This window comes from Ammospiza caudacuta, chromosome 2, assembly GCF_027887145.1.
Source record: "Ammospiza caudacuta isolate bAmmCau1 chromosome 2, bAmmCau1.pri, whole genome shotgun sequence".
NCBI lineage: Eukaryota > Metazoa > Chordata > Aves > Passeriformes > Passerellidae > Ammospiza > Ammospiza caudacuta.
Window position 1 is genome coordinate 48,484,489 of NC_080594.1, and position 114,955 is coordinate 48,599,443.

General features: G+C 39.5%; 1 protein-coding gene across 1 annotated transcript; it reads left to right on the forward strand.

The window, feature by feature from the left end:
* The first annotated feature begins 842 nt into the window (after positions 1-842).
* On the forward strand, positions 843-88,994 carry ZMYM2 (zinc finger MYM-type containing 2). The gene is made up of 26 exons (XM_058824279.1): positions 843-954; positions 17,686-17,747; positions 20,013-20,133; positions 21,254-21,755; positions 22,023-22,116; positions 26,455-26,740; positions 29,520-29,685; positions 30,466-30,678; positions 44,401-44,551; positions 45,298-45,413; positions 51,081-51,197; positions 51,770-51,920; positions 61,705-61,877; positions 67,884-68,049; positions 68,915-68,949; positions 70,692-70,821; positions 70,993-71,108; positions 71,809-71,980; positions 73,491-73,592; positions 75,432-75,526; positions 76,517-76,685; positions 77,592-77,743; positions 81,651-81,765; positions 82,860-83,111; positions 83,482-83,602; positions 86,200-88,994. Exons 4-26 carry the CDS (start codon positions 21,264-21,266, stop codon positions 86,390-86,392), a joined length of 3,777 nt encoding a protein of 1,258 aa, XP_058680262.1. The 5' UTR covers positions 843-954; positions 17,686-17,747; positions 20,013-20,133; positions 21,254-21,263; the 3' UTR covers positions 86,393-88,994.
* Positions 88,995-114,955: the final 25,961 nt, after the last annotated feature.

Sequence of the window (114,955 nt, forward strand, 5' to 3'; positions counted from 1 at the left end):
TTCGAATTGGTACCAAGCTCCCCGCAGCGGCTTCCGACAAAATGGAGGACGCCACCACCACTGCCACCACCAGCACCACCACCACTACCATCTCCTCCAGGAGCCATGTCGGCGGCTGATATGGCGCCCTCCCCCGCGGCGGGCGGGGGCAGCAAGGCGTCCTCGGCTGAGGAGGCGCTGCTCGGCGGGGCAGGTTGCGGGGACGCGGGTCAGGCGCCGTCCCTAGGAGACGTGAACTCTCCCTTTTCCCTCTGGGTAATGGGTTCCATTACCCATGCTCTGTCCACCATGGAAATGGCCCCAGGTTCAAAACCCTATTGAGGGGAAGGAAGGAGCAGAGTGGGACCCTTCGGATAAGCGCTGCCAGCCCCTTGGCTCGGCGGCAGGGGACGGAGCGGGAGAGGCGAGCCCGCGCCCCACGGTCGGAGCGGTGGCGCCGGCAGGGACCGAGCGCACGGCCGGGACGGCCAGCGCACCCTGCTCGCGGCCGGCGGGGCGCAGCTGGCTCGGCGGCACCGAGAACTTCTGCAAGTTGCCGCTGTCAAAGAGCGGCGCGGGGAGCGACAACGCAACCCTGGGGCACGGGTAACGAGCCGGTCGGTGGGCAACGATCCGGGTTCCTCAAACCTGATGGATCAAAGTGGGAAGAACCCCAAGCATGGCCAGGAGGAAGATTGGCAGTTTATAGGGTCAACCGGCTGCGGGCGGCTCTGATGGATGGGCGGCGCACCCACTCGGCTAGCCCAGCACCAGAGCCCGCCCTCTGGGAAAGCCAATGCCGGGGCAGGGAGGCGGATCTCCCCGAGCTCCCTTGGCCCGGTTCCTCCTCCCCTTTGCCAGCAGCTGCGCTTCGCCCGGGACTGGACCGAGTTAGAGTTGAAGCGCCGGAGGAGTAGCGCAGAGTGCGTGCGTCCCCCGCGGGGGGGTTCGTGCCCGCAGGCGGTGGGGAGCCGGGTAAGGCGGGGGCGCGGGGCGCTGCGCCTCACTGGGGCGGGCTGGCGGGGGGCTGGCGGCGCTCAGCGGCCCCCAGGGCGGGGATGGGAGAGCAGCCGCCGTGCCTCCCAGCTACACGGCCGAAGTACCCCGCGGTGTCGCTGCCGCGCCGCCACCTCTGGCGGCAGGGGCGCGGGCGGCACCGGGGGCAGTCCCGCGCTTAACCATCGCGCCACGGAGGGGGGCGGTGGGGAAAAATGGGGGGCGCCCGGGGGCAGCCCTGAAGGGGGGGGCAGGGGTATTTGGGGGAAGGGCCGGGTCTGCTCTAGCGCCTCCTATTTTAACTCCCTCCCTTCCCCGCCGGGCCCTCGGCTGTTGTTCTGCCCCGGTGCCTCCCCCACCCACCACCCTCACAGCCCCCCCCCGCGGGTACCTCCCTCCCCTCCTCTCCCCTCCCCTGCCCGGCGCTCCGCGGCTCCCCTCCCGTATTGTTCGGCTGGGTCCCTCTAATGGCGGACAGGAGGCGGTAGTGCTGCTGGCCGACTGCAGGGGGGCAAACCCGAGACCAGGGGCAACTGCCGCGCCAGCGGGCAGGGAGCGCGGGCGCTCGCCCGGCGCCGGGGCCGTGCCGCTGAGGGCCCCGCGGCCCCTCCGGGCGCCGGTTCAGGGCTGATAGGGCAAGTTCGCAGGTAATACTCGCTGTTCCCCGCCGTGGGTGCCACCGCTGCCCTGTCCCCCACACTCGCGGTGAAAGCCCCCAGTCTGGTGGCGCCCTGGAAGGGCTCCTTGTCCCTCCTTCTTTCAGCGGGGACAAGCTGCGTGGGTGTGCCGTGAGGTGTACCCCACCGCCCTCGGCGAGGGCAGTGGATTTATTTGTTTGTTTATTTATTTATTTGAAATATTGCGATTAAAGGGAAGTGGTGAGTGATGCAGGCAGTACCTGCCCTGGCCAGGCGATGGAAACGCTCCTTGGGGGCGCTGCCTGATCCTCGCTGCCCCGTGTTAACCCCGTGTCTTTCCCTTAGGCTCCAGCCCAGTTTGGTGCAGCCTTGGCAGCGACCAACAAGGCGAGGGAGCTCCATTGTGAGTGCTATTTGTGTATCTGTTTCTGCCTTGGTTAGACCTGCTTCCAGCGGGCTTCAACCATTCCCCCCGCCCCGTATTCTCCGGGGGTAGGGGTGAAATGAGGTCCCTCCAGGGCTGGGTGGGGAAATTCCTGGGATCAGTAGCTGCTGCCCTGGGGCGAAGCCCCAGTAATGGCTGTGAGGCGGCTCCTCCTCGCGGAGTGGGCGCTGCTGCTGCAGACACCGCTCCTGCAATACCAACTCCGGCAGGCAGAGACGGGCTGCTGCCGCTGCTCACGTTACCCGGCGCGGGAGGGAGGAGGAGGAGGAGGGCATATTTCGAGTGCCCTCTAGAGTTCTGGAGCGTGTATGAAAATCCGTGACAAGACACCTTCAGCCATCTTGAATTTTCTCCCCCCCCCCCCCCATTGCTCGAATCACGTGTCCCCCGTATCATCTCGAAGCTAAGAAGAGGTATGGGAGGTTTAATATCACCCAGCAGTTTGCGATGGAGAAGCGCGCTCCATCGTCTCTTTGTGCATTCACATGGTTCTCTACACCCGTAGATTTGTTTGGGTGGTTTTGTTGAGTTCCTTGGCTGGACTTCTGAGCAATCCGCTTTGTCCCTTCCCCAGGAAGCTAGAGGACACTGGGGAAACCCACAGGTTCCCAACAGCGAGCATTTTTGGTGTTTTGTTTGTGTGGGATTTTCAGAGCAGATTTTCATCTCTGTTGGGTGCTAGGTTGGCTTAAGGAGAGGCTTGTTGCCAATCCCTGTGGGTACGGCTGGGGCGTAACTTGACTCTATTTTCTGCCCTTGTCAATACTGGGGCTGTTTTTGAGCTGCGTGGGGGATTCCGGGATCGCCAGGTAGCGCAGGGAAGGAGCGGGCGAGGCTGCGGGCGCCCGGGAGAGGCTCGGAGCTGCCGCGGCGGGCCCGGGCGCGGTGCGCGGCCTGCGCCGCCAGAGGCGCCGGCGGGCGGCGCGGCCGCTCCACTGGGAACGTGCAGCCCGAGAACAAAACAAAAAGGCAGCGCCTCTCTCGCCTTCTGGGTCTCTCGCTTGGGTGCAGCACGGATTCAGGTGCTGCGGTCTTCCCCACCACTCGTATCTTGAATTTTTTTCCCACTCTCTGTTTCTGTCCCTTGCTGCTTTACGTGGTAGATTTTCCAGATTTGCAGAGCTTGCAACTTTCTTTGTCACTTTTTTGGTGGCTATACAAAGAATGAGTGGTTCGCTGCAAACCTCACTGCTTAGGATGAGGCCATCGGATCTGTATGTATTCTGGGCATCTAAAATTACGGACCACATCAAAGACTTGTAAGAGTTTACATGGCATGTTATCTTTAATAAAGTCGTCTGTTCCAACCCTTGACTTGCTACAGCAGTTAAACATTTTGAATTGTAATTTTTTAACTTACCATATCTTGAATGCAAGACTACCATCTAACTTTACTTCTCATTCATTCATTATGCATTCCAGTCTAACAGCTGTTCTGTTTATTTCTGATGATCCTTCATGTCAAAAAAAGTTAATTATAGGAGCAATCAAGGCAAATGATGCTTTGGAAGGAGGGAGACTCTTCTGTACTGATGCTAGTTTGACAAAAATTATTGCAGCTTTGTGTGGCTGCTTATGAGAAGATGAGAATACTGCCAAGAACGGCCATATAGCTAAGATGTGTTGCACAAAAGCATCCTGGTAGGTGGCACATTGTCCTCCTCCAGCTGTGAGGATGGTGGTGCAGCCTTCTTATGGCATGTGATAGCACCATGCTGTTCTGGGAGGGAATGTATGTGGTGCTTACTGCTGCAAGGTCATCTCTAGCAACCAAACTCATCAGCCATGTTATTTGGTGGTTAAACTAAGTAACTTGTTTTAATAGAAGTCTCTTAATTAGAGCAATAAATTCACCTTATTATCTACTAAATTGGCTTTACATTGTTGTTATTAATCCTCTTTGACTTCAAATATATGATTGCATTCTACTGTTGCTTACCCTGTAATAACATACTAAGAGGGATTTGCATCAGCAAGAATGTCAAAGTGGCAGTGGAAAAATGAAAGTAAGTTTCTCTGTCTTTTGTAGAGCTTGTTCAAGTATGTACAGAGGGATGTGGTACAAAGCTGGTACAATGTCTTCCAGATTTTTGCTGGGGTTGTTTGGTTTGGGTTTTGGTTTTTTTGGTCCTGCAGAAGCATGAATCGCCTTGTGGTGTTTGAGAAGTTTTCATTTTGGTTTTGAGGACTAAGTACAGAATTATTGAAGTTCTGTCACACTGTTTGAGTTTGCACTCAATTGATGTACCCTGCAACAAAAGCAGTATGGGGGGTTCTGTTAAAAACTTGTATCAAGAATTGTTGCTAATGGAAAATTCACTGTTCACGGAGAAATGTTTATTTTTCCATCACAATTAACAATGAACTCAACCAATTTGTGGAAATGGATTGGAATTTGAAGTTCACAAGAGTTCAAAAGACTGCTCAGGTGTCCAGTGTGAGAAGTTTGAGGTAATACTTGCCTCATGAGGGCCTTAAAAGCCCCCTGTGTTGCAGTGGAGTTCTGTGTCCGCTGCAATTGTGTTCAACTCTAGAGCTGGAAGTGTTTTCTTTTCAACTTCTTAACTTGGTTTCAGTGGTTTAATCTTAGTAGTTGAATGCTCTTGTGGCTAAGTGCATTGCTTGCTTACACGTTAAAGTTCAGATGAAGCTTTGCTTGTATTCCATATTTATACCTTGCCCTATGTGCTGCTGGCTTTTCTGGCTGGCAGTACATGCCAACTTGATGTATGAATAATTTACTCAGTTTAGATGCTACTATTTACCTTCTTCATTTTGTACCAAGATTTGCAAGTTTGTCAGATAGTGTTTTGTACTTCTAAGAGAAATTTTTGGTAGCAGGAAGAAGTTGAGACTTCTGGAATTCAGTTGCATGTAATGACCTCTTCAGCTGGGACTTTCACTATATTGATTTTATATCATAGTTTTTCAGCTGCTCAGTGAATTATCCCAGCTCTCCTGTGTTGCCCGTGTTGTGTGTATTGGTGTAAATGCACTTTATTAGGACTATTCATCCTGCCACCTATTTTGGGAGAGAAGTGCTGATTCATGTGTGAATGTTCTCAGGTGTTTCTGTGGTTTCTAATGCACAGTCAAGCTTTGCATCTTTGCTGTCATATGAATCTCCATCCCTTACCCCCTGCTCAGATGGTTAAGCAGCATTCATTGCTGCTGTGGTTGGCTCCATTGAATACAATCCTGTGTGTGCCCAGGTGGCCCAGAGGGCCGATGGCATCCTGGCCTGGCTCAGCCAGGTGTGGCCAGCAGGAGCAGGGCAGGGACCGTCCCCCTGTACCCAGCACTGCTGAGGCCACAGCTCCAATCCTGTGCTCAGTTCTGGGCCCCTCAGTGCCAGAGAGACATTGAGGGGCTGGAGCGTGTCCAGGGAAGGGCAGCGGAGCTGGGGAAGGGTCTGGAGCACAAGTGCTGTGAGGGGCAGCTGGGGGAGCTGGGGGTGTTCAGCCTGGAGAAAAGGAGGCTCAGGGGGCCCTCAGCACTCTCTGCAGCTGCCTGACAGGAGCGTGCAGCCAGGTGGGGTCAGCCTGTTTTTCCTGGTTACAAGTGACAGGATAAGATGGCCTCAAGTTGCACCAGGGGAGGTTTAGATTAGATGTTGGGAATTTTTTTTTCATTGGAAGGGTTGTCAGGCATAGAAGCGTGCTGCCCAAGAAAGTGACGGATGGAGTTGCCATCCCTGAAAGAAATTAGAAAATGTGTAAGTGTGAAACGTAGGGACATTGTTTAGTGGTGAACATGGTGATGCCAGTTTAATGGTTGGACTTGATCTTAAGTGTGTCTTCCAGCCTAAATTATTCTATGATTTCAATGCCACTTATTTATACTTAAATGATTTTGACAGTTGAAAACTTTTCTTTTCCATGAACTTCAAGAAGTTATGAATTTTATATGTATTCTGTGGAACTCAGTGCCACCAGAGTTCAGTAAGACACACACACACACACACAGAGTTTGATTATATGTGTGTGTGTAAGAGAACATCAGTAGTTATAGTAGATGAGATCAGTGACTGTCCTTTATGGACAGGGTCCACTGAGGGTTTCTTATCCCTTTACCTGCACTATCTCTTGGACTAGACATGTCAATGATGAAAGTTATTTTCTTGCTCTGGTTTGCTATCAAAAGAAAGTGATTTCAGTCAATGGTTATAATACAGATTTTATTAGTCCACATAAGTAAAATCTACGGAGATTGGTAATTTTGTGTTCTAGTGACAAGATTGCCACCAACATATTTTTTCAAATTGCTCTTGATTCAGAGGGCATTTGTACTTCATAAGTTTGTTGTCAAGCTTAAATGCTTAATTTTTGTCCGTGTTTCCTAAATTTTTTGGGATTAGCTTTACCGTAACTTCTTTCTCTGCCCCTTTCTCACCATCAGCTATTGAGAGAATGATCTTGTAGGGATAGCAGGGACTCATCACAGAGGTGAGGTGCAGAAGCAAGTGTTCAGTGATCTTAGAGTAGCTGCAATACTGGTTTGAAACACTTAGGTGTTGTCAGTGCTCTAGCCAGGCATACTGAGTGTCAGTAGCACAAGAGGATTTTTTAAGTTTGTCTGAGATGAGACTACTTAATGGTGTTTGCTGTTGTGCAAAACTATGTGTTTGGGTCTCTAAAAAATATAAGGTATAATATGTTACTTCTTTGTTTAAAAGGTTTATGAACTTTATTGTACAGCTTCGTTAACCCTTACAAGACTATCAGAATCCTTCAGTTAGCATCACTGTAGATTCCAAAGGCTGTAATAGCAACATTTGTGTCCCTAGTGCTGCACAGAAGTCTGTTCAGGCATAGTCCCTGCTCATCAGCTTTACCCCCAACACATGCTAAGCAGGATGTCATCTCAGTTCCACCTTTCCCCCCATGGGAATAGCCATGTATTCTTGGGCACATGCTTCCACATGGGCACTGATGGGGACAAAAGCTGCTTAGATATTTGAACCAGAGCTACTGATGTAACTTCTGCTGGCCAGATCATTAGGAGAGATGAGTGGCATTATGGAAGTTTGTGTTGTGTTGGTTTCTACATTTAGTTTCCTCTAATCAGTGTTGAAGAAGATAGAAAATCATGCACATAGAATTTTATGGGTTATGACAAATTTTACTTATTGAGGGCTGCTTACCACCCACAGTCAGTCCAAGGAACTTTTGGACTGACTGAGCTGCAAGCATGGAAATCTTTGTTTTCCTCCTGCAGGCTTTTGTTGGAAATGTACTGGCATCTTACCTTTCTTTAGGCTCTTCTGTGCAATGCAACCATACTGACCGTTTAAAAAGTTAATTCATTTGAGTTAACTCATAATGTAATTGTGCTTTTTTTTCTTTTACTTTTTGTTTTCCTCTCTCCTTGAAAGTAGCCTTGGTGAAAACCTTACTTCTTTTTGCAGTTCCTTTTCCTTAGGTCTGTGTAAGATCATTCCAGCTTGGTATTTACTCCTAGTACTACATCAGATTTCTCTAAAAGACATTTTGTTCATCTAATTCATAAACTCAGCTGTCATGCCTTTATGGATGACCTTCAAGTCGCTCTCTCTTCCAGACTTGCTGCCCTCTAAACTAGCTAAATCTCTGCGTGTGCTTTTGACTTCTCTTTGTGGATGTCTGACCTTTAGCTGGGGCTGCTATTGCAAAGGAAACCTCTCTGTGCTGTTGCTTGTAGACAGCAGTGTCATGAGATCTTTGGGTCTAGCCCTGGTTTTAGACATAGCACACACTCTTCTAACAGAGACTGTAGATTTCTCCCACGTATTAAGTGGTGTCTTAGCAGTTCATCAGCAATTAGGTGTTTGTTATTTAGTTGTGTTAAAAAATCACATGAGTACAAGATCATGCCTTTGACCTCTGTATCGTGTGGTAACAATTTTTCTTAACAGATGTGATAAAAATGATCCTGCTCTGTTGATAGGGACTCAGAATCCTGTACCAGAGTGCTTTCCTGGACTTCTCTTTTGACTATGCAGTCTTTTTGCCTTTTGCATTTTATGGTGGTAAAACCAAGGGGTTTTACAAAATTACATTTAATCTCATGTTGGGATTTGACTGTGAAGGGTACTGTCTGTTTTTTGTTGTTAATGAGGTTGTAAGAGCTGTTTAGGAAGTGACATCATGGGCAGTTAAACAATTTCATTCATTCTCCTGAGATGCTCCTCATGCTTGGAGAAGTTCTGCATGTGCACCCTTTCAAGCAAGCCAGTTGCAACCTGTTAATGCAAAAGAACCTGACTTTAGGAAATAAAGCCTACTGAAAACAAACCCCAACCACCACCTTTCCTGTCACCCTGGGACTCAAACACACCATCCTTAGAACAAGAACTAATCATAACCATTGTTTATGGTGGCGCTGTTTCCTTGTATTCTCATTTTTGTCTCTCTCCATCTGTTGCCCCTTATGTTTAGATTGTTTGCTCTTTGAACAGTTTTACTCTGTTTGCACAGTGGCTAGCATGATGTGGTCTACAGCTTCGGCTCCTGGGAGTCTGTGATAACAGTTGTGATCTATGGGTGTGGTATTGGTGTCTTTTTTTCTTTTTGTGTGTGTGTATGGAGAAGGGAAGAAGACCTAGTGTTCTCTTTTACCTGAGATAATGCCATCGTTTTGTTTGAGCAACAATTAATTGCTAATATACCAATCTATAAATGTTTAAGAATTCTTATTAAGCTGGCAGAATTTACCAGACATCTTTTGAGTTTATAACTAGTGCTTGCACACGTGCGTATTTGGGATTTTGTTTATTATAATAATTATTATTAGTAGCAGTAGTTTTTCTTGTAAGGATGGTTATGTTTTTTGGAAAAAAAAAAAGTAAATTCAGGAAATGTTTTGTTCTCATAGGTGATGCCTCATTAAGGAAGCCAAATAGTATCTAGAGGGGCCAAGCAAGAAGTCCTTTTTAATCCATGTAATAAAAAAAGAAATCACAATTTGGAAATGAAGGAAAATGGAGAGCACAACAAAGGTGATTTGTTTTTTGCCAGAAGCAAAAGTTGAAAGTTGGATATTTGCCATTGTCACTGTGTTTGACCATTGTTATGTATACTTCTATCCAAAGAATTGGCAAATAGAAATACTGAGGTGGTCTGACTAATACTGTGTATGGTACAGTACTGATCTGAACTAAATTCAACTAAATTTAAATTACTAAAAAATACTTTTTTTAGTAATTTAAAAGAACCATAACACAAGAAGATACACAAGAAATGTTTGGAGAACATACACAAGAATTACTTAAGAAGATCTGTTCCTCAATAAAAGAGAATAGATTACAGTGTGACTTAATCCTGCTCTAGCAAAGATGGTGCACCCAGTAACATGGTAGATAATTGGGTGTGCTTCCTTCATCTCCCTTTCCATCTCCAGTGTTAAAGGCTGAATTTCTGAGTGTCAGTTATTGCCTAAGCAGTACAAAATCCAACAGGGAACAGTGTGTAGCCTTTCAGCAGGAACAAGAACTAGAAGGTGGAATAGCTTATTGAGGCATCACTTCCTTCTTAGGCAAAAGTTCATACAGGATTTGAAAAGCTCCCTGCTAGGAAAGTTAATAGTTTTTGGATTTTTTTTTAAGGCTCAGATTATACTTCCAGTTGCATATGTGGACTCAAAAGACGAAATACTCGCTTAAGACAAATACTATTTTGTATATTTTTCATGGGTTTAAATTGAATGTAAATATCCTTGGTTGTATGACCATTTAAACCAAACTAACTTAGGTTTGTCATTGTCCTTTCCTGTTTGTACCAACATCAGCCTTTTCTGGCTTTTTTGATTGTTTTATGTTTTTAATTTTGGGAGTCATTTTAGGTCCATGAATCATCACAATGAGATTTGGGGGTGAGCAGCTGTGTAAGTGTAGAATATTTGCTCTGATTTTTTTTGTTTCCACTTTCTACCATCTTAGCTCCCATGATGGACTGGCTGTTAGAATCCTTAAACAGCTAGGGAGAAAGGGGAAAGGAATAGGAATTCAAAACCACAGTAGTCCCGTCCAGGACTGGATGTGGTTTGTAGTTGTGGAACCGTGGCCTTAACAAATACTGTGTGCATCTTACTTAAAAATAAGACTACCTTTTACACTTCAGAACAGTTGGATAACCTGGAGTCTTGATTGCATAATGTAACTTGCAGCCAGCCAGCCAGTGCAGCTGTGAAAACCTATCATACTTGCCTTGCTGACCAGATCTATTCTTGCCTTGGTATCTCTTTCCTGTCAACCTTACCTCATATGGAGCTTGAGCTGTTTTGTGGCTGGTTTTTTAGTTTGATTTTCTCCCACTTCTTTTTCTATCTCATTTTGTTTGTGGTGATAAGTTTTTCTTTCCTTTGTTACACTGTAGCTTCATTGTCTGTTTACTTGGTCTTAGTCTACATGGGTTTCCCTCTTACATATAGCATATTAACTTACTCTTTTAAATTCAGTTTTCTTTGTTCTGAATTACTTGATGCATTGAATACTAATCACTGCAAGTAAATTGTGTTGAAGAAGCTTGTCCATACCAGGCCCAAAATACTAGGTTGTTAGCCAATACTTGATTATTTCTCAGGGATGAAAAATCTGTTTGAGGCTATTAGCTAATGTTATTTATGCTAAAGGCAAAGAAAATGGTCTGTCTGCAAACTTGTTCATTTGCAGACTGTGGCATGACAGTTGTTCCTCTTTCTAAGCATATGCAAAAATAAAGTATTTTAGAAGCATTAGTCAAAAAGATTTGTGCAGTAAGACACTGAGAAGTGGTGGGCCATTAGGCATGGTGGATACTAGTTACCCATACAGAGCTACTTGTTCATGGATTATACATTATATGAGTGTAGACTGAATGCTAGTTTAAAATAAAAATTAAAAAGTCACAACCAATTAAGAAGAAGTACTAATGAAGTATAGTGTTAAAAGTTCATATTGTTAGTTAAAATTGTCTGCATTTCCAGAATGTTTGGGAATACTACAATCTGGGCACTAATAGGATAGAAGACAGCTTTGGCTAGTCCTGGTGAACAGCAAATTAAACATGAATAGTGCACCCTAGCAGGATGAATGTAAACAGCATGCTGGACTGAAATCAGCAAGGTGGTAGCCAGCAGTTTAAAGAAAGTGATAGTTCTGCAGTGTCTTATACTGGGAGAACCCATCTACAGTGTTTAGTCTGGTTTTGGTTAGACTCTGTCCTAATGAAGACAGGGATGTTCTGGAGTAAGCCCGGTGTAAGACCAGGGTGATAGAACACATAACAAAAGAAAAGCTGAGAAAGAGAGGTGTGTTCAGTCCAAAGAGAAGGCTGAAGGGACAGGTTATTGCTGTTTTCAACTAATTAGTGGGAAAATAGAAGACAAAGCCAAGCTCTTCTCTGAGAAGAGCTTTTGATAGAATGGCAGGTATTAGGCATGAGTAACAACAGGGGTAACAGTTGTGCATAGCTAAGATAATCAAACATTGGGAAATTCTTGCACTTGAGATTTCTGTTTTTTGTCTCTAGTTACTTGTTCACATTTGGTTGGTTTATATATGATTGGCTGTACGTCCAATTTTTTGTGACTTGACAAATATGAAAGATTGTGTGCCATTTGTGCATACCAGGCTTTTTTTTTAAATGCTAGCAAAAGCTAGGGACTTCATAGATTTGAATTCTCAGTTACTCTTGGCTGCACATGGAGCAATGAAAATTAAGGCATGTTTTTGCAATGTGTGCTGTGAGCCACTGACACCAATGGCCTGTGTTCTATTGCTCAGACCTGACATCTAATTAAATTTACTGTTCCTGAGTCTGTTTCTGATCTAGTCATTCAGTATTTGTTTTTCCTATTAAGTGTTGCATTTTTTTAAAGCTAAGATCCATCAAATGACAAGTTGACTCTTTTCATGCTGTATTAATGCCACTTTATTTCTCAGGATTTTACATGTCCTTTTCCTGTGTTCCTATCTCTGGCATAGTGTTTCTCTATTGTTTCTGTATTCCCTTTCCATTTAGCCATCTTTCAAGTCTGTTGCTGTGGTCTAGTGTTGCTTATTTTCTGGAAATAGACACACATTTGGATAGAAGTAATAGATAAGCATTTATTGCAGATCCTTTGTTTTTCTGTCTTGTTTTACCTTTCTGTTCTATTTATAATAAAGGACATCCTTAAGCAGCATCTTGCTGCAGGAGTATTAGATAAAATTTACTGTCTACCACATTGCACATAATGGTTTTTAAGGGTAGAAATGGTGCTGTGCTCTTGCTGATCAGTGTGTTTCCAAGATTAAACAGCCATGAAATACATAGAAAGTGTGCAGATGAGGAGACCCATGTCAGTGTGGCTGCCCTAAAACACTGTTGGTCAACTGTCTGATTTTGATTTGCTATGAATACCTATGCCAAGTCCTGCTCATTCTCTGAGTAGCCTTGAGAATTAGTGGTGCTTGTTTTGGATACCCCTTCATAGAATTAAGTTTGAGGTTGACTCTGCATTTTATTCTGTTTGTGCATGCAAGGAAGCATTTCTTAGCATTCACTGAGTAGGAAGAACTCAAGGAAGAAGCTGTGTTAAGCAAAATTATTCAAATATTCCTGGAAGCATCAGTTGGAAAACAGATGTCAGCATTCACATTGAACAGTGGTGGCTGCAGTTCAGTTAAGATGCTCAGAAGATATCACAGTTTGCATGCTTTTGGTAAGCTTTAGCTGTGTGTAAATAGTTAGTCTTGTGAATAAAACTAAAATTTACTGACTTGCTTCAAAATATTTCACTAAGTGGATCTTGCCCTTTTACTGTTCTTAGTTACTGTCTCTAATGGATTACAGGTCTTTTAGGTCTTGCTTTTTTGTTGAATTCTCTGAAATCTCCGTGACAAACACATTTTGAGTCTTACATCATGACTTTTAGTAAGCTAATTTCTTCAATTCATACAAAAAAATCTGAGAAAATAATTAAATTTGAAGCAGCTCCAAACCCACTGGAAAATAAATTCTGAAGTAGTGTCTCAAAACTGAAGTAATGAGATATACCAGGCTTTTGTAATGATGGTACTCAGATGAACAGGTAAATTAGATTTGTGAACCTAAACTTAGTATCCTGTTCTGAAAGCTTTTACCCATGTTCTGTAACACCAGCAATATAAATGGGCTTGTGTTAAATATTATTCAGACATTTTCATGAGCTTGTATAGTAATTTAAGACCCTTATTTTACTTTGATGTTGTGAATATTTGCACTTGAGGTTAGCCCAAAATATGCAAGTATTCCTGTTGAACTCATTACCATGATTTATGTGTGAAACTGGCAGATGAAATAGTTGAGTCATTGTGGCATTAATGTAATGTCTGAGGCTTGCTGAAAGCCTTGCTTGCTTAAGATACACAACTCAGAGTGGCCAGTGGATATACATGTTGTAAAATTCAGCCTGACCTGTTGTAATATTCAGCCTGTCACTGCTTGCTGTGTTGTCAGTGGGCACATGCATTGGATTGCTTTATGTAGTTGCTGTCAGGGTAGAGCATTTCTGTCTGTGGCCATCAGCTTGTCGTGACTGTCCTGTCTGCTGAAATGATCTCTCTGCTGAAGTTCAGAGCTGTGGCACCAACCTTGATGTGTTCAGGCACAGCTGTAGTGTTCTTGCTCAGAAATTTTTCATTTGGGGAACTGATCTGGCTGGAAAGGATTCCAGCAGGAAAGTCTCTTTTGTCTGGTAATGTGTGTAGTTGCAGAAACAGCTGTGCCACATGATAGCATAGCAATGAGGCTGAGGCTGTGGACCTGGTAACTAGGCAGACCTTCAGAAGTGTTAAAACTTTTGTTAGAGGTGTAAAAGTTAACAGTAAATCAGAGCTACCATGTATCCAAGGCATATCTGAACATAAAAAGCTGATGGCTGAATACCCCTGAGGAAGGATACAAGGAGGAAAAAACCCACAAACCAAAACAGCCTATGTGGTTGCCTGTGGTAAGAGTTTTATATCTGCTGGCTCAGAAGGACCCTGCAACTGCTTTATATCTACCTTGGACTTGTATTCACATAGGTAGGAGTCTCTCCTACAGTATACATCATTTACTATGCCCAAATTGAGACTGCAGTAGTAGCATGCAGATTTAGCTTAAAGCTGGCTTAAATTACAGCCCTTTAAAAGTTTTTGGCTACTTGGGTTTTTCTAGCACTTTTCACTTCTTATATGTGGATATAGTTGGGTTACTAGTTTGCTTCAATTGCAGTGAAAAAGTGCTTCTTTTAGGTGATTTTAATTAGTTTACTTTGGTTTTGGGGTGAACTGTGGCATATTCAGCCAGCCACTGGGTTGATGGTTCATACCCCAAGAAAGCTGTGGTACATGGGTTGCATCTGGCTGTGTAGGGAGTGAGTGTTCCTGAGCTGTAGCAAAACATTAAGCTGGAGAGCTTCTTGATAGCTGCTTTGTAGATGGTCTGTACCGAGCTTGTGATCATCAGACAAAAGGAAAGTCAAGTGATAAGTGATTTTCTGTAATAAGGAGAGGGACTTCAGAAACTAGCAGAATTAAGGAATTAATTGATATTATGATCAAATGAATGTCAGGGTCAGGAAGTGACCATTAGAACTGGATAGCCTCACAGAACATCAGGACATGTTCAGTAAGGCTCAAACATTATCGCAAAATGTTGAAACCCATCCCTCTGAAGTCAGCTTCAGAGCCATGAGCTGAAATTTAGGTTTTTTGGGGTAAATGGATAGAGTTTCCGTGAGGCTAGTGATACTTCTTTTGTATGTAAGATTATTGTTACTCTCCTATGTTAGGGTAATTGCTGTACTAGGCAAATAGACAGTTGGGTAACTTGTTTGCAACAGGGATGTATAGGACTAGAAGCTTTTCAGTTAAAGGCTGATTTTTCTGCAGGTGTATTCTGGTTTTCAGCTGGCTGGCCAAAAGTTTTGTAGTTTCCTTTGAATCACTGTGTTTTAAGTCATCAGTGCATTTATTTCATGTTTGCCCAATCCCTGTTTGCATTTCTGACCTCTGTAGCCTTCTACAGTATTGACTCTCCCAATTGGCAAAATGTGTTCATGCACAATAGATTATTAAAGCTTCTTAATGATTTATTTGGCACCTTTTTGTTCTTTCAAAACACTGGGCAGCTCTTATCATCTGTATTTTTTTCTTATTCTTTCAGATTTAGGATCTTCCTTGAGTTTTCATTTCAAAGAGAAGTATTTTTCATGAGTATAAATTGTTCATGTAACTCATCTGTTTCTCCCTTTCTCTGAAAAGTGAGTGATCTGAACATCTCATGATAAGCAAGATGCTGGTGAAGTATGTTTGTTCTGTAGTAACAAATGTGCTCTTTGTTTTATTTGATTCTTTTTTCCCCCTCTTTGGTTGTTGATGATTGAGTAGCTTTGATTTGAAAGAGTGAGAAGGTTGCAACTGGGATCTCAAATTATGTGTATTCTTTCCCCCTGTTCATTACCTTGCATTTATCACTGCTGATTTTTCCTGCCACAGTGCTTTACAATCAGTTTGTGTTTTCAGCTGCTGTGAATAAGTTTGTATGATTAGGAAGCACTCATTTTGGGAGTCACTATCTCTTGGCTGACTTACATAGGTTGATCTGTGTCTTTTATTTTGGAACCCCTGTGGTAACTTGGGGTTGTCTTTATTGTGGTAACAATGAACAACACGTGATATTTTTCTCTTTAAATAATTGCAAATCCCCCCGAGAATATCTTCTCAAAATCTTTATTGTAGATAATTTCCACAGCAGTCTTCACTAAGTACAGTGTTTGGGTGCCTTTTGGAAGACTTCAGTGGGATATCCCTGTTTAATCAGGGTTGGTCAAAAAGTATGTGAAGCCTTCAATAGATTTTGGCAGTAGTCCTGTGAGACATTACCTTTTCATTTCAAAATTTGTATTACTCTCCTCCCCTATGTTTGTTTTTTTTTTTTTTTGTGTATTTATTCGGTTGTAATTTCTATCAGTTAATTTAGTGATAGAGATAGGACTGTAGTCTGAGTAATTGTTCTGCCTTCTGCTTAAGTAATTGGTTGCAGATACTGAAATAAAAAATTGCTGACTGCCTTTAGAAATCTTAAGTGACTTCCACATGACCCTGGTGATTTGTTCTAAAATCCTCCTCTGTTAGCACTTTGATGCAACATTTTTCCTCTGACCTGACCCGTAGAAAGAGAGCTTAGATATGATCTTCCGTGATCTTTTCCTTACTGAACATCAGTGCAAAGAATTTATTCTGTGTTTTCTGGATCAGGCTTCATGGATACTCTTTTACTTCAGGAAAATTTTACGGATGGTAAAATTGACAAGAATTGGGATTTTAGACAAACTGTTGCTCTGACATAGGTCTGTAGCCTGTTTCTAACCAAAAGGTGTATGAAATTTATATAAAACATCCCCCCAGTAAAATTGCAGCACTTTTTTAGGTTAGAGTCTTCCTGATAGTAGTCTCTATTGGGTTTTTGGAGTCTTTTTGGGCTGGTTGTATGCATAATACAGTGAGTTTTTTAAATGACCTTTGTGCTTGCAAGCTTTTTGTTCTAGCTGCTCCATTTCTTCTCCTCCCACCGAGGTTGTTCTTTCTGAAGCCAGATGTTGAGGTAATGAGGTTTTTTGTATTTGTTTTTATTCCCCTGGGAATTGAGATATGCTCTTCTGGGGTGCTGTCTGGATAATCACACCTTGAACGATGTTGCGTGGCCCAGAGTTAAACTAAGATTTGCTTTTTCTTCAGAGAGTTCTCTAGGTGGTTGAAGTTGACTGAGTTGTAAAAATTTTTCCCATCATTCGGTGGTGGGCTGACTTTACTTCCCCCCTGCCCTAGTTTGCACAGCAGTAGTTAAAAGTAGCTAAAACAGTAGTTAAGTAGTTAGGGTGAGTAATTATCTCACCATAGTGAGATAATGGCAATGAGAGTACTTTGCAGTCTCATGCTCATTATCTCACCTGTGGTGTCACTGTTGAGTGGAAGCGATTGGTAGCATACCATTAATGGGCTGTTTCTTCTGCTTGGGGTGTGGAATTTAAAAGTAGCCCAGTACCTCCTTAGGTAAATAATTTAGTTATGATACTGTGCTTTCCTAGCAGAAAGTAGTAATCTTTTGCTGAGGCAGATAATTCCCTTTCTTTTTGTTCCAGTATTTGTTTCTTAGGATACTGTCTCCTAAATTTTGTTTATCTGTTCATGTCTGAAGATGTCTCAGTTATGCATTATTTCCAAAGTAGTCTTTCAAGTTTTCTTTTTTGTTTTTAGGGTTATAGCATTGATAGGGAAACGTGTACATGGTGCTCCTACTTTGGATGTCTGTTTTGGTGGAACTGCAGTTTTAGCCAGATTTCAGTGACTCCTCTTGATTTTTGTGTTTTTGCGCTGAGGGTGCATAACTGTGACTTTGATCTTCTGTCACCTTCATTCCATGTGTTATTAATGGCATTTGGTAAAGGCATTTAAATTCCAGTTTCTGCTTTTGTTAAAGCAGAGTTGATGGGTTTTTTTGAGGTACTGGTACACCTCACCTGGGTTTCTGCAATTCATGATAACTTTAACTCTCTTATCATTCATCAGTGGAGTTGACCCTACAAGTATTACTTAAGTGTTTTAAGAGCTGTTGTAGTTGTTATCATTCTGAAGAAGTGCCTACATTTTGTCTCTTCTTGCAGAAATTAAGCCTCGAACAAAGCAATGGGATCGTAATTGATTTCAGCGTGAAGACTTTTAATAGGTGAGTGATGTAGCTTAAATTAAGAGGGACACACAAGGCCTGGTTCAAGGCTGTTGAATATTGGTAGTGCTTCTGTTTCTGTCCAGATGTGATTTTGGTGTCTATGTACCACCACAAAGCCTTGAGCTTGTTCTTCAGCAGTATTGAACATGTATTTTCTGCAAACTAAGTTTCGCTGTTTTGTGGGTTGTTTTCTTGTTGGTTGGTTGGGATTTTTTGTTTGAGGCATTTGTTCATTGGGTTTTTTATGAATTATTTGGTTTTGTTGTTGTTGAGTTGGGGTTTTGTTTTGTTAGTTGGTTGGGGTTTTTTCTGTTTCAGTTTAGTTTTTTCCCCCTAAATCTCAACAATTTGCCCGGTGATCAGTCTAACAAATCTCATGGGTTTCTAATAATTGTATTTCTATTGTAAAGCATCTTTTGCTGTTGCCTGTTTTGAGGTATGAGTTTTTTCCTGGTTTTCCATTCTAAACATTTTTTTTTTAAGTCACTTTTTTTTGGGGTAGTTTTTCATTTAGAAGTACTGACTGTGACATTGCGTACGTGGTTTTTATGTTTCTCCTTGTTGTTTCTACTTGGAGAAAACAAGCTATCTCATTTTGCACATTTTATGGGTAATTTTGTTGTTGGGAGGTGGGAGTTATTTGCAGGGAAATATATGCAGATTTTGCTTATGACTTTGCACTAGTAGTTAAACACAAATTTTTATTTTTTTAATACTTAGCAGTACAACTCATTAAAACCTAGGAGCTTTGTGGAGAAAGTAAATAGATTTAGGCAAAAAGATACGTGTTTTGAGTCTTAACTTTGCATGTACTGTAATACAGCCCAAGTCTGTCTTTCTGCTAAGGATTTGTGAAAATAGGAATCACAAAGGTTTTGAGTCAAGCCTAGGGTGTAGTCTTGGCATAGTCTCATTTTTTCCCTGCTCACATCTGTTCGAGTATGTTTGAAACTTTATTAGAAGCTTTATGTGCTTGTGGTGCTTTTGTCCTTGTAGAAAAAGAAAATATATAGAATAAACCTGTGAAAGTTTAAAAATTAAATTAATTCTTTTCAGCAAAATCTGAGATGCAGAAAAAGCTAACTTTGAGTTATTCAGCCCTAGAGGAAAAAGTAAAAGTGAAAGAGAATATTGGATTAAATTAATTTTCAGTGTAACTGACTGATTTCCAGGGATGCATATGCCAACTACATTGATAATACAATTTTCTTGGTAAGAAACCTTCTTTCATTCCAATTCAGTGTTCCCTTTATTGTGGTTCAAATGCTGTTACATAATGGCATTTGTCTGTGAGGCTGACATATGAAGGAATTTAAAGGTGGTCGCCTGCCTCTCCTCTAGGATTAATCTGGTTCACAGCTTTACTGCTTGGCCCTGGTCCTGCCCTCCCTGCTCCTGCTCAATTGATGGTCAGCAGGGCTTGAGTAGTGCAAATGTGTAGAAGAATATTTGAGCTTTATTCCTCTGGGCATTTTTACTGTTGGGGGTTTTAAGAGCTGTCCTCAAACAGTAGATAACTACTAACAAGTTGATGCTCTCTAATGTAAAAATGCTGCCAAGTCTGGAAAACCTAATGACTCTTACAAAACCTGAAGAATAAATAGATGCTTGAACTTTGAACATTTTCAGTCTCTTGTGAGTGATCACATGTGTTAATACAGGCGATGGATGCCTGAATCTGTTCTAAGTATCACTGCAGTGCATATATACAAGTTGAAAAATAATGGCAGTGTAAGGTTTATATTGCATTGTAGGCCTGATTTTTATGTCCCGTAGTTTTCCTTTTATATTTTAATTTTAGCTTAGTGTATTCTGCTACAGGCCGCAAGGAGGTTGACGCAATAAAAATGAAGGAAGTGTAACTGCCAAGATGTTTTTTCTCAGTTGCTTAGTTTACTTGAATAATTTATTTCCTTAGTATTCTATTACAGGTATACTTCTTAATTCTAATGTTTGATTACTTGGTTGCAGTTATGTATGTCTGTCTCTTACCAAACATTGCATATTTTTCCCCTCTATAAAGCCTTCTGGATGTGTAATGTGACAGAGTAGAAGATCTCAGAGTACTGTTGCTGCTTTATTCGCAGCAGGGATTGAATAGACTCACATTCTCTCTTAGTGGAGGATAATGGTGCTAAAGTCAGGTTTGAACTTAAACTGTAAATTTAGAAGAAAGTTGGTGTAAGGAACATAGCTGGCAGATGATGCTTGAGATGAGGAAATAGTTTTGGGTAGCTAATGTTTGTTTTAACCCTGTTTCAGACCACAGTACTTTTGTGAAAGGCACCAAGTTGGTACAAGAGCAGTTTCTCCACAGGAAAGAAAATAAAAGTGCTTGGAGCAACTTATTAAGGTAAACAGATTGCAGTGGATTTCTGGATGGGTAAGTATAGATGAGCAGGATATTTCTACTTCTTGTATTTACCTTCCTGTAATAAAGGTTTTATAAAAAAGCACAGATAGCTGCTTCTGACCTTCCACACAAACTCAGTGATGTCACAGATCAGTGTTTACGCCAAGACATACCCAAATTATAATTATGTCTGTATTTTTCTTGTAGTAGTGTATCAAGATCAGTTTAAGTTACTAATCTTTAGTGCAGATGTCTTTCAGAGCCATCTTAGGTCTTTTAGCTTTGATTATATCCAGGTTGACTTTTATATTTTTTTAATTCATGGTTGAATTGACATTTATGCAGAACAGATTCCCCAAACTGAACAATTACTAAAAGCAAAGAGAGCTCCCCAGGCAAAGTAGCTGTAGGGAAGTAGCCTGAATAAACACTGCTTGCTCTGAAAAAGAAATAAGACAAAGTCACTGAAAGTTGCAGGAGCATGAGGTAATAAGTCAGGACTTCAAATGAGCTGCCAGTCTGTAGTGGCTACAAATGAGAGGTTGCTGTCCACTTTCTGCTGCTCAATAATGTATCTATTTTTGTCACATGCAAGGGTTTCCTATATATCTCTTCCTTACTTCTTTGTTCCAGTCATCTTGTGGCTACCTAAGGAGCTTTCACAGTGTGGGGTTGGGGGAAAATCAGTTGAATGTCAAAGTTGTTAACGTTCCTAATAGGGCCAAAATTTAATAGGAATTCACTTTATCTTTCTGTGTGCCTAAATCTTGACCTTGCTTTGCCATCTAGCAAATGCAGTGCTAGAGTATAATTGCTTGCATACATGGGGTGGGAAAGGGACTGTGAGATTGGGATCATTTAATAAATGGCACTGAAAATTCTGTTTCCTGTGTGTAAAAGTATTGATAAAACATTTTGATGTGTAGCAATTGCATATTTTTTGCTAGTATAGTATTAGAAAGTAATTGGATGTTAAGACATTCAAAAAGGAGCATAGAAAAACTAAATTTTCCTTCATATTATCTCAGGAAGAAAATAAAATCTGGAACTATTAATTCAGTAGTTATTTTTAAGAATTGTTACTGGAAAGTAGTATCTTACTCTGAAGTTGGATGTGTTCTTTTCTTGCTTTATGTTTTTCTTCAAACAGCAGATCTGGAATGGACACGGGTCCTCTGGGAGGATTAGACTTGTCTGAAAATACTCCTAGTCTGCTAGGGAATACCACCATGGCAGCAGGTCTTGCAAATGTAGGAAATACATTTGGAGGGCCACCAAGTTCTTTAGTTTCTAGACCTAATAAATTCCAAAACTCGCCTATAGAAGATGATGATGATGTAGTTTTTATCGAGCCTATACAACCTCCGCAAAATTCTACGTCACTGGTAGCAGACCAAAGGAACGCTGCATTTACATCATCTAAAAATGAAGAACTTAAAGGAAATGATTGCAAAATGCTTCCTTCTCCAAAAGACTTAAGTTCTCGAAAGGGGAGTATAAGTGAGACTATTATTATTGACGATGAAGAAGATATTGAAACAAATCAAGGACAAGAGAAGAATGCTTCCAGTTTTAATGAACGAAGACTTCCAGAGTGTAAAAATAGAACCAACGAAATGGAATTCTCACCTTCCAGTTTTTCAAGAAGTAAGGTAAATTCAGGGATAGGTAATAGTGGTATAACCACAGAACCAGACTCAGAAATTCAGATTGCTAATGTCACTACATTAGAAACAGGTGCTATGAGATCTGTCAGTGTCAGTCATTTAGAAAATGATGGTGACGGGCGTGACATGAACCTAATGATTACACATGTAACGTCACTGCACAATGCCAGCTTGGGAGATGTATCTAACGGACTGCAGTCAGATAATTTTGGTGTTAATTTGCAAACATACACCCCATCTTTGACTTCACAGACCAAGACTGGTGTAGGACCTTTCAATCCTGGTAGAATGAACGTGGCTGGAGATGTATTTCAAAATGGAGAATCTGTGACTCATCATAATCCTGGTAAGTTGCAATTTTGAATTTTTCCTTAAAGGCTGAAAATAAGTTGTGAAATAAAATGATTATAGAAGTTTTGATTTAAGTGTTTTTGGCAGTGACACTGCTTAGTCTTTTAGCTTAATATGTATGAAAGATCTTGATTCCCTTCATGCCCGTCACTACCTTATCTGTGACTAGAATAAAATATGCTCAGTGGCATAATACATTAGGAAACATGCCTTCACCAAAAGGATTAAGTAATGGAACAGGCTGCCCAAGAAAGTGTTTTCAAACCCTGGAGATACTTAAAAGGGGTGTAGATGTGGCACTCAGGGACACAGTTTAGTGGGAGTGCTGGGTTAATGGTTGGATTTGATGATCTTGGGCATCTTCTCCAACCTAAATGAATCTGTGATTATATGTGGTTTGGAAGATTTCTTCTGGATCAGTGTTAATCTATTTTCCTTGAGTAGGTACCTCTTCTGTATATGAAGCAGTAGGTGTATAACAGAGACACTTGTGTCCTACACATTAATTTAGAGTCTGATGTCCCCAGTAGGCATTGGCGTGCCTATGATAGAATGGGTTGGATTGGAATGGACATTTAAAGATCAGCTCATCCAACCACCCTGCCGTGGCAGGGACATCTTTCCTTGCTCAAAGGAAGGGTTGCTCAAAGCCCCATCCAACCTGGCCTGGAGCACTCACAGATGAGGCATCCATAGCTTCTCTGGATAACCTGTTCCTGTGTCTTGCCACCTTTATTGTAAAAGAATTGTCAGTTCTGTCTCATGACCAATATAAACGTATTCTCTTTCAATTTAAAGGTACTGCCTCTTGTCCTGTTACTCCAGTTCTTGTTAACAAATCTCAGTGCATCTTTTTCTGTAACCCCGCTTTATATGTTGAAAGACTGCAGTATGGTCTCCCCAGCCTTCTCTTCAGACAGAGCAACTCCCAACTCTTTGCTTTTCTTCACAGGAGAGGTGTTCAAGCATTCTGTCACTTCTTGTAACCCTCTTCTGTGCTTGCTTTAACAGGCCCATTTCTGTCTTGTACAGGGGACCTCAGAGCTAGATGCAGTATTTTGCAGGTGGGCTCTCAGCAGAGCAGAGGGACAGAATCACCACAGACAGGATATGAGTGACTTTTTGGTCTGTAAGCACAGGTTGCTGGTTTATGTCTAGTTTTATATCTACTGGTCCCCCACAGTCCTCCTCCACAGGGCTGCCCTCAATCCATTCAGCCCCCAGTTTGTATTGGTATTGAAGATTGCCCTGGCTGACCTTGCACTTGGCCTTGTTGGGCTTGGAGTTTTCCATGGGCTCATTCATCCAGGCTGTCCAGATCCCTCTGGATGGCATACTGTCCCTTCTGGCTTATCAATTGCACCACCCAGCTTGGTGTTCACAGCAAACCTGCCGAGAGTCTGCTTAATCTCACTGTCTGTGTTGTTGAAAAAAAAAACTAAATAATATCAGTCCCAGTACAGACCTTTGGAGGGCACCACTTGTTACTGGTTCCCACTTGGACATTGAGCCATGAACTGTAATTCTTGGGGTGCAGCCATCCAGCTAATTCTTTATCCATGAGATATGTCTCCAATTCAGCAGCAAGAACCTTGTGGGGGGACCATATCTAAGGTCTTGGGAGAGGTCCAGGTAGATGAAGTCCATGTAGATGTGCTTTGGAGTGGAGCTTTTGTTTCTCTCAATGGAATCTAGTTTTTGTGCTTCAGAAAGGCTCCAGAGAAAGAGCCAACACCTTAACAAATTGAAGATGCAGTTTACAATTGCCCTGATGTGAACCAGGTGTTAATCCAACTGTGTGTAGCTCATTGTGTTTCAAAAGATGTATACCTGTGTAAAACTGCAGTACTGTCTTCTTTCCCACCTCTGCCCCAAGATGTGGGAAAGAATTCTTTTCAGCTTTAAAAAAAAAAAAAATTTTTGCCAGATGACTCTGTAATAAATTGGTACGAATGACAGGAAAGGATAATTTTATAGCGCTTTAGAGCAGGAATGAGTAAGAAGGAAGGAGACCAACCTGAAAAGCCATAGCAGTAACATGTGGTTGAACATGGCACTGTATAGTGACATAAACTTGGCCATTACAGAATTGCAGGTAGGTGCTTGAAGGATGAAGACATAAGGCAGTGAGGTATGAAAACTCACCTCGAATTAACTAAGGAAGTGTGATACACCTCAGTTCAAGGACATGAAAATTGGATTTTTCAGATCCTTTATAGAGAACTTTAAACAAAGGAGGTAGAATGGCTGAGAAGTGAGATGTGAAGAAAAGGCATAATATAAAATGGGTATCTATGAAGCTGGAATATGGAAAAAGTAAAAGAAAAAAAGTCAAGGTCTTCTGATGCTTTTCTTATATGTTTATGGAAGGAAAATTGCAACAAAATATCAAGGGAGGCTATCTGAGGCCTTAAGAAAATAAGGAATAATTGAAATAACCTTAAAGAGATGTTATTACCTACTTTAATTAGGTATTAGTCGTGCTGAATGTTTCAAACTAGAATGAGTGGCAAACTCAAGTTTTCATGACTGGCAGTTGAGCACTACTGTAGCTCTATTGCACATGCTGTGTATTCCTGGTAAGAGAGGCAATGTGCTTTCACTTGAAATCTAAAACAAAAGAATGTTTTGAGGTATTAAGGTGCTGCCAGGATAATAGTATATTTAAAGTAGTAGAAGTACAGAAAAGTTTAAAGAGGGCACTTAATTTTAATTCTAAGCGCTCTGGTAGCTTGTCTTAGTTTGTCAGTAAGGATATTCATGCCTTCAAAGGTAAACACCTTTAACACTTTTAAGACAAATGTGTTTTGTTTTGTGTCCTTTTCCCTTCACCTTTTCCTTCCAGCTCTTCTGTTTACTCTCAAGCACTACAACAGGTAAATTTCTAGATTGTCTTAAATGGCTGAGTAGTAGGACATTCTTGACAGCTAAAAAAGTCACACCTGAAAATGCTCTTTTACCTTCTAAGGAATGTATGTTGTTTCTTGTCCTAACAAGTGTTCTTGGAACTTTGTCCCTAAATGGATTTTAAAGCTATGCATCAGAATATGTTGTTAATAGAATGCTTTGGGGAAAGAAAGAAATGCAGAGAACAGGAGGAAAGGGTTCCCTTTATTTAATAAACAATTATGGACCAAAATAATGTCTCTTAAGGTGTGGGCAGTTGCTTTAGTCTGTAGGTTAATGTTTACATTATTTGAAGTCATAGAATTTAAAATGATGTGTCTTACGTTTGGGTATTAGTTGTATTAACACTCCAGAAATACTCTCAATCACTCCAGTAAAACATTCAAGGCTAGGTAAGTCCCAAGGGCTGGCACAGTGTTTGGTATAACTGGCACACTATTGAAAATTTGTGCAAATGGTTTTTATCATGCAAAATTGTTTTTTTCAGTTTTAATTCAGTCTTCAGAAGGTAAACATTTCTAAATTCTGATGATAATCACTTTAAATGAAAGCTCAAATTCCAGAGAAAAGCCTAGGAATGGCAGTTTGTTGGGGGATTTCTTTTCCCCCCCAGAGCTGTATCTTCTGCTGCAGACCAAGATACGGAGCATGTAATTTAACATATGATCTTCATAGATGTATTTCTTTCAGAAAAATGTCTTGCTTACATTCTTGTTATAGGAGTTACTTATGCTACAAAAGATTGGGCAAAGATAACTTTGTTCCATGGTAGTTTATTTTCAAAAAAATACAGAGTAAACACTAGTGGAGTCTGAAACATGGGGGCATGGATCTGTGTACTGCCAGAACTTAAAATACTATTTTCTAGGTTCACTGATTTCTGCTGAGGAAGTTGTTTCTCTCATGACTTTGGATGTTCACTGCTATACAGTATAGTTCTCTGGCTGCAGGCTGGACTAGGAGCCAGTTCTAGGGTGTATCATGGAGGCTGGACACATTATGCTTGTTAAAGCTTTAGAACAAAATAACTAATGAAAATTTTGGATCTAAATTTGCAGAGTTTGTCTCCAAACATTGGTTTAGAAATTCTGTGTTGTCTGTGGGTCTCTTTTTTTTAATTGCAGTTTTTTTGTGTGAAGATAAGATTGCCAGCTTGCAGACCCAGTGCAAGTGAATTGAAATGTGCAAAACCTGTCACTAGATGTAGGATGGGAGCATCCTGAAATTTGTTCATGTTCTGAAGCTTTGTAGAAATGGAGAGTGGTACCATCAAACAGGGTTTTTTACATTAAGCCTGAAATTAAAATGTCTTCTGTGGTCATTCCCACAGAAAAATGATTTTATGATGATACATCTGTGAATACTATTCTGTACATGCATGTGTGTCTGTTGATTTACTTTTATGTTTGGGTTTTTTGTCTTGAAGATTCTTGGATATCCCAGTCAGCTTCCTTTCCTAGGAATCAGAAGCAACCAGGTGTGGATTCCTTGTCACCTGTAGCATCCCTTCCTAAGCAAATTTTCCAGCCTTCTCCCCAGCAACAGCCTTCTAAGCAGGTTAAAGTCACGTGTGCGAACTGCAAAAAGCCTTTACAGAAGGGACAGACTGCCTATCAGCGGAAAGGATCAGCTCACCTTTTCTGCTCCACTACCTGCCTCTCTTCATTTTCACACAAACCCACTCCAAAGAAACTTTGTGTCATGTGCAGAAAGTGAGTTTTTTATTTTGTTTCACTCTAGCACCTACATTCGGTACTTTTAAGATACTTACATGTGCATGAGAATGCCTCCATTAATGATATAAAATCTGATTATGTAAATGCTTTATATAGTGTTGCTTTAGTGTCTGGAAATGTTGAATTCTCTGTGTCTAACAAAATAATACAAGCTTTTGAATTCAGAGTATGGGACATTATTTTATCGAAAGCCAAGACACTAAAAATAAATGATTTTTTTTTTTTTTAAAGGTAAGGTGTCCAAGTTGTGCCATACTTTGTGACAAGATATACTTCATATATGAGGTCCTTTCTGAAAAAAGTGGACCATGTGTTGTGTAGAATGCACTCATTTTGATAGATGAAGATGTAAAATCAAGAGACTTTAAAAGGATGACAAAGTCATACTTGCAAGAAGCTGGAAGCAACTTGGGAGTTCTTCCACTCTTGGTCATAGGGGGATAGTGAAAGCCTTAGGTTTTCCCCGTAAGTGGGGCAACTGGCAATTTTGTAGCTGAAGATACCTTAAGTGGGTGGTGTAGAGGGAGTCAAAAGCATAGCTAGAAGTGGCTTATTTTAAATTACTGGGTAGATTTGACTTGCAGTTTTTCCTAATTTGCCAGACTTGAAACTGCCAAAGAGAAGCCTTCTGTAATTGTGTTGTTGTAGTGTTAAGTGTATAGACTGGCTGTACTCTTACTTTCAGTGTACTGTTTAATGAGCTTTTTGCACTTTTTCATATTCTCAGTCTGGTACATGCTGCAGTGACACTGGTTAAAGGATGAATTTTTGCTGAACTAAAGAAGGCTTGCAATAAAGATTGCCTTTGCTAGTGTGTGCTCCTGAGAGCTCAATCACAGATTTAAACTAGTAAAAAAATCTTTTACATTACTGTCCAGTGTGCTGGATTAATGGCTACTATTGGGATGCAAGCTATTGGTCTTTTTTTCTCCTTGGCACTCAGTAAAAATAAGCTACAGAAAACATTGATATCCTGCATACTCATACTGTGGTACCCTGAAAGCCTAGAAAATGTAAGATATTCTAGGTTTTTAAAAAAAATCTATGTTAAAAGCTCAAATTCTCTGAACCCTTCCCTCTACAGGGCTAGTTAAAAATAATGCTTCTTTCTATTGGCTTGTTATGTGTTTATGCACTAATATTTTTTTTCAGACATAATCTAGTGACTGCCATATTCTGCTAGTTGCATGATCTGTAAAGATGAAGATTAGACAAATCTTCTCTGTCTGAAATCACAGCTAAACCCATGCTCCTTTGCCACTTTGGAGATAATTAAGCTGTGTATTGCAAGAGGCTATGTACAAAACTGCCCTAATGGAAAGGGCTTTTTTGAATGATGAGGAAAGTGCCTTATTTCTAGCTTTTGAGATTAAAGAAAATCTTTCTGAAGTCACCTTTGACAGTTTTTGAAGTGATGTTAGTCTTAGTATGTGCACTAAATTGTTCCTCTGTGGCACTGTTCCTCTTTATAACCCAAGAGGAAAAGTCAAAATTCTTAGGTATTTTATTATAAATCCCTTTTCTTTTTATTATAAATCCCTTTTCATACATAAATAGCAAGCTCCACAGGGCAGAAGCTCTGCCTTTATTTTGCAGAACAGGAATGATGGCACTCCCTGACACAAATCTTGATTCTCCAAAGGGTAAGCCAAACTCTGCTGACTTCCCCTTGATGGAAGAAGGCAAGCTTGCAAGTGTTGGTATCAGGGCTGTACAAGTGAATTTTCAAGGAAGTATCTAGGGAAACATACCTTTTCCCTGTTTTCCCAGTAGTTTTTACTCATCTTGGTTTTAAAACTTATAGGTATGAGTGTGTGGGGCATATGTTTTCCAACTGGTGATCCAGATGGGCACGATAATTGTTCTTATATTTCTACCCAGTAGCATTTCCTATATGTCAATAATAGATTTTAGATTTTTGTGGGTTTTTTACTTAGAAGGCAAAGGAGGAGGCTTTTATTTCCTCTCCTTACTTCTTGTAATATATGGTGTGTATTAGCTTGGGACAGTGAAAGTCTGTCTGGTTAGAACAAGGTTTGTTCAATTTCAAATTACTTTTATTGGTGGTTGGTTTTCTGGTTTAAGGTGTTAAATTGGCAGAATTCCATGGAGAGCTGCATGAACTGCTCAGATGCTTTGGAACTTTTTAAAGGAATGATGGAATTAACTTTTGTAAATTTTGAATGATAGAACTTCTAGGCACATTTGTGGTAGAGTTCTGAGCTTTTTGGTTGTTTATAAGTTTAAAAATATGAAAAAACAACTTTCTTCCTCTCATCCTGTCCTGAGATTAATACCGAAAATACCTACAAACAAAATTTCCTGCTTTTTATTATAAATCTGAATTTTTTGTATGAAACTTACATACAGCTTTTTTGTAAAAGGAAAAGCCATTGTAAAATGGCTAGCTCAAATTTGCTGTGTTAGTTTTTTGGAAAACACTGAGTTTGCCATAACTACATCTAATGGTGCATTGATACTACTTAGTTCTGGAATAATTTAATGGGAAAAAATAACTCAAAGCTAAAGAAAAACATAGAGGTTTACACAGTATAGACTTAGTTACAATAGTTGTAAAAATATCATCAAACTTGGTATTCATTTTGTGGCTAGCAACTGTACACTAAAGAAACTGTTTTGAAATGTAAACCTTGAAAGGAAGAATGACTCTTACAACATGTGAAGTGTTCCTGTTTATAGAAGTAAAAACATAAGCACTTTTATTTTTATTTATTTATTTATTTATTTATTTCAGAGATATAACAACAATGAAAGGTACTATTGTTGCTCAAGTAGATTCAAGTGAGTCTTTCCAGGAGTTTTGCAGTACATCATGTTTGTCCTTCTATGAAGATAAGCAGAATCCCTCAAAAGGAGCCTTGAATAAATCAAGATGCACGATATGTGGTAAACTAACTGAGGTCTGGTTGACTGTTTTTTGTCTTTCTCAATAATGACATATTAATACCTTATATTCTGAAATATGAATACTGAAATTAAGAAAATGTAAAATCTTGAGGATTTTGAGATACTAAAATACACAGGTTTAATATTCACAAAGAGCAGCTGAAGGAAGAAAGTATTCCAAGAACTTGATATTTGTTTGAGAAACTTGAACTGCCTTTTGCTGATAATGTGTTCTGTTAGGCATAGAATCTTGTAATTATAACCCAGATCTCTAACATAAAAGAATTGCTGATGGGAAAATGTAATGATCCACTGTATTACCTATTTTTTTTTCTGTATGTTTTGAAAGGTAATGCAGATGGTTTTAGACATCTGTAGAATATGTGTAATTTTAAATTCTCATGAATATATGTATTTATTCTTGATGCCTTCTTGATTAGTGAGCTCAGCATAGTTCAGGCTACTGCTTTACACAGAATAATGTCTGGCCAATCCTCATATGCCAGGTTTTTCCATTTTATAAAACTTGCATTAATTGGCCTGCTCTCATATGCAATTTCCAGACCCATCCCTCTGGTCTTTCCTTCTAGGCTAAAGCATAGATGAGTCTGAGTGTTTTCCTAGTACGTTGGAGACAACAGAAACATCTCTTTCTGTTTGTGTATTTCATGGTCATTTCAAGGTTTTAAGCAGTGAGATGGTTATTTAAATGTAAGACTTCTAGCCAGTCTCTTAGTTTCAGGCAACTTTGTGCTTGTCTAGTGATAGAAAACTTTTTTGTTTTTATTTTTTAGATTCGTCACGAAGTTAGCTTTAAAAATATGACTCATAAGCTGTGCAGTGACCATTGCTTCAATAGATACAGGATGGCAAATGGTTTGATAATGAATTGCTGTGAGCATTGTGGGGAGTACTTGCCCAGTAAAGGAGCTGGAAACAATGTCCTTACTATTGATGGTCAGCAGAAAAGATTCTGCTGTCAGAACTGCGTTGGTGAATACAAGCAGGTAATGACTTCTTTACCTATAAATTAAAGTTAAATAAGCATTAATTGTTCTTAAGTTTATCCTGGTACTAATAGCATGGGTTTACTTCTCCTAAGAAGACATAAATAACAAAGACTTACGGAAATGAAATTGATGCCAGTGAGAAGAAACTATCTGCAGTGGACCTTGTACTACTATATCTTTTTGATGGTGCTGTAATAGTGATACATATTTGTTCTTAATGAAAGTACAATTGAAATTAAATTTTGTTAATAATTTCAGGTTTCTTCTGTTGGTGGTATATGAAGTATATTAATAGCAAGCACACTGCACAGGCTTTACTGGTCCTTAAGTTATGGTTTTTTTAATATAAAAGCTCACTTGGATGCAGTATTGAAACATTAAAAAATTATTCAGAGCATAACAGATTGGTCATTGCTCTGAGAAGACTCTAACTGGTTACAGTTAGGCTGTGTACTTGCAGTATGTCTCATCTCCATTGTACAGCACAGGATTCAGAAAATTATTGTCGTCCTTCCATGTGTCAAATTTTATGCTTTCATTTTATTTATTTGGTTTGTTTTTCATTTATTTTTAAGACTGTTAAGATAGCAGTAATTGTGTTTAAATATAATGCCAAATCAAGAAGTCTGATGCTGATGTCTTATATTTTGCAGAGCCAGCTTAGCTCTGAGCTGCTGCTAATGCTGGCTAGAAGGTTTAAATGTTAATCACAGTATTTATAGTATAATAAGATAGCTCTGAAATATTAAATATTTCAGCGGAGGAAATAGAATATGGGGATTTTGGGGATGTTATTTTTTGGGTTCTTCTGATTGGTATGTTCTGCTTTGGGGTTACAGGGGAAGTGTTCTGACAGGGCTCTTTTGCTAGAAAATTTATGTTTCTGATTTTGAAATGCACACTTGAATATGTGAGTGGCCACTGTGCTGCACATTGCTCAGGGCTCATTCTTCATCTCTTCCCATTTTTAAGAAACCAGTGGTCCAAGAGAAGAGGCATTGCAGTGCTGTGTTGTAAAGTTCATTAATGTTGCATCACGTGTGCTTGTATTTTCTCACTGAACACTGAGCTCTGGTGCTTTTGGGGATGGCTTTTCCTATGTATGTGCTGTATTGAGAAGAGCAAAGCTGGAAATGTGTGAACAGCCTCATTGGAAACATAACATAAGCATTATTTTTTTGCCACAGCTGTACCAAAAGGGACAGGATAGGTTTGCAAGCTACTAAAAACATAGGCATGCCCAGGAGCCATGGAAAGACTTGAAGAAACATTGAATACTGTCTCTTGAAGAAACAAAAATGCAGGAGATTAACTTTGAACGTGAAACATTCCCCCACAACCAGTATAACTTACACTGCACATGGAATTATGCAATGACCATGGAATTTTGAGGTTAAATGATAAGTTTGTATTTTAATGACAGAATATACTGTATTTGTTCACAAATCCTTGTATTGTGTGTTTAGATATGTATTTGAGAATGAGAACAATATGGGTAGCAGGTTGTATGTTCTAGTTTAATTTGGGGAGGAGGAGTAGTTCCAAGTAGGGGTACCAAGGATCTTCACAAGTAGTGTCAAGTTGGTGCATTATTGTGAGAACCTTTAAAGTTGAGACTCGTTGTTTTGGTTCGTTCACTTCTGACAGCAGATTTTATGCAAGCAAGTTCTTAATTCCTTTATCAAAAGAAGGGGTACTGTACAACTATAATAGGCTGTGAGAACGTTAATTTGAGTGCTCGTGTGCGATTTTTTTGGAATGGTGATTAAGTGTAATTCTTAACTGGTAGATTTCAAATATTCATGGAGTGTGAGGAGTTTGGAGTATTATTAAGAGAAGCTCTTATGGGAAAATCCCGTATGACCAGCTAGGTGCCTTTCTGTTATGAAGTAACTACACCAGTGGATAAGGGAAGGACTACAGATATTGTTTATCTGGACTTTTGTAAAGCCTTTGACATGGTTCCCCACAATATTCTTTTCTCCAGCTTTGAGAGTGATGGATTCAACTGGACTGACAGGTGGACTGTTAGGTGGACTAGGAATTGGTTGGATGGTTGCATCCAGAGGGTAGTGGTCAATGATTCAGAGTCCTGCTAAATGCTGGTGACAAGTGGTGTCCCTCAGAGGTCCATATTTGGACAGGTGTTATTTCATTAAGGAGTGGACAAAGGCACCAAGCGCATCTCCAGCAAGTTTGCAAATGACACCGAGCTGAGGGTGCAGTGACGCACCTGAATGACAGGATGCCATCCAGAGGGACTGGACAAGCTTGAAGTGAGTCCGTGGGAATCTCAGCCAAAGGCTTCACAGAAGTCCAGATAAAGCACAAAGACCAAGTACAAGGTGCTGCACCTGGGTTGGGACATCCCCCAGCGTCAACACAGGCTGGGGGTGAACAGAGGGAGAGCAGCCCTGCTGAGAAGGACCTGGGGGTGCTGGAGGATGAGAGGCTGGCCATGAGCTGTCAGTGTGCTCCCACAGCCCAGAGAGCCAAACGTGTCCTGGGCTGCATCCAGTGGTGGGCAGCAGGGCCAGGGAGGGGATTCTGCCCCTCTGCTCTGCTCAGAGCCCACTGCAGGGCTGCAGCAGCTCTGGGGCACCAGCACAGGGAGGACAGGGACCTGCTGGAGTACAGAAGGACACTGGGATGATCGGTGGGAGGGAGAGCCTCTCCTGTGAGGAAGAACTGAGGGAGTTGGAGTTGTTCAGTCTGGAAAAGAGAAGGCTTCAGGGTGACCTAATGGTGAGCTTCCAGTAACTGAAGGGAACTTAGAGGAATGATGGAACAAGACTATTTACAATAGCACATAGTGATGGCATAAGGGGAAATGGGTTTAGATTTAAAGAGAGGAGGTTTAGATTAGATATTAGGGAAAAAATTTTTTACTGTAAATATAGTGAGGCACTGGAACAGGTTGCCCAGGGAAACTGGATGTTCTATCCTTGGGAGTATCCAAGGCCAGGTGGAATGGGGCCCTGAGCAGCCTGGTCCAGTGGAAGGTGTCCCTGACTGTGGCAGAGGGGATTGGAACTGGATGATCTTCCAACCCCCCCTAGACCATTCTGTTGTTCTATGAGTATATGAAAGTCAAACTATACAAGTGGAAGTTCTAGTATTTGCTGTAGGTGTCTGAAGTTGCTCAGGACACAAATACTTGAGAATATTTAGTTGATATAATATTTAGGTTTGAAGTTTGTTTAGGTTTTTTTTTTTTGCTAAGTATGTTTAAGGAGTTTTTTTTTTAAGAAAAGTTTAAAAAAGACTGGAAAATGTCACTGACAACCCACTGGGCTGCAACTGGTAAATTATGGGTTGTTTCATTCAGTTATAACAGTGTTTCCTTAGAAATTAAGTAGACCTTGCTTTAAAGGAGAAGTGCTGGAGGACAGATTTTGGGAGAGTCATTATTACATACTGAAATAAACTTCATGAAAGAAATAATACAGAATAAGTTAATGTCATTTGATTTCAGCACTGTGTTGTATTATTGTGTGTCACATAAAAGTTCTAGCAAATGTTTTCTTACAAACAGCTGTACAATAAATAGGTCTTACTGGTATGAGCTTTGTATTAAGCAGTTTATATTGTAAATGTCATACACCTATCAATATTGCTATATATTTGTAGTAGTAATAAATGAAAACTCCTTATTACTTGTACCTATCTATATACTTAATCACAATTTAAAAAAATAAATATTACACTGATTTGAATACATAATTTTTCAATAACTCATCATGGACTTCTTTTTCTTCTTTTCTTGGAATGAAAAAATTAAACTTGTGGGCAATAAAAATTATAATGGCTTTCAGAATGACAAGTAATTGGATTACTGCAGGTAATCCATCTGCTGCAAAGTGTGTCTTTCCTCTGCTTTAGGCTGTTCCTGGCAGTAAGAAAAAATGTTATTCCTGGGATGGAGTAGGATTTTTCTCAAATGTCCTAAGTCACCTTCCAAGGTGATGGATGCGCTTATCTTCCTATGTACCAGTTTCAGAACCTGGTTTAAAAATGATACATACATAATCTTTAATATTGCATTATGAGTCTTGATTTTCTGAGAGGTCATTGTTGTTTTTTCTTTCCTAAAATTTAAAGTAATTGCAGATCTTGGGTGTCTTTTTAAAAGTTATGAAATGCAAATAATAATTTCTAAAATTATTTTAAAATAATAAATTGGCATAACTAATGCTCACTGTAGTTTCATGCAAGAGCAAGTTAATTTCTCTGTGCTACAAAAGCCATATGTGAAGGCAGCTAAGTGCAAGTCAAAAAAGATAAAACAATGATAAAATAATTTCTCAAAAAAAAGGTGTGACAATCTAGATAAATTTGAAAACAAAGCTCTCATTGGAAGTATTTAAATTTTTTAAAACCTGAAGATGACAACTACTGCTAGATTGTACACTCTGACTGTTGCATTGAGTTTCAGACTCTTCACATGTAGAGGATCAAGAGGAACTTTAATAATGACCCTAAACAAAATGGAAAAAAAACCCAAACAAATCACACTAGAACAGAATGAAATTATATCTGAACAGGAACTCACTAAAATGGTCTATTATTGTGCAGATACTGAAGTACCTTATTTCTTTGAGCAGATATTTTCTATAGTTAAAATGAAAGTATAGGATTTATAAAATAACTGTAATGATTTATTTGAAAATGATGTGTGTGGTAAATTGGAAGTGACCTCAAGTACAGCTGTCATAAAGGTGTTAACCTCAGGCAGCACATACCCAGGTTGCTTCAGTATTTTTGTTTCTGCTCCTATTGCGTGTTTTCTGTCTCCACAAAATTAGTTAACCTCCTTTCCAAAGTAATTCCCATGTTTGTGTCCTGGTTTGCTGGATTTTGGTACAGGCTTGACAGCCTTGTTTTAAGAAACAAGACTGTTTCTGTAAATTTATAATTTAGCTTGTGCAGACAACCATGCCTTTTAATCTTGAGCTTTCCAACTAAGCTAGAGCAATGTCTGTGTTTGCTTTTAAAAATATTTTGCGTCCTTGCCTGATCAGTCCATGGTGCTCTTGATTCTACCAAGAAAGTATTTAATGCCTTCCTAGTTAAAAATGTTCATTTACCTTGTCTACTTTGCTTCTGTAACTAAAATTCTTCTTAGAATGTGACCTGGAATTTGCTTGCTTTGGGGGCTTCTTAAAGTGATGGTCTTTATCCATTGCCAAAAAGGAGCGGGAGGAGGGTAAGGTGGGTGGGAAAGCAGCTTTAGCTATTTCTTCATAGGCTTTTTGATAGCTCTGGACTGAAGTGAGGCTTAATGAATGTTAGCCAAATGAGAGTTTTTCTAGTTGGAGAGGATGCTTGCAGTGCCTTTTCATTTAGTGAAAAAATCTTTCGTTACTGCATAAAAGTGCATTTGGTTACTTCTTGATTAGATGAAGACATACTACTGAACATGCTTCAGGAATAACAAGGCTATGCCGTGCCCCTAAGCTATTCACTTACAAGCAATAGAAAAAAAACACCCTAGGCAGTTATGCTGCCTTGTTCAGTTTCAGCTCCTTGCCAAGGAACTGCTTTTGTGAAACTCTTTAAACTCATTTGTCTATTTTATCTCTTTGCAGGGTTTTAAGAGCCTTCCCTGTATACAATAATATGCATGTCAGTTCTGCAGCTAACAATTAATTGCTTGCATAGAGTTTCTACTTAGCCTCATAAAGTGTCTTGTTATCTACTGGTATAAATGCTGTGATAGAATGTCCTGCCACTTAAGACTTCAGTGAAGCATCTAGGGTTTTCAACTTTGTCCTGTCCCCTGCAGCGTCGAGGTTTTTTTTCTGTGCTTCTTTGCTGTTAAGACAGTGTCCTTCCTGTCTTCCTTTTTATCTTGATAGTACAATGAACTACAAAATCTACCACTTCCTGTTGTTTTTACTGTTTTATAAACTCTCATTTCCAAGTGTCTGTTTCAAGAGTAAGTACTCTTGACAGAGTCAGTAATTGTTAGAGTTGAACAGCCCACTTACCTTGAAATGTTAGAAATACTGACTTTTTTTTTTTAAATTTTGGTCACTCTTAGAGAAGTTCTGTGGTTTCAGCCAAATCAAACTGGTGTAATAGTGGAGTTTCTTCATCATATAGTAAACCACTTCTTTTAGGTTCAGGTAATACTCAGTTTGGTATTAAGTAATCTCTGATCATACTGTTGTCTCATACTGTGCACACTTCTACAAATGGAGATAGCTAGATGCTGTTTATCCCATCTAACATGGTTAAAAGACCAAAATCTTTATCAACCAAGGAATAATAATTTCTTCTTTCTTCCTGCTTAGTGATATGGGGAGCTTTTTTGAGACCTGTTGGTATTTATGACCCCAGGTGTCTTGCATCTCTGATGCAAACTGACTATTAGAAACTATCCTGTTCTGCCTTTTCTTTTACTGTTTATTCACTCCTGCTTTCTGGGACCATTTATTTTGCCATTTTTTCTTTAAAAGTCTTGTCTTCCAGCTGTAGAATTTGCTGCTGTTCAGTAAAAATTGTGGTACCAGATTCCTTAGACATCTGAATATAGTTCATCATAACTGTTGAGAATACTATTATGTAGCTGTTTTAGAGGATAAAAATAGATGGGTGCATCAGAAATGTTAAAATGGCTTTATAGTTCTGAAGAAGGCTACATAGGCTGTCAAATGTGAGCTGTGATTTGAGTGGCAGCACAGGAGCTTCCTGCAAAGAGGAAGCAAGGAAGTTGCCTGACTAGGTATCATAGTTATGGTGGATATAACCACATCCATGCACTGGTGTACCTGGGGTAATTACCTGGGTGGGGTTGGGGGAAAGAGAGAAAAGGCAGGACAGAAGCAGCTGAAACATTCAGTTAATGTAGAAGTAACTTGCTTTTTGAGGCAGGTGTTTTCAGCTCTGCCTTTCTCAGAGACACGAAGACAAGTGTCTTGAGTGTGGGAACAAAACCAGCAAAAAGAGCACTGGCAGTTGGGGATGCCAGGGAAAATACTGGACAAGTTATCGATGGTTTTGCAGAGTTCAGCTGATGGAATGTAAACATAACTCACTTGGTGTTCAAGGCCCACAAAAGCAATTGCTTCATCTTTTCCTCTGAGGACTTGGGCACATGCTTTTAAGGAAGAGTTTACACTTGTTACTCTTGGGGGAGGGATGATTTGGATGCAATATTTTATGAGAAAATAAATTATACAATGTCTTCTTTCTTTGCTGGTACAGATTCTACTGATATCTGGTTCTTTTCTTGGACATGCATGTTGTCTCAGGTTCCATCAGACCATCCTTTCAAATGAATCTGAAGTAGTTTAGCTGCTGTTTTCTCAATGACCTTTCTGAGGGATCTCAGTTATCATAAAATTCCATGTAGCAAATGCATCTGCTTTTCTACTTGTATAAAATGCTGTTTTCTTTCTCCTTTTCTGTTTGAATACAGGCATACTAAGTTTCTGTCCTGGAATCTCTTGGTGTTTTTCTTCATTCTAATCCAAACCTCTTATTCTACTACCAGGGAGGTTTGCCTGGATTGAGAAGTATTTAACAATGTGTTTTTCCATGGAGTTTTGACTACAAAGAATTTTCTTTAACTGGAAGCAAATCTTAGGGCTGCTACATAGCATTGTGGCAATCAGCTGCTGTTCTGGTATTTTCTGGCCCTTGCATAGGAGAAGCTGTAGCAAGAATGCTCTCTTACACCTTGGCATATCCTTCATCATGCTCTCTTAGCCTTGTCACGGCAGACAAAGCAGATGATACTGCTTTTTTTTCAGTCAAGAATAAAAGTGTCTAGCACAGATGCCTAGATTCAAGGCAGTAGTAGCTTTATTGAAGTACTGTTGCAGCCAGAAGGTTGAAGAACAGAGACTCGTTAGTCCCAGTTGCAAGCAGAAATGAGGCTTCTAATATGCTGTGAACTTATGGTATTGGTCTGACATTTATTTTGGAGCTTGATCTTTATTCTTTGTATGGTACATGCAGCAAGAGCTCTAGACTTCAGCTTACATGATCCTTTTCAGTAAGATGTAAAGGAAGGTCAAGATTCCTTCTAAAATCATAGTTGCTGATAGTAGCAAGAATAAAAATTCCTCAGAAACCTTTTAAGTGAATTTTTTTCCCAGGAATTAGTATTTTTGTTGAAGCAGTTCTTTCTGTTCTGGAATATGCCACATTCATCTGCTTTGTCTTGCATTTGGATAGCTGCTTCTGTAGCTGCCCATTTGAGTTGAACACTGTACTAGTGAATGGAAAAATATATCTACAACTCATGACTTGCAAGAGTTTTCATATCACATTGTTTAATGTCTGGTATCTCTCATGAGATACCTATAATGAAATAGACCTTCTGGAATTAAGTCTCTAAGGATATATGAACAAGTCATGAAAGAATGAGTGAGTTTAGAATCAAATACAATGAGAAGAATTTTCAGACTTCTTCATCAGCCATAGACTTTATGCTTTGGAAGAGGTCAAACATGCAATAGGATCTAGTGAAAATTAGGTCATCTCAATGCAGAAACTAGGTGTAGTAGTGAAGGAGAGATGTAGTCAGACTACTGTGCATCAGGCTTTCCCTCAGAGGGCACTGTGCCTTTATTAGCTTGAAATTTTGCTTCTGGATTGGCTTTGTTTATTTATACTTAGTATCTTAGATACAGTTTTTCTTACTAATTTGAATGTGTTTTAACTTCAGTTTTTCTTGAAATCACAGTCCTCAAATGTGCATGTTTTCATAGGATGCTGTAGATAGATGTGAACTTGCAGTGCTTGATACTTTCTCTTGCAGATTGGTTTTGTGTTAATTTCACCGTTGAAGGAAACTTGAAACTGAAGCTAGTTTGAATTTGCAGGTTTTGTCAAGAGGCAGGAGCACAAAATGAAGCTAATGCTTGATCTGAAATGAAAGCTAATTGCCCAGAAAGCAGCTTTGGAGAAAAAGACTTGGGCATCCCAGTGGAGAAGCTGAACTGGGGTTAGGAGTGTGCCCTTGCAGGAAAGATGACCAGCTGGGTCCTGGGTTGTCTCATAAAATGCCTGACCTCTGGAGGTCATCTTGTCCACCCCCAGCTCAAACAGGGTCACCTGGAGCAGCTCCTCGAGGAACACATCCATTTAAGTTTTTTAGTGTCACCAAGGATATTTGCAAGAGTACAGCCAGCAGGACAGGGGAGGTGATCTTTGTGGGCCACCCCTCTGTCCTTCTGCTCTTGAGACTTCATCTAGGGCACAGTGGGCAGTTTTGGGTTTGACAGAATGAAAGGCATTGGCATGCTGGTGGGAGTTCAGTGGAGGGCTACCAAGATGCTTGGATGGCTGGAGAACCTGACTTAGTAGGACAGGCTCAGGAGAGGTTGCTTTGTTCAAGCCTGAGAAGCATAAAGGGGGATGAGTTATCTAATGGGAGGAGACAGAGGAAGACAAAGTTGAACTCTTAACAAGAGACACAACTTGAAAACAAGGGGAAACTTACTTAGATAAAGAAAAAGGCGGTTTGTTTTTGTTTTTTGTTGTGGGTTTTTTTTCAGTTGGTTGGTTGGTTTTTGGCAGTGGGTTTTTTGGTTTGGGAATTTTTTTTTTTGGTGTGTGTTTTGTTTTGTTTTTTCCTCTCCTATAAGGATGGTGAAATCCTCCTGAGGGGTTTTGGGAGTGTTTGTCCTTGCAGATACTCAGATTTGACTGGACAAGATCCTGAGCAAACACTTCTGGACCTGCTTTGAGCAGGAGGCTGCATTTCACCTCAGGAGCTCTCCTCCAGTCTGTATGACTCTGTGATTTTCTTCTTCTGAAACAAAGAAGGAAGCAGTGATTTTTAAAACAAAGCCTCAGGAGTTTTGCCTTATTTGTTCCCTCTTTGCTTAGTTACCAGTGAAGATTTTGGTATTTTGTTCTGGTTTTCCTCTGCCGGTGAAGATCTTTTTCCATCCTGCTGTGAATTATCAACAACATTGATACAATTATAAGTTTTCCTTCATTTCTTTTTTAAACACCCACTTTTCCTTGAGGATAATTAAAATATTAAGTATGCACTGTAGTGAGAACCTGAGAAAGCTGTAATGGTTCTGATTAGGGATTGAAACTCCTGCAGTGATGTAAGTGGGCATAAATGGAAGAGTATGACCAGAGCAGGAACTTAGAATATTTTCCTCTGAGCATTCTCTTGGCTTCTGACTCTCTAAGGTCAGGGCATCCCTTGAACTTCATGTGATGTTCCTGTATGCTATTTTTGGCAAATCTCTTTAGTTAGTGCTTGTCCAGTCTCCTTGTGAACGCATACAAACAATTCTTGCATCCATGACACTCTTTGGAAAGGGGTTCTGCTGATCTGCTATTTGTCACATGAAGAAATGTCTCCTGTTTATTTTCAAATTTCTGTTGATATTCATGTGATTTTTTTTGTAGTTTTTAATACTGGAAAATACACTGAGCAGTTGATCCACATAATACCATTTTTGGTTCTGTCATTATTCTCCTGAGCTATCTTGTTTCCAGGCCAAAAATCCTTACCTCATAAGAATGCTCTTTGACCCTCTGTATTTCCTCTCCTTAATTTTAGTGTATCTTCTCTTTGTTTATGGCAGCTAGAATGATGCTTTGAGAGAAAGGATTTGCAAATGTTACTTTATCTGCAGAATGAAAATACTGCAGATTCTTAGAGATGAAAGAGATTATGTTGGGAAGAATTTGAGGGTAGAAATGTAAGTTAGCTGAGAAATTTGATAGTCTCATCTGGAAATTTCACACTTATGAACAGAATAAAAATTCTTTGTTTGCATTATGGGTTTTCAAAAACATTAGAGATACAGTGAGGCTCTCTGTTGATATTGTCATTGGAGGAAGTTGTTGGGTTAGACTCTTAAAAAAATAATGTTTGAGACACATGTATAGCACTGATTGAATACTTTCAGGTATGCATTAATCTTTCTTTAATAATAGTGTGGTATTCCCTGGGTTTTTAAAAATTATTTTAATGTTTGAACTTGGAAGTTTAGGGAGTGCTGGAAAGATAATAAAAATGCAAGAAAAATGTTTTGCTTGAGGGAGATGATGATTACAACGTTTTGGGAGCAATACATTTAAAGAAGGGTTGGACTTTCTAGTTTTCTTTTTTTCCACCATGCCCTGTCTTCTTCACTTGTGTAACAATATGTTTAAATTTCTAATAATGTAGAAATGCCCAAATATTCTTTTTAGTTGTTACTACAAGAATAAAATGATAGCTATGTTATTACAGTTTTGCTCTTACCCACAGAATCTTCTGCATAGTTGACATGTTTTTTGGGAATTCTTAGTCTTTGTAGTCTTGATAAACTAGATCTAGGTTTTCTAGGTTATTACTAGATAGAAATACATTTTTTTCTTGCTTTTAAATCTAAAGAGATGGGGTGAAGTCAGTAAACAACTCCTGTATTTAGAAGATGTATGAAATTTGGAAGTGATTGACCTGCTGTTGCACTGTTTTTCTATGCATGATCCTTTTTTTGATATGACATAAATGAGGAGGTATTTGAGATGATAGTTAGCAAAAGCTATTTCTGCTTTCCAGGAATTTTTGTTGAAACGCGTATTTTACTGACACAATGAATTTTTTTCTGATTATGCTCTGATCAGTTTACTATAAATTCATTTATTAAAACTTATACTTTTGTCTTGCTGTCTCTTGAAATCACTGTAGCCTCTGTTGGATTTCTCTTTTGGAGACAGGACTTGTGAAAGCTTCATTTGCCTGTGTGTTGTTTTCTGATCATATTGCTGAATGCTCTTAGTTATTTGCCAGCATATTTGCATCAATGCTTCTAGATTTACATTTGGGGTTAATCTGTGGCTCTTAAGGATATTTGTGCAAGCAGATTTTTTTGTGGTGGTTGTTCATTAATCATGTTCCAAGGAATCCTTTCTAAGTTGTAGCCTCCTCCTGTATTACTAGCAATATAACTCAGTGGTTTCTGGATGCCCTGCTTTTGTTTATTAGCCTGCCAGAGGAGCTGAATGTATAGCAGCAGAAGAGTTCCAGCTCACAGAACAATATAACTGCTACATTTTGGTCTTGCTACTAAGTGTGAATTTTGCCAATTTTAGGAAGATAATGATGTCCTGAGTAACTTGTTTAAAGGCAAGTGGAAAAAAATTACAATAGGAAGGAAGTATCCTAGAGTTGTATTTTATACCTTCTTCTAGGTAGGAGTTTGGTATGACAGGTACTCCTTTCTGGAGGAAACCCCCAGCAAAGGTTTCATCAAAACAGCATGTGGAAATTGTGAAGTTGTGTGGAAATTTTACTGGACTCTGCAAGGTGCTACATTTGATTTTGTGTCACAGGCACATGTGGATTTGCATGTTTTTGTGTGGATGCTCTTAGAATAGGAAAGATGACATTATAAACCCAAAAATTTCATCTCTAGTTTTCTGTAAGATTGGATTTAACTGGTTTACTGGTTTTCAAATTTAACTACTGAAAAATAGGAAGAGCAAAGATATCTTCTGAAGCTTCTCTCACTTGAACAAAGGGGAGCACCTATGAAACATGCTTTGTCTTTCCTTCTCCTTTCCATCCTTGAGAATAGGGAAAGAGGGAGAGAGAGTGCTAAAATAATTTCTTTGGAAGGGAAGAGATCTTAAGTGCTTAAGTGACAATTTTCTAATACTTAGTAAGGTGAGAGTCTGTCTAGTAGGCGGCCCATCATGTTTGGTGAGGAATTTACTCCATCACTGTCAAAACCATGATACTATTTCTATGGGCAGAGAAGGGGTCTAGATATTTTTCCTGAAACCTGCTTTATCATGCTTGAGATATTTGCCTAACACTGGCATATGTAATACATGTAGCACATCAGAATTATTGATTTTGTATGTTGACTGTGTCATTGGTATTCCTGCTCTGTGGAGCTTTTTCTGTGCTTTTTATAGAATGTTTGTTCTGTTCTGTGGAAAACTGCTGATGAACTGACTGCTGTGTTGAGAGATGTCAAAATCGAGTCTGTTATCAGGTTTATGGAGTCACACTTGAGCGTAGAACCTCTGCAGTGTGTTCCTCCTGCTTGGAGGATTGTGGATAGAATTTTTTCCTCCCCAGAGTTTGTTTATTCTTCATATTCATAACTTTGCTGTGCAGGTGACTGCACAATGGAGCAGTTTGCCCAGGGAAGTTATGGAGTCTCCCTCACTGGAGGTATTCATGAACCATCTGGGATGCAATCCTGTGCCATGTGCTCTGGGAAGACCCTGCTTGAACAGGGAGGTTGGACCAAAAGGAGTCTTTTTCTAAGCTTACCCATTCCATGAATGACATTAGCCATGCCAGATTCCTGTTACTTTCCTTACAAGCACTGTCCCATCAACAAGGAGAGAGGAATAGAGTTCTTTGAAACTCTTCAATTCAGCATGACTTGTTGCACACTCTTTCCACAGTTCAGTTTGCAGATGGTGAGATTTGCAATGGAATTGGGATGTTTTGGTTGGTTTGAGTTTTTTGAAGGGTGTGTGTGTATGTGTGTGTCTTTACACAGAAGGTTATTTTTAGCTAGCTTTTGCCCAGGAGTAAAAGACACAACCTGAGTGCTGAATGCTCTTGAGGGGATGGATGATCAGGAGAGTTAATATAGGAGGGATCTGATGAGAGAGCAGATGACAGAAATAAAACTTATCATTTGTTTTGATTTTTGGTTTTAGACTAAAATTTAAGTTAAAAGCCAGCATAGTTTTAACTAATGCATTGTTTTGCTTTGTTTTATGTTTTAGAAATGTGGCCAATTAACATCTTGTACTGGCTGCAGAGCTCAGTGCAGGTTTTTTGACATGACTCAGTGCATAGGACCTAATGGATATATGGAGCCATACTGCTCAGCTGTATGCATGAACACACACAAATCAAAATATGCAAAATCACAAAGTAAGTGAAAAGGATGATGGGTTTTCATCACTGCTAAGAGTAGACTTTTTTTAAATTTGAACACTGGGGGTGGGTGCATTTGTTTTACAGTTATAGTCTCTGCAGATGTGACTTTATAGTTTTTAACTTCATTTAAAAAAACCCAAAACATCTTCTGTTGAACACCAGTAAATGAACCCATGAGGATTTATTTTCCTCACTGGGCTTTTTTTTGTGATGTTGGAAAGAATTTTCAACTGTCCTAAGGCTTCCTGTGAAAAAAATGCTGAAGCATAATGTGCTCTGCTGTGTCACAGGATGGTAGTGCAGGTTTTTGGCATGTGAATTCATATTCTCTGAATTCTCATATTAATCCCACCTGGATTTTTTTCAGTCAAGCAAGAGATGGATAAGAAGGGAGATAGTTATAATGCATATAGATATTCTCTAGGTAAAGTTTTTGATCCAGTAAATAATTCAAAACATGTTTTCTTCAGTATGCAAAGCAGATCTCAACTTGAAGTTGAAAATGCTCCAGTGAATTTTACGGAGGAAGGTGTTTTCATATTTAGTACTGATCTTTAGTGAAAGAATTTATCCAAACTTCTGTAATTTTTTTTTGCTTTGTGTGACTTGTAGAAACTGACTGGAAAACAGACTTTAATCTTAGTTTTCTGCATTGAAAAGCCAAAAAGGGCTCACCTGTAATACCTTTTTTTCCTTTTATTTTGTGTTTATTTTGTTTGTAAACTGCGTTTTTCTTTTAGGTATGGAAATTATTTGCCACTTTTGTAAGCGAAACTCATTACCTCAATATCAAGCCACAATGCCTGATGGAAAACTGTACAACTTTTGCAGTTCCAGTTGTGTAGCTAAATTTCAGGTTAGCTGTTGTGTTAAATCTTTTCCCCCCTAAATATTTGTGTGCCTGTGTTGGTGTTAAGTATTTGAATATTAAGCTAACTTGCTTGTGTATACATGCTTGAGAGTTACAATTAACATTGCAGGTGCTCCTGGCTCATAACATTTTCTTTGATCAAAGGGCTGTTTCATAATAACACTAGCTGCTGTCTTAAGCTTATAAAAACTTACCAATTTCTGCTTTATATTGTTAGAAAGCACAAAGCTGTATCACTGCTCATCTTCCTTTTTCCACCTTAGCACCTAAGCCTCTTCATAGATGTGAACCTTGCTGTTTTACGTTGACAGTCAACAAATTTAGCTTCTTTTGTACTAAACCCAATAACAAAATTCTCATATTGCATGTAGAACTAACAAAGGTTTGCCATGGAGAAAAATTATTCCTTCTGAAATGGAAGATTAGAGCCTCAACCATTTTATTTATGGACAATACCAGCTGTTTAAATTGTGACCCAAAACTTGGGGGGGGGGGTGTTGCTAGGCTAATGACATGCACTCTGGGTGATGCTGCTCTGCTTGTTGAAAGTGTCGTATTTTCAGCATGAATCAAGGTTAAAGCACAAGTGAAACGTTTCATAGCCATTAATCTCTTGGTGATCAAAGGATATTTTAAAATAATATGTTTCAATTTTTGTATGTAAAAGCATTTTTCCCAGATTTACGCAGGATAATTGATAATTGCTTCCTCATGTGTTGTTGAAGAATTACACCCACACAGGGTTTTCCCATTTGTCATTGAACTTTGCTGTTTTCTGTCAACTGGACAGCAAACTGGTCTTTCAATTGCTTCTTTAATATACCCTGGGTAGGACCTCTGTCATGTAGCCATGTTCTCTTTCCATCATAACCAGTTTAGTAGGTGTCTGTCAATGGAACTCATTAACAGAATCCCTGAGTATTGTTAGTATGTGATGACAGACTGTAATACTCAGTGCAAACTCATCTAACATCTATTTTATTGTATGTGATTTTACAATCAGTTGCATCCCCAAGAACTCTCAGAACAAATCCAGCCAGGGAATGACAAATTCAACCTGGCCCTTCTTGGATTTGCACATAAGTCAGCATTAAGCAACATTATTGAATAGAACTGCCAGATCATGTAATGCTGGCTGTGGGTTCGTGGTCTTACTGAGTCCTTGTGCTCATGCTTCTGCTGCAGTCTCAGTGCTGCACGTAGATCTCCTGTCAGGGTTGTAGTGAAATTTAACTAAAGCAGCCTTGCAGTCTGTGAGTTCTCAGTAAGGACCAAGAATGAGTAGGTTGTTATTTGCTCACAGTTACCACCATTGTCGGATTTTAACTTCTCATAGCTTTTGTATAGTCACTGTGTAAAAAAATAAAATATATTCACAGGAGGCTAGACTTGAATGTATGAGAACAACTTCTTTGTTCTGTTCATTTAGTATTTAGGTGGAAAGGATGGTATACCACAATGTGAGCACTGTTAGTGTTCCCTTGAGGCTTCTCTTGTACCTAAGTGACGCGTATGGTATTGAACTTATTGAGAACTGAAAAAATGAAATTGAAAAAATGGTCAATTTACTATGGTAAAAATACTCCATATTTTTAGTGTTAATGGAGATAACTCTTATTTTAGTTTTCTGCCTTCATATTCATCCCCTTTTCCTGCTTTGCCTGCTCTTCCTAGACTTTTTTCTTTAAGGGTTATCCTTCACAAAACAGAATAATTGCTATCTCAGGCCTGTGTTTCTTCCCTTCTGCAGAGCTTTTAGTCCTTTTGGTTTACAAATGGGTACGTTTGTTTTACAGAATTTCAGGATTGATTACAATTGCGTCTTACAAATAACCTTTTGTTTCTAGCTAGTTGTTCTTTTAATGGATTGAAATATTGGGAAGATTCAGCTGAGCTACATGTTGTACAGTGTATGTCCATATCTGCATTCTCCTTTGAGCAGCCTGTAAGAGCATTTAGTCTTGTAAGAAAGAGTAAAAGAGAGATAACAGCCTGCTTTATGTGTTTTTGTTTGGTAGTTGGTGGTAGAGCAGTGGGACTGAATCTTGTCTTCCACATTCTGTCTTGGAGGTTGTTAATGCAGAGTTAAAGATGGAACTGTTCCCAAGGTGTATTGTTTTAAACCAGTATTGATACTGATACCTTTACTAGGTCAGTTGAAGATCTTGCTGTTAAGGGAAAAATAAACTATTGATTATTTATTGTGAACATGGAGGCAGAGTTAGCAGCTGTGTAAATGTCTGACAGTACAAGCTGTCTGGCAGAACACAAGTCTGTACAAAATTTGTGTTCAAGCTTTAGCTGGTTTGGGCTTTGCTTCCAATTTATGGATGTATTTGGAGAATTGTAGGACCAGTATGGGTAAGAATTACAAGTACAATAGTTTTTAGCAGGTTACTCTCCCTGGTTATTCACTGATGCTCTTTCACCATTGTGATGGTGCCTGGAAGTGTTCTTGGCTATATATGTTGCATGTCTCTTATACATGTGTGTGCACACAGACAAACACTCTTTTAAATTTGTTAATAATAAAAATATGCCTTCCATGGCTAAGCTGGAAGGTCTGTGTGTGCATGAGTGCAGGGGAAGAAGTTTGGTTCCTTCCCTATTTAATTTAGTTCCATTGATTTTGCTTATGGAACAGTCCTAATGAATGACAGCGTGTAGAAGATTTCTCATAAGTGCTTCTCTCATGTGCATTAAGAAAAACTTGATTCTTTCAAAGCTTTGAGGTTTTTTTTCTCAGCTGGAAAAAACACCTAACCTCAGTTTGGCTGCCTACTAGCTCTCCTACATGTACACTTGTGTACAGAAATGTTTCCACAATTTGATTTCATGTTGCTGTGAGCAAGGATAACCTTCTGTCACATAAGCTGCAGGGGCAGGGCAGAAGCTGTGCAGCTGTGGTGGCCTTCTCAGAAGGTCCTGGGCTGTGCCTGCCCAGTGTTCATCATTAAACTGGCAGCTTAGAGCAGTTTGAGCTGGTTGCATTGAAGGCTGAAGAGGGCTTGGCAATGGTTTTTTTGCTTTGCTTGCACTTCTCATGCTTTTGTTATTCAGGGCAGGCTCTCAAAAGAACAAACATAGGTACATAACTTCAAAGATGTCTTTGATACAACACAGCATAGATAAAGCTTTGTGTTCAGGGTGACTGGTGAAAGATTTTAAGGAATTTATAATCTTTTTTTCTTTTATTATTCCTTATGTGTAATTATGCCCCCAAATAATTCCTGAGGGTACTTTAAGTACCTTGTAAGTTAGAAGTAAAGCAAGATGGTGAAAATATTACATGCATGTCATCTTGGCTCAAAATACAATGCAGAAGCAGTCTTTAATTTTAAGCAGAGTAACTGAAACTTTAAAGAGGCATACAAAACAATGTTTTCATTAACTTGATTTAAAAACCATCTTCTGCTTGGTTTATAACTTTCAGCAATATAAATTCAGTTCTTTCCAGATTTTTCCAGAAAAATATTTAGTTAACCAGAGGACCTAATGATAAAAAGAATTGATTTGGGGGGTTTTTTAGATGTAATAATGTTAATGTTATTACTTCTAAATATAACTACTTATAAGTTATTGAACTTATATTTATAGTTATGCATAAGTTTCCTTTAAAACAAATACTAATTTGAAATAGTCTCAGTCTTTGTTATTCTCACTTCTCTAGCTTTTTGTTATTTTTCAATTATCAGCTCCCAAACTTTGTGAGTCTGAGTTTCTACCCCAGTAAACAGTAATGGAAAGAAATAAAAGAAGGTAACTGTGGCATACCTCAGAAAACAACTGAAAACTATGTTTTACTTTTAACTTATAGCCCTCACAATAGGATGTTTGGGTCCCATATTTAAAAATAACTACAAATGTGAAAGATAAGGATTGCTTTTCATTTGATGATCATTTAGTATATTTCATCTTCATTCCTCCGTCTGTCTTCAGTGTTTCTGTACAAGTTGTCACATCTGCTAGTTCTTTGCATCTCCTTCATTCCTGAGCTGGAGATGCTGGGTATTCCTGAGTTCTTTTCATTTCCAATGAGAGTTTCTAGGGCTTCCATAAAGCACAGAGCAGCATGTGTCAAGCATGGTGTTTGCTCTGTGAGGACACCTGCAGAAGCAGAAGTGCACAGATTGGACCTTGCAGTAAACATGCCTTTGTGGCTCTCATGTATGCAAGTCTTCAGTTATTTAGAGCAGCCAAAGTGAAGGAAACCTTGCTGAGCCACAGGGACATTTGCTGGGTATAATGGGAGAAATGTGATAATATTGTGTGTAGGCATCAGAAAAAAGTTGTTGTAGACGTTATATATATAAAAAGTTGTTACAGGCTGATGGACCATTGAGTAAAGGTGTCATCTTTCTGCTGCCTGGTAGTTGGGTCTCAGGTCCTGCCTGTGATTGTGGAATATCCATGACTACTTAATGTCTGCAGACTCTTGACACAGAGTTAATGCATCTGCATAAAATGGTACAGTTTGCACTGCCAGCTAGCACTCAGCAGTAGCAGCCCACATAGATCAGGGTTTATATCAGCAATAAGTCTCAACCTAGTTTTAAATTGTTTTTAGTGTAGGTGAACCCTTACTAACATAAGAGTCTGAAGAAAAGTGTCCTGTAACAGAAATGTTTTGAATTTTCACTGTTACACAGTGGAGAGGTAGTAACAAATCTATCTGAAGAGAATTTGTATTTAAATATAGTTGTTCTGTTGCAAATAGTGTGGGAAAGTTTGTTGAGAAGACAGATGTAAGAAAGTTGTCCTGGATTCAAGTGTCTGTGATTCCTGCTGATTCAGATCTTTGTCTTGAACATCACATCTATAATACACCAATAGTTCTTGCTTATTTAGGGAATTTGCAAAAACACTCTATTCTGTTGGCACATATAAGACATACTGAAAGGTACAGGTACTGTATAATTGAGTTCTTTTATTTACTGATTGCTGCAGAAGTGCACTAAAGAAATATCTCAGTTACAGAATTAAATTCTCATACTTACACATGCATTCTTTAGTATTTTTAAACCCCTGGATTGTTTTGGGGCTGGTTGTGTGAATAATTGCATCTTCCTGCCATGGGATTGAGGCTACTTAGGACTGTTAGCTAGTTTATTCTTAAACTGAGTTGATGTGAGGTTTCTCACTGAAAGCCTTTTACTTTAGTAGTTGTATTTTCAAGTGGTATGCTTACATAAGATGTTGATAATCTGCCTTGGTGAGGTTTGGCTTTGAAAACATTTGTTTGTTGGTCTTGGTCTGTCACCAAAACAATACAAGCTGTGAAATGTTTTTATATGAAAGTATGTTTTGTGATTAACAAAAGCATTCAGTTTGGGGATATTTTTTTGTTTATTTTTACAAAAACTGTGTTAACCCTTAAATAAAAGGCATAAGAAAGGTAAGGTAAAAAAATATGACTTAAAGTAATTATGGTGGAAGTAAGGGTAATGATTCAAAGTTGAGAAATCTGAGATGACATGGGAAAAGGAATTAAGGTAAAGAACCAACTTGCTGTGCTTTTGCCAGAAATGTTCTTGAGTTTATTTATAAACTCCTGAATTCTCAAAACACTGTAAGCTTAATTGAAAAAAACCCACATTTTAAAAGTAACTTGTTTTTCTCAGTGATGTATGTATATATATTTATGTTTTTCAGACGCTCAGTGTTCAGTCTTCAACAAATGGTCAGTTCGTCTCTCCCAGTGATATTCAGTTGAAATGTAATTATTGCAAAAGTTCTTTCTGTTCAAAACCAGAAGTACTGGAATGGGAGGTAAGGGGGATGTTGGTATTATTCTTAGATTGATGATGTGTTTTAAAAGTTTAAACTTAGAACTTTAATACAGCTTTTCTAGCTATTTTATAAAGTATTGAAGTTTCTTTTAAAAAGCTCAGTTAAAATCTACCTGGTTCTGTAGAATATAATTTAATTTCAGTATGGATAAAAGCAGAAGTCTTTGTTCATAAATAGTATCTGTGTAATTTTAAAAAATGTATTTTCTCAGATGAGCTGTAAGTCTGGAATCTGCTTTCATTGTAGATATGAAATACCATTATTACACTTCTTTATGAACTGAGACAAGTATCTAAAGAGGATATGCTGAGATTGTGTGGCATATTTTCTGTTCAGTGTTTTCATGTGAAATTATGAGTATTTGTAGCACTGTCAGCTTAATTGGGATTTCTGAATTTTTAGCATTAGAAGTCACACTCTAATTATGTGTTCGCAATTCAGTTTACTTTGTAAATTGTCTTAATGGCAACTATTATTTCAAGTTGTACTAGTTAGACCTTAAGATTTTATCCATTAACCTTATTCATGATGCTTTGCAACTTTGCATTTAGAACAAAGTGTATCAGTTCTGCAGCAGAGCATGTTCTGATGATTATAAGAAACTGCATTGCATAGTTACATACTGTGAATACTGTCAGGAAGAGAAAACGCTCCATGAAACAGTGAATTTCTCTGGTATCAAAAGACCCTTTTGCAGTGAAGGTATGTATGTGTTTGGTTTTTTCCTGAGGTATTGGTTGTTCTACTGCAGTTTACTTATTTTGTTTATATGTTAAGATTCAAGGTTACAACTCATTCTGTTGTATTTGAGGGTAAACTAGAAGTCTCCTCATTACTGTTATTGAAGTCATTGTAGCTGGTATTATTAATGCAGGTACTTTTTAATTTATCTGAGCTGCCTTTAGAGCTTTTCACCACTTAGTCTAGGTTAAGGGTAGCACTTTTCAGTGTGTGTGTGTTTAACTACATACGCCTTTATGCACATTGCATACATACATATGCACAAAAAATTGCTCATTCTTTTTTTAAAAATGTATGCAGTAGTGCATACACAACATTACCTGCACTGATGAACACCAAGCTTTCTCTTTGATTAGCAGTTTCTAAATTAAGTATAACAGTAGGAGTTCTATGTTGGCTTAGAATGGATACTTAAGCAATAACTTGAATGATGCCTATTGCTGTGTGTTGATTACTGTCACTACAATTTGCTAGACTAATTACTTGGATTTTCAAAAAGAAAACAAAGTAAAAGGGAACTCCATGGGCTTAGGTTTCTTCTAAGTTGCATTAAAGCATGGTTTCAATAGAAAGCAGTAAAACAGATTTTTAACAAGGACCTATCCTTTCCACTTCTGGTGAGCTCTCTTTGATACTGGTATTTAATCATGATCTTAGAAGTTTAACTACAAGTTTGGATGACCTATTATTCACAAATACGGTGAATATGTTTTTCTTTAGTTACAACAACAACACTTACAATGTCATTTGATAAGACCTCTGTGGAAGATTTCTACTTGCAGGCAGATTAAATAGTAGATATGAGAGTTTACTTGTAGGAGGATCCTGTTAAGCTGGAAGGGTTGGAATGCAGGGCTGAAGGCAGTCTTCCCTCCATGCCATTCCCTTACAGCTCAGTACTTTGCAGTCTTTTGTTTCTGAACAATGGAGTGTTTTGTTCTGGACTGGAAAGTGATAGCTGGAGAGTAAAAAACAGACACATGAAGGCCCTGCCTTACAGTGTATCAGTGCATTGCTCAGCAACCTCTAGCTAGGTTTGAAACAATTCCACAGAATACATTCAAACAAGAGCAAGATACTTTTCTGGAGATTAAAATATATGTTTCTATTACTGTCAATATTTATTACTCCTTCAGTTTAAAGCCAGGTGGCTGTCACAATGAAATGAGTAGGATTCATAATGCCACCTATGCCATTACTACTTCTGTATGAGGATGCTTGAAGTAAGTGAGGACTTGTGTTTCCTGTGGGAAAATTTGAGGAAGAAAAGATATCAAAACTCTGTCTCCTGTTTAAATAGAGATACTGAGTGGGAGGAATATGTTGCCAGGTGTATCAGTGCGGGTCTTGAGTTTGCAGGTGCTGGACTTCCAGCTCAAGGGTAAATACCACATTTGTGATGGTGAACGTGCAAAATGTTCCCATAAAGACAAAGTTTATCAGCTTGCTGCTGAACCAATGAGTAATAGAGAGAAGATAGTCAAAAGCACCATTAAGTAGATCATAACTTGAATAAATACAGTGTATACCTGCCAGCTGTAGCTGAGGTCTACTTTGTGATGCATATGACAAAGAGCTGTATGTGTTCCTCTTGCAAATAAACCAATGACCTGGACAGAAATTCTGAAGGAACCATTGACAATTTATTTTGAAAGAAAACCATCAGTTGTCATCAATGGCTGCAGAAACAGTACAATCCAAGAATGAATCATGCTTAGATCTGATGTGGGAGGGACAGGGCCAGGACTTCTGGTGGACTTTTGGAGGTCAAGAAATAGAAGTTCCATCATCAGATGTGATAGATTTTTTCCCCCCTTTTCCAGGCACCTAAACATCACTGGTTTATCTTTAATTTCAAAGTCTTTTTCCAGATAGAGATGTCCAACTGCTTGTAAGGTAACAAAACCAGTACAAGTACCAAATGTTTTTTGGATGTGGAGGCCATTCCAGTTTTGATATTGCACATTGTTCAAGGAACCTCACCAACACAGATTATTTTTTGAGCATGCATGTATTCTTCATCAGAAGACAATGTATCTCAGTTTGAGAAGGAATAGCCGGAGGTACTCAGTCACAGAAGTTGCTGGTGTTTTTGGAAGAAATTGAACCCTCAAGGGAAAATGTGGAGAATTTTCAGGGGAGTGTTTATAAAAGGCTCCTAGATAAATTCAGAAATTAAACACGTGTTGAAATTTCTTCAAGTGTACTTACTTGTTCACCTTTGTGCAGACTGATGGGAAAGCATATATAAGATCAACCACAAATATCCCTTGACTGCTTACAGCTGCCCAGCTGAAGCACTGAAGATGTCATTGCTCCCATTCATCATACCTGAAGGGTTTTTTCACACATGCATATCCATATATATTTACACACAAACCCTGGCACCCACATTAAAATCTCTTGGATCAGTATTTCTGTGTGGTTTTATTCCAGCTCTGTTTCTTTATATGTTTCTCTTGAGACACTTCAAAACCTGTGCAGGAGGTAGCTGAAACCTCCATTATAATAAGGTGTGATTAGAACTGACCTAGGTTTTGTGCTGAAGATGGTTTCCTTCGTGCAGTATAGGATGGTTTTTCTGTTTTTGTCCAAAAATTGGATGCTATGTGGAGAATGAACAACCCTAACAGAGTAGATGAAAGAGCTTAATCTGTTCCACTGGTGCTGAGGCTGTCCTGGTGTTTTGCCACTAGAATGCTGCATTCCGAAATATCTATGTCTAAATTGAATATGTATTATGTATGCTAAAGTAAGAAGTAGCTTGTGGATTTTTATGTATGTGTAGTTGCGGGAGTGACAATTGAGGATAGGCTGTACAAGTTTTTAATCCTGAGGAAATCTTCAAATTACTGTGTTTGGGATATTTTGGGAGGGTTGTTTTTTTTTTTTTTTTTTTTTTGTAATACATATTCCTTCTGAGAGTCTGGGAGAGCAAGTCAGTCTTTGGCAATCCAGCAATGGAACTATTTTATGATGAGTATCACCATAATTTTATTTTATTTGTAGACTTATTTAATTCATCTTTCCAGTAGAACTAAGTGCTATGACTTAACACAGGCATAATAATTTTATAATGCAAATTTTAATAACACTGATTCATATGTGGTTGTCTTCTTCTAGGAGGGAGAAGGTCATTAAGCTGTTGGAGTAGCTCAGTTATCTCATGCTTGGGAATTCCTTTCAGATGGATAATACAGATAAAAGACAGCAATTAGCAACTGTACTATCACCCTGATAGCCTGCTAGTAAATATCTGGGAATTATGGTTTCTACAAATGAAACTCAATGCAGACATTGAGTTTTCTCTGAAAACATCTCTGATGTTTCATTTTAAGAGGTTATCTCTAAGTAGAGATAACCTTTTAAAATACTGTAGAGTCAACAAGTGGAAAAATAAATTTAGGAAATTAAGTAATTTTACCTTCCTCTAGGAAAGGTTCCATTAAAGCACTGTCAATTTTAGAGTGGGATTTTCCCAAGCAGTACTGCACAGTGGACTGTTTGTGAAAGTATACTATTAAATGATAAGCTGATTAATTTTTAGATTTATATGAAAATACTACAGATACTGAGATAGCCTAAACACACAGGTGTGATAAGTTTTGTAGAGGTTCTTACATTCCAGTGTTTCACAATCAGTTAGGATACTACCTGATATTTATAGCAATTCCTGTTGTTACTAGAAACAGGAAAAAATTGTGTAAAAACTGATGTGTGATATGAAGTGTTGCTGAGACTTAGAGTTGCTGGGCTTCTGTGGTGGATGGGCTGAGGAAGAGTTGGTGCAGTGTCCCTGCTGTGCTGAGCTGCTGTGTCCCCCTAGACAAAGGGAGTTGCCATCAACCCTGTATGAATCTCTTCGTTCCTGATGTTTGGTCTCATTATTTTTAAAGTGAGAGCTACAGAAGCTGTTCATACACAGCTTTTTAAATAGTTTACATTAGCAAGTGTCTTTTTTAGAGGCACCAATACTGCTTTTGAAAATAAAATATACGGAATTCGGGCTTGCATATAGAAATTCTTGAACACAGTGTGAAATCACCCTTTTACACACTTTAGGATTTGTGCTTCACAGAGCTCTTATGTCCCTTTCAACAGCTCTTGATGGAGGCCTGCCATGTTGAAATAATTTGATCTTGCTACAGTGCCTAGTTTGGTTTTGCTCATGACCACTTCTGGCAGTGTCTCTCCTGAGATAAATTCTAACCTGAAATGTCATTTTCCTTGTGGCTTTCATTTAAAGCTTTATTTGGTGCTGAGTTGGGATATCCTGGCAAAAAGGGGCAAGTAAAAAGCAGAACACATCTTAAATACTGCAAAATGCGTGATCCGTAAAAATACTCGTTCACAACTGCAGGAGTCATGTTGTTACTGCAGGAGGATATTCCTTTCCTGCAAACTGGGTTAGTGGAAAAGTAGAAGTGAATGTTGGAGGTATTCAGAGATTCCTGGGCCTGAGACACTCTGACATCCTTAGTCTGCTGTGGACAGACGTTAGAATGGGACATTCCTGGCATGTCGTTGAGCCATGGTAGTTGTCTTCAGGGAACTCTGGTGGCACAGAGGCCATGGTTGTGGCCATGACTGTTCAGGCCTTGTCATCTGATTAAGTAGTCTGGTTTTAAATCTTTGAGCCACAGATGAGTGTCCCAAACAAATTTTGTTACTGTAAAAGCTAAAATAATATTTTTTGCTTATAGAAATGAATTAAGGTAAAAGGGACAGCATATTCAATTCCGACAAGTCCCTTAGGAGATATTTAACAGGCTCCTTTGCTACAGAAGCACCAAGTGAAGGCTTTTGGCTATGCTGAAAGAAAGCAAAGTTCTGCACCTATAAACACATGGAAGAGCTGGACAATTGGTTCTTGTGGTATTCCACTTGTGGAAGAGTCTCAGTGTAGATGTAGTTTCCAGTTAGTGCTTCTTGGATGTGTCTCTTCTGAAATTATTGGACAGTTTTAACTTGTTAACCTGGATTTTGATATTTCTTACAGTATTCTTGTAGCTGAGAAATGGAAAGGTATATAACTATGCTTTGGAAGAGATTGTTTATCTTCCATTCTCTTTGTGGAGGGAGAACATTGATAGTGTTAAAGTAATATAATTTAAAATTTCTGTACACATACTGAGTCTTGAAATTTTTGTTTTTCTTTGTGGAGAGATAATTGGTAACATGGTATAGAATATCAAGTGAAATCCTGTGCATTGTTCGACACCAGCGGTTCTTGATAGATTTTAATTTTTCAGTGTTAATTCCACTGTTGTGTCTTTTTTTAAAGAGGTTTGATAGAGTTCTTTGGGCAAAGACAGCATTGAGTGGTGCAGATAAGGGGTGATGCAATTTCATGTGCTGAGATATGAGCACGAGAAGAAGAAAGATGTTTCTTATTAATGTGAAAGAATTATCAACCTGAAAAGATTTAAGAATAAGCAAAACATGAGTAACTGGATTGGAGTAGGAGGGAGGAGAATGGAAGGAGATAGTACCTAATATCAGGAAATAGTAGGATAAACTGAAGTTGTATAAGGTTGGATTGAATAATAATAAAAGGTTCCTGAGGTGAAGACAAGGAAGGAAGGGGTATACACAACTTCTCTTCTCACAGAAGAGGATAGGGTCTACTTTAACAGTAATCCAAGCAGGACCCAGAATTTGGACACATTGCATCTGTTTTCCTAAAAATAATAATGTTTGTTATGAATCCAGAGACAGCAGGTGATAGCAGTGTGGGTATGGAAGAGGTTTTGCACTCAAATCAGTACAGAGGGAGATGGAGCAGAAAAATCTGGAAGGAACATATCTCCAGAAAGCTTCCAAGATGTAGCTTGTGATGCTGAAGGCCTGTTGTTATTCTTCTCTAGAACAGGTAACAATTTGAGTTACTACAAGATGAGAGAAAAACAAGTTTTGAGTGTTACTTGAAGGACAAAGGTAGTTTAGTAAGGGCAGGATTTCAGAGGTAAAAAGAGAATTCTTTTAGGGTGGAACAGTTACTTTTTATAAAATATATTAGTCCCTGTGGTAGAAAGGGATTGGTGTTGAGAACTCAGGATTATTTCTAGTTCAGCATTTCTTTTTACACAGCTACTTGATGTAGAAATATACTGAACTTCCTGTAATTCAGGTAGATGCTGCTGGTAGAGTTAAGACAATGTTCTTAGTAGCTTACTTGCACTGAGTCTGCAGTCAGTCACGTGAAGCAGGGTTTTCTGCTGTGGGCGACACTGCTGGGCTGAACCTGGCAGAAATCTTGGATCTGCCAAGAGAAAGGAGGTTCTCTTAACCTGGAACTTCCCTGTGGTAAAGGTTTTGAGGAACTGCCTGGATGCTTTCTTGTCAGCAATCTTCTCTTGTATGTGTTCAGATAATTTCTTTCTCTACCATTTATGTGGGGGACCAAAATTCAGGGCTCCTATGATATAGCTTTTGTGTTGGGTTTTGCTTGGAAGCCAGAATTCTAATAGTGTAATTAAGGATATGTTAAGTTAGCAGATTCTCACCTACTTGGTTTTTGTTTGCTTCAGATTTTGAGTTGGAGATACTTCTGAAAATGGTCCTTAGTGGTTTTTCTGAGACAGCCAGCTTGTGAGATGGTGTTAGAATTTTAATAAAGACCATAGTTAATGGCTGATGTAGCTTGAGCCAGATAACCTGTGCTTACAATTTCTTTCAGAGTAAGAGCTGTTTTTTCTCCAAGGCACTTTAAAACAGTAGAGGTTTTTATCTGATCACACTGTAATTTGTGGGTCTGGTGTTGTAGCAGAAATCTTGAGGAACTTACCTGAGTAAAGTCAGATCTCTTTGTTCAAAATGTTGGGACTGTCAGCTGTCTGTTTCAGGCAGGCTTATACTCATGAACCCCAAGTCCCCAGGGGAGTTAGGCTGAACAACCTCTTAGGATTTTAGTGTTTGTATTAGAAAGGTCAGACATTCAGTGCTTTTTGTATTGCTCATTCACAGTGTGCTGTAAATCAAAGCCATCTTCACGGTCACATCTACAAGGCCAGCATGGGTATTACTGTTATGTTGATTCAGAATTTCTCTTGTGCAAGAGAAGACCAAATTGTTGGATCTTAGAATCTGTTTTGCCAAAGTCAAATACTTTTATTCATACAAACAGTCTTACTCTTTCAGTCAAAACCGTAGCATTGTAATAAAAACATATATGCTGGACTGCAAACTACCGAGGACCTAAGAAAGGCATTTCGGCTTCTCTTTCTTTGAAGTCACAAGATCCTGAAGCTGAGCCAGTATTTCCCTGGCCCCATAGATTAAGTTACCTATTATAAATACGTAAAAGAGTTTCAGACAAATCTGTAGAATTTTGCTCATGATGTTGCAAAAGAAAGACTTTGTAAAGATTCTCCTTTAGCAAGTTTCAGTGTTCTAAGAATCTACCGTCAACATCCAAACCCAGGCTTTTTGTCTTCTGTAGAGGCCTTCTTCAGCAAGAAGACCTGCAGTCAGTGATCTATAAAAAAACCCCATGTTTTCCAGGCCTTTAGGTCTTAAGGGCTGGAACTTTTTACTTTTGTTTCCCCTTATTTAATGTTCACTGGTAATTTTCCATGAATCCTAGAGATGTGGGAGATGTTTGACTGTAGAGTGGAAAATTTCTTACCTGATAACTTTTAAGAATAAAATAGCTGCATCATCTTCAACTTTACTTCCTGTAGTTCAGCAACCAAGAAAAATGTTTATTTTTTCCATTCCTTTTTGAAAACTATTTAGCCAGATGGACATAGGTTGCCTGGTTGGTAGTAGAAGAGTGTTTCTAAGTCTGTAGTTTTGAAAGTGTGATGCAGCATTGGGTGGCTCTTCTAAGAGACCACTGAAGAGGAGGATACATTGTGGTGCTAAGATATCTCTGGAATTTTAAAGAAGTGGAAAGAATATGATGCTCCATGCAATAATGAGAGATACAGCCAGCAGGAGAAAATACTGGCAAGAAATTTTGCTTTTAATTGGTACTTTTAACTAATAGCTTGCACACACTGTTATGTTTAAGATTGTCATTTCCTTCAAAGCAATGTATTTAAAAGTCCAAATTGTTTGCACTCTAAGGATGGTTTCTGGATATGGCACTTTCCATCTGTGCTAGTAATTTTTTTATTCTGTTTTTGAAGAACTTAAAAGAAAAAACCCAAAGAACAAACAAAAAACCCTAACAAAAACACTTTAAACCAAATTACCTACAGTGTCTCATTTGTACAATATTCTATAAATGTCTTGTTTTGACATTACTAGCAAATTTAATTTGTTAGCAAAGCTTGTTGCATTACAAGTTTAAGTTCCTCAATAACCTTTTGTTTTTGGAAGATTCAGTCTGCTGCATCTTCCATTTGCATTCTTGTGCTTTTAGTGATTTAAAAATAGTATCTCAGTTTCACACATATTAATTCTGCCCTAATAGACAATGGCAGAAGTCACAAAATTGAAATTACTGAATACATTATAGTATTTTTATATTCTGTATGGCAGAGGAAGTACAGCATGTATCTTACATACTGAGTTTCATAACTTTCCACAAGTACAGAAGTCTGCATCTGTTAGATTATATACACACATCCTAGCAGAGTGGACACTTTGAAGGCTTGAGTTCTCACCTTTGATCGTGCTGTGATATTTGGTAGATCATAAAAATAGGTGCAGTTTCTTAGTTAAAGGTCTGTGTAAATGTTATCTTGTCCCTCCAGTGTTCAATATAGGGAGTTACTTCATCTTCTCAGTCTGTTCTCTCCTGTAAAATTGGGACAATTACAGAGGTATGCAGTATATGATTTAGGCATCAGCTGGAATAGGCACTGGATTTGAGGTGATTTAAATACAATATATTCTTAAAATAGCCTATATAATAGCTACAATATTCATCTTTTAATGCATTTAATATGGTAGAATGTCTTTCTAAGTTGCTTGAGGGAGGATCAGATTATGCAAGAATATAGCTGTCATTATTGCAACCTTGAAAGTATGACTGCGTAGTAAATGAAAAAAGCAAAACCAAAAAAAACCACCAAAAGACCCCACCAAAAATCAAACCAACACAAAACAACCAACCAAAACCAAAATAACCAGCATCTCCACCCCACCCCAATGTGGAAAAAAAATTTTAAATATTAATTGCATATAAACTCCTCTCAAATTTCATGTGTAATTTCCTGTCATTGCATAACTCTCACTACTGACCATTTCTTGCTTTATTGTTACATTTTTAAAGAAATCCCTTAGTTCTGAGGTCATCTTTTACATATTAGTGTTCTTAAATATTAATGAGTTATTTTAAGTGGTTTGTTGCATTAATATAAATAAAGGTAGTAATAAAATTTAAGTTGATCCATGAAGATAGGTATTTCTTTCATAGATAGCATTGTCTGGATCTCTAGCATTTTGAGGATGTGTAACTGAGCAATGTAACTCCAAGTCAATATTTTTGCATGGGTCTATATTAAAAGAAAATTATGTATTTTTTTTCCTGACTGTTTATTCAGGGATTTGATAGACAAAAATCAGCATAGGGTTTTGAAAAAGATGAAGGCATCACAGGAAACCATAGAGTTGTGTAGGAAAGGTATTTGGGTAAAAATGTCTTGAAATATAGTCTTACTGTGCAACCTGAATTTGTCTGAAGCCCCAGTTGTTAGCTGCTGTTGTATTGATTTAATTTTCAATATTTAGCTCTTAACTGTGATATCTCTCTGTAAAAGTTACTTTGTTCCTAATGTTTAAAATCTGTTTCCAGGCTGCAAGCTGCTATATAAACAAGACTTTGCAAGACGGTTAGGACTGAGATGTGTTACTTGTAATTACTGCTCACAGCTGTGCAAAAAGGGAGCAACTAAGGAACTTGATGGTGTAGTGAGAGATTTCTGCAGTGAAGAGTGCTGTAAAAAATTTCAGGACTGGTACTACAAGGCAAGTAACTCAGAATTTTTGACGAGAGCTCCACAATTAAAAAAACCAAAAATGCACATGTGAGGATATCTCAAGGACTGTGCAGCAAATATGGCTTACTTCAGCAAAGCATTTGCTATAGAATAAGCAAATGTATTAATCTCAGAATTTCATTTTTTGTAGATCTTAGAGCAGCATTTCTATCATCTGATTTTATTAATTCATTTGGCAAGGAAGTCTTGAGTTACAGAAAATAAATTAGTATGTATATTGTTACTTTACAATTCCAATTTTTTCTCAGTTAATGCCACAATTTTCTTGTCAAAACTTCTTTAATGTGTATTCAGAATGTTGAAAACACTGTTAGTAGCAGCTGGATACCTTGAGTTCACTGACATTAGCAGAGTTTTTCTTGTTCCTGTTTTTGCCTCCTTTTTTGCCTTTTCCCTTCTCCCACAGTTTGAACTGCAGAGGCTTTGATTGTTCAGTATTTCCCAGTGGAAAAGATGCCAAAGGAAAAAGCAAGACCAAATGGATTTCTAATAACAGTTTAAATCAAACAGATAGCATCTATTTCTAAGTCTCTGGAAGCTTAACTGCCTTGTGAAGCATCAGCAAAGACTTCACAATAAGAGTTTTTTTGTTTACATTTTTTGAAAGGAAAAGATGAAATTGGACTGGGTTTAACCTGCGATTAGTGCCATGGATAAAATATTTGATGTCTGGTGTGAACGTCCTGGAAAGCTACACTGATAATTTCAAAACAAGAACTACACTGTGGATGCAATTGCAAAAAAAGACAGTACAAAATTCATCACCTTACCAAAACTCTGCACACTGCCTGGAAGGCAGTAAAAAACTTGAAGTGTTAGAGGGCTAGATACAAGTCCTGTAATTCAAGATGATCTACCTACCATAAAAGAACTGAATATGAAGAAATATCTGATATTTTGGAATGTCTGGTTCCAGAAATGTTACAGCCACACACTGTAAATTCTTTATTTTGAGTAATGTATGTAGGGTCTTATTTGACATTCCTAAAAGAAAACTTCTGAAGACAGCAATGTGTTTCTTTTGTCTCACATGTAAATAGGGTGACAGAGCTTGGCTGCAAAGTTCTTAACTGGAATACTAACGTCATACAGTCATATTTAATCTATCTAGATGCCTTAAAACATGGGGTGTGAGATTTAATTTTTTCCTGTGAAAAAGGTGCCTTCCGGTAGAGAACTTAAATCTTTGGTGTGCTTTAGAAATCTTTTGATGATTCAGCAAAGAATATAGTCTGGAGGTGTGCATACCAAACTACTTTAATGTACCTAAGCTTCTGTGGAAGCTTGTGCTGTGATTCAGCTTTGAGAACCACTTGAAAACTTGGGCTTCACATTATCCTGATTCATGGAATAAGGTAATAACTGGCCCATGAAGTCTGCATAAATGCTATTGGTACTGTGTCACAGCAAAGTTAGATCTGATGTCATAAAAAGGCAATTTAAACAGATTTGCTGGTAACTTTTGATATTTGATAATGTTGATGTGTTAAATACTTCTACTTTTTGAATGTTACACTTGCTAGTGTAACTGGGGTTCCAATTAAGAATTGTTAATTGTAATTTTTTTCAAGTGCTTCTTAAAGCCTTAATGCAATTGAGTTTTGATTAAAAAAGCTTGAGATTTATTACATGGGAAAGACATATAATAGGTTTTGGGAAATTGTGTCTTTTGCTAAAAGTCTCTTTTTTATTTCTTTACATCCTTGCTGATAACTTCTCCCACTTTATGGAAGTTGCTCCAGATACCTTAGATCTGGTAGTGCATTGTTAGCTCAATATTCTTATGTAGCTAAAATAGACAATGATCAAAACATGGGAAGACAGAATAGATAAGGACCATTCTTTGAATTTGTACTTCATTAGCTGTTTTGTCTGTTAGCTTCTTAAAAGAATAGTTACATATGTATGAGCTTTGTCTCATTTTTGCAATGTCCAGTGTTATTTTGGAGTTTCAATGAATGTATACATGAAGAGAATAAGTAGCAATAACTCAGTAATGTTTTAACACCATCATTGTGTTCATTAAACAAGTGTTTGTCTCCATCTTCTTTGTCTACTTTTTTTTATGGACACATCTTTCTCATGTAGTATTATCTGGAAAACATTGTAACCTTTTAAAATAATCAAGTATTGTGGCAGCACTTCCCTGAATGCCAAAATTCTCTTCTCAGAAAGCCCATAGAAGTTAGCAATAGTAGAAACACAACAACTTATGTAGAAGTATTAAAAGTTCATTAGACTTACCTAGGTAAGAGGCATTTAAACCTAATATGAGGCAGTGAAATGTAAAAGAATAGTTTTAGTCCTGATCATTTGTTGGACAACAGCTGCAGTTGGTGCCAAGTTCTGAGGAAATTTCTACTCTTTGGGTTCCATGCACCTCTGAGCCAAGAGGCAAAGTTGTAGGTGTCTTGAGGTTAGGTCCCTAAGTTTTTAGAGCTCCTTCTGTAAAATTACATGCAATGGTTTGGATGTTAATCCAGAAAATGCCTGGGAAACGTCAGTATAATGTTTGATGTTTGATCAAACTGATGTTTGATGACAGTTTCATTTAATTAATTAGAGCATTGAAATTACCTTTAAAAAGAGTATACAGTTCTGAGAACAGCACAGAAATCTGTTTCTTTAAATACACACTGAGAAACATTGGTGACAGGACTGCTGCTGAAGTACTGTCTGGTTCTCCACTGTAGCCTCACAGGTCACGCGAGGCCACAGTGGAGAGTTGATCAGACTCAGCGTGTGCAGTGATGGCTCTGTATTCAGTGGGGGTCAGGTGTCTGCAGCAAAGAGGAAGGAGGAGGTGGGAATTACAGTCTGAGGCAAGGAAAAGTCACTGTGGCTGGTAAGCTCAGCAAAGATTGTCAGCAGTGGTAAAATTTGAAAGTGGAGTTAGCATTAATCGAAACGGTAAAGACAGCAAGACAGCCCTGTGGAATTTCTGTTGTTGGAATTCAGCCATTCTCTAGTTAGACATCTCAGCTTCCAGTAAGTACTCTTTCAGAACAGCTGATCTTCTTTTATATTCACTCTCAGGGAACAGCTTTTGCTTCCTATTTACTGCAATTGAAGCTGGAATAGACAGCTAAGACTAGGTGAAGTTAATAGCAGTCCACACCATTGGAGAACATTAGGAACAGGTGATGGAGGAATTAAAAATGTAAGTAAAAGCCCCATATATGTAAATTTTATTCTTTAACTCAAATTTGGGGCAAATGTTAGTGATTTGTACTAATCACCATGCCCATTTGAACAAGTTGAAGTAATGGGAAAAGAAATGTACCAAAAAGCAGTTAGGAGTGGCAAAGGACTTGTGCCATGCAAACACAGCAAGCAGAGAGGGGCTTTTTGGAACACAGAGATAAGCAGACTTGAGGCAGCTATTTTGGAGATTCACTCAACATTTAGTGCCAGTATCCCAGGTGAAAACAAATGAAAAGAGGAAGGAAGAAAAAATCATAAAATATCCCGAAAATCTTTAATTCATTTTCACGTTCAATAAATGTAGTGGTCAGGGAAGTGGGTGAGCAAACAGCAGGAAACTTCAGTGCATGGAATGGTGTATAAAATTGACTATAAACAGAATTATTGAAACAGTAGAATTCAAGTGTAGTAAATATAGAGATGAGAAGTGAAGCGTCACTATGAAAGAATCCCAGGTTTCCTGAGGAATAGTAATTTCCATGCAGAAGCAAACCGATTTTTTTTTTACCTAAATAATTTAGTAGAAGCCTAGGAGAGACAATAATATACTTTTTCAAAATGAAAAAGGAGACCAGGGGAGGGAGAGAACAGTTGCAGGAATGAGGCAATCACAGAATAGTTGGGTTGGAAGGGACCTTTATGAGGCTGAGTAGTCCCAACACATCTGCAATGAGCAGGGACTTCTTCAATGAGATCAGATTGCTTGGAGTCCCATCCCACCTGACTTTAAAAAAGTTTACCTATCTATAACCTCTCTGGGCAATGTGTTCCAGTGTTTCACCCTCATTCTGAAAAACTTCTTTCTTTTATCTAGTCTAAGTTGACCTTTTTTATATCTAATCTTAAGCTTACCCTCCAATTTTAAACCATTTCTCCCTATCCTATCACAACAGACCCTGCTGTAGGAAGGCTGTAGTTGCTGCATTTGACAAGATTTGACCCCTTTTTCTTTCTTTGAAGGAGAGAAAAGTGAGCAGAAAGTGGTGCTTTGATAGTCAAGCAGCGTGCAGCAGGTCAGAATAGATGGGCTTTTCTGTACGTGAGTCAGCTGTTAATCAGTGTTAGGTGGGTTTGAGATTTAAATTTAGAGTGAATTGTACCTTTTTTTTTCCTACTGGTATTTCAGTCTTTTGGTGGCTTTGGAAGTTGCATCTGCATTAAAGGTGTGAATTCACAGCTTTCTTGAGCTGATTAAATCTACAGTGTTTTGGCAACATTCTATCTACTTCTACATTTTATCTTCTTCCCCACTCCCTTGTAAGAATAAACATAATTGCTCTTTTGTCCCACTGAGGTGATCTGCAAAAGGAACTGTGGATCAGCATCAGTGGAAAGTCCAAGTGATAAATTTAATAAAAATTGAGAGAGAATGGGGATATGCAGTGCTGTAAGGCCTCTGACGTTGTGTGCCCTACACGTGCATAAACACTGCTGCTGCTACCTGCACAGAGAAGAGAAATACCTGCTCTTCCAGGACCACCTAATGCTTAGTGTGAGGTGATCTTGAAGCTGCAGCTTCAAGTGCTCCCAATTTTAGCTGTTTATACTGTTAGAAAAGAGCCTCTCTATGTATCATCTTTAAATAGTTGAAAATTACAACTGAGAGCTTAATTTCTTACACTGCTTAGGGTATGGTATTACACTGTTCAAATACAGAGAAGAAATGAAACATTTAATTATTTTTAAAATTGGAACTAATTGGCCTGTTCATACTTTTTTGGAGCCACAAAAACTACAGATGAATTTTGGTTTTTTTTGTTTTGTTTTGTTTTTTTGAGCCATCAGAGCCTCGTGCATAACTGCAATGTTGTGTATGGTTTTATGTATTAATGTTTTATGTTGCATATATTATAACGTTCCTCTTCCTCTCCTGGCTATATTATTAGGTTGACTTACTTTGGATTCCTGAGCATCTTTAAAGTTTTTAATTTTTTAAGGTCTGCTTTAGGATAGAGGTTGCAGACAATACCAAGGCAAGCTGTAGTGCTTACTGGAAATTGAGGCTGCCACTGTTCAGATAGTAATTTATAGCATGGCAGATGAAATGCAGTAGAATCTATTCTGGAGAAGAACATTGCCTTAGTGATGCCTCATTAAATTAACATGCAAGTTCATGAAGGATATATTACTTAAATGTTTGAGTTTCCAAGTTACATGCTAACTAAATTTTGGGGGAGTCCTCTTTTTTTTTTGAGAGAAAATGTTTATAAATCATAGAGAAACTTGGATGAACTAAAGAATTGGAATTTAAATTGTTGCCAAACTACTAAAGTAATGGAAATATAAAAAAAACATTTCTGCTAATTTGATACCTGGAGAAGTGATTCTTTTGGTGACTTTTAAAAAATTTGATTCTTCTTTAAAACAAACAAAAAAAGCCTGCCAGATCTTGAAAGTAGAAAAAATGGCTTGTGTTTGTCCTCAGTTCAATAGAGTCATTAAGGAGCCTAACACTTTCTGCTTTTGTTTTGCAGAATGCTTCAATGAAATTAATTAAAATTGATGCACACAATTTTTTTTGATGACTCTTTAAAAGTGAGCTTTTTTTTTTTTTACGTAGTGACAAATGACTAAAGCAAAGCAGATTTATTCTGGGTGCTAACCCCAGTAAACAGTTGAAAAGGAAGGGAGCTCAACTGTTGTTCATGAGCAAGACTTAACTGTATGGTGGTACTGAATCCTCAGTACTCTTAAAATGCAGCCTTTCAAAATGTAGCAATAACTTTTTCCCAAGGCCTGTTTAAAAATGTGTAATCTCCTTTGCCTTAAGGCTGTTCGGTGTGACTGTTGTAAGTCGCAAGGAGCCCTGAAGGAGAAGGTGCAGTGGCGCGGCGAGATGAAGCATTTCTGCGATCAGCACTGCCTGCTCCGCTTCTACTGCCAGCAGAACGAGCCCAACCTGGCCACCCAGAAAGGGCCTGAGAACCTGCACTATGGTAGGTGCTGCTTCAGGGCTACACAGGTGCCAAGCCAGAAGCTTCCTTTCAATGAAAAATTGAAAGCTGCATGTGTTATTTATTTGTTGTAATAAATTGCGTTAGGTGTTATTTTTTTCTGTGTTATCATCAGAGCTGTTGTCAGCTGTTATCATTGAGCTGTTCTGGGTTAAGTGTAATTTTAGTGCTGTATCATCGTGGGAAGAGAAAATGTTTTCCTCTTTTGTTGTGCTCCAGTTTATCATTATTTGCTCTGTGGAAACATTTCTCAAAATGCCTTTTGGTCACAGAGAACAGATGCACTAGGAATGAAAAAAAGAAATTAATTAAATGGAATGAAAGGAAAATAAGTGAAATGGAAGTGAAAATACAATGAAAGTATCTAGTTAGGAGGAATGCATTGCTTTTTTTCCCCTTTCTGTTGGCAGTAGGTACTGTGTAAATTTGCTCATGGGCAGGAATACATGTTTGTGTGGTTTAAATGGGAAGTCAGGCAAAGTTCAAATAAACCAGCTTTTAAATTAATGCAATTATACCAGCTCAGCTACTTTGTATAGCCATTTTCATACTTGAATGTTTTGGTGTTTACTTTTCTGAAAGAGGCAGTATTCACATCTGACTAGAGCATTGATTTATCATTTGCCTTTGTGTGAGGCTCAATGCTGGAGTGTTGAGGGAGTTCAGTAGGGAGATGTCCATGAAGGAAAAGTCTTGTGTGCAGTTCTCACCTGCAATACAGTTCTAATGAATTCTCTTGATTTAATGTTATATTGATGCCAGGTGTTATCTTGAGCTGCTTATTGAAATTTGCTTTGATTTTGAAAAAGGGAAAAAAATTTCTAAAAATGTTTCCTTGTACTTTTAGATCAGGGCTGTCAAACTCCCCGGACAAAAATGACAGTAAGTACATAACACACTCTTATATCTAACTCTGTCTCTCTGACTCTCTTTCTCTCTCTCTCTCTTTATGTGTGTATATATATATATATATATACACACAAAACATAATTAGATGTACTTAAAATGTGAGATCCCAGTGAATTAGAGGGATGCTATTAAAAACAAAAAATCAGTGTCTTTGAATGATCCTAAGCTAAATTTATAAAGCTTTTTAGTGTTTTTCACATCTGTAGGTGAAATAAAAATTTCAAATATTCATACTTCCTTTTCAATGTCTTCTGGGAAACTAAGTCAACAACCATGTGTTTTACATCTATAGTGCATATAAATGTTGTTTAAAAGTTGATCAACACACTGTGTGTCTTATTCATGTGTTTAGAATAACTAGTGTATTTATCGAGTATAGAAAAGGAAGAGAATTTCACTGTCCAGTTGGAATATTAAGGTGTAGCTCAGCTTCAAAAAGCTGAAGATAAATCTTCAGTTCTTAAATTTTATCCTTCCCAAGAGAAGAATTCTCCAGTGCTCAAGATCTGATTGACTCTGTTACAGAGTAGGGATGCAGAGCCTTTTGCAGAATCACTCTTTGGAAGGGTGGGGATCATCAGTGGAGCAGTAGCCTTGATCATTCTGAGTTTCAGTTTTTCTCAGCTTGTCAAAAATACTACTATTAATATTATTTTCTGTTAGTTTAGTGTATTTTGTTTGAAACTTAGTTTTGTTTTGATTTGTTTGTTGCATGGAAGGTCTGAGAGAATTGCCTTTTAAATGCAAATAGGCATCAAAGGTAAATCTTAGATTTAAGTGAAAAAGTGAAAGTTTTTGATGACAATATAAATACATTTATGAGAAACACAGAAAATTGCTTAGGTAATTAGAGACATCAGACAAGCTAAGCTGTCATGTTAAAAACTTCCAGTATTTTATGGTTAATGATGTTAATTCAGTGATGTAAAGATCATGTCAAAGCTATGTGTGATACAGTAATTTTTAAATACGTTTTAGGGAGTGTACACCTGGTAGAGCATATTGCTTTTCTTGGGACTGGGCTTTCTTTCCCTATATAAATGGACATATGGGGGTAGTCTTCCTATATATGACCAAATAAAACTGAAAGTTTGTTTCTCAAATCAGGTTCTAAAAGAGGTACAAAAACCATGTCTGGAACAAGAGGGTTTTTTACCTCTTGACCATAAGATGCAGTTTGAACCTTCTGGGATGTTCCCAGGTTATTTATTGTCACTGTTGCAGAGCCAGCAGGGGGAGCTCGAAGCTCATACTTTAGGTAATAAAAAAGTGTTCAGAGAATTTTCATTCAGAAAATAGTCATCTTTGGACTGTGGCATAATTCAAGAAGATCTAAAGTTTGTGCATGCTGCTCATAATGAACTTTTTTTACAGCTAAAATTATTTTTTATGTTATAAATTGCTTAAATGGCACTTTCACTTAAAGAAGCACGTTAAAAAAAGTGTTTACAGTACCTTCAATTAGAAAAAAAAAGGAAAATGAGCCAGAAGTCCTAGCCCTCCTCTCATGATCCTGGGGCAGTGGTAGCTCAGTACCAGGAATGTAGAATAGCTTGCAATTTTAGAATAATAGTTGGTGCTGCTTTGTTATGTTTCTGTGAGCTTCCTCTTCAGTATCTCGTTTATGAAAAGTATCAGCTGATACATTAAGACAAGAACTTTGTGTTGGAATCAGTGTGGTCCAACAGCACCTTCTCTTATTTGCTTGTCTGCAGGGCTCAGCTCCACCACCTTCTCCAACACCTAACAGAGAAATGAAGAACAAGGCAGTTCTTTGCAAGCCTTTGACAATGACAAAAGCCACGTACTGTAAACCTCATATGCAGGCAAAATCTTGTCAGACAGGTAACTCCTGAACTGTGCCAGAACTAATTTCCTCATTGCAGCTTTTTCTTAACTATTACTGTCTTTTAACATATTGCAAATATTCTGATTTTTTTTTCTCACTGAAATGGCTGGTGTAAAATATATTTAAATACCTGGCAGTATTTGCCTTTTTCCTTTTTCTCTTAATAGAAGATGAGTGGAAGAAGGAGTATGTCCCAGTGCCTATTCCTGTACCAGTCTACGTTCCGGTGCCTATGAACATGTATAGTCAAAATGTTCCTATTCCTACCACGGTTCCTGTTCCTGTAAGTGAGACTTCAGCTTCATTTTAAAATTGGCATCCCTTCACATGCTTGTGTGGGACCACCTTGTGCTGCTGGTTGTTCTCCTCCTGGTCCATCTAAAGGATTGCAGGGTGCTTCAGGGCTATTTATTGAAAAATAAATATCCTACAGCGGCACTTGAGTCCTGATTGTTCTTTAGGACCTGTCTGCCTGCTTCCCGTGTGAACATCTTTTGCCACTGGGATTTTTAGGAACAGTTCTGAGTGATACTGCTGAATATGCTGAATAAGCCTTTAACAGCAAGGTTTGTTCTTGTAATAAGGAAACTGAAAAGGTTGTGTTGAGAATGGATGGCAGAGTGGGATAAACAGCAGGAAAAAACAAGCCACTAAAACAAGATGCTGATTTGTCCAAACTGTTGGTCTGAGGTTACAATCAGATAAGTTTGAAGTTCCAAAGACCCTTCTTTCTTTGACCAGCTTTTTGTCTTTTTTTTTTTTTTTTTTCCTGTGTCCTTTCCTGCTGTCCCTTCTGTTCCTAGCTCCTTCATGTTGGGTTTTTAACCTGTCAGCATTTTTTGTTAGCTCACACTAGAGTGACTTGTTTCTAATCTGTATCAACTCTGTCTTTCAGAAGAAGAGTATAGATTTTTTTTGGTTGTTGGTTGCTTTGTTGTGGCATTTTTTCTTTTCTAATTATCTCTGCCTCCCTGTCTGCACAGGTGCCAGTTCCAGTTTTTTTGCCCACTACTCTGGATAGCACTGAGAAAATCCTTGCAGCAATAGAAGAGCTGAGGGGAAAAGTGCCCGGAGATCCTCTGGAAGCTGAGCTACTGAACTTGTCTGGGGTGGTACCTGAACATGTTGGAAAAGCTGAAGCTTCTGATGTGGCCAGTGAGTTTCCTGATGAGTTTTTGACTGTTTGGAATGCTAGGGGATGTGTGTGACTAGAAGGATTTGGTTTGGTTTTTTATTTTAGGGAAAGTTTGAGTATAACAGTGCTGTCATTGAAGTCTAATATGAAGGTGTATTGTACTTTAATGTCAGATGGCAGCTAAGTACCACACAGCCACTCACTCAGTTCCCTCATGCCTAGTGGGAAAGAGACTTGGGAAAAAAAGTAAACCTTGTGAGTCAAGAACAGTTTAATAATTGAAACAAAAATAAATATATTACTAACTATACTCTTAAATATACAACTAAAAGAGGGGAGAGGGAGGAATAAAACACAAGATGGCTAAGTGATGCATCATACAGATGCTGTCCACCCACTGACCCAGCCTGTTTTTGAGCAGCAATTGGTGGTTCCCAGCCAACTTCCCCAGTTACATACTGAGCACTGTGTGTCCAACACCCCTTTGAACACTTCAGCTCATCTGTTCTGGACATGCTTCCTTTCAGCTTCTTGTGCATTCTGGCAAAACCTGGGAAACTGAAAAGTCCATGATTTAGAGTAAGCACTACTGGGCAACAACCAACACATTATTCTCATAATAAAAATTTATATCTGAAGATCAAAAAGTCCCACATACTTTATACTTTGTAGTTTTAGTTTCTCAGTGCCCATGTCTGTTTGCTCTTCTTTCCTGGCTCTGCTTGCCCAAATCTTCAAATCTTTCCTGTGTCTTTCCAGGAAAATTTGCCTTCACTCAGATGAAATTTTGAAGGTTTTTTCCAAGCTCTTTCAACAGATTTCTGAAAGGTTGTTGACAAATTACATATACTTACACTTTGTGCCTCGTTATGTAGGAGGCCAGTGGAGCTGCAGTCCTGGGAGGCTTACTGTATTCTGATCTATTGCCATTCTTCTACTAAAACTGCACATTTCTGGTAGCACTGCAAGGTTGTCATTTTCAGTTTCTTGCTGTCTTATGTAAAGTACAGCTAGCTAAATGAGCAGATGTATGGGATCAGAGCTTGCTCACTTACAGAGGACTGAATTTGGAGCAATCAGTGTTTGCCAGAAGCTGGAGAGAGTTCCAGCTTTGTTTCTCCCTGCCTGTATGCCTTATTTGAGAAACAGATCCTACAGAAGCAGAATTGAAAGTCTGTTCTGTTGGACAGGATCAGGTAGGAAAATAGACAGTTAGTTTTGGCAAGATTGTTTGAGTTCTGGGATTGGTTGATATGATCCTGGTTCACCAGTATTTGATTTCCTATACATGTGCTTTGCTGACTCACCTTCATGGAGAAGAACAATGGGCTAGTAAGTATGTTTTATGTTTGAAGGAAATCAGGTTGGAAAAGTAAATATGAGATACCAAGAACAAGAAAATGTAGGATGGTAATGAGCAGAACAATCAGTTTTAGAACAACTCAGCTTCTAAAGTTGTAGATCTGCTCTATTTGGCTAATCCATGTGTTGGTTAAAATAATGATTTTTTTTTCCTTTTGTTTTAAACAGGTGTGATAGTTGACTCCAATGTCCTAAACTCAGAGTCACGGACAAGTTTGCCTGATGTTCCATATGAGCCAGACCTTGATATTGAAATAGACTTTCCAAGAGGTAATTCTTCTGTTATTTTAATAAATACTGTGACACTCTGGGCAGCCCTTGTACCTTGTTTAATCATCCTTTCAGAGAAGCTTTATTTGATTGCAGGATCCACTTAACTGACTGACTACTGTTAGGTAAAACTTCGCCGTGACTTTGGGGACATGGATGGGGGACTTCTGAATTAGTTCTTCCATCTTTCTAAATACAGTATTTGAAATAATGCAAAGAAAAGGGGAAGTTAACCATTCACAAAGAACTTGGGTGCATTACTTGTTTTGAAGGCTCAAGGACTCAGATGTCATGTGTCATGGAAAACATAATGAATGCATTCTTCAATTTCCAGGTATTTTCATGGTTTAGAGAAATTACTAAGGAGTCAACTTCCCACTCAAGTTTGTTAGAAAATTGGCAGGCAAGTTGGCATGCTACACACCACTTATGTTACCTTTTAATATCTTGGTAATGTCCATATCAACATTTGAAGCAGTAGCATTATTGGAATTAACAGGAAAAAATCACTGCTTTGGGACCTTTCTTGAAAGAAACTCTTGATGCTATCTAGTACAATTTCTGCCACTCTACAGAATGCAGGGAGCAGTGTCTGTTTCCTTACACCATACCCCAGTCAATCCAAGATCCAAGAAAGCTTCTGGCTGTAGTTACTGTCTCTCTTTCAGAGCTTCTGTTGGACACAAGACACTCATCCTCAGCTGGGCAGGTTTTCTAGGAGTTGACAGGCTCCTTTTGTGCTGAAGACTACTTCTCTCTGCAGTAGATGTCCATTTTTCTCTATGCCTAATTTAAAGACAAAGCCTGGGGGTTGGGCTGACCTTAATCTTGGGAAGTTTAGTCAGATGCATACTGGGTTTCTAACCCTCTTTTTAAGTGAGGCTGGGAACATGAGAAAGAAAAACTATAGAAGAAAAGAAATAAGCAAGTTGGAGTAGTAAGTAGCAGCAGTCTGTAAGAAGCATTGATTACACTGAAGTGCTTCTGAGATAAGATTCTTGGTGGTATCAGGAGCAGGACTGCTTTTGAGTCTGGGGCAGAGTTCTGAAATCTCTGCATGTAAGTGCTATTTCATCTGCTCCAGTTGGAAAGCTCTCTTGAGAAATAAGGTGGTGAAATCAGATTATCAGAAGAGTGTTCAATTTTGAGTGAAAACATTCTTTGATGGCTAAATGAGGGATGAACCATCTTCAATAAAGTAAATGAAGGTGGGACTTGGAACACTACATCCATTCATACCTTGTCTCATTCCTCCCTGAAATAGAGTCCTCAGTCCTACCCCTGAAATGTTAAATAAACAGTATTTTGAAGTATTGCCATACATCTGCTTGCCAAACTTAACTGTAATATCCATCATGAGCTAGACCTCTACCACTCTATCACTGAAGGAATTTGCCTTCTGATTCTTAGTGTTTTAAACCAAGTGTGATGTGCTACAAGAAATAACAAAACATGTATAGAAATCATCTAAATTCATGAAGAAAACTACACGTACTAAGTAAAACATTATTTAAGAGTCTACAGTAAGAAATTCCACCTTTGCAGCTTCAGATAATACTTGAAATGTTGAGCATTGCATACTCTGAAACCTACTTAGAAATAAACTATTTGACAGCTTTGTCTTACAATATGACAGCTTTGTCTTAGTTTGAATATAAAAATAGGTTTGTTTTGTCTTACCAAAATCCAGTGTTTGGTTGTGTTTATTTGTGTGCCTTTGTGGCATGCATAAAAATAAACTCTTTATGTTAAGGCACACCAATATAGGTAATTGGTTTTTCTCAAAGCAATGTTATTTAAAAGACACTTAGAAATAAGTTTCTGTTAATGTATTTTCAGCAACTGAGGAGCTGGATACAGAAAATGAGTTTTTGTTACCTCCTGTTTTTGGTGAAGAATATGAGGAACAGCCAAGGCCTCGGTCCAAAAAGAAGGTAATTTTTTCATGCTATTAAAAATATCAAGAAAAGCACAAAAAATTATGTAGGAAAAAATATTAGTTCTGATAATGATTTACAGCTTGTTACTATCTACTCATACCTAATATCCTATCTTTATGACATACATTGATACATTTAAAATAATAAAATTATTTCAGTGGTATGTCTGTTGCAGATAACTGTTGGATTTGATAGGAGTGTGATTTGTAAATTCTGATCCTGTTTTTGCTTCACAGTGGCAGAACTGTTGATGGAATGTGCCACTGTGTATACACCTACTGTATTCTTAGCAATCCTGTTTTACCTTTTACTTTGAACAAAGGGGTCTTGGTTTAGTTTCGTGGTAAGATGGGAAAAAATTGGCATTATCATGGTTTATAATGGAAACCATACCATATAGAAGAGTTTAAAATTATTTTTATTTGCTTGTAATTTTGCTAGATTTTATTTTTAGCCAATCTTAGTTTAGACATTGGATACAAATTAGCCATAGTCTTTTATTTAGAAGGACACTACCAAGAAATAGTTTCCTATGCCTGGCACAAAGCTGAAATGGTTTTGTTCCAATAATTGCAGTAGATAATGCAGCTTTAAAAAAAAAACAGCCAACTTCTACTAAAGCTTTCTGATAATAAATGGATCTTTCTAGTATCAAATCTGGAGTAAAAAAATATTTAAAAAATAATAGTGAAAAAATATTTTAAAAAATAGCTTTTGCTATTATGCACTGGATATTATCACATATGCACTGCTAGGCATGCTTTAATCTGGATCCAGTGCTGCCTTTTCCATTGGGAAAGGGTTCATTTGAGGAGTGGAGCCTTGTGACACAGATTTGTCACATCTTCAGTTTCCTGTTCATGGACACTCTGGAGTTGTGAGTGCACTGGGGTGCAGTGTGCCCTTTGGCCCGCAGCTGGCCGTGCCAGGAGCTGTGTCCCTGCTGTGTCCCTGCTGGTGCCTTACCCTGTGTTGCCGTGGCAGGGAGTGAAGAGGAAAGCCGTGTCGGAGTACCAGGTGCACGATGACAGCTCCGAGAACTCCGAGTGCAGCTTTCCCTTCAAATACGCCTACGGGGTGAACGCCTGGAAGCACTGGGTCAAGTCCCGCCACACAGACCAACAGCTTCCAGAGCCAGAGGAGCTGAAATCAAGTAAGTATTGCCAAAAATCTGCCATCCACTTCTGACCTGCTTTTTGTGTGATTCTCAGCTGGAATTTTTGATCGAATTTTTCTCATGTCCCTCATGTTTCCAGCATGACTGAGATTATTTTACCACAGAGTTGCCAAACTCTTTTTCTTCTAGTTTTTTCTGTTTGGTTCAAAATGCTGGGTCTCACACTTCTCATGAAAGCTAGGACAGCACCTGCTTGGCTATTCTGATTTTCTGCGACCATTTAAATTTTTTGTTTGCATCCTATTTTTCCTCATATTCTAACTCACTTCAGGGCTCACACTGTTTCTGGGCTTCTAAATGGCAAAGGAGGGACATCCTCCTACTCTTTGTCCTTAAGGAGATCTTCCTCTGAGGCTGGATTACCTGGCTGTGGAGCTCTGGCACAAGGTGGCCTTTGATCCCCTGGAGCCATGCTGCTCTTTCTGCAGCTCTCCTCTCTGTACACATTTGTACTGTGGGGGAAAAGGGGAATTGCTGCTACTCCTGCTGTTCTTCAGCTCCCACATGCATCTCAGCACCCTTGTGTTGTGCTCTTGGGTCTTTGGAAACTGCTGTTTCCCCTGAAGGTGCCCCTCTACACCACTGGCTTCACTTCAGCATCTTGGGCTGCCTCTGTGCCATCCTGAGCTGTGCATGACAGTACATTTGTTAGCAGGTGTTACTGCATTTTAGTTCTACTGTAACTAGGTATTACTGTGGGAGCCTTGATTGTTTTACTACAGACCTAACATTTTAACTGCTTAGTACATTTTAGTCTCATTCATTGGTTAATGGAGAGGACATCAAGCCAGATTCCCAGTTTCCAGTCAAAAAGCACCCCATCTCACCTTCACTGTGTGACAATTCTGTTGTATAATGTAGCATTTCTTCTCTATTTTACAGTAAAGTCTGTGAAATTAAAGGAAGATCTATTATCACATACTTCAGCTGAGTTAAACTATGGGTTGACACATTTTGTCAATGAAATTCGAAGGCCTAATGGAGAGAACTATGCACCTGACAGCATCTATTATCTGTGTCTTGGAATTCAGGAGGTTAGTAGAGGCTGTAGAGATGGGAAATGGAGCTGCTGATTTGACTGTAACCCATTTCAGTAGAAGAGTGGAGATAACATGGATTTGCTGGCTAGGAGCTACCCTTTATACATGGCTGTGATCAGGCTGCTGTGTAATCATGTTGTAGAGAGCTGTCTATGTAAGACATGAGTTTGCAGACCCATCCTGAAAGCTCAAACACACATGGGTATATTGTAATAATTTTAAGCTTCTTGCTGGGTTAAAGCAAGTAATTAGCCCAGTCAAAAACTACATAGTCTTCTCAAATGCTGTGCTTCATTTTGTTTGCTAAAGATGTCCAGTGTAAAACCAGAATGAAACAAGGCATGATCTCTAAGCCTTTGCTAATTCAGTTCCTTAGCATATAGAGGAAACAACCTAAATTAAGTGTCTTTTGGGGAGGTTCTGATTTACTGGGTATTGCAGACTGTGGCCAGGCAGGATAGAGTGCAGGAAACTCTGCTGTGTTGGCTGTCCTAGACTCAGCAAGATGGGAAGGGGTCAGGTTGGATGTAGTGGATGTGAAGGCAGTAACCTTTTGCTAGGTAATTAGAGAAGCTGTTCCACAGCTGATCTTTTAAGCAGGGAGGGCTGTCTTAATTTTTGCTACATAAGGCAAAACATAGGCAAAATAAGCAGTGTTCAGAGCTGAGAGCACAGAAAATTTCATTCAAGTTAAAAGGCAATAGAAGGTGTGTATGATGTGGAAAGCAAGCTGCTCGCAGGGTTTGCAGTTCTACTTAAACTCTTCCATACTTGAGGCAGAGGACTTGAATCAAGTAACAATTTTTAAAATTGAAATATTTTAAAAATAAGTCATAAAGTAGTAATTTTCCTGTGTTGCAAGTATGCAAAAATAAAGAGTTAGTTGCTACCTTTGCCTCATTGTTGAAACTTGAGAAGCAAACATTGATTTTAGTCAGTGGCTTTTTAGTCAATATTGCTATAAGGTGTGTTTCAAATTCAGCTAGCTTTCTGCTTCTGCACTTGCATGATACACTGTCTCTCTGTACCTTTCTGTTGAATTGAAAATACTCATGTTAAGCAGATAAACAGTACACAAAGGGAAGTATGTGTTTAATAATGGAACTCAAACAGTATTTTTTAATCTTTCTCTTGTACCTATGACATTGTCTATTTTGTCAGTCATGAAAGCTAGTTGTGTATAAAATATGTTCTTTTCAGCTCTTCAGAACCAGAGTTTGTGTGGCAGCCACAATTATCATGAGGCCTAATACACATACACAGTGCTGGAACATTAGTGAAGCAACATGTGGTCATTTTACTGCCTATATTTCTGTCCAGGATTTCATTCAGGCAGTGTGAACAGCCCTGATTTTTTGGCCAGACTGGTAGGAAGATGTGCTGTGTTCTGATGAGTTTGCATTTCACAAAGGCAGACAGCAAGTGAGGGACAGAAACATGTGCTGTGAAGGGCTGCAGCCATCATCTGTGTGCAAATGTCAAATATTTGGGGGCAAATATTACCACCCTTCTGAAGAAACATGTTTAAGCAAGCTAGTGGCGCACTAAATACAATGCAGTTGTAACAATGCACAGTAGAACTCCATTGCCTTCTAGAATTTGCTTGGTCCTTTCCATCAGACAACCCCAACCCTGAAAGAGAATAAATTGTCTGCTACTGCATCAAAGGTATTGGCTTTGTTGAACCTGGAAGGGGCTCAGAGCAATGAAATGATGCCATTTAAGGATACAGTTGGGCCAAATATCATTAATATTTTGCTATCTTAGAGTAAATATTCTCTTCAAAGGAAGAGGATGTAGGAACCATAGGCTAGTAAAAAAGTACATTCCCCTTCCACCAGCATTACTGCACTCATTTTGGCTAAATACTCAGTTTGGAGCTTTTCCTCATGAATAGAATGTGGTTTGAGCCCAGGAGTCTTCAAGTCCTAAGTTGATTGTTTTCTTTCTTGAGTTTGTAAACCAGCTTTTTCATAAAGGAAGCACTGTAAAATCTGTTCCAGGAAACCAGTCCCTGAGTCAGATGGTGCAGTTTCTCAGTTCAGGTTAATTTACAGCTGAAATTGTTCTGCTTTCAGACAGAAGTGGTTCAGTAATGGTTTTGATAGCTCTAAAGTAGTGATCCTGAAGGATAACACACTTAGAATTAAAGGCTGCTGCATGGTCAAGCAGGCATCTAGTGGAGATGGTTCATTTAGAGGAAGGTGTTAGCCTGCAGAGCTCCTTTGTTGCATCATGGCCTTCATTCTTGGTCCCTAATTGGGGTTTGGTTTGGGATTTTTTCTTGTTTTTTGTATGTCTGGTAATGGGGTTGTCTGGGCAGGCTGCCAGAGTTTGGCAGATGTTTGTCTGAAGGTCAGACAGACAAAATCGCTGTGCACGGTGATTCAGCCTGTTGTCCTCCACTGTGGGATTCAGAGGCACATCCAGTTCCTTGCCATGCACTGCAGTCACAGCAGAGCTCATCTCAGCTGGGAATGGCTTGTGCTCATGCCGCCCCTGTAGGGTTTGTAGAGCAGCAGGGCACAGTGGTTTGGGAATGAAGGTTTGCAGGTTTGGCTGGTAGGTTGGAGTCTGTCCTGCTGCACAACATCCTTCTGCAGACCCTCTGGTGCTCAGGGGAGCTTCAGGCTTCAGCTGGGGATGCCAGGGTTTAGTCAACACTTACTCTGAACCAGGAAGAACTATTTTTAGTTGAGTTCTCACAGGCTTATGTGTGGATTGGTTTTGAACCAGTTTTCAGTCTTCATTTTCACTGCCAGCATTCAGTGTCAGTGTTTAATGCAAACCAGAGAGAAATATGTGGTGGAAAAATGTGCCAGAGAATGGAAAGGAGAAGCCATGAAGCTTACAGTGAGCTGTATTATCTGGTTTAGGATTGCTTTATGAAATCAAAACTGGTGTACATAGAAACAAGCACATGTGAAGGCATATTGTGCTTTGAGGAGTTAGTTAAACTTACCATATAAAATAGTTACCTAAATGAAAATGTTGAAAACCTGTAGGAAGTGTATTCATTCATTTGCCCCTATTATAAAATTAACTGCAAAGATAAGGAGGCTAGGATGTACTGAACCATAATCACCTATCAGTGTTGTGGTTAATGTGATTTCAAGCATGGTGTTTCAAGAAATAGATATCATTTCCAGAAGCAAATGTGTTTTTTGTCTGTCACTTTTATTGTATTCACTAACAGGCACATTCTTGCAAAGATAACACTGAAGTGGGAAATTTAAGAAGGCAATCCTCCCTTTCTTAGAAATGTCTCAGAGATGATAATGTCAAACAGTAGTCCTCAGCCATTAATTCTTAGTAAAGGTTCAAAAGAATTTTTGTCTGTAAGGTCAAGAGGGTAAGATAATTAGATTGCAGAATAGGCCAGTGCCTTGCACCATCCTGTGATCTTTCTTGTATTGCTGTATATTATTATCACAAATACATGGATGGGTTTTTTTCTCCCACTTTTGTATTGAAGATGGCTTTGTTACTGTCTGGAGTTCATATTTAAAAGGGCAAATTCTTGCTAAATGTGGGTTGGTTTGGCTATTTTTGAAGTCCTAGGTGTAGGAAAAGATAAATTAGTAGTTTGTGGTTTGGGGTTTTTTTAATGACTCCCCATTCACTGATACAATGTTGCACACAGGAAATCTTGGGGAAAAATATTAGTTGTAATTAAACTATTTCATTTCTAACTGGATTCATATCCAGTTAGAAATTTACAACATACAATTATATTGGAACTAACTGTTACCTGTTAGATATTGGAAAAGTGGCATAGCTTTATTTTTAGATACTGCTTTTCAGTACAACACTTGCCCAGTTATGAAAAAAAGAAAACCCTGTAGCACAGGAGTTGTTCTAATCTGGAATTGTAAATACTCTGTCTCTCTCTTTTCTATAGTATTTATATAGGAGTAATCGGAAAGACAACATATTTATTGATCCCATCTACCAGACCTTTGAACAGGAACTAAATAAAATCCTTCGAAGCTGGCAGCCAAGCATACTTCCAGATGGTAATTTTCTTTTTGGTCATGTATGTTTTTCATCTCTTAAAAGTTATGTATTCTTAAGCATGCACATATATATATGTTTATATATGTTATGCATTGCAATAGCAGGTGATGAAGAATTACAGATGTGTCTTCTAAGATTTAATTTAAAACTCTACCTGTTTTTATTTGTCTTGTTTCTGGGTAATCCATGCTACAAGAGTTGTTTTTGCTGCTCACTTAAAAATTACTACCCATCTTTAGGAGAGAAAGTTAAAAAAAGCTCTTTGACCTGTAGTTTTTACCAGAGCTGAACTTATTTCTTTGCCCATTTTTTCCCCCAGATGGAAGCAGGCAGGCAGGTGCTGCGCTGTGTGTAGGTAGGGCTAACAATTGATGTATTTTATAATTTCTCACCTGGATTAGGAGGCTCTTTGCTGGGAGTCTTCTGCTCAGAAGGATCATTTTTGTTCATGGAGAAAGCAGATTTTTCCCAGCAGACCAATATTCGTGCTGAACTACAGAATCAGCTGTTCTTCCATCTTTTTCACAATCCTCACTTGAGTGAAGGCTTGTCCTTGCCAGGCCCTTTCCTTTCCTTTCTTTTCTCAATATTGACTTCTCTCAGAGCAGCCCAGAGAGCCTCTGTGTTGGGCCCTTCCTGCATCCTGTTATGGTCCAGGAATGCTTTCCAAGTGAGAGATCCATTAGTAATAAGAAGGAAGAAGGTACAGTGTTTGGAGGCCTTAACATGAGCAGAATAAAATGAACTCAAAAATATGCCTTTTATGATGGAATTAAGGTTACTCCATTGAACATTAATTTCTGTGAAATAGCATGAGAGAGCTGCATGTCAGAAATGCTGTTGTAACTAAACAGAAATGTGCTCTCTCTGAAATTGCCTGTACTGAGATTTCCCATTGACTGTCTCAGCGAGTGTCTTTCATAGGTGGGTTTGGGGAGTGTGGACATGAAAATAAATAAAAATAAATAAGTTTATCAGCAGCTTCTGTCATGATAATTTTGTTGCATTTCATAGTAAAAAACTTGATTTTTTTTTACCTTGACAGTTCATGGGCTGATCCATTGTATTTTCTCTACTATTCTTTCTTTCCAAGGATCAATATTCTCTCGAGTTGAAGAAGATTACCTTTGGAGGATTAAACAGCTAGGATCACATTCACCTGTTGCTCTTTTGAATACTCTGTTCTACTTTAACACTAAATATTTTGGCCTGAAAACAGTGGAACAGCATTTAAGACTTTCTTTTGGCACTGTTTTTAGACAGTGGAAGAAAAATCCTCTAACAATGGAAAGCAAAGCTTGTCTTCGATATCAAGTGTCTTCCCTGTGCAGAGCTGACAATGAAGGTACTAAGGCATTTCAAAATTGGTATTGCAGGAGCATCCACTTGGCTCTGAGGAGGGACATCTGGGCACCTGGCCAGGAGCCAGAGCTCTGCCTTTGCGTACCAAGTCTAGCAGCTCTCAGCTCCCAGAACTCTGATTGGAGTGTGTGGTCCATGGGGACTCAGGGTCTCTGAGTTGATTTGAGTCCACTGGTCTCCATGTGAAATGCTGTGACTTTGCTGTGGTTGTGGGTGGTCTTTCCAGTGTGCACATTTGCACAGTTGTGGTAACCACCTTGTGGTACTTGGTGGGTTGCTTATGGGGAATTTTACTGAAAAATGTAAAATAACTTCAAGTTATAGCTTAGATGTTGTTCATTTTCTTCCTAAAGATAAAATTGCTACTGGAAAAAGGAAACATGAAGATGATGTGCCAGTATTTGAACAAATTGAAAACACATCTGATCCAGCTAGATGCCCTGTGAAAATGTTTGAGTGCTATCTGTCTAAAAGGTAAGTGTGATACAGGGTAATACAGACAGGGTCTGGAGTATACCAGGTTCAGAAAGGAACTGTTTTGATGCAACATGAAATGTGCTCAAGCAAAGGGAATGGATTGAAATCTTCTGAAAAATATCTAAATGAAATCTCCACTTCTGTACCTGGCCATTAAGTGTGGGAGCAGGGGAGTACTTCAGTGTTAATTGTCAAGGGCTCCATCTGGGAATAACAATACAATTCAATTTTCTTACCTGGGAATACCAACCATCTCTGTAGAGAATTGCCAGCAAGGGTTCTGGTGGGTTTTGCTACTGAGAGCTTTGTTTGTTAGGTCCCCATCTCTTCACTAAGAACTGGGTTAAGACAATGGATTTGCTTCATTATGAGCTATCAGGCATCTGGAATGTAGATGATTTTGAGGTACCCAGTGTGGAAGCATGTTTGAAATACTTTGTAGGAAAATGACTACTGGCAGTAATCCAGTATGTAGAACTAGCTTGTTTCCATCCAATCCCTACAATTAATTGTGCAGGAAGGAAGGAAGCAGAATTTATTACATGAAAAAAAAAGCTTAGGCAACTCTTGAAAAAATTAATTTACTAGCTAAGTGTTTTGGAAGCTTGAAAAGAAGATTTCTTGGAAAGTACTTTTCCTTAACTGTAACAGCCAAGTGACTGATTTTAATGTTTTGTTTAGCTCTAAGGGAAATGAGGGCAAATGATACCAAAGAAAGAAAATCACCTGGTGTATACAAGATAGTAAATTAAATATGAGACCCAATGTGTGTTAGGAAACAGCATTATAGTCTGAAAGGTGAAGAAGGAGCTCACACACAGCATCAGCAAAGTACAAGCATGTGATGCTATAGAGAGAAACAAGTAAAAAAGAGGTTGTGGTCTGTTAATGCAACCACCTGTTTTTCAAAAACTCAGTTGATCCTGGTTGTTGCAGGGGGATTTGGCCTTCACTTTCTCTACTTTCATGATTTGGGGAGGATTTCTCATTAAAAAGTCAAAGTTGGATTTTTGGACTGAGTTACACAATCACTGGGGCAGAGACCACATAATTTTTTTTCTTTAGGAGGAACATCTCAACTTTGTGAGAAAAGAATGCTCTTAAAACCATTTGGAGCATCAGTTATGATGTGGTTTCAAGCCATACTGTCCTGCAGATGTTGGTCACCATTGTTAACTAAAACAGCAGACTGTTTCTCCTGGTTCTGCTACTTAATTTTGTTGAAATATTTTAAATGGAATATTTAACACTGTAAAAACTATTGTAAAATTTTAGGTAATGCCAGCTGTTTGAAATATACTTGGCAACCAGTGGACAGCTGTATAGTTGAAATTTCAGGATGTTTTCATTCACAGCTATGAAGGACTGTATTATTGTCTCATTATAGTCTCAAACTGCACTTGGGGGGGGTTTAGGTTGGACATTAGAGAGGAATTTCTCCACAGAAAAGGTAAGTAGACATGGGAATGGGCTGCCCAGGAAGGTGCTGGAGGTGCTTAAGGAAAGACTGGATGTGGCACTCAGTGCCATGGTCTGGTTGACATGGAGATGTTGGACCACAGATTGGACTCGATGATCCCAGAAGTCTTTTCCAACCTGATTGATTCTGTGATTCTGTGGTTGCTTGTTCCTATAAAAATACTGTTGTTTCAAGCAAGTAGGAAGGAGGTTAAAATATTTCAGTTAGTAGACTATTTTAAACAACCATATTTTACTTCTTAATCTGATTTACATGAGAACAAAACAATCTGATAATCACACCAGCAGGTGAAGAGCAACACCTGAAATCTTATCAAGCAATTTGGGAAGGTGAGCTGGTGAAAATCCTTATTTTTACTGAAGAAACATGAAATATAGTTGACTCCTGAAGTCTGCAGTGTTTGTGAAGGAGGGAGCTTGAGTCATCACTTGCTCATCCAGAACTGAAAATTCTTTTCTGAGACTTGCCTAAATAGATGAACTGCTAGGATTTCCTGAAAGGAGTCTTCTCTGGTGTCTTAGAGGATGTCTCTGAGCTGCATGTAATTCTATAATATAGCAGCTAAGGAATTAAGGGATTAAGATTTCTAACAACCAATCTTTTAAATAAAACAGGAGGAGGAGAGATTTTAGCTGCTTACACTTCTCTGCATCTCAGAACTACCATCCTTGGCTTTTCAAGGGAACCCCAGGCTTTACATTAAGAGGTAGCCACATCAGCCAACAATTGTGTGAGCAATTATTGATGTAATTGGTGTAATTAGTGTTGGGTCTCTTTGCAAATCATGGAGAGTACTTTCTCTTTAGCAAGACCTGGATGTGCAGGTTTCTGAAGAGTCTGTGATCTATTGCATGCTTGCTGAGTCCCAGGCATCTGGGACTCTACAGATGTGGGACTGGCTGGGTTGGGCCAGACCAGGCAAGGTGTGGCGCAAACTCCTTCTATCAACAAGACCACATTTCTCATTACTCTTTTTGTTTTGGTTGGTTTGGGGTTTTTTTGGTAACTTGCCTAGGTGCAGTTAGAATTGTGTTTGTGCAAGATTTTGGAGCTGCCAACCTCCTGTTTTGTCCTGTGAGGCTGTTTCTAACCTGCTGTGTTTTCCTCCTGGTAGCCCACAGAATCTGAACCAGAGGACAGACATGTTCTATCTGCAGCCAGAGTGCTCGGTGTCGGCAGAGAGCCCCATCTGGTACACTGCCACCTCGCTGGACCGCAACACTTTGGAAAACATGCTCGTACGGGTTCTTTTAGTAAAAGATATTTATGATAAAGACAATTATGAACTGGACGAAGACATAGATTAAAACAAACTTCCAAAAACTGTCAAAGACAACAAACAGCATTAGATATAGTCATGCTGCTAGACCTTTACTATGGAAAACATTTCAAGTTTACCCTTTGTTTTATGAGTTTTGTAGCAGTGTGTACCCTCACCCGGGTATTACCATGTAAATAGTTTGTGAGTGAAAGTCTCCATTATTCTGCGTAGTGGTTTTAGGATACATAACAAACACATTTCAGATTCTTTTTTTATTATTTATTTGATTAGGTATGTTTGTAACTTTTTACATTGCAAAATATGAATGAGAATGTGCCATGTGTAATTTTCTTTCCCCCTCGTAGTAAGATACATCCATGTTGCACAACTCTGCTGTTGGAAGCTCCCTTGGAGGAGGCTCTTTTAATGGCTTCTGAAACCAGATGGTTGTGTATGGGTAGCACTACTAAAGTTTAGAACTTGCTGTGTCTTTCAGAATTTTTAAATGAATTGTAAACTAATAGGTTTTTTACTTTTTAGTTACTGAAGCCTTATAAGGTTATGTAGAGAGATTCCATCTTATGTACCAAAAATAGACAAAAGAGAATGCTGTCAATATTGGTGTACTGTAATGTGAATCTATTCTGGTGAAAACACTTTTTTGTTGCCCTTATTAAAACCTTAGTGTCCTTTCGTTATTTGTGACTCTCTCTCAATTGCCCCTACAAATAAAATATATATGTAAAAATAAGTGAATATAAGTTTAGAGCATGTGGTCATCAAGACACATTATTTTGTAAAAAGGAAAACTAAAACCAAAAGCCCCTCAAAAAAAAAAAAAAGGAAAAAAAAGAGATGTCTGATGACAATGCTGTATAATCCTTTTTTCATCTTTACTTTTCCAATCATAAATGCCAGTACCTCATATTAATGTAAATTTGCCCTTTGTAGCCTTATAGAAAGGGGTTCTGTGCCATATTACATGAAGTAATATGGTATGCTAAATTTTTAACTTGTTTGTCCTTGCATTGCTGTATTTAAATACAGTCAATACTTGACTATGGGTGGAAAGATTCTTTTAACTAATGCCTCCATTCAAAAGCCATATGAGATGTGAAGTTGCAACAAGTCGAAAGATGATTTTTCTTGAAGAAAAATCCTTTCATTTGCTCTATATCCTTTCCTTGTGCTTACTTTACTTAAGTAGTCTGATTTCCAGATACATGTTTAACTGCTTAAGTTCTGTTACTTGCTCTTATTTAACTAATACAAACAATATGGTGGTTCAAGCAATGGTTTGCTGTTGTACTGAAAAAAATGTAGTAGAGTATTCTACTATAAAGTACTCATAAGCTTAAGTCTCTCCTAAATGGCATTAATTATCTGTTGAGAGGAATCATCTACTAAAGGAGAAACTTTCTATGTATATATATATTACCACCTGAGGATTTATTTCTTGCAAGGGCTGCATGGCTTTTTTATTTTCCTTAGCTTAAAAGAATGCACATAAGGATGCATCTTTCTATATAGATAAATAAAGCTTCAGTTGCTTTGTTTTGTTAAACAAGTTCATTTAAATTTCTGCTATTCTGGTGTGTCTGTGAGTATGTATTAATTTTAGATATACCACTATTTCAAAAGGAGATGGAAATGTACGTGTTTAATTTTTCATTTCTTTCTGGTGGCATTACCCTTCCTGTGAAATCAAGAAACACAACACAGCACCAGTGAGTAGATCACCAACAGCTTCAATGCACCTTTCCCTTTGTGAGTGGATACTTGAGAACTTTGTTCATTAACACCTGTTTTTTTCAAACAGCAGCCATAGAATATGCCCATGATACATAAAAGGGATGAAATCAGGAACTGGAGTCATTGTTTTGTTCTGGTCTCTCCTGCTTTTTTAACACCTGACTTGACCACAAGTTAAATTTACATATGGGGATCGTTACTAATGACCTGTGTTAAATGAAATTTGAAATATTGCATTTAAACATAACTTTTAAGTGTTTTGATAAATAGCAGTAAGGATCACTTGCAGCCCCTTCTCTATGGCTCAGACTTCAGGGACTTCAGCAGAGGTTTCAATTGCTCCCTGATTATAACTGTGTTTAATGACAAACACACTTCTGTAAAACTGCAAACCTTTAATGTGAAACTGAAAGTTAAGTATATATGTTGAGTGTTTTGTCTTCAGCAAGAGTTTTAAATTCTTGTTCTCAAAATCAGATTACATCTATTTCTTAAATAGTAAGGTCAGTCTTTAGTATGGCATGTTGAACAATCTGTAGGCATTTTCAGAGGAAATAATTAATACTTCTTAAATTTTATCAGAAACCACATTATTGTTGTAGAATTCCTTCCATTTTCTACCCAAGATTGATCTGCTGTCACTAAAAATAACCAAGTTGGGTTTTGAAATAAACATTTTTACATGTAGATCCATGTTGGAAATGTAAAGATGGTTGTTAAGAAAATAACTTTTATTCCAGAAGATGGAGCTATTCCATCATCAGCAATAATGTTTTTGGAGTGGTTCATGTGTTCAGATTGAACGTTGTAAACTGCAGAGATATTGCAGTCAAGTCTGCATCATGCTTCGATGTATGCATTTTATTCCTAAATTTGAATGGTGATGCAAAATGCAATAAAATACCTTAGTCCTGGAAAAATAAAGATATGCAATTTTATAGTAATTAGGAGTTCAGGGCAAATCCTTTTTTTTTTCCCCTTTGGCAGAACTGTCAGTAGCTGGAGTAGAATAAGGTTGATGTCAAGGAATTTTATGCTGCGCAGGACAAAATACGATGCTCTGTTCTACACAGGCTTTCAGGTGGGGATGTGTCTAAGAAACCTGCCCTCACTTTCCTCCTTAAGAGGAGTTGGAGTGGCACCCTGGCTGTTGAGGGCATCCCTGTGAGCTCTGGCAGAGATCATCTGAGAAATGCAGTGTGGGGACTGCACCCCTCTGTCCACACTCAGCCCTGCACCCCAGTCCTGGCAGGGTTCTCTTAACTTCTCCAATTGTGCCAACATCTGCTCTGCATCTCCTTGCTGTCAGATCAAATTTGGAACAATTCCCAGGTGAAGTCGTGGCCTTAAGACACTAAGAAAGTTAGATAGCAGCAGTAAGAAAATCACATAGAAAATATAGTTCAGTGTGAGAAACAGTGAAAAATTGATGCAATTTTCAGAAAATAAATTTACTTTGATAGTCATCTTTTTTATCTGTGACTGTGTTCAGTCAATGAGAATCATGCAGCTTTTTTTGATTAGGGAACTAAGCATCAATTACAGCAGTTGATTTTTATTGAACAAAAGGTTGTGGTTGTGAAATAATTTCAGTGTTTGCAATATTAATTACCTTTCAAGTACTCACAGTGGGACTCTGCAGTGCAGCAAAATTTATTTTCTTAGTACCTGTGACTCTGTCCTATGAGAGGCTGTGTAAATAGGTGTGGAACACAGGAGAGGTGGTCCATAAACCTTGCAGTCCCACAAGGAAGGTGGTGTGTGAGATGGAAGAGAAAAAGACATGAGTAGTGGTAGGAAAATCTGTCCCATACCCATTTTTGCTGACCTTTTTTATTATATAGGAGAGAGTTTTTCTGTTCCACTTTCCCATTTTGTCTGTTATGGTTAGGAACAGCAGTTAAATATTTCAATTTCCATTTTTTTAAAACATCCACTCTTCAATTCATTGCACTCATGTTGTGCATTATATAATACACATGATGTGCAGGACTGAGTATGTGGCAGAGTAAGTGGAGTGGGAGTTTAAATTACTGAGATGTAAGAGGGTGTTTGGCCATCACAGGTGAAATGAGTCTCTGGATTGTAATACCAAAGGTCAATTATGTTTTGGAAGTGCTGAATTTGAAGTGTTGAAACCCAAAACCTCAGCGCACGAGCCACAGCACTTGGGACCAGCATGTGATGGGGCTTGGGCTTTGAAACCCAGGCTGGTGTTTGTGAATGTGACACAGGGAAACAGGGCACAAATGGTGACTGCGTCCACTTTGAACAACTACCAGGGTTTAAAAGTTGCAGGTTTAAGATGTACTTTCTGATGAGGCCTTCTGACACCTGGTACAACTTCCTGCATAGCCTGGCTCAAAGCTTTTCAGCCATTCCTGCATGCATGGTGGATGTGGAAAAGAGGTAGGTATGTAAAAGGGTTTAGTCTGGTGAGTTTTATTTTTGGGAAATTGGTGTGTTGGTGTTTCCAAATACATATATCTGGAAAATTGTTTCCTCACCCAAGAAGTGGTTATCTTCATGGAATAAAGCTACTGATACAGCAGTCATGCATGACACATTTGCAATTGCAGAATACGAGTAGGGAAGAATGCAGTTAGCTCTGTATTGTGTCCCAGGTACTGGTGAGGTATTCCAGCACTTCTGCTGATTGTTTCATAACATGTTTTTCTATCTCCAGTGTGCTTCCCCCCCGCCCCCCCTTCCTTTATTTGTGTTTGGTTTGGTTTGGTTTGGTTTTGCTTGATGTGTGAAATGAAAGAAGAAAATCTTTGAAGATAACAGAGTTCTTGGAAAAATCCTTCAAGGACTCCCATCAGCCATTTCCTCTGTTGCTGGCAGGAGGATGTGAGAGGTGGCTGCTGGCAAGGAGCCACAGAGTAGCCCTCTTGTTTGTCACAGCTATGACGAGTGCCCAGACTCTGCTAATCCCCTCATGAAGCATAGTTTTACCTGGGCAAACCAGTGTCAGTGCCAGTCCTGGAAACCCTTCTGAGCAGAGCAATTTCTGCAGATGTTCGCAAAAACCAAATAGAGAAAGAAAATGAGGAGATCCAACTCAACTTTGATTTCTTACTCAACTATGTTTTCAAATCCCAGCGATGTGAGTATGAATGAGGAGTGAACATGATCTGAGTTGTGCTTTCTCTGAGATGTGGCATTTCTGGAGGGATGGCCTGTGGCACTTGCTGAGGGCCATTCCTGGCTGCCACCCTGCCTTGGGGCAGGGGACAATGGCAAGGCAGCAGCAAAGCTGCTGTTCACCTTCCTGACGTGAGAGCTGAAAGCTTCCTAGAATTGTTCCCCAGGTTTAAATCTTTACTTGGCCCAAATTACTGAGAGTTTGACAGAAATACAGATACTGAAAATGTGTGCCCCTCTGTCACTGGGTGCCTACAGCTGTGCAGGAGGTGAAAGTTTTGGAAGACAAAGCCCATGGATGCCAAGCTGAAGAGGCAGTAGGTTGGACTTGAAAGGTCTGGAAAGAGCAAAACCTAATATTAAACCAGCTCCTTCTTTGAGTTATGCCTTATGAGTTATCCTGGTTTCAGTTTGTATATTAAAAAAAATTAAAATTTTGTTTTGGTGGCTAGGTCTTTCCCCAAGCCAGGAGCAGGCTGCTTTGGTTTCTCTCAGAAGAACTCCTCAAGGATGGGTCTTCTGCCCACTACAAGGAGAGTTGGGGTTATTAGCATCTTCTTCCTTTCTTTACGTATTTGTTGATTTATTTATTGAAATAATTGTTCCTGGTTCACAGTCACAGAAGAGGGAGGTGTTCAAAGCATTGGTGGGTTGTGTCCTCTATGATGGGCTTAGATACTTGTAAGTACCTACCCTATTTTGTTTTTATACTAAAATTCTGGTTCATAAAACATGAAACCTCTGTGTCCTTTTAGGCACAGGAATAGAAATATCTTTGTCATCTGTGTAATTTAAACTGTTGACATTTCATTTGTGCCAAAACCCTGGAAATGCTTTACCAGTTTAAAAAACGAACAATTATTTTATTTCTTAGTATGTTAGCTGAATAAGTCATGAAGATTGCTTCCAGGCATGAAGGTTATTTCTACTTTCAGCATGCATTATACAATATGTGTATTGTATAATGTACAAGGCAATATGTCTAGTATTTGCATTTCTAGTCTTTAATTACCATTTTTTAAAATGCCCTACTTGGAAGTGAAGAGAGAGCTTTTCAGCTCAGGATAGATCTATGTCACTAAGACAAAGGAAGGGGCTCACCATCATTGCAAAATCATCGGCCGCGGTACCTCTGGAAAAAAACTAATTCCAAAAATCTTCCCTCCTCATTATATCTTAAAATATCTTCTGTTTGTCTTTTCTCCAGCCCCATATGTGACATCCACATTAGTATGCAGTAACTCTATTGTGGTAATAAAAGAATAACTACAGGATGATTTATAATCTGATTTCTGTTAACTTAAGAAATAAAGCTTTTTTTGTTCCTTTTTTCCCCTCTGATGAATTCTGGCTGTGTATCAGTGACCAACAGGAATTAAACGTGAAAGTTGTAAAACAAAGTAAATAAAAAAAGACAGATTTGAAAGAGGACAGAAGGAAGAGCAGTCTTTGTCCCTAATGTCAGCTGACAGAGCTGAAAAGGCCTTTGAATTCCCTAGCAGTGTCCATTCAGTTGAGGTTGGTTGCAGGATAGGAGCCCTTTAGCACCTTTAGCAGTGGACAGACTTGTTCATATACATGTTCCTGTATCTTGGGCAGCTCCTGCTGAAGCAGACATCTCTGAGGACCTTCAGGCAGAAAGTATTTCTTACAGTAAAATTCCACCTCATCCTCAGGGGTGTTGTCCAACATGTATTTTGGAGTATTTTGAAAAACTGTCCTCACCCTCAAGGGAGAACATTCTTATCTTTATCCTTGGTGTCTCGTCAAGATACAATATGGTTTCTTCTCCAGCTTCAAGGGGAGAATCCCCCAAAGTAAGGGAGGAGGAGGCTCAAAGTAACTCCTTACATAACTGAATCTCTGGAGCCACAGGCCAGTGGTGAGTTAAGTCTCAGTTTGCTGCCAGAGCAAGAGAGAATGGTGTGCAATAGCAGGGATGGTGCTAATGATGCTGAGGTCATGTGTTTGATCTTTGTAGGGCCAGTCACTTAGGAGCTGGACTCCATGATCCTTGTGGGTCCCTTCCAACTCAGAATGTTCTGTGATTCTGAAATTCCTTGGTGGCTCTGCAGTCAGTTTAACAAGGGGCCAGAATTAGTGCTGCAGTTATTGAGCTTACTAAGGACCTGGGCACAGCAAAGGTGTGAAAAGGATTTTCTGGAGCAAGGCTGAACAATTTGGACTGCTTGAGCTCAGTAGGGAAGAAGTGAATAGCAAGAGATGTTAGAACAAACGGTTGAGCAAAAGAAACAAAAATCAACAAGAAGAGCAATGCCTCCTTCAGAGTATTTTGTTACTGTGCAGAAATCCTTTGGGATGGGATCTCAGAGAGAAGGAACACAAGTAAGTCTCCTATGTACGGGGGGATGTATTTTTGCATCAGAATTTGCACCATCCCAGAAATTTTGTATAGTTTCTTTTTTAAATGCAAGAAAGTGATAGTTAGTTAGTTAGTTAGTTAGTTTGTTTGTTTGTTTGTTTGAAGCAAGTATTCTGCCTCCTTCTACTCCTTCAGCAGCATCCTGGGACAGATTTCTGCAGAGCAGGGAGAAGTAGGTGAGCAAAAAGAGCCTCAGGGAAACAAGATTGTCTATGAGTTGTTTTGTGCTCTGCCTTCCCAAAGGCACAATTGTTACCAGCATAGGGAAGGAGGTTCCTGAGTTAAGGGGGAGTTGAGTCTTGCTGCTGTCATCTTCTGAGATGAAAATTACCAGGAGGAAGAAGATTTCTTAGTGCTGTTGTCATCCTCCACGAACTGGAGATGCACCAATGGGGGCTGCATTTGGTCTGGTGGAGGAGGCTGGGGGCTGAGGTGCTGATGCCAGATGTGCCTGTCCTGGGAAACACCAGCCCAGTTTAGTGTTTGCTCTGGTGTTTGGCTGCTCCTTTTCCTTCTCACTAACAGAGTCATTCCCGTGTCCTGTTGGAAATGTCCTGGTCCCAAGGGCTGAAGAAGTGGCAGCTGCACCAGTCATGCCTGAGAACTCCTGATCTCCATGCCTCTGGCAGAACCCTGCCAGCTCCCCTAGCTGTGGGGTTCCTGGCACATCCCAGGAGTGCATGGGAGGGACAGGGAATTTGGCATAATCTGGCTCATTTGAATGCAGCTCTACAAACTCTGCTGGAACCTGGTTTTGTCTGATTCGCAACTTCCCAGGGGGAATCAGCATTCAGCTTCCCAAATTGTATCTGTTAGAAAATGCAGGTACCAGGGACAGTCCTAGCAAACCTTAATCCTTGGGGTTCTTTGAAAAGGTTTTGAAGATGACCATTTATAGCCCATACTTTCTGGTTCATGACAGTTTTTGCTAGAGGAATCCATAGATCCAAACTTCCTGTTTCAGGAAGGTAACCAACACAGGAGTGAAGGCCTTTGAAACTGGCTCTGGAAGTCTGGTCTGGTTTGAAACCATGACTGTAGCAAGTCATGGTTTGGACTCTGTAAAAGGTCCTGTTGTTTCTCTGTCTGGGGTTAAGAAAGGTGAAGAATTGCCAGGGTCAAAGGGAGGACTTAACCCAGGATGCCCAGCGAGGTCCCTGGTAATTGGGTCCCGTTCAAGAAAACCCACAGTTTTCATCAGGACAATATTTCAGCTTCTGAGAAAAACCTTATTTAGGTCCATCAGGGAGATCAGGCACAGAAAACCAATCTTTTCATGCATCATTTTCAGCCCATGAGCAACTGGGTTTGTATCCATCTCTGGGGTCCTCAGCGCAGAAAAGGCATGGACCTGTTGGAGCAAATCCAGAGGAGAACTACAGAGATGCTCAGGGCTGGACCACTTCTCCTTTGAGGAAAGACTGAGAGAGCTGAGGTTGCTCAGCCTGGAGAAGAGAAGGCTTTTAAGGAGGGTGTAAAGAAGCTTATTAGAAAGCTGCAAACAATTTTTTTTAGCAGGGCCTGCAGTGATAGGACAAGGAGAATGTTTTTATTTTAAGGGAGAGTAGATTCAGACTAGATATAAGGAAGACATTTTATTATTATGAGGGTGGTGAAACACTGGGACAGGTTACCCCAGAGAATGGTTGGCAGCTCATTACTGAAAAGATTCACACTCAGGTTAGGTGGGGCTCTGAGAAACAAAACCATTCCATGGTTCTATGATTCTAAGCAGTTTCTCCCACTGGGATCACAATTGTCAGTGAATTCTGAGCATGTATAACACACCTGAGACAAATCAAGCTTTTTTCTTTTAACAAAAAATAGTATTTTCAAACAAAGTATTTTGTGTAAAAATTACATTTTTCCCCAATGCCAAACAGTATTTCTTAAATACAGAAATGCTGATGTCTTCTAGCCTTTCCAAGCTGTATCACCTGCTGCTGAGAGGTCCTGACCCAGTGGTGGCTGCAGGAAAGGAGAGCAGTGACAATGGCTTCCATGAGCTTTGTACATAGATCTGCAGGCATAGTACAGTGATTCTGTTTCTCAGTTACAGTAAGAATTAAATCAGCTTTTCCCCCTGTAATAGGGAACATTAACACTGTTTGACTGCTGTAGTCACTGCCAGGTTTGACTTCCATATGTCTTGAGTTAGAAGTTTGTCTGTTATCTTCACAGAACAAACAATATATGTCAGCAGGCAGATAGCTGATAGAATGCTACCCCATAATTTGTAGTAATTTTCATCATAATTTTCAGCTGTTCAGAGTTCCAAGTGCTGTAAAAGGATCTCACTGGCAGTGCCAGCCGAGTTAGCTGGTGGTGCATGAGGCAAGGCAGAGCACGGTGCAGCCATTGCCGTTTCTCACTGAGGCAAAAAAGCATTAAAAGACAAATGATATATCAGAGCTCTTAGTAAAATATATGCTCTTCCAACAGAAGACAATTGTGTGAAGTTTTTTTGACAGAGCTTGTGTTGCTGACAAGACCAGAGCCTTTTTATGCCATTGTGTGAGGTGTCTGGGCCGGTCACGTGGGGCCAGCGCCCAGCAAAGCCCACAGCACATCCCTGACACCCCTCACAATGAAAGCTTGGTGTAACCACATTTTTGTTAACTCTCTGCAAACTCAGGAACATGGACAATGCTGCTCCCAGAGAGATTCATATTAAAGGCAAATGAGAGGTAATAATTATGTAGTGCTGTTAACAAGTAAAAGATTTGAAGAAAAAAAATCAATTTCATTTAAGAATGATGAGGACAATGATGATCTAATTCAACCTTGTTACTTTCCTGACCTTTACTTACAGTGCTGCTTCTTTCCAGGCACATTGATGTGCTATGATAAAGCAGGGCAAGGCAAAGCCTTGAAACCAGATAAATTCAAACAAAAATATATGATTAAAAAGCAGTGGGAGGGTGGTGGGAATTTTACACTGCACGTTTTTCTTTCTAATTTGACAGATAAGAGAGAGATGAAGTGAGGCAGCAGAGCACTGCAGCAGGCCTGCAGCCACCACAGCCACAGGTGTGGAGGAGGGCTGACCCAAGCAGCAGTGATTCCATCACTGAGTCCCTCAGCATGGGAGGAGAGGTGCTGGCAGCCCAAGTCCACTTGGAGACCCTTGGGTGCATGGGGATCACTCCACCTAATGTGCACACCCAGCAGCCTCATGGACCAGGTTATAGTCATGAAACCAACACATATTCTCTAAATTTCTATTGCATATTCATTACATTTCCTGAATACATCCATATGTGCTAATTATATCTGTGAAGCTATGTGGATATGAGGAGGGGTCCCTTGAGGGTCTTTGGTGGTTGTTTGGGAACATCCCCTTCCCTAAATTTCCTTTTCATGGTTCCAGATCTTCGAATGAATCTTTTCTCCTTAAGAGTATCTCAAATATGTGGTCAGGTCATGATGTACTTTTCTTATCATTTTTTGCTTTGGCACACTATCTTTGTTTTCCAAACTAAGTCATCTGGCAGTGCATATTAATCACTGATATAGGTAAATAACGAAGCTGTAACTGGCACAGGACTTATTAGTCACAGATGTAGGGAGTTAATACAAAGCCACATTAATCTCTGGCATTTGTACTAAGCACTATATGGTACAAAAATAAGCATTAACCACGGATATAGGGATCAAACACTATTGTGCTAAAGTTAAAAGAGTTTTCCAACATTTTCCCCCACTGCTGCAGAGACTTCTTTTTAGAGAAATATAACTTGTTTGGTACCACTGTCATGGAGGGTTGTTGGAGGATTATTCCTGTGTAGATGCCCAAATCTCATCTGGTTCTTGTCACAGCCCAAATGAGCTTGAGTTTCCTGAGCTGGCTGCACTGTGGCTTTCCTTCATGGCTGTGAGCAAACAAAATCAAAACCAGAAAACCAAAGTAACAAAATTCCCCTTGGTCACCTGGCTGCTACAGAGGATGAGGAGGTTGGACAGGACAGTAAGTACTCCCTGTAAGTGCTGGAAATGATAATTTACCTATTTAACTATTTAACTATTGCTTCTGCTGAATAAATTCTGGTTCTGTAGTAACATTGCACCAGTGGAGGATGGATTCTGGAAGCAACAGCAGATCTCTGTGGTGGCCAGCAAAAGGATCTGGGTTTGGTGGGCAGGTTCCTTTCCCATGGGAAGAGAACCTCTGATAGTGGCAGGAATGGTCACACTGATTCCTACACCAGACTCTGTTCACGTTACCCTAAGTGTGCCCCAGGGCCCAGGTGGGAGCAAAATGGGACAGCAGCTGACTGCCCAAAGGGACTGGATCCAGGCAGGAGGAGAGCTGAGCTGAAAGAGAACTGTGGAAACTGTGCAAAGGCAGCATAACATCAGCCACGCTGGAAGATTAAAAGAGATCCACCATAAGGCAGTCCTGAAAAATGAACTTTAGAAGATATAATGAAAAATATGTTAAACAATGGGGAAAAAGTCTCTGGCAGGATAACCAGTGTCTGCAAAAATGAGCAGAGAAGACTTTGTTTAAATTCGAAAACCTGAGCAATGTCCCCCATGGGAGATGTAAAATACTTTGGACTGTGGGATGTCTCATGTGGTTTTTCTGTGTACAAAGGGAATTTGTACACAACATTTTTGAGGGCTATGAGAGATTAAGGGAAAGCCTGAGCCTACCTTGCTTTTGCCAAGTGAAAAAGAGGCCACTAGGACAGACTATCTCTTTATCACAGAACAAAACATGAGCAATTGAGAGAGCAGCAGTAGGCTGTGGAGTGGAGTTTTAAAATGAAGAAACCGAGGTGCTGTGATTCAGATTGATTGGGATTTTTTCCCTCAGGAAGGGGAACTGCCATTTGGTGGACACTGGCCATCACTGAGCCCCTGAATTTCAGCAAAGCTGGAGATTTGGTTCAGAAGATGAGTTAAACTGGCTGAGCCAGATGTGTGGCTCAGAAAGGTGCAGATGGATGCCCAGAAGCCGGGTACAAGGGCAAGGAGATGTTTGCTGCCTCACCACTGTGCCACACCACGTACTCAGCCTACAGCTTTCATTCAGACCTGCTGCTGTAAGGCTATTCTAAAGATGCTAAATAAAAAAATCAAGCCCCAAGCCAGCCCCATCTCAAGCAGGTTTGCAATGGAGAGGTGTGTGGCAGAGCCCATAGCAAAGTAGTGTGGACATGACAAATAATAACTAAGTGAAAGTAGCAGAGAAGCAGAAATGTCCAAGCTAAACCCCAGGCTGGGATTTCTTTTGGGCTTGGGCTTCCTCACCATATTTCCATCTGGAAGTTCCTGGTGCAACACAAGGCAAACAGGCTGTGGCACCAATCCTGTGGGCTGGAGGTGAACCCTCCTTCCCTGTGCCACAGCAGGGAGAGCTGCCTGCCCTCCTGCAGCAGCAGCAGCCTCCCTGCCCCTGTGCCCTGCCCAGGAGCCCTCAGCACACACCTGCCCATGGTTCACATCTAAACTGTTTTCTCAGCCTCAGACAGCACCTTGCTGCCTTTTATTTTCCTGTTGGTTTGATATGCAGATCTCTTGAAAGACAGCAAAAAGAAAGAGCAGGACCAAGAAAGGTCTGGTTTGGTTGTTCATATCACTCAATAAAGACATGACAACTATTTTCATGTTGTTATCAGCACACCATCTGTAGCAGAATTGATCCATGAAGGTGCATTTTTGCTTTATGATATCTTGATTTGTTTCCTAAGCAGTACATCAATGCTGCATTACCTATTACAAACCTAGACAGAAAGATCTAATGAATAACCTTCAACCTTTTGATATTTATCCTCATCATACTTTACCGGTGTGCCAAGAAAAAAAATAAACACCACTAAACAGTGATAGTGCATAAAGCATGAAGCTGATACTGTATTAAATCAGGTTGTCTTCAGTGGTGTACCGTAGTTCTGTGAAAGAATGTTCTTGCTCACTGGTTTAGCTGGTCACTTTATTTTAAACACATCAGGGCTTTTTTTGGGAAGATGGAGATTTCTATCGAGCGGCGTTGGCCAGACTCCAGATTTCTTCTATTCACTGAGAGCTATAACAGCACTGAACACATAGCTGGGAGTGTGAAAGCAATGTTCACCCCTGCATTTTTGCTTCTGTTCAGTCCTCTTGTCCTTTTAGACAGCACAATAGAAGTGCTGCAGTAAGCAGGGTCAAGTAGGATATGCCAGTGAGAAATGTTAAAATGAGACTATAGGCTGCGATTATGGGCTCTAATGTGCAATGAATCCTCTTTAATCACATGATATGAACTAATGTCACCACTTATTATAAAACAACAAAGTGTTCAGCTACAGGAGGAATAGAATGGATGACAACTGCATTTTTCAGTGTTTTGTTTAAGCAAGTACAGTGTGATCTTTTTAGATAACCAGGAAAAACTGAAGTTAAAATAAGTGCAAGTATTTGCAGAGGGTTTTGGTTAAAACAAATGTCTTTTCGGGACATGAAGATTTAGCCCCTGGAAAGGGGATATGCACTCAGTATCCACCTGCATCTCTGAGCTCAAGTGAAAACTAAACTTGATTAGTTAAATTTTTTTTTTAAGTTTTTATGCTAAAAAAAGATTTAAAGTTAATTCAAGATGGGTTTTTAAAAATGTAAATATAAAAGTTAACTGCAGTTCTGTTCCAAAATAATTTCTAATGATTTTTTAAATACAGTGGTTTTAAGCTATAGACTTTGTTTCATGGCAAAATGAAGAAAAGTCAGAGGAAAAGTCTGAAAATACTGACAATTTTGACACATCTTCAATTAACCATTCTGTATTCTAGGTACATATATTACAAAATATTTCTGATGTTCAAGACAGCCAAAAATAATTGTACCTGAAGAGAACACAGTGAGGCATTCCAGGGCCTCATCACCACTCAGAAATCATGGTTACATGGTTACCAAAGTGGAGGCCAGTTCGCTCAGCCACCTCTGATCTTTTCCTCCAGATCAAAGAGCTGATTTGCTGACCGTATCCTGCTTTGCATGACTGATTTAATTTTCAGCTCATTTCTTCCTCAGTTTAATCCATAGGACTAGGAAAAGTCAGTAGCTCCTGGCAGAGGGTAGTGGGAGTATCAGTGGGAAGCACTCATTTAACTCAAATGCCCAGCAGCCAGGCAAATTTCTTTGGTAATAAAGGTGGGGCCAGAATCTCTCTGGATGGCCTTTTGAACTGTTTGGAAGTCCTGACAGGAAGCACAGAAGCATTGCTGATTTCCTGTGCCTTCTGCCACCCTAAACCAGGCTGTCATGCCTCTGTTCTGCACTGCACAGCCCTGATTCCTCAGCTTCCGGGAGCAGAAATCTGCACTGCTCACCTCCTCACCCTGCTCCCTAATTATCAGAATTTAACTGAATGTCCCTATAAAGGTACTGATTGTCCCCAAGACTGCCCTCCCATGACCCTGTGTATCACTGGAACCTCAGCACCACGACATTATTGGTTTCACAGGTTTAAAGTGCATTGATTAAGACAAAAAAAATGGCAAAAAAAATCTTTGTGACTTGTATTGTAAAATAGTTTTGTAAGAAATGGTTTAGAAATTGTAAGAAATATGAACCAGGAGATTTAAACTTGGAAGAGGTGTATCATGGTGAAGTGCTTCATGGGGAACAACACTGCAATGACAAAGTGTAAGAGTTTCTTCAATTCCAGAGCTTCAGGTTCACAAATAAGAACATGTCACCATTCCTGCACTAACCTTTCTTGCATGTGACTGCAATTTTGGTTTTTGAGAGAAAGCTCTGCCTACTATTGTCTGGCTTTGCTGTTACGGGATCTTTGCTGATAGATGACAAAAGCATGGTCAGAGATTGTCCTGTTACACAGCCTTTCACAGAGTCACAGAAAGGTTTGAAGTGACCTCCAGAGACCACCTGGTTCAACCCCCTCCTCCAGCCCAGCCACCTAGAGCTGTTTGCCCAAAACCATGCCCAGATGACTGTTGAGAAACTCCACATGATGGAAACCTCATAACCCCTCTCAGCAGCCTGTGTCAGTGCTCCATCACCCTCACAGTAAAAAAAAAATAATTCCCAATGTTCAGAGAAAACTTCCTGTGTTTCAATTTGTGCCTGTTGCCTCTTTTGTCCCTGGGAAGACTCTGGCTCCATCTGTTTTGTACTGTCTCTTTTGGTATTCATATATATTGATTAAATACCTTAGAGCCTTCTCCAGGCAGAGCAGTCCCAGCTCTCTCAGCCTTCCCTCCCAGAAGAGATGTTTCCATCCCTCCATGATCTTTGTGGCCCTTGTTGGACTCTCTCCAGTACCTCCACATCTCTCTTGTGCCGGGCTGCCCAGCACTGGACTCAGCACTGCAGGTGTGGCCTCACCAGCACTGGGTGGAGGGAAAGGATCCCCTCCTGTGACCTGCTGGCAGTGCAGCCCAGGATTACATCAGAGTTCCTTGCTGCTCCACTGCTGGCTCCTGTTCAACCTGCTGTCTACCAGCATCCCCAGGTCTGTTACTCCCAAACTGCTTTCCAGCTCTCTGGTCCCCAGTGTATGCTGGTACCTGGGCTTGTCCTTCCCCAGGTGCAGTACTCAGAAATTCTTCTTGTTGAACTTCATAAGGTTCTTGCTGGCCCGTTTCTCCAGCCTGTCAAGGTTCCTCTGGATGGCAGAAAGACCAGAGGTTTATCAGCCACATCTCCCACTTTGGTGTGATCTGCAAACCTGAGAGTACACTCTGCTCCACCACCCAGATCACTAATGGAAGTGTTAGAAAGGTACACCCTGCTCTTGTTCTCTGCTCACACCACTCGTTATTTGCCTCCAGCTAGAGCTTCTCCTACTGGTCACCACCCTCTGGGTCCAGCCAGAGCAATTCAGGCAATTTTCAATCCACCTCACTGTCTGCAGATCCAGACAGTGTTGGAAACCCTACTGAAGTCTAGATAAGCAGCATCCACTGCTCTCTGTCCCTCCCAAGCCACTCATCATAAAGTTTGTCAAGTGGTCAAACACGACTTCCCCGTGAAGCTATTGATCTTTTGGTTGCAGCAGACAAGGTGGACAGACATCCTCAGAAAGTTTTCTTTTTTCTTTCTTACATGTTTCTGCTGACTCTTGCTATTCCAAACCTGTTGAAGAGCTATAAATAAGTCAAATCATACCAGAGTATAACTGGGTGTTCTGCAGCACTGCCTTTCTTGTCAAGTGAAGCGTAAGACTGACAAAGTCAGTCTTAATTATGAGTAACACAGCTGCACCTCAGCATCCTCTCACATTCAAGCTTTACAAATGCACATTAAGAGAATTATAAAGTCGGGGCTTTTCTAACATGAGAAAAAACAAAACATGAGAGTGAAAAGGATGGAAAAAAGCAGAAATTCTGCATCTAAAGACACTGAATTGCTCAAATTATGTTGGACAGGGAGCCAGCAGCAAAGCTAGAGCCTAAGCCTGTGTCTCAGCCTTTCTCTAGTTCCACAACCATAAAATCATTCTTTTGTTGATTAAATATGGAAAAATCCCTCTAAGTTCTTGATGCCTTTTATGCTGCCTACAATCAAATACCTTTAAGAGTATATTTACAAAGTTTGCAACTAATTAACATTCATGTGTGCCAGAATTCACAGAGGAAATAATTGCAACAAGTTAGCATGGGAAATCTCTGAAATCCAAGAGAACTACCACCCTCCCTGGAGACAGGAAAGTGCAGGCAGGATGTCTATGGTGAAATAGGAGTTACAGAGAAGATGGACACAGATCTGGCTGCACATCAGAAAATCTGTAGCTCTGCAGCCAGGAAATAGGATTCATATGTCAGCTGTGTATCATTTGCCTTTTTCATACAGGCCTTTTCTTGAAAGAAAGGAGACCCCTTTCTGCCTTTATTTCATGAATACCTGGCAAGAGCATGGTGCAACATTCTGTGTTTGAGGGACAAGCCTGCAGAAAGCATAGAAGGAATGAAGAATGTGGCTGCTGGTTGCTGTGCCCACAGCAGTTTCTCTGCTTCATTGATTTCTGCCTCCTTTACAGTGATGACAGCAACAGGAGTTCAAAAGGTGCCTTCAGATCAGAAACATTTACACACAACCCTGCTAGAAGGAAAGGGAAATTAAGGTCAACACGAAAGGAATACTACTCTGTGTTCCCAGAAATCACGTCCACAGTTTCCCATATCCTGGAGTTACGTGATTTACTGCTGAACTAAAGACAATACTGCTAGAACATTGCAATACAGTGCCCCATCTAAATGGTCAACATGGACATTTTTTTGTGTTTGAAAATGCAGAATTGGAACGACCTAAAGAAGCTAAAGGGAAGATCAGTCAGGGACAAAAAAAATTTCCCTGAACAACTCAAAGTTAGAGCAGAACCACAGTTTGTTCTTCATTGGGTAATCAGCATGCAACATTTTATTTCTGCAAAGTTCCCAGGTGAATTAACGTCCAAGGCAAGGTGTTGCCCTCTGAAGCTGAAAGATGGGAAATGTCAGAGGACCTCTGGTGATTTACCCTCTTTACCTCCTCAAGAGCAAGAATTTTGTTTTACACATGAGTAGAAGTTTACAAACCCAGATACTCCATGGGGAACCAAAAAGGGCTGTCTTGATCATTCAGCAGCTGGCACCTTTCTGCCTCAGCACAGGGTCCTCAGAGAAAAGCACTTACTGCCCTAGGTAGCTTCACATGATGTCCTTACAGTGACCATCACATCCAGCTGGCTTGCTCTTGGCAGCTCTGTTCTGCTGATGTTGGGTGGGGACATTGTGTGATATCAGTGTCTTTTAAACCTCTGACCTTTGCAAAGCAGGGATTAACAAAAGCAGTGTGAACAGTTTAAATGGCAGGAATGATGCCTGCAGAGCCTCATAACTAAGGCAAAGCACTAAAACTGCAATCACTCCATAACAAGAAAACAAACGAGCCAGAAAAGTGAATTATTTATTCAATAAAATGGCCTTAGAAAAGGATTGCCCCTATTTCTCTTAAAGGATACCTTATATGGGAGCTGGGTGGGTTGGATACCCTTTAAGAGAGCATGGTGCCCATGGCTCACCAACCCTGGGAAACACTTGATACCTCTGTCCTAGGTTAGGAAAGCACTTGCCAGAGGAGAAGACAGGAGAAATGAAGAGTTTGTCATGCCCTGGGGAACCAGAGGACTGAGGAGTAAATCACTGTCTGGAAATACACTGTCTGCCATTGGCTGTTGGATGAGCCTGCTTGAATGGGATGGACCAGCTGAGTGGCACTTTGGCAACCAGCACTGGATGGGATGTGTTCCACCCTGCACACAGGAATTTGGGCTGTGGGAGTCAGACATGTCACCTGAGGACTAGACTTCCATATGTTTGTGCCCTGAAACAGGTTTGTCTGCTGTAGCTGGGCCTTTAGAAAGCTGCTTGCCATACCCCAGTCCAGTCATCCTCTGCATTTGATGAACCGCTCTGGGCTTTGCTGTCAAATATTCTTGGACTTCTGAGTGAGCCCTTTGGGAGCCAGAGCAGATGGGATCAGCTCTCTGGGGAGGCAGGAGTAAAGCACACGAAATTTCCAGGAAAGGGGCTATTGTTGTTCCTTGCCATTTTCTGAGAAAAGCAGCAGCCCAGCAGCCCATATGGGACCATAGACACACAAAACCTTAAATATCAGATAGATATGACAGTATTTCTGAGGTGTGAAAAGAAGAACAACACAGACTTATGCTTTGTGTACATGGAAAAGCCAGGTAGGACCAGAACTAGAGAGAATAATTACTTTTCCCAGCAGAGGAAAGTTAGTTCAGGCCTCCAGCAGGAAGGTTCTTCTGAAATTCAGAATAATTCTTTGTTTTCTTGGCAATGCGAATTAATATAAAGCAGAGAAACAACAGGAGAAATCCAGTGTGTGGAAACATATTTTTGGCTGTATTTTAAAAGCAGTTTTACTCCTTTGGCATACAGCTTTTCAGTTTGATCCCAGTAGAAATGTGAGAAAGCCTTTAAGACTTCTGGATCAAACTGGAAAGCTATTTTCCACCAATGTCTGCTAACCCTGTTCAACACGTGCTACTGAGACAGTGCTCACCATATATGGTTATATCCCTTTTTGAAACTTCCTATAAGGGAGCATCTGCAGGGGAGGAGGTGTTATAATTTTAGAAAGACCTTGCAGATACCTGGATTTTTAAACACACAGGACATGCAGACAACTTGCGAAAAAAGAATCAGAAGCAGGGACTTTACATCTCACACATTTTTGCCATGTTGAGTCATTTCACACTAAATTAATTCTTCCTGAAATTATCTGGCTTTGTGGGGCTTATACAAATAAAAATTATTGAAAATTTAATTGAAGTTCAAATACTACTAGCAAATGAAGTTTTTCTCTTGTTTTTTATCTTCTTGGCAAAGCAAACCCAGTGGTATCAATAATAAAATCTCTGACAGGATGGATCCCCCACAAAAGCTTAATAGATTACTAAATTTAAAAATATGTTGATCATGGCAGGGCTGGAGGCTCAGTTGCCTGCTTGCAATATTCTGACTCTCTTTTCTGACCACAGGGTCATATTTTTCTGAGTGGGGGTTGTTGAAGTGACTCTGACATGCCTCCACTTAGGCTGGGGCAGGATGTAGGCACAGAAATCTTACAACAGCTCTGTGAGGCCTTGTGTGCTCTGTTAAGCAAAAATTAGCTTAGGGACTTGTTTGGGGATTGTCATAGAGTGTATTAAAAAAAAAAAAAAAAAAGAAAAACAGAAAAAAAGCCAGCTGAGAAGCTGAAATATATCAACAGTTTAGAAAAAGGAGACCAAATTTATTTTCACAGAAAACACTTGTGGATTGCAGTTTTCTTTTGTTTGTCACCTATTTTGTCTAAGACAGAAATAACTTGTTCCATCTTAAAGTATCTTCCTGGCAGCAGATATCCTGTGTACAGACTATGACAAAAAAGACTGTGGTATTGATGTTTAAGTAAATTAGTCCAAATGTTCAAATGCCAGGACAGCCAGTGCAAATTGCTCTAATGATGTTTGCTTTGTCTCTAGCAGTTTTAGACATTTATTTTGCAACCTGCCTTAACCAAATGTAGTAAACACAACAGTGTTAAATGAGATCTAGGTATGATAAAATGGTACAACATCCTCCATTTTATCTCATTTGAATAATTTTTTATTTCTCCAAAATAAAGCTGAAAGAAACAGCTCCTTTTCTGGGCAGTAGCCACAATCTAACTTCCAAACCTCATATGCTGGCATCCAATTTGTTCTGATGAACTTGTCTTTATATCTGTCATCATCGCATCTTTTAGGTGTCTTTGCACCTCTTGGTCTTTGCATTATTCATCCTTGCATCCCTCAGCCTCTCTTGGTGCTCTGGTTTAACATCAGCCTGTAGCTGCAGCACACCAGTCAGATCTGTGCAGGACCTACTGCTGGTTTGTTCTGGGACAAATCATCTCAAATCCCCTCTATGCGGCACAGCATCAAAGGAAACATATTTTACCATCTGAATCCAGTGCCAAAATAACTTCCCAACAAGATACTAAAACATTTCAGCTCTCTTTCTGTTAACCATTTTCCCTCTAGTGTTCTGTCAAAGCTGAAAGTTGCTGTCTACTGGGAACAGCAATTTGATGATGCTTAAGCCTTCTTCAGCAGACCAGAAGCCTCCTCTTCCACCCACACCAGTGCAGAGTACTTCCTCTCAAGTGCCAGCATAAAGAGGAGAGTGAGTGAAGGACTGAGTGTTGCTGCACTTTCAGTGCTTGACCTCATTGCCAGCGCTGTCAACAAGCTGTCAACATCTGCTCAGGGCGGGGGAGACGAACAGCTGGGCACCAATTCTGCTGCTGCAGCCTAGACAGAGTCACCTCCAGAGCCCAGGGGCGCCAGTCCCCCAGTGCCATCCTGTCCAAGGTCTAGTTCTTGTCCAAGACTACTCCAAAGCACTTGTTCTCTGCTTTCTGAGATCCTCCAAAACCAGATGACCATCTGCAATTGCTTTCTGAAACTAACTGTAGGAAGATATTTCCCACTGAAAGATTCTGGGGCAGCGTTAATAGGATCTAAAAGAAAGGTTAAGAATGCAGAATCAATTAAACATTATAAAAATAGTTGTCTTGATCTTAAAATACGTTTTCAGCAGTAATCCCCTCAGACATGACCATCAGGTCCTTCTGCCTGTGTTAGTTGTCCCCATTTCATGAAGCCATTGTGCTTGGATTTTGTGTCAGACATAGCGATTTCTCAAAAACAAGGCCTCCCTTCTTGACAGATCCCACAAAATGCAGTCTTTCAAAATGTGGGAAGTTTCTTGCTGCTCTCTCGTGCATGAAACAACAGTTAGGACAGATAACCAGTAACACTGAGTTTCCTTCTCAGGATGGACAAAAAGAGCCTGGAAAAGCACAACTTTGCCTCTCAGCTCCTTTTGCCATGTGGTACCATCCCCCTCAGCCACATTTTGGTGCTTTCTTTGTTATGGTGAACATCTATTGCTCATGGCAGGTCTTCAAATTGTTCCTCAGTTTGGGTCTTCTCTATAAAATTACCCCGGCTTGTTTCTTAGGGACTTGTTGATATAAAATTCATATGAAAGATGACTCTGTTAATTGTCATGGAATGATATGGCACACTTCAAGATGTCTTTAGCTATTTATTGAAGCTATAGACACATGGCAGACATTTCTAGAGCTGTAGTGAGGGATGAAGTGATATACAGAACCAGCAGTGTCATGATTAGAAATAATTTTTTCATAGGTTATCTTCTGCAAGACTTGTATTTTGCCCATCACATTCAATTTGCTAAATCACATTTGGTTATTTGAGAGATTGTACATTTGCATATAAAAGCAAGCTTATACTAATTACCACGGTCCATTCTTAAACGTTTAGTGTCCTTTCCCAGGACTGAAAGTATCTCTGTACAACATAAAGCTTCTCATCTACAGATGTGAAAGCATTTCTTAAAGCAGATGAATGCCATGGCTTCCTTTTGCAGAAGGGAGGTGCTGGGCAGTGACAGGATTCCCTCAAGGTTAACATGAAGGCCTTGCTAAGGGAAGCGAGGCTTCATAGCTGCTGGATTAACACTGAGTACAAAGCACTAAAATACCGGGGAAACATTTTGGAGGAAAGTCAGTATAAAGGTAAGGAACTGCACTTACTTCATAAGAAGGGCAGAGAGCACCAAAGCTTGCCTGCAGTGTGAACCTAGTCTTGGCAGAAGGTCATTTTTAGAAAAGGGTAATCCAGCCAGAGCAGTAACCTTCGGAAACCTTGGGCTGACATATGCCAACAGTTTGTCATTCCTCGCCATAGGATGTGAGCCCAGACATACAGAAATATGTTCAGTCAAGTCAACAATCAGTTGGATTTTTGATACTCAGAATGTGCTTTTCTGCCTTGCTGCTCTGTACTTTGCAGTCTTTCTTTAAAGAGAGCAGCTGAGCTTGCAGGAGAAAGGGCCATGAAGCTGATTATGCTTCCACTTCAGTGTGTCACTCACGCCTGCCTCTGAGCAGCACAGTGATAACACAGTGCTCCACACAGAAGGGAAAATAGCTGCTCCATGACCACTCCACATTTTATATTTAACCCTTTAGCTCTCCTCTTTGGGGTTATCCATGTTTGATGCATACATAAGGACAGCTGGTAAATTGCACTTTGACACTAATAGACAGAATTTCATTCCTTACATGTAAAAATTAGATATCTTAGCCTGGAAAGTAGAGCTTGAAAAATTCAATTGGCCACTAGTGGCCCAAAGCCCATCCCACCAGGTAAATCCTGAACAGAGGGCTCTGTCTTCATCATCAAAGAAGAATAAAATCCTGGTGAGGAGAGCAGCTGGAACTCCCTGTAGGAAAAAGTTTTCATTCTTTACCAGTAGCTGAAAACCATTAAATATAAGCAAGTTCCCTGTGCATATCACAGGCAGTAATTCATTATTTTTTCTAGTACAAAATGTCTGCAAGCCAAGCATGGATGTATTCTCTAAGTCTGCCCCTTTTGGTCCACAGAGGCAGTAAGATACTGTTCCATGATCAGTGAGAGGGAAAATGCAGAAAGAGCTACAGCTAGAAGAAAATCTGGCCAGAGACACTGTGGAACAGGGGCTCAGGGCAATGGGGCTCCTAGTGCAGGCAGATAAGCATCCTGAAGTGAGCAGACTCCAGTATATGGAGATGTGTCAGCACTGTTGGCTGCAGCAGAATGCAGGGATGGCTCAGAGAATTAAATAAAATAACCTAAAGACCAGAAGCAGAACAACAGTCAATTCAAGGACTCAATGTTTAATGAAAGTTTTCATTCAGAGAAAAAAAAATATTTCTGAGCCATGAGGAAGGCAAAATATGCTTTCAGTCTGCCATGTATAGGTGATACTAGCCAATCCATCAGGAGAAAATATTTATTTGTACAGGCAAAGTGCTCTGTTTGTCCTTGGAATCTGTCCCAGAACCCAACAGCTTTCTATGTCTGGATCTCCTCATCACGTGTGTTTATCTGTGAGCTACTTAATATGCATGGCCCTGCTTCATTTTCATGACTGGCCTTACAGAGTGCAACCCTGTACCTTTTAAGCACCTTTCAAGTTTACACCTTTTAAGACAATTATCTTTCAAACTATATTTTAATTGTATCTCAAGAAAATGCCCATGAAATTCTTCTTAGAATTATGCTAAGGGAAGGTTGACAGTAGCATTAAACTAAATCATATTTACATGAGGGCTAGTTCTAGAAAAAGGCTGAGTAGCACCTGCTTCTACATGAAACTAATCTCTCAGTTTTCTAAATAACTCATACTTTCAAGCTGATGAGCAGATTTAAAACAGGGATTTCAAGAAGCTGGAGATAGAGCTGGAGATACAATGGAGATCAACATTGACTTTTACCAGAAATGTGGAAGACTTACTAGCAATGTAAGCAGAGGTTAAGGGAAAGCAAAAGAACTTCAGAAAGAAAGATGACATAACATTCCAAAACCAGAATGGCTCCTGAGGGGCTGAAGAGTGTAAGCAGGAAGGAACAATTTCAGACTTTGGCCAGGAAGAGGGCATTAAAGGCAGCTTGATGTGTGTGGTGAGTTAGCAGTAGGGAAAGAAGACAGAGGAGAGAAAGGCAAGAGTGGGACAAAAACAACCCCCAAAACAACAATTACATGATCAAATTCTGAACTGCAGTGATTGAACTTCAACGTATAGGAAGGTGGGTGGCAGACATCAAAGCAGAGACCCAAAGGTTTTCTTTTTTTTAGAGGCTGGAATACGCTAAAGCTTGTTGTGTATGGGGAAAGAGCTGGAGGATAGGCAAACAGCACAAGGGAATGGGTTGAGATGGAGCAAGGAATAATAAGAAATTGGGCAGGAGAGGGCAGGACATGACAGGAGACCATATGTGCAAATGGAGTTACTAGAAGGAGAGAGCAGAATACAAACTACATTTTTGCTGTCTGTTCAGCAGAGAAAGAAGAAATATAAGCTTGATAATGGGGGAAGTTGTGGAGGTGTAGATTGGGGGAATAATTCTGCAGGGACTGGTTAGATCCTTCGTGAGGAAAAGTATCTGATGGAAGGATAGTTAGAGAAGTGAGCCAAAAGACTCATGGAAAGGGGAGATGTTTATCTGGAAGAATGAGGAGTTACAAAGGGCAGCACAGGAGAGTGTTGCAGCTGACAGTGACATTTTTAGAGATGAACTGAGTGCTGCATATACAGCAGGAGAAGGTGGGGAAGAGATGGACACATCACAAAATAGTGAGGATCAGTGTCAGGCAGAAAGGACAGAAATAGGATGGCTATGGTGCTTACCAGCATAAATAGAGAAAGATGTGAAGGTGAAGGTAGAAGAGCAGCAGGCAAGGGAAGAATTGTAAAGGGATGAGACTGCAGAGTATGTGCGAACAGGAAAGGGAGGAGAAAGAGGCACAGAGTTACAGCAAGAGGCAAAAAGAATAGCCTAGATAAGGTTTCTAAAGAAGTCTGTCAGTGTGACATTTTCAGCTGCTCTTGTGAAGCCAGGAGCAGTGACCTCTGCCTCTGGAGGGACTGAGCAGTCTGGGAACATCCTTGGATGTGATGATGTGATCCTCCAAGGGCTCCTCAGCAGCCTCACCAAGAATCTCAGTCCAGCCCCAGTACTGGTTGCTTCTCTTAAATGAGCCCTTCTTTATTCTCTTAACACATGACACAATATCAAATTTTGAGAAAACCAAACCTGTAAAAGCCCTTCTGCACTGCATAAAGCAATCTTAAAATTAAAATGTTCCTTTGCAAATATAAAAATGGGGGTCAATTTTACAACATGTTGTTTGGTTAAATTTTAAATTTATTAATTAAGGGCCAAGACTGAGAAATAAGTTCCCTTTGTCTGAACATTAGATTTAATAATGAATTCTTCAGCAATTATGTAGATCCCTTCAGCAATTATATAGATCCCATCTCATTCCAGGATGCCAAGGAGTAAAGGCACCAAGGAAAAAAGGTTTAGCAGTGCAATGGCCACAGTGTTTATCACCCTGGGATCTTTCATCCTCTTTCCTGATCGAGGACACTGCATTTGCCCAATGGCCGCAGTGCCACTGCCAGCACCCAGAACCAGCACCAAGGCTAAAGAGTCCACAAACTCAATCTTCAGAAGGCTCTGACATTCCATTAGGTGAACAACAAACTAACTCTGACCCCACAGCCAGGGGCACCAGAACTTCCCAGGATCTCTGGACAGCAAGAGATCTCCTGGTTTTAATGGATTTTTCCCCCTTAATGGATTTCTGCATAACTAGCAACTGCAGTAACAAAAAGCAGGCCCCCAAGCTTTATGGCATGTTGTCTCTGTTCTTGACAGACAGGCCTTCTCCACTGAAGAGAATATTCCCAATGTACTCTCTTCAGCAGACCCTGGTCATTGCCCAGCCAAGCCCTAAATATGTGAGACAGTATTGTTGAGAATTCCCAAGAATCATCAGTACTTTAACTCCTGCCTAAACTCCAGGCTGTCACAGCAGCCATGCAAGAGAAAATCTGCCAGGCTGCTGTTGTGGCAGAGGCTGGAATGCAGCTCAGTCCAAACGTGTCAGTGCAGTGAGTCCATTAATCTGACTGCGAGCAGGGTTGCAAATTGCAAGAAAATATTGTCTGGCATTGCAAAGATGAGACTAACTGTTGAGCAAGATTGTCTCAGGGTGCTGAAAGGTTAGTGGTATTAAAAAAAAAAAAGAGTGTGAGCAAGTTGCTTGGACAGATCTGCTGGACCACAGACACTATGGCTGCACAGCTCTAATCATACAAAAATCATCATAAACTGCAACTTTTTTAACTCTGAGAAAGGCTAACTTCCTTTCTCTCTGCCATTAACAGTTGCCCTGAGATCCCTAGTTATTTATAAACCATGCTGCTGCAGGAAACCCTATAAATATCCAGAGCGATAAGCATGCCCTTATTATTCTTAGAGTGGACAACTAAGTAAAAATGGAAATCACCCTTGGCCTACTGGAACTTCTGTAGCCACATCCTCTGTCCCCACCCCACCAAGCTAAAAGCAGCACTGCCAGCTCAGGACTTGACCTCACCATCACAGTCTACACCTCAGTCTTTGTATCTGATAGGGTGACAGCTGAGTATCTGACCACCACACACAGTCAGTGAGCCCAAGAGGAGATGCAGGACATTTGACAGACAATGCAGGAGAATGGACAACACACAGCATAGAAGATTATATTCTTCAAAGTGCAAAGATTATTGCTAGGAACAGCACAAATAGGTCCAAATCTGGCCCTAGCCATGACACAAAACATCTATAAAAACTCAGTTTTCCACAGGAGTATTTGTTGTGTACTTCTTCTAGTGTACATTTGCAATGCTTTCACATCACGAAAAAAAAAAAAAAAAAAAAAAAAAAAAAAAAAAAAAAAAAAAAAGGAAAAGTTTTCTGGGCTCACTTGGTTTTGACCTCTTCTTGCTGAAGTTTTTTTAAAGGTCTATTTCAAATCTACCTGTGAATGAATGAGAAATCTAACCCTGTTCCAGTAGAGAGCTCACAGCACATCTCTCTGAGTGCTCACTGCCAGGCTGCAGATGACCTGGGGAATACCATCTCAACGAGGAAAATGAGGGCAAATTGCTTGATTTTATGTGAGCACCAGCAGGGCCACACCTGGAGTGCTGTGCTCAGTTTCACAGCCCTCAGCTCAAGGGGAATGTGGAGAAACTGAGAAGGCACAGTAAGGGTCAGTAAAGACAATCAGGGGCCTGAAGTCCCAAAGAGAGGCTGTAGGAGATGAGTTTATTTAGTTTGGTGAAGGGAAGGCTGAAGGAGGATGTAAAGGGAATGTAAAACTGGTTGTAAGGGGGTTACAAACACAATAAAGCCAAACTCTTCTTGGTCAGGGCAGATGATGGCATAAAAAGTAGCAAAAACATGAAGAAGCAAAAGGCATTCATGCAACTGTGACACATAGTGACTGCCTAAAACATTCAGCCCAAGTGTTCCTCTCGTGAACAGACAACTCCACAAACACCGTGTGCACTGTTGGCTGAGGGACTTAGCAGCTGTAGCAATGTCTGGTATCATAACACTTTTAACTGAAAACTATACAAAATTCAAGCCTGAAACCAGAGAAAAATTAATCTTACATTAACTTATTGAAAGCTGAATTAATACTTTCTGGATCTGATTTGGTTTACTCTTCACACTCCTTGTCTACTTCTATTATTTATGAGTTTTCTTCCATAAAAGCATTTCAACCCCTTTTGAATTAAAGGAACAACTCAAAGAATTAAACTGAAACATTTCAGAACTGGTGAAACGATTTCTTTCTCTCTATTTTGTTATAAGACTATTTCTAAGTGAACAAAAGAGTTAAGGCATAAAAATCGTGTCTGACAGCCATAATGTCACTTTGTAGCTAGAGGGAACATTCCTGCTGTCACTAAAATACCGCCGATGTAGCCAATTGAACAAAAATGGTACTGTCTAAACAAACTCAGCACACAATGGTTAGTTCCTAACTTCAGAGGTTCAGCAGACCAACTGTGCTCCAGACAATGCTGAGTTTGTTTAAAGTGCAATACATTTAGTTGTGCATGCTTATATATGAGTTATTGTAAAGTTGCTTCAGGCTAAATTCATTTCTGCTGCAACACCACTGAAATGAATGTACTTACAACAGAGATTAATTTGGCCCATTATGTACTAAACTTGCAGATCTTTCTTTCTTTAAAAAAAAAAAAAGAACTATTCTTTTTGCAATTGATCTTATTCACTGCAGTCATTCAAACACAAAGTCTTATCTGTGTTACCCCGGTGTGGTGGAGTTATACTGGATTTACGTTGTTGCAACTGAGAGAATTCTTTCAACTGAAAATAAAGACAGCTGCCCAAATTATATGCAGATC

Excerpts from the sequence above, each read along its gene's own strand:
- ZMYM2 (XM_058824279.1), top strand. The coding sequence starts at position 21,264 with ATGGACACGGGTCCTCTGGGAGGATTAGACTTGTCTGAAAATACTCCT. Across the intron at positions 21,756-22,022 it reads CCAGTTTTTCAAGAAGTAAG|ACCAAGACTGGTGTAGGACC; the intron begins GTAAATTCAGGG and ends TTGACTTCACAG. Across the intron at positions 70,822-70,992 it reads GGCAAAATCTTGTCAGACAG|AAGATGAGTGGAAGAAGGAG; the intron begins GTAACTCCTGAA and ends TTCTCTTAATAG.